The sequence below is a fragment of the Apaloderma vittatum genome, unplaced genomic scaffold (assembly GCF_000703405.1).
Source record: "Apaloderma vittatum isolate BGI_N311 unplaced genomic scaffold, ASM70340v1 scaffold5964, whole genome shotgun sequence".
NCBI lineage: Eukaryota > Metazoa > Chordata > Aves > Trogoniformes > Trogonidae > Apaloderma > Apaloderma vittatum.
In genome coordinates, this window is record NW_009710871.1 from 1 (window position 1) to 132,441 (window position 132,441).

The 132,441-nt window shown below is 35.1% G+C and overlaps 1 protein-coding gene across 1 annotated transcript; it reads left to right on the forward strand.

The window, feature by feature from the left end:
• Nucleotides 1-26,359: 26,359 nt before the first annotated feature.
• LOC104267681 (neuroligin-4, X-linked) lies at nucleotides 26,360-107,764 on the forward strand. The gene is made up of 5 exons (XM_009867417.1): nucleotides 26,360-26,414; nucleotides 29,735-29,887; nucleotides 94,223-94,408; nucleotides 96,274-97,063; nucleotides 106,863-107,764. Exons 2-5 carry the CDS (start codon nucleotides 29,767-29,769, stop codon nucleotides 107,710-107,712), a joined length of 1,947 nt encoding a protein of 648 aa, XP_009865719.1. The 5' UTR covers nucleotides 26,360-26,414; nucleotides 29,735-29,766; the 3' UTR covers nucleotides 107,713-107,764.
• The last annotated feature ends 24,677 nt before the right edge of the window (nucleotides 107,765-132,441 follow it).

A 132,441-nucleotide genomic window follows, 5' to 3' on the forward strand; every position in this document is an offset into this window, starting at 1 on the left:
GGCTTTCCCCTGTCTTCTAAACCGAGACAGCGTGTCAGAAGAGAAATCTACCTGCAGCCATACATTATTATTGTTGTCTGCCCACTTAGCTTTCTTTCTTGGAAATGCTTACAATTTATTTTTTTTATTAACACTGTCAAAGCAGCATATGTGAAACTAATTGAAATTAATAACATCAGAATAGAAGAAAAAGCAGTGTTGTACAGTGAAGTTTTACTCTATGCTAAGACCAAGTAATTCCAAAGTATATCAAATAACTCCTGAGTCTAGTGAACCGTAGGAATGGTGATTTCATTGTGTTATTATTGGTGCATATTCAGATTCCTGACATATTTGGACAACGGTGTGGGTTTGCATTAGGAGTTAAACAGTGGTTGTCTAGAAAGGGAGAAATAATTTCTGATTTGTATTTTAAATAAAATACAGCTGAGCCACCAAGGGACAAAGTTGCTTTGTTGCATGGCATGCATTTATAGTGTGAATTATTAGGCTACTAAAGTAGCCTTTAGGCTAATACAAGGTTTAAAAGCAAATATTCTCAGATTTTAACACTTTTTTTCTGGGGTTGATTCAAGTAAGAAGAGAATATTGTGGATTCTCTTTCATTCACTATAAACATTTAAGGCATTTATCTAGAGTATGGCAGGCAATTCATCTGCTTCCTCTGCTAAGGGAAGATGAACCCACATGTTCCTCTCAGGAAGAAGGTGCTTCAGTCACCACACAATAGGTTTTCCAGAGTGGCTTTTATTAGCCATTTCCGTTTGAAGGATATCAGATTGTTGAATGTTTGCTGATCTAGACAGCATCATAGAAAGGGTTGCTCAGGTGCTGTTGAGGGAGGAAGACACCTGATTTCTAATTCTTTCTTCCTTAATACTTCCCTATTGTTAGCTCTAGGTATGGGAAATGAAATGACCTCAGCAATAAAGTTTGAGGTTTTGAAGAAATAAATACTTCATTATAAAGTATATCAGTTACAAAAGCAGCTAAAATCAGTTTCTCTTTCTCTTAAACCTCTTTTGACACCACCAAATTCCTCCTCGAGTCTTCCATATTTTTTTCTGTCTTGCCACTTCTAAGACTGAATGTCTTTCAGTATAAAATTCTTTTTTACTCTTCCATTGTGTGGATAGTATAATTTCTTTACTGTCAGCAGCTTTTGTGTGGGTCACCAGTGCTAATCTGTGTGAGCAAAACACTGTTACCACTGTGTATAATAAGGAAAACATAAATGCAAAAGAAAATCATGAAAATATTGTCATAATACAACTTTAAACTGGCATTTAATGTGATCCTGTGGAATCACCATATCTTTAATTTGTATATATTAACCTGAAATTCATAAGAACAGAGAACTGTGCCTTCTCCCTGCCTTCTCTGATTTAGTGTTATGAGAACTCTTAGACAATATTGATAAATAATAATCATTTTTATACCAAAAAAAAATTGATACTTGTTTCTTGGACGGTTGTACCATTGGTCTGACTTCCTGCCTTTCACAGTATTCCCAGATCTTTCCATGTCCTGTGTGGCAATTCAAGGCAGCAAGAAATGGCATTATTTTGAGTAGTCCAGACTTACACACCAGCTGGGCTGGACTAGGCAATATGGTTGTGCTGATTGGGTTGCTCATCGTCCCAACAGAGAAGGTAGAGGTCCTAAGTCGATTCTTGTTTTTCTCAGAGGCAACATTAGTTTGGATCTTTGCTATTCAGACTGGAGGTGTTTTCTGCAAAACTTTAAGCAACATAAATCACTGAAAATCAAGTTGAAATTAATTAACAGTGTAATTATTTGTAGAAAAGGGAAGACATGATTCGAGGATGCTCATTGGCCTATGAAACCAGGTGAAAAATGCAATTGTGAAATAAATCATACAGTATTTCTCAGAAAATTTCTAGACCAGCCATGCATATGGCAGTCACAAAAATTAAGACCTTCCATCCTGTTGTTGTGGGATGTTTTTAACCAATTTGTGTAATTAATAAGCTTGATAAAAGAGTTATTATTTGTAAAGAATAACATATGAACCACAGTATAAGAAAAAAAAATCCAGGAAATTATCAGTATGCATTGAGTAGTTAGCACTAATAACTAACAGCAGTAAAATTCCAGTGGACCAAATTTACTGTTTTACTATGAAGTTAGAAAAGCAGTATCATATGAAAAATGACAGGGAGTATAGATTAGAGCCAAAAAGACTCTAGCTTTTCTTCCTAGAGTAAAATATTTTGCATTGAAAAGAGACTCAGTGATGTAATTAGAATAAGAAAATAGTTTGTGATTTTTTTGTGTGAGAAATCTGCTGTGATCTTAGGATATATCCTTGTTACATTTTGGACTGAAAGTTTGTTTAACATTGCCTATTTATATACAAAGTTATGACATAACTAGTATTTTCTTGCTATATTGTTGTTCTTGACTGAACTGAACACAGCAGTAATCCTAATGATACAATTATATTGGAATATTCATTTTATCTCTATTCCATTTTCAGAGATAGCTCTTTTTGTAGCAAGTACCCAGCAACCTTTCTTCAAAGCTTGTCAGGAGAGTATCTCTGTACAAATGTTCAATGTTGCAGGTATTCCCACAGAAATGAATGCTAGCCAAACCTGGATAAAGCATATGGAAGGTGTGTCCTTCAAGCTTAGGCCTTCTTCCCTCTCATGACTTCCCCATTGTTTAGTTGCATCTAACTGGGCATAGAATTTGGCTTTTTGTTGTTACCAGAGAATATACATCAGTAAGTCTAGAGATTTCCTCAGACTTCTGTCTTAATATTAGAAGTTAACAACATGTGGAACTCCATATGAAGCCTGCACGTAAGTACCAGGTATGGTTGACTGTGATGGAAAGTTTCGTGACAGGAGGTGTGGTGGTTGCACGTGTGGATGTTCAGGGCAGAAGCCACCATACATGCATCTCCGTCATGAGCGTCTCACCACAGACCACGTCGCAGTTTCATTTCCTGGGTACAGCTCAGTGGCATGTGAGGTTGTAATTACAGCAAGGGACTGTGAATACAGAATAACTGTCACTGAAAATTATCAAAAGGGCATGGCATTTGGGACTTCACTGGTCTGAAGCTGTCTTTTGTAAACATTGCTATTTAATAGTACCAGAAGCCTGGTAAACATTCAAAGCATGGCATCAAAAAGCAAAGGATCCATTTGATAACTGTAGAATTTAAATGTCTTTGTTTTCTTTAAAGAGACTACTTTGATAATCATGTGGAATTGTATATATACACACATACATATAAAGCAGCCCTTAGAAATATAGGGTGCTTCAGAGAATGAATATAACACAGATGAGGTTCAGCTACTAGAGGCAAAACCTCAAGAGAATGTTGTCACTATAAAATACAATATTGTTTTAAATATTCCTATGCTTACTGAAAATAAACCTCTACATCTACAGTGTGCAGTGCTATGTGGGGAACATAATCAGTTGCTCCACCTAAAGTAAGTGTTCTTGCCACTTATCAAATATAATTAGCTTAAGCAGAAAGAAAGTGATATAGTTTTTCTGCTGCTAGTTACCAATAAGCCTGTTTGGTGCCAGCTCAGGGATCTCTGTACACTGCTATTTCACACACTGCAGACAATCTCTAAGGGACTCATTAAAGCCATTTTATATTTGGCCATATTTGAAACTTCTGTGTGTTGGGTAATACATTTATTAATGTAACATTCTTTATATTACAAGAATGTTACTCTTATGAAAGCTAATCTGCATTACATTTCAAAGGTGTTTTTTTTTTGTTTTTCTATCTAGGAAATGCTTTATTGCTTGGTGGTGTAATCTGTAGGGTTATTTTGTTTTTTCTTCTTTAAGCAATAAGGTGGACAGTACAGACTGTGCTTACAAGAGAACTGTAGATACACGTTTTAGAACCAAATGACTTATTGAGGGCTCATAAATCCTGCCTACCACTAGTGGCATAAATTGCTTCCTGGAGAAGCTTCCTCTCTGTAGTGTCCACTGAGGCTCAGGGTTTTTTTGGGCCAAAATGATGTTTTGATAGTCAAATTTTTTACAGCCTCTAATTATATATAGATAATTAGGGGTTATTTCTCTAGTTCTCTGTGTTTTTCTTCTAGTATTGCACAATAATTATTTACATTGTGTCCAGGCTATTCCTGGTAATTTAACATATAGTATGTGGAAAATGAGCAGGAAACTCACTTTGAGTTTAATTAGGAATTAAACTGTTTTCATAAAAGAAGAGTCATTGATGTGTAGAAAGAATCATAGAATCATAGAATCATAGAATGGCATAGGCTGGAAGGGACCTTACAGATCATCTAGTCCAAGAAGATCAGTTAAGGATGTGAAATCTGGAGCCTGTGAATGGAGCTACTCTTAGTTGTCATATTTGTTACATCAGCTATAAACTGGAGAGACAAAACATAACTTCCTTAACTGGGGATTGAGACGACATGTCTATGGGCAAATCTATGGGCAAATGTGAATCTCACGCCTAGATTTTGGTCAGAAGCTGTATAGGTCTTCAAGATGCTTTGAAAAAATACTGAAAGTGTCACTATGTATGCTCTATTTGTTATTTTAATTAATCTCTTTTTTATATTCTTCATTTTTTGTCATGAAATTAATATTTTGCAGGTTTCCTGTTCATTTGAATAAGTAGTTTGTGTACTCGTGTGGTTTTCTGACTTTTATTGCTCTCTGACTCCTTCTGATGCCTTTGAACATAGTATAAAGCATGAAAATATTCTACTATCGCTGTGTATTCTGAAGCTTGCTCAAATGGCTACCTTTATTCTTCTCCTAGTGTTTCTGATAGGTTATTGGTTTCCTGTTCAATACCTGTCCCCCAGGCAATATAACTACTTTATATGATATTAGATGTAGCAAGGTTATTCGTGTGTGCCATGTGTGCTTTTTGATTAAGTTGTCCTGGATTTTCAAAAGTAAACTTGACAGCTGCTTCTGGCCCATAGCCATCACACTGCTGGATGAATTCCCAAGGGAACAGGATTGAAGCTGCTGTCTTGCAGTGTGGTGTGAGGCAACTAGGCAATAAAGGAAGGTAGTCAAGAAGAACAAGCATTTCTTTGTTTGTACATGACATCAGGGAGTGACAAAGTTCTCATCAGAGGTTTCATATAAACATGGTTCAGTTTTTTATTACCTGAACTGTTACTAAGCTCCTGTTGGTGGGACTTGCTGTTTGCTTTCTACCCATTCTCTTCCAGTCATGTATGGCAACTCTGCAAAAGGACTTTAATGCTATAATGTTATACTGCTAAGGGTAACTTATATGAGCAATATGGTGTAGCTTGTCATAGTTTATTTGGAATATGTTCTGCTGTCCGAATAGCTTCTCTGAAATTCAGTCCCTAGAAAATTTTTAAAACAATATCTGTTTATCTATAGGTATCTCATTTATTTGGATGGACTACCAGAAGTAATAATTTAACAGCACAAGTTGTGCAGTTTCTTCTTGTAGGAATTTCATATTTTTATTTCTTTTACTTTTAAATTGCAGGTGGACTTGAAATTATAGTTCTCAGTTAAACCCATGCTTTCCTTTTATCATTTCCAGGTTTCTATTTGCAGTATGTATACAAGCAATGGAACAAGCAGCACGTTGATACATGCTTATGGTTTGTTGTTCTAACAATGTTTTTAGAATAAGTATGACCATCACCTAAAGAAATCTTATGGCAAATGTCACATTGTGCTTGGTTGTGCTAACAATAAAGCAAGGATCAAAAATTAGATAACATATTTGCCCCTCTGCTACCTGCTGACTCTTCTAGAGCTTTCAGGTTCCACAGGCACACACTCATGTGCACGTACAATAGAATCCATTTCGAAAAACAGAAGATGCTAAATTTAATGAAGGCTGGGGAGGCAGGATTTTAATGTACTAACTTTGTCCTTATCTAGTTCATTTTTCCTAAGCTGCTCAAGGCCTACTTTTTCCCTAATATTGTCTTATTACAGCAAATGGATACAATAAAACAGTCTTCATCTCACTCTATCTATACAAAATAATGATATTTTATGTGGAAACAGACATAGTGTTTCATAATGATAATGAGTGTAATCTGTGCCTACCCTAAAGTCAGTAGTTATTTTTTGTAGTTTATATGGAGATGCATTTCTACAAGTGCAATAAACAGTAAGTTTAAAATAGGGGTTAAGACTGCAGTACATTACAGCAGTAAAAATACTGTCTACATAATGACGTAGGATAAATAATTTTCATTGTTTTACCTGGAGTATGTGAGGTGAAAAGAGTGTATCTATGTCACTGAAGATAGTAAATCATGTTATGCAAAAAAACCTGTGGTGAGGTCAACATTCCATGAGACTGGAACTTTTAAAGGTGTTATTACGTTCCACATGGCCCTGTTGTACCTCACTTAGTTATTTACTTCATTTTAAATGTCAAATAAATTTGACATTATGGATAATTTGCAAATATGTGAATGCAACTATAAAGAAATATGTCGAGCTGTACATCAGTCAAAAAAAAAAAAAAAGAAAAAGAGAATGCCACTTTGCATTTTTGCAACTTCTGCATCATAGAATCTACTCTCAGACTGTATATTCCACCTGTTTTATCCTTTGCAAATGTGAAATATGATTCTACAAGCCTTACAAACCAATAAATCATTTTGCCAGTGATTTCTCATGGGAGTGACAAACTGCTGAAGCTTTCATTTTGCTAGACTCCACTTAGTCTTCATTAGCAGAAGCCTGATTATTATAACTTAGCTTGTCATGTCATGAATCCTTGCTGCTTCATTGCAGGAAGGATGTAGTGCTTTTTACTGAGGTAGTAGAAGATTCTGGAATAAATTGTCCTACTAATAAGGATATTTAAGCATAAGCGTTAGAGCAACTTCATCCATAAACCTAAATTTTTCCTTTAAAAAGCTTTACATAATCTACAAAGAAAGACTTTTCAACTTACTTAGTGTTTATGGGATTGTGACCTGATTCAGATTTTAACATTCTTGCTTTAGAAAAGAATGACTCTTCGCTGGAGTCAATGATATGAATAATTATTTATGGCTAGATGGTGCCTTTAAGCAAAGCCTCGAGTGAAAGCTGATGCATAATTAGCATTGTCCCAGAAGGAGTCCTGGAAGGTATAGTGCCTTAGGGACAACCTTCAAACTCAGTCTGCTTTATCTTCTCTTCTTGCTTCAGGGATTCAGTTATTTTAACATGGCAGAGTTAAAAATTGATTGCTCTTCAAACACAGCATCTAAAGATTGTATTTTCCATGTAAACCTACCCATACTAATACAATCACTCTGCTTGCATCACTGTATTTACATTATTATTTTTTCCCCTTTAGAATGAATCACTTGAGATATAACCCTTTACTTTCATTGTACTTTCAGTAAAACTGACTCCAAACTGACCTGATTATAGAGGTGTTATATGCCTGCTACATATGTAGACTTTTCCTAAGTACCAGAATCAAGACCTCATTCCTGAAATGTGTTTAGCTTTCTTTTGTCAGTCATAGTTAGTCACTTTGACTGTGTTGTGATCTTATTCCAAGCATTTAATTTTTTATTTTTCTAAGAGGGGTATTTGATTTGATTTGATTTATGCATAGCATGTCTTGTGATTAAAGGAAAATTCCTAGGAAGAATATGAAGAGAAATCAGATTAAATTTCTTTTACCACTTGGAGTAATAAATTTTTTAGAATCAGCTGCACTGAGTGTCTTGAGGCTTGTCATTTGTTGGCATCTCCTCTTTTATCATTTGTAGCTCCTGCTTCCTGATGACATAATACCACTCTGCTTTCTGACTCCATTCTTAGAGATAGAATTAGTGTTTTTCTTTCTCCAGTAAATTCTTGATCCTTCTCACCTGCTTAAACAATTCACACAAGCGGATACATCCTTTTCCTACTGCAGCTGTACCAGCAAACAAAGTCACTGATTGTCGCCCTCCGAGACAGCAATTGCTGCCTTTGCTAGTGAAGCTACTTAGATGATTGTCTCCTAACCCATTTCAGTCAGAGTGTTTTAGCTTAATCAGTTTAAATAGTCATTCGTTGTTAACTTGGCACATTTTTGTCTGAGATGAGCTCTAGAGAAATCACATGTGCAGTTGAATTAGCTTCTAGCAAGACAGTAATAAGCAGATGACGGAAGGTTCAGAAAAGGTGGGATTTAGTCAAGAGACGGTAAATGATTTCCCGCCTACAACTGCCAATGAAAGAGCATGCATATTCACATCTGTATTGAAAACCAACCTCAGGAAATATTCCATTTTCAAGATAAAGTGATATTATCTGCTTATGCATGTGTGTGTGTATGTTTGTGCAAGCTGTGAGCAAAGCGTGTGAGGTGGAGAACAGAGTAGAAAATCAGCAAGACTCTGCACGCTTGTTTATATCTTTTCCAAAGACAGGCAGAATGGAAGAAATATTAACTGAACATAAACAAGAACAATGGTGAAAATGCAGTGTGTTCAGTAGATGAGAATTTAAGCTCAAATTTGGCAGCAGAAAAAGTAAGAACATACTGGCATATGACATCAAACTCTCACTGTCTCTTTTTTTTTTGCGTTCTATTGTAATGGCCATTTCTCCATCTAAACTTGTGTATTGAGAAGTATGGGATTAATAAAAAAGTTAATTATTTTGTCAGTATGCCATTCATCTCTCCTATGTTTAGACTTTTAGAATAAAGGGCTATTATAGGAAACCAAAGTGAGAAATAGAAAATTTACTGTGTTCAGTGACAGGGAAAATCTTCAACTGTGCAAGTAAATATCTATTACATTTTCAAAAAGAAGATACCAGGAAAAGTTGCCCATAGCTAAAATCAGATGTTTCTACTGAAGCATTAAGGACTGACATCAAGGCTAGACTAAGAAAAGAAGGGACCAGGTGAGACAAACATCGCTTGGTTTTAGTCTTACTAGTTCAGAAAATTATTACAGTTGATGTCCAATATTTGGCTCTAATCACAGTTGCTGCTGCTGCCCCAACTACCTGAATACCCTGCTGGGCACCAGCTCCACCAGCAGCCACAGTTTTAGCTGCTGCAGACTCCAGCATGTGCATTGGAGATACTGGCAGTGAGGGTGTTTTGATACCTCCAGCAGCTGCTGTTCCATGGAAATCATTTTAGCTGAAGCTTCGTTGGGTAGTACAAGAGCATTATACCTGTGATGCATAGGAAAGCTTACCCTAAAACTTTACCTTAAAAGTATGTTTAACACATTGCACAAAAGAAAAAAATAATAAAGTAAAATTCTGACTGAACAGAAGTGACTTTATCCTTAAAGAGGAAACATGCTTATAGTGAGTAAAGCATCTTATATTTCCATCTTGATTTCCTTGTTCCTGTGTTTACTGTATATTATCTTCATGTGGGTGGCTTTTCACATTGTCATCAGACCAAGCCTATCTGCTTGTTCTGCACATTGTTTTTATATATTTAGAATCCATTTTATTCTTCTTGCCTGCCTTCTTTTTCTTAAAACAAGGAAATTTCTATTCATGATCAGCCAGAAATACCATAGAAATACAATAATTTTATTTAACGCAACCAAACCTCTCTTGGCCATGATGATCATGTGGACAAGCTGAAAAAGTGCTGACTGAATGCGATGAGTGCATTGCATTGCGACGGGTTACATCACTAGTCGTAACATGATGTAACCCAACGCAGCATGATGTAAGCGTCGTGATACATTGGAGATTTAAGGAAACATCAGCATTCCCTTATGTCCTTCTGCCCCTTTCCAGGAATGTGCTGGCATTCTTCGTCTGGTAATTAAAAACCCATCCCTGCGCCTAGTCTGTGAATACATGTCTGATTCTTACTCTTTCTTGTATTAGTAGTCTCCCTTCTAATTATGGGCAATGCAGCCTCAATCCTGTCTGTTTCACAGATCTGAAGTGTACAAATAGTTTATTCTGATTTTTTAGTTATGTGGCTAAATCCACAGAGTTGAAAGACTTTTGATTTGTGTTGTGAGTTGCATGTGGGAAGGAGTGTCAGGCTCATGGGTTTTCATTTTTTTTATTGCGACTTGATGCATTTTTTACAGTGCCCTTGAAGCACTGAAGCAGTTCAGCCTGTCTTCTGTGTGGATGTTAGGGTCATTTACCTTGTGCTTCCTATTCCAATTGCTTCTTTCAGGACAGATCTTCATGTATGCCTTTTATTACTGTGTCCATTCTGCAAGAAAGTTAGCAGGCACGTACACTGCAAATTTGAATTAACCTTAGGAGCTAAGATGCACTTCTTTTGTGTAGTTCTGTACAAGTAATTGTGTGCTTGGCTTTTGTGTTTTGAGAATGTCCATTTTAAGACAACTGTGAAGGACACATAATTTTATAAAGATGAACAGAGGCACACATTTTATCCTCTGACAAAACAATATTTCTTTTATGATACTGAAGTTGGAAGAGAATATGTTGAAATAGTACAGTAAGGATTTTTAAAAAAAAATATTCACAAAACTCGTATTCTATGATCTTATGATTCTATGTGAGCACCAGGGACAGTAACAAGTCCTGCCTTTGATCCTAATATCACTCTAGCACCTGCTTTTTATTTGACTGCTGTCACACCTTGAATAACTGTTTTCCTATGTCAATTTACTCCGTGACACCATTAAAAATTGAAGTTGAAAGTGTTGCATGAGACCATACCAAAATTTTTTATCCTATTCCTGTCTGTCAAACTCCTGCATCAGGGTAAGAAATCTTGATGGTGCAACTTAATAAAATTAGGCATAACTGTCTGGTTTGTGTTTTGTTGAGTTATTGGTGTCAGTTGTATGGGGGACCATACTTAAAACTTGATACAAAATGCTATTAAATGTTTGATATTTCTGTACATTAGGACCACATTGCTTTTTTTAAAGCATCTACCACTGTTGCTGAGCTGTTGAAGATCAACAGCTTTAAAATATATTCAATTATTCAGAGGAATTCAACTCTCCTTGTATTCACAGAAAAGTTAAGTTTCACTTCATATATGCTATCAGTGAACAATACAATAGTGGTAACTTTTATTTTTCTGCTCTCTAGATGTAATTGAAGGTCCTAATTGAATCTCTTTTCATACAAAACCATTTTTGTCTTCTAGCAATGTAGAATACTGATGGAAGACTTTCTATTTTTGCTGTGTTCTGTGTGAAAATGAAACTGATTATGAATGTATCATTTCCGATAAGACCTTCCATAACTGGTTATTTTACACTAAAGTACAAAATGACTGTATTTTCAGAATTACTTCATGCTGTGCTTTGACATTCTAAGTGTTGGCTTAGGCTACTTTTTTAAGGTTCTCATTGCTATGACTAGAGTAATGTCCAAGCTTTTTTCATTGGAAGTTATGGATAATTTGTAATGTAACAGTGATGTGTATCCGGCTCAAGTTATTGTTTCCATTGTGCATGACTATTAGTTTTTAAACATAATACTGTATAGCAACCTTCACCTCTGTGCTAAGCTTACTTTTTATTCGGAGGGAAAAAAAGTGAAAAAAGCACACCTTGTCTGCAATTCATCTTAACCCAACATTCTTTATCTCCATTGACTGCAGAGTGAATAGGTCATATTTCGTAGGCATGTCGATGTATGTTTGACTTCAGTTCAAAAAGTAGCATCTTAAGTGTCATCCATCATTTATCTAGCTTTATAAACTCTCTTTGAAGATATTCATACTCTCTCTGGCCTTGGCTCTTGTAGTTTCTGTTACTGGAAAATTGTACAATATCATAATTCATCCCTTTTTCCAGGTCATTAACAGAATGTTAAACAACATCAGATTAATATGGAAAATATTTTACTACACCATTAGTTTTTGCTACATTGAAAATTGACTTCTGGTTACAGCTTAACATACTCCGTGTAGCTCGTTTTTAATCCGTGACATTACTTCATCTCCTTCTCTGTGAATAATTATGTTCTCAACATTTTCCCACAGAAAAGAGTTTATAAAAGGCTTTTTGAAAACTCAAATAAATTTTATTGACAAAGTTTGTTTTATCAAGTATTCTATGGAGAGGCCTACAGATTTCTAGCAGATCAAAGAGCAATGCTGTTTCTTTAAAGACAGCTGTGGGTTATTTTCTGTCTAAATGCTTTATGATGCTTTTAACTGTGCCTTTCCTTAGGCTACAGTAATATTATTTTTCTTTTTCTATGCATATTATCTGTATATTAGTATATTCTATTATAGCAGCTTATTTTAATTAGACACTGAAGTATTTCACTGGGAGGTCAATAATTTTATTCTCAAACTGTTTCTGAGAATAAAATATGCTGTTTTTTCTTAATGCATGTAAGGGTATACAGTCTAGTGTTTAATGTTCTAACAATTTATCAAAATACAGCTTGTTGTAATTGTCTTTTACGTATCTTTAATTCCTGGGTACTCTAAGAGAAATGCATATTATCTTGTTGCTTCTTGTGAAACTAGATACCTAGAGAAGAAGAGAGTAAATGTAAAACAAGATAATATTAACAAATATGAAATTAAAGAAACTGAAATACCATTTAATTATTACTGAATGCTGAAAATGGGTAGTAACTGAAAATAGCATGAGATTGAATTAATTTTGATAGTCTAGGGTGGTAGAATATGTATTATGGGTAGTTTAAGCATGACGGTAGGGTAAAGTTAACTGAAAAAACAGAACTTCATGAAATAAAAGAATGAGAGAAAAGAAGGATCAAAATCTTGTAAGGAAGAAGAACATCATTTTAGAAAGCTAACCAGTATGAAGGAAAGGATGGTGCTAGATGATAAAATAACATGTAAAGGGATGAGGAAAGTCGGAAGAAAATAACTTGTCAGATGATGTTAGTTTCTTGGTGTGGAAATCTGTGAGCTCTTCAGAGAGGGAACATTATCAATTATTTTAATGGTCTGTTTTGTACCATACTGCTGATATTAATGGATTTGGAACCTATTTTCAAAGCCTAGAGTCTGAATCACAAAATAAGGGTTGTTACGGGAATTGCTGCTTTTTATAACAAAATTTCATAATAAACGGAAGAGGGAAGCCATGTCGAGATTTGTGAAATGTTTTACTAAAATGGAATGTGTTAAAACGAGTATGGGAGAGAGAAGGGCAATGCATTTTGATCACTAGGAAAATTATAACATCAGAGTTAAAATGCAGGTGACAGTAAAGACTTTATTTACATGTTAGCACTGATGCAGACATCTAGATGCAAATTTTACAGAATGTCCCATCAGACTTCTGTTGCAAGACTTATCAAACATATGCCAAAACTACTGTGTCATAGATTTTTAGAAAACATGCAAATTAAAAACACCCCTCTCAGTAGTGTTGGCCATGCTTCTTTTTATGCAGCCACTCCTCTTCATCACTCTCTTTTGGTGAACTATAGCCTTTACTCCCTTGTTCTCACTGACAAGCAAGGGCTGCAAGCTTAAGGCACCCTGTGCCTCGTTATCTCACAGTAGCCTTGCATTCCGTTCTTGGAGATCAGTCCTGCTCAAAGGATTACAGTGTGCTTTCATATCCATCTCACAATGCCATTGTTACATAGTTCATTGCTGCTGCTTGCTAAAAGGCTTTTAGCTAGGAAATTTGAGTCAGGCCCTCAGTTCAATATGACTAGCTTTCTGGACTGCAAGTGTACATTGCCATATCACGTCCATTTTTTCATCCGCCAGTATCCCCAAATCCTTTTCTGTGGGGCTACCCTCTGCATTCTCCATCTGGCCTGTATTGATGCTGGTGATTGCCCCGATCCAGATGCAGGACCTTGCATCTGGCTTTGTTGATCTTTGCGAGGTTCTCACAGGCTCATTTTTAAAGCCTGTCCAGATTGCCCTGCGTGGCATCCCTTCCTTCCAGCATGTTGACTGCACCTCTCATTTTGCTGCCTTCTGCAAACCTGCTGGGGGTGCAGTCAATCTCACCATGTTATTGATCAAGATATTAAATAGTATTGGTCCCAGTAAGGACCCTTGAGGGATACCACTGTTTAATGGTTTCCACGTGGACTTTGAGCCACCAGCTGTAACCTTATGGATAACAGCCATGCAGCCAATTCCTTGTCGATCTACTCATCAAAAGCATCTCTCTCCAATCTAGCAGCAAGAATTTTGTGGTGAACCATAACAAAGACCCTACAGAAATCTAGGTAGATAACATGTATAGCTTCTCCCTTATCCAGTGATGCAACTACTTTGTTGTAGAAGGCCACTGGATTAGTCAGGCACGATTTGTTGTTTATTTGATTTTCTTTATTTTCCTTCCTCCACTTTCTATGGCCAATTTTATCAGGGTTTGCTGGTAAGAAGTATGAAATTATCCACTGTGGTGCATGAAAAACAAAACACAATCCAATGAACATTCTCAGGATTTTTCTGTGTTGCTAATAAATCTCAGCATGGGAGGTTAAAAAAAGTGTGAGAACGTGTAAATATCACACAGACACCCATGTACAACTACATACACACACAGTGAAACTAATGAAATTTGCAATTACTACAAAAATCACCTTTCATCTGGTGCTTTTTTTGCCTCAGTTGAAAATCAGGTGGCAGAAATTGAGGTTCTTTAGTATGGAGAGGACAGTTCAGGAGCACAGAGTAAGTTCATTCTGCTACACTGCACAGCATAAGCAATACTCTCAGAAATTTGATCACAGTATTCTCTTTTGCTGTGTTTTTAAGTCTGATACCTTCTTGTTGTTAGTATTAGGGAAATTGTCTGTGGTACCAGTATTTCCAGTTTCTCGTTGCAACTGAAGTATCAGCATCAACATTTAATAATATTGCTTAAAAAAAGAAAAAGAAAAACTTGACCTATTCCTTTTCACAAGAACCATTTATGTTTAGGCAATTAAGACTGGAATTTGATTTCTCAGAAGTTATTACATGCATAAGCTGTGTCATTTCTCATACAGTTCTATATAGTTCATATATGATTCCTTTTCAATGCAAAACTCAAGTTGGTTTTCTTCATGTGGAATAGCAAAATCATATTAAATTATATAATGATACATTTAATTATCTATTATATTATTATATATATAGCATTATATAATACTGTATTTTAACAAATGGCACATGCCAAGTGGTAACTATATCTGAGACATTTTTTGTCTGCTTCTGATTTCCTGCTTCTGTCACTTAATTATAATTTACAAGCTATCATTGTTCATTTCTAAATTTTGAATAAAGCTTGAACCCCAACATTGAAAATAGTGAGTTTAAATTATTCTTGGAACATTGCAAAATGGAAACTAAGATGAGGCATGAATTCTCATAAAATTTTGTCAATAGATAAAAGATTATTCCACCAGAACAGATGTATAATCCACAAACATAGCATACATCAAAACCCGATAAATGACATTATCAAATAATGGAGATTAGATGGATCAGATACTAGGGAGATCGGTCCTGTGGTGCTGAAGTTTGAAAGTTTAAATCATGATTCTGACCACTTGTTTTGATGCTAGCTTAATATAATCAATAGCTTTCTAGCATGTATGAATCAATATTATTCTTGTTCAGATTTACATCTGTAGATAAAATATCACAGCTTCATAATATGCTCAGAACTTATACTTTGAAGAAGTTAGAATGTAAATAATATGGAATGTTGCAGTTTTGGTCTGTTCTTTTCCCCTCCTCATCTCTCTTCCCTAATATTTTTCTGTGAAAAATCCCAAAATTTTACTTGGTTCAGGACAGAGAAATACTGCCAGAAATATTATGTTTTGAAATTCCAGTTAGTGTTAAGTGTATGTATTTTTTCAAGTTGTCGGTTGTATGCATTCATGAAGATCAAAATCCTGATGACTTTATGCATAAAGTCCTACAACTTCTTAACCCTCACTAATGCTGCATGCACTAACTTTGCGTTCCACAATCTGAAACCTCACAAAGAATAACATAAACATAAAAGAAATCTCTGTTCTCTTCCTAGAAGTTTTTTGTTTAAGTCTAGAACTGCTCTACTGGATTTCCAGAACCTGGAAATTGGTCTGCTGATGAACTCCTTTGCTTGTTACCCTCTAAATTAAATCTCCTAGCATTTGGATACAGTAACGCTTTTTCTAAATGTCCCAGTCCCAATACCTGGTGGTCTTCAACTGTCTTTCTGTGGAAATAATTGAAAAGTAGAATACAAGACTTTCTTCTTTAAATGTATTGTTTCTATGCATATTTAGAAGCCCTGGCAGTCAATATTTTCCTTGGTATCTGCTCACAGCATAAGTTCTTTGGGATAAGAACACTAATTTGTGTTTGGCAAAGTCATATATGTTGTCAGTACTGAGTAATAATGAATAAAACATTTAAATGAACTTTCCTTTCCAGCTTCTATCTTATTTTCTAGGCATCTGCTATTCAATCCTGTGTGTGTATTTTCTGTGTGTGTATTATTTTTGGGAGTATAACTAAATATTCATATATTGGATTGTAAAGCTCTTTGTCATATCTATCTTAGATCTGTTTTTCCTTTAAATAGCTATAGTGCATTCTATCTCATCTTTTGTTTTAATTCTTGTCTTTTATCTTCTTTTATTGACATTTTAGTTGTTTGATAGTCTAATTGTTTAGTTTCTTTGATATTGCTAATTCCAATAGGAATTAATACATTACTGTGTGTAGATGAAGATGTCACTGAAATCCAGCAGAGAAAAAAATCAAACCACTGGATTATGTGCTTAAAAAAACCCCAAAACTAAAAGAAAAACAAACCTGCTCTGAATGAACTTTTTGCATGTATCTCCTTTGGATGTCTTGTACAGACGTCCTACTTACCTGTAACTAACACTTCCATGATTCCCAAATAAAAACTAAGATTCCAGAGATCCAGTAAGCATTTGCATGATAAGCGAATATGGTGCAAAACTATTGTATTATCTATTGCAATTCAATAAAATTGCATTCTCACAGGATCGACTGAAATAACAAACACAATTATTTCTCGAATTCTCCAAAGGCAATGGCAAATTGAGCTTGTGTTCAAAATGAAGAATTAAAATGACTACATAAAATAATTAGATGCATTCTTAAGAGTTGAATATTCAGCTCACAGCTTCCAGTGGTTCCTACAGATGCCCAAAGGGAGAGTTTGAACAAACAACTGCACCAGCAGTTCCTAAATGCAGAATATGTGCTTGCATTGTTCAGCTGACTGCAGAGAGTGTGTAACAATTACGTTTAGTTATTAAAATTGGCTGTTAATTCACCTGTTTTTTTTTTCCATGTTCATTCACATTCATTTTAAATGGGATAGAGGTACTTAACTTTCTTAAGCTTCTTTGAAAGTTCTCACTCTTCAGTTATAGGTAGTGGTAGGTCAATGTTACGGAATCCCTTTTGTGAAGACTAGTTCTCTAGGCTACCTAGAGTGTAGTTACACCTAGACTTGGGAATAACAAATGTTGATTTGTGCCTTCCAATTTAGAAGTCTTATAAATTCTTGGAAATTTAATTGTAGTGTAATTATCATGCTAAAAAACCTTATGCCCCTCTGCAGGTAATTGTACTCTACCTGTATCTTACACCTGTTGACTTACAGTCCGATGTATTACATATGCTTCTAAATAAACTTTGCAGTGTGATTTCTATATCTACTGGGGGGTCTCATGTTCTTGAGTCTTTACTGTAGTATTTACTGTAGACTTACTCATGTTCTCAGTCCTCAGACAGGAATGAAACCAGCTTCATTACAGCACAGACGCTTATGCATGCTCGCATTTTCTTTGAAGTCTACAGGCTTCTCATAGGCTTAAAAGTATGCGTGTGTGTAAGAGCTTTGCTGGCTCTGGCATGTGCAACACAAAGGGAAAGTATTTTTAAACATTTCAGTATATCAAGCTGATTGTTACAGTTTGGATGTTGTGAATCAAGAAAGAGGCGTGTAGGTATCTTTTCTGAATTTCAAAATGGCTTTGCTGATGAGGGAGGTGAGATGGGTGAAAGCAAACGCTGTGTTTCTGCATAGCGGTACCCAGCACCCAGGCATGTTAGCTTTTTTACATTCACACCTCATCATGTGCACCAGTTTAGCAGAGAAATGTAAGCCATTTGAGGTCACCTTCACACTTTCATACTGACAGTGTTCCTCCTGATGCTTGTACAGAAAAATATGTGCTACTGTCTGAATTAATTTAAATAACTATATGGTAGATTCATGCTTCTTAATGAGTCTTTCATTATTCAATCAGTAAGCATTGCAGGCTCAGTCCAGTCCTCTGTCAAAAGAACAGATTCAGTTACACTGAAAGTGCAAGAAACACTCCCCTTATCTGTTGGAGGTCACTGAAAGGATAGGCTGCACAATGCCTTCTTTCTTTTGAGCCATTATAGATGCTTGTGTGAAAGCAGTGGACTGCTTTTAGAAGACTTTAAGTTCTTGATGTGGTGTAATTTGTATAACAAAAATCCTTAGTAAAAAAACATTACTGAATTTAGATAGCTACCTCATTTCTATCTTAAGCTTCTAAAATAATAAAAAAAATCTATTTGTAATTATCAATAAAAGCAATCTGTTAAAATTTAATACTTTTTAAAATTATTATTCTAAATAACTTTGATTCAAAGCATTTTTCGAGGTAAAAGATGTAGCAAAATGATTTAACATGGGATGAAAGATGAAACATTAGTTTTATAACTTTTTCTAGGATGAACAAATACCATCTAAATAAATTAAAATACTTTCAGAATAAGAAATTACTTTCAGATGTGGGGTTTTTTAACAGTTATGACAAGTGTCCAGTGTAAATACCAGTGATTATTCTTCATCATAGACCTATACTTACCAATCTTCTTAAAACAAATGTCTCACTTTCCAAAAATGAAAAATATAGGAAGCTTTGAAAACTTTGACAAGAGAGAATAGACACCCCATTTGCCCAAAGTTACATAAATTAAGGTTTTACCTTTTGCATTATTTGGAATAAGAGTCAGTAGCATTTAGCTGCTGAGTACAAAGTGGTATAACCCGAAGGTAGACAGGTCAGAACTTCATGTAACAGCTCTTAAGTGATAACTGGTTTTGCCATTTTTTTGTAAATGCTTTTTGGTCCTCATATGAGATCAGGAACATATATCATCTATACAGATAGTTTGAAGATTTATCCTACCTGGGAATCTATGTGAACATTGTATTTTCTTTATTGAGATGAATCCATATCAACATACTGATGTGGAATACATCTGTAAGGAAAGGATCTCTCATAACAGTCACAGAACTAATAACTCTTATTAGATGGCAGTAAATAATTATTTCCACAGAAACACTACTGTTGAAAAGTGCTTTTGTCCTTTTGCTGTACTATATAGAGGAAGAACAGCCACTCTCTGTGACAATTAATATATTCCATTGCCCTGCATTAACTTGCGGGAAGATATAATCCCATTTAAAGCATATGAAACTCTGTGATGGACTGATTTAATGCACTTACTATTTTCCAGGAAAACAGCTTGTGGGTAGCACATTATTTAGGACATGCAGTAATCATTATTTCTGTCTATATTTGAGAGGAACAGTATACAGAGTACTGCCATGTGTAAACTATTAAGAATTTCATCCTACTTTTTTTCTCTGTACATTGAAGAGATGCAGGCATTTTTTTCTGAAAACAAAGATATGTGTAATCACGCAATTGAAGACTATAGGCAACACAGCGTACAGAGCTAAGGTAATATTAGAATTTAGTGGCTTTTATGCAATGCCTTAGAATTTCTATTCTAATTCTATTGTTCTAATTTCTATTCTATTATTTCAGTAGAAGTGTCTATGTAGAATTTTTGTTGGTTTTATAAAACTATTTGAAATAAGCATTTCTTTTTTTTTTAATTCTTGCTAGTGCATGGAACACAGAACTTTGTAGGGATTTTTCTGCACTTTACTACACTCCATTCAATTTCAAATATGACACAAAATTTTCATTTAATTCTCTTTTCTTGAAAATAAACATTTCCTGGCTATATAGCAGCTTCTGCACATTTGCTGTGATCTGGAATTCTCGTGATTTTGTGTGTGTGTGTGTGTGTGTGTGTGTGTTGCAGCTGGAGTCATTAAGAACACAAATTCAATTATGTTACATGTCCTTAGTTAAATGTTGCTGCTGTACAGAGATAGCAGTTGCAACCGAAATGGTTTTGTTGTTGTTGTTAATGATATTAGAATAATGGTCACTGTAATCGTGTGTCTTCTGCAATTCAGTGATAAAATAGGAATTAAAACAAAACAAAACAAATCTAATTCAGGCAAATTTAAGTAAAATTCTGAGCTTTCCTTGGCTCCCACATTAAAAACTGCCTTAAGTCATTGTATTATTTGCGAGAGAGAGGGAAGACAATTTATGGGTAAGGACTACTTTGAAATCAGTGAATGTGGCTGTTTGCTCGAGTTATACAGACTACTGACAGATTTTACTTTCATTTTAATTCTGCTAGGGGAAGGAAGTGCCAGAGAATAAACCTGTGTTCTTTCTGCAGGACTATTAACTGTAAAGAGCATTTTCAAGTACATATATATGTATATATTTGCATGTGTATATACATCCACATATGACATCACACATTCCCAGTATTCAGTAAATAATTAAGAAATAATGGTTATTTAAATCCAGAAAGTATGCCTATATTTATCTTCCTTCAACAAATCTTCAAATCAACAGTATTAAAAAATACAGCTATATATATATAGACATGTTGCCTTTCTTTGTGATCTTTTCTGTGATCTGCAGTCAACTTCTAAGACACTTTGACAAGTTGTAATTCTCAATAATCATTTTCCTCTGCTTTTATCTGAAATGGCAAATGCCTCTTTTGATCATTCTTCAGCTGCCAGATGAGAACTTTTTGGTACAGCTATAAAGGTAGCTGGAGAGCCCTGTCCATAGCCATGAGCCAGACAGCCAATCTCCCCCGCTGATAGACCCCTATTTTTGAAGACGCAGTGACTTAAGGCTTGTGCTCTAGGTGAGACTCAAATTAGAGCTAGTTCACCAGTCTTGGAAGAAATGCAGGAAGGAAAGTACAGTTCTGCCTTCCTAATGCTCCCTCGAGACTGTAATGAACAGTTGACTTGGGCTGGTTGCAAAATTGTAATAGTTCCTATGGAATGAGAAACCAAGAGCTTTAGAGATCTATTATAATAGCTGTAAAAGTAAGGCATATCACTGAGAGAATGACGATTAAATTCTGTATTAATCTGGTTCAAACTGGAAGTTTCCAGAAGGTTGAGCATCCTCTGTGTGAACCTGGGAGGTCATACAACTAATAATATGCCGTGTGATTTATGAAAACTGAGCGCTTTCTCAAAATTAAGTGGGGTCAAAAGGTATACAGTGTGACAGATGGAGCAATTACATATAAAATGCACAGAAATGGCATTAGCTTAAGCAGTAGTTGATGATGTTTTGCTGCCATTAGAGGCTTCAGAATGGATACCTAAAATGCAAGCACTGGTAAACTGCATGCATGGGACCTGACTACATTATAAATATACGATACATGTTATCTGAATGGAGGAAGATGTAGCATAAATTGTGAATATATCTGAGAAGACTTGCAACCCCAGAAAATCTGTTTCTGGATGAGATTTTTATTCATTATTAAAGGAAATGTGAGCCAGAGGATGTGCTTACAGTGGGGTGACTTCATTTGCGATAGATGTATGCCTGGCATTTAGATGAATCTGGGAATACAAGGTGACTTTACATCCGTAGATAGATGAAATCAAGTATTTCCTAGAAGTTTATTAGCATGAGGGTCAGTGTTTTAGAATTGAAATCTTTTAAAGAGAGATAATGAACTAAAGTTTACAACTGCATTGCATATAGAGCTTCTTAGGGAGGAAAAATAATAACCTATATGAACCCGTGCTTTGTAATGGCTACATTGACTGTCACTATTTTGCAACTTCTGGCAAGCAAAATTCGTTCACAAAAGAGGTTTGACAACGTTCAGTAAGGAATTACACTATGCCTCTTTCATTCAACAATGAATGGAATTGTAGGTCAAGTGAAAAAAGGTTGTCTCTAACAGGAAGTTGTCTTTAACAGGAAGGCCTCTTAGAACTTTCTAAACCATGAACTTTTATACAAAAGTAAATTTCAGAATAACTATAATATCTACCACATGTTTAATATATGTAATTAAATAGTTCCTGACTTGGCAATTTGGAAAGTAATTTCCCATCCTATTAACATTTTGAAATATTTTTCTTTGGTACTTTTCATCAACACAGAGTGAAAAACAAACCTTGCAAGCCAAGAACCCCACTCAAACCCTAGATCGGTCAATAGATATAATCTTGGAATTCAGTATTTACTGTAAATGTTCCTTATGTAAACATAAGGAAAAACTTTTGCACCGTCAATGTAACAGAGCACTGGAACACACTACCCAGAGAGGTTGTGAAGTCTCCTCTAGAGACATTCAAAACCCATCTGGATGCGTTCCCTTCTCTGGCAGGGAAGTTGGATTAGATGATGCTGTTAAGATTTACCATCCATGTTTCATGTGGGATGAATGAATAAACACTTAGATTATATCAAGGCCAATCAATAATGCAGTGATAATGTTCAATTGGTGTATGGAAATCCAAGGCTAAAATTGGTGTTCCCGTGATTTTTATGTATATGGGAGGAAAAATTCCCCAAAAGAACCCCCAAAACAGAAGGAAGCCCTGGTCTCTGGGACAAGTAGTCAGTGGAGGCAAGGAGTTCTCCTGAGTCATGAGAGGTTCCAATTCATGTACCCATTCTGTCTTCTAGATTAATGACTTGAACTGAAACTCAGAAAATAATGTTGAAAAATTCCAGCTTTTCCTCTCTGTGTGAAACAATATGTTTCTGCAAGCTTGTATTTTGGAGAGATGAGTATAATTTTTCTAAACAATGCTCTTGAGTATCTTATGTGGTTTTGGTAATACTGAAATAATTTCAGCAACATTTTTTATCTCCTCAAACAGTTCCATACCTACATGGCCTCTGTCAGAAACAATGTGGGCACAGGACTACAGCAGGGATTGTCCCGCTGTACTTGGCACTGGTGAGGCTGCACCTCAAATCCTGTGTTCAGTTTTGCACCCCTCAATACAAGAAAGACATTGAGATGCTGAAGCCTGTCCAGAGAAGGGCAACGAAGCTGGTGAAGGGTCTAGAGCAAAAGTCTTATGAGGAGCTGCTGAGGGAACTGGGGTTGTTTAGCCCACAGAAGAGGAGCCTCAGGGGAGACTTTGTCATTCTCTACAATTACCTTAAAGGATGTTGTAGAGAGGTGGGGGTCATCATCATCTCCTGATGCATTAACACAAGAGGAAATACCCTCAAGTTGCACCAAAGGAAATTTAGATTAGATATTAGGAAAAATTTCATCACAGAAGGGATTGTCAAGCATTGGAACATGATGCATGGGACCGTGGTGGAATCACCATGCTTGGAGGTATATAAAAGAAGTGTAGATGTGGCACTTAGAGACATGGTGTAGTAGGACTTGGCAGTGTTAAAGGTTAGACTTGAGCTTAAAGGTCTTTTCTACCCTAAACAATTCTACAATTGTATGATTGTATGATTCTATGGCTAGTGCCTACAGTGTGAAAAAAAGCCAGTGTAGTAGGAACACAGAGACCCAGTTTGAGAATTCAATGTTGTTATCTGTTTCATCAGATCTCAAAATGTTTTTTTAAACTCCTCAAACCTAAGAACTTGTTTATAAGAATATATTTCACTTACCTACAGACAAATGAAAGATTGTTCCACAACACATAGGAGAACATTCCCAATTACATTGTTATTAAACATATATTAGTATTATATTAAATTGTTCAGAAAATTTGTTACTCTGTGATTTCTTCAAGCTATGAAAAATGAAAAAAGAAATAAAGAATGTTTCAAATATTGCAGATGACCTTAGTTCAGACACCTGTGTTAAGGTGATGCTTGTGTCTCATCACATCTAGAAGCATGGTGTGGTGACGTTTTCTAAATTCTTATTACACCTGTGTTGTTCTTTCTGAAGTACACTGGATGAAAGTCACTTCAATAAACACATTAGAGAGAAAATCCTTGCAATATGTTACTGATATATATTTATGATTTTAGGGGAGATAGTAGCTGAACTAAAATATTTTGAGACACATCTACTTCCTTCACTGAGAGTAAATCTGGATTGCAGTCTGAATAAATGCACGTAGGGTTTTTGCTACAGACACTGTATATATGGGGCTGCACTGATTTTTTTTTTAATTCATAGGAACGATATGAGGTAGTTGATTTTATATTTAGCATATGGTGAACATTTTTTTTTCTTATGAAACAATTACAAAACTACCTCACTGGGGGATCTAAGATCAAAATTTCTTCTGTTTTGTGCTTTCAAACTTGTGTCTAGGTGGATTTATTGTCTTTGAATAACTGTTTCTCATTAATTTCTTACAGGAATTAAAAATAGTTTAAAGGCACTTTATGGGTCAGATACTTGGCTTGTCTAAATACAAAATTAATTTTATTTGGGTAGCACTTGAGAGAGGATTCAGTGTTCATTGGGCTAAAGCTAATTTGGAAAAGTATTTGAAAAAGGTACAAACCTTGGATTGTGACTGAGATTTAAAGCCTATATCTAAGATTACTCAAAGAATTTGGTAGATTAGAGAATCTATATTTCATTGACAGTCATATTTTACCTAGCTGATTATGTACTGAATACATGTAATTGAATGCACTCATGCAATACATAACACAGTAACTTGTGTAAAACTGTGTTTGAGATGGAGGCTTTGCGTGGAGGTGAATTCTCAGCTACTGCTTTTCTCATTTTGACTCACTAAACACCATTGCTGCATATATAACTGCAAAATTTCCAGAAATTTTCTTTAGAAAATCTGTATTCTGTTTGTATCAAGATGACAAGCAAACCAGTGCACAGAACTCAAAACTGTATATATATTAACAAATCGTACTTTAGTAGTAATTAACAACATTCTGCCTTACAGTCATGTAATGAGATTTACCTGAAGCCATGAATTTTAAGAGATATAGGGATATTTTAAATAGTAGAATAGAAGGAAGTAATGAAATTATTTTAGCTAAAGATGTCTTTGTTACATGTTCAGACTTCATAAATTCGTAGACAAAAAAATAATAAAGTAAACTGCTCTTCTTCAGTATGTCTTGAAAAAACATTTCCAAGTAGACTATTCAGGAAAAATATGATTGGAGTGGGGATTTAGACAATTTGATTTCTTTATTAGCCATATTTAATTTCTAATCTAAATTAGAAATTGAGTTTCCTGTTCATGTTTCACTCGTTATTAAGTAACCTTTTATATTACAGAGGGTTACTTGCTACTGGAATAAACACAGCATAATGAACCACTGGGTGCAAGGATAGTTTGGTGTCTTTTTTTTTTTAAAAAAAAAGTCAGAAAACTAAAGTATTGCCCAAGGAAATAAACTATATTTATTTCCTCTTTCTCCCATTAGCACAGGCTATAGCATGTATGGATGTGCGTCTGTCTGTGTGTGCGCATGTATACAACTCAAAAGTATTTTGAGAAAACATATTAAAATTGAATGTATTAAAATTAAAGTGTATTCTTTACTAAAACTCCTAATAACTAAGTACAAGTTTTTATCATGGTAAGTAACTGTTTCAGTTAATTTCTAGGTTTTTCTAAAGAGCATGACCTGTTATAATATGAACCAAGGCTACTTTTGGACCAATTTCATATCTGGAATTGACTCATCTCTGATTCACCTTTGTTTACAGTCTATTGATTTAAATATATTTTTGCTCATATGGGAGACAAGTTTAAATATTAAAGAGGCCTTTGTGGTTTATCTTGGTCCATTCAAGTTGTGTAAGACTCAATTATAATTTTATTTGCATTGGTTCCGTCCTAAATTCAGGTTGTGGCTAATTCTTAATACATCCTAAGGAAAGTGAATAAAATGTCATTGAAGATAGTGACTAAAGGCATTATTTCTCTTCAAGGTTTCAGAACATAATGAAATAAATTACATTTCTTATGTAAAAATTATAATATGGTAATTTTTAAATATACTTTTTTGTTTATATTTTTCTTTTTTAATAGCACATTAATTTTGTTTTTGCAGAAATCACTTTTAACTGAAGTAACTGCATTGTCACAGAATATGATACATTTTTTCAAATATTTTCAATTTGTTCTTCTTGACATTTTATGTTTATGTGCAGTTTGCATCTTTTTGTTTTTCAATTTCAAATGTAACAGATTTTGACATTTTTGTTACATTTTTTTGTACTGGTGGTTTTTTTTATTTTTGAGAACCTACTGTTTTTGAATTCTCTTTTTTTCCCTTTATTCTCCTCCTCACTATGATCCCAGGAGCCAACACAAAGAAAATCGCAGATGATATAACCAGTAATGATCGTGGTGAAGATGAAGGTATTTTTTGTTTTTTCAAAGCTCAACCCTGATGCATGAACATGAACTTTTTAATTTTTGTAATAATAATAATAATAATTGTTATTGTTATTGCTGTTATTTCAACATGATTTTTAGACCCTTATTTGTAGAAGCACACTTCAGTGTACTTCTTTATTTTCTTCTTTAGAAATTGCTTCCATTGTTTTTCTTTTTAAAATCCAAATTAGCCTATAGATGACTGCAGTTCCTCTGTGACATACATGGAAAGGTTATTCCTAAATATGTGTGAATAAATATTATTTGAAACTACATACTTTTTCCCCCTCTGTTCTTTCTTAGGTTGAGAAAATGGAATTAAAAAACATGCATGTACTCTTTTCCCTCTTACACATTTTGTAAATTCACCTGTTTGAAAGTCATGAAGAAAGTCACTCCTTCCTTTCACTTCCACTGTTTCCCCAGTGCACATGCTATACATTGATGCAGTTGAATTGTGCTTTGTCTTTGCTATTTTTATTTACTTATTTAATTTTTTTTCTCACAGGATGTGGTTTATTTCAGGACACAAAAATAAAAGAAGCTGTTGATGTTGCTGTATTGTTTTTTTCTTTCAATCAGCTAGCCTCTGAGATACATTCGTTCTGACTATGACCATATTCCCACTGAAATCAATGGCAATCATTTTCATTGACTTTTTTTGGAGTTGGATTGGATTCCCTTAAAGGGAATGTTAAAGTTCACAGTGAAGTACTCTTTCAGAAAGAGTTTTACAAGGAAATACTTTTTCCTTGTCTTGGTACAGCAAAGCTATTTAGGATGCACTGAAATAGAAAGAAGTCATGAAATTTTCCTCTACTCTCACCCTTTCTTTTCATTAAAGATACAGTAACAGTTTCTTTTGCTTTTTAATTAACCAAATTAAGAAAAATATTTTCAAATTAATTGAGAAGATAGCAACCTTGAGTAGTTTATTAGTCTGGTTTTGGAGCAATGTATTTCTGAATTCTCTCATGCTCGTCTCATCCGAAGTGTTTCCCATGTCTTTTTTTCCTGTTTTCTTCTATCTGACATCAGTTCAAATAACTCAAGTGTTTGTCCTCTGTGTTCCCCTTAGAATCACGCATACTGCAATGAGGACACTATAAAAAAGGGATTTCAGCTCAATTGTAGCTACTCTATCCATATATAAAATACCATAATAAAAATCTCTGACCTTTGATTCATATTGGTTGTCCTCTACTGTGCCACCTTCATTGCTGAATTACACTATTTCTTATGACACAAAAGTGTATCACCGTTTTTTTTACCAAATCCTGTAGTTAATTTTAAAGCAAAAGTTAAGTAACAAGCAAAATCAAAATTGCTTTAAAATCTTAAGATAGATATTGGACTATGAATACATTATTATTACAACTTCTCAAAAAATTATAAATTGTTACAGATTCATGATTAGCAAAGGCATCCACTTTAGATCTAAGAACATAAAGCATGGAGCTCACTTCCTTTATGGTGAAGCTATTCTTGTTCCCATTGAAGGGGAAGAGGAAACTTCCCATTGACTTCAGCAGTGAAAGATTCAACCCTGAGGTGCAACTAGGTAATAAGGAAAGATTAAATACAACAAATTATGCCATGAGACTTTGGAGAGAAAAGGGAAAGGTAATTCAGTAACACAAATAATTGTGTTAAATAATTGTTGGTTTTATTTTTTGAGGGCTTAGCTGTGTTTTCACAACACTTTCATGTATGAAGAAACACTTTCATGTACTTTGCTGAAAATGCTGAGTATAAAAATACAAACATCCACTAGAATGTACCTCATTGCTTTATACAGTCTGTTTAATAGCTGCATTGTTCTTATATACACAATTAAAAAAATCTTATCACAAAAACTTTTGTTCTGCTGCTCAAGGACAACACATAAAACATGTTTACAGTACATATCTTCTGATGTGAAGAAGGCATATTCCATGACAAGCCTTAAAGTGACAACTAAGCAGATGTATATTGGAGTCTGAATATAGGAACATAGGAATATGACCAGTCAAAATTTACCTTTAAATATTAGTTCAGCATAAACAAGTTATTATATATGTTGTATCTCATTGCTGATCACATTTTTGGTATCTTAGAGTATTACTAATAAACCTGAGGAGAGGGAATTTTGGAAGGTTTCAAACCTGGGTCCCCTGCCTCTAGGTATTTAGCTCAGCTTTTTCTTCCTTCACTTTCCTTTTCCACTGTTCTTTATATACCTATATTACCCAAAAGAGAACACAATTTTTTAGTTTTGTTTTTGTTTCAATCTTGATTGAGTCATCAGACTCTACTTTCTCTTCTGTGTTGTACTATCATTGAAAGATGTGCTCCTATTCCACATGCAGATACACTGAATTATTTGTGAAAGCTGTGTAAATCTAAAGGCATCTTGCTGAATTGCCTTCTCCTTTTAAAGAAGGCCCTCTTTCTTTAAAGATCATAAATATGTAATTGAAGTAGTTTGAACCATATCTGAGATCAGGAGACTAGCTTTTTTGGTTATTAGAGGAAGAAAGATTAATCCAGTCCTAGATATATCTCAAGTCATTGATCTTTATAACTCACTCTGAAGTATGACAATATTTCTATTCATTTCATTTAATTTTCTTTTAACAATGAAGATCCATCTGTTTAACTCTTTGAAAGTACTCAAGATCATCCATACCACAGAAAAGAACAACAAAAATAATGATTTAAATACAGAAAATATGGACCATAGATTCACATAAATTCCCTCTGTTTGTTAACTCCTAGGCTTTTTGAATGAAGGAACAGTTTACTATGCTGACTTGTATAAGAAAAAAATTAATTTTGCAATATGTCTTACTGAACTCTTGGGAATATAATTTCAACAATTATGTCTCAATGAGGAATGTGAAAGTATGGATCATTATTGTAATTTTATTATTAGATATGCAGGTATTTTAAAATTGAGATATACTTGAATCAGAATATTTTTTTAAAAAGACAAGATTATTCCATAATTTGCTTTTTTGCTTTAGGCTTTTAGACATTTATATTCAAATTAAATTCCTTGTAATATTGAAAGCATTTCAAGTGTTCTGTGAACATTTCAGAAGAAAATAGTATTTGAAGTAAAAAAGAGAGATATTTAAACTGTAAATATTAGGCTTGTAGAGTGGTCCTGAACTGCAAAAGCTGGCTGATGAAAGTCGTGGTGCTAACATTAAAACATAGAAAATAATTAAGACTATTTTTATCACTGTTATAAATTGCTAGTACCATATTTCTCTTTTTTTTATTACTTTATTATGTTTTCCTTACTTGAATTTTTTCAGACATTCATGATCAGAACAGCAAGAAACCCGTTATGGTCTACATCCATGGTGGATCTTATATGGAGGGCACTGGCAATATGATTGATGGCAGCATTCTCGCAAGTTATGGAAATGTCATTGTTGTCACTCTCAATTACAGGCTGGGGGTTTTAGGTAAGTGACCCTTTTCTTCATCACCAATTGCATAGAAACATCTGATTGCTTAATTTATCTACTGCTTGATCATAGATTCTTGGGCCAGTTTTCTTTTTAAAACAGAACATTGTTGCTGGTGGATTTTGAATTCTGTTCAATATTTTGTGGAAAATGGGCTATTTATAATGATGTTAGAAATGGTTAAGTCAAATTTGCCATCAGAAAATAATTGCTCTTGCCCTAGTCATTTAATATGTTTTGAGAACTTGCATTTTTTTTAATTAAAATCTTCTTCATTCCATGTTATAAAAGAAAGGAAGAAAATTAATCAAGAATGAGTACTCAGCAATTTCAAAATAGTTCATAAAGGTTGGAAGAGGGAAAATGTTACTATTTATCTGTATTTATTATTTTTGTGTGCAAATAGGTTTTTAGAGCAGAAGATGTAGAGATAATACTGATGAAACAAGCTGTATACACTGATGTGATTTATGTTGCAGGTAATATGGAGTCCAGGGGTTTCAAGGAATAATGTGATATTATCTTCCTGTATATAAGGAACTCCATAATAATCAATTATAATATTGAGATAAATTAATACTTTTATCTTTCAAACAGTAGAAGAGCTGCATATTCTTCACATTGGAAATATTCTTCTGTCAACATTAGTTTGAATAACAAAATAACCTTAGATCCATGACAGTAGACCAAAAATCTTTTCTGCCTTCTCTGTGATTCCATCTCCTGGATGTTTGCGTGTACCAAGTTTCTCTCCAAATGAAGGTTTATTTACTGCAGTTCTACCTTTACATAGAAAATTAAGCTAAAAAATTGCTTATAAGATCAGGCATTGGAAATTATTTTTTATCATAATGAAAAAACACATAGTTTATATAGAATAGCATGTTGACTGGCATTCAAGGTACACAAGGCAAGGTATAGTAATTTTGTTTGTGGGTTGTTTTCTTTTTATTTAGAATGGCTTTTACAAATATTTTTAATCTTGTTTCTATTCATAGCAAAGCTCATCTATATTCTTGGCATGTACTGTTTTGGAAAACAGGAAACTTCTATTACTGAGTTGTGTATTAATATGGTTAGTGTGTCTCAACAATATTCTAGCTCATCAGAGTACTGAGAATCTTTTTCTTGTCCCTGATTTTGAATCTTGTTTAAGTACAAAACAGCATTTCTTCTATGGCAGAGTAAAATTTAAACAAAAAGTCAGAAACATAAAAAGGTATTGTGGTATATTTATGCATGCAAAAAAAAAAAGGAGTAAAAAAAAGGGGAAGTAAAAATATAAGCAAACGGCTGAAAACTCTTAAAAGAAATAATATTGTTGTTGTTGACAAATACAGTGTATACCCAGGAACTTGGTAATCATTATTTTTCCTGTAAAATGGTTCTTTAATAAACTCTTAAAATGTTTTCTTAGTTTCTTAAAATTAGCATTGTTGAGGATACAGATGATTTTAAGTAGTTTACAACATTTCATTGTCCCGCCTGCCTTATATATCAGTTTAAAGGAAAAAATGCAATATTTGCATTAATGAACTCCTATTTTTATGTATTTATATTGAAAAAAAACCCCAAAACAACAAAAAAAGGAGAAAGAGATAGAATGCTATATTTTTATATTGTATTTAAGAAAAGAGGCACAATACAGAGGCATTCATATAAGAAACTGAGAATTAATAACTGTGAGGATTTTAAATGGATTAGGAAAAATACACTTATATTTGGCATTAAATACTGCTTCTCAGGAGTGGCAAACATTAACTTTTGAGACCCTATAGAATTTATTCTTTGTTATCAAAAAATCTATGTTTGAATTTAAAAAGCAAGATGCTCAGAATATGAGTGCATCACATCAAAAATCAGAGAATTTAAGTTTTATGTGGATATTTCTAATTTTTCTTCCTGAGTGCAGTGTCATCCTTGAGAACTCACTAGGTTCTTCCTAGACATTGGAAGCTCTTAGGTGAGTTCCGTGTATTTTTCACTTGCTTCCTAAGTGAAAAACTGAGAGACAAGACAAACTTCTTCAGTTAAACAACATATGAAAACCAAACATGATTATTCATAAAAGTTTAAAAAGTAGTTTAATTATTACGACATACCATTTCTAGATTGACATTTTTATCCATTTCTTCTAGTCTGTTTTATCTACTTTTTGAAAGATACATTTATTTGCAATTCTGTTGTATTTCAGTTGCATTTCAATTGTAAATTTATACATATGAGAACATATACAAACCTGATTTTAATGACAGAGATGTGTAATTCTGTCACTATTATCATGCTATATAGTGGAGGAAAATGCATTAAATTGATCACAATTATGAGTATCTGAAGATTCTTTTTATATATATATCTCCTTCCTCTGGAAAATTGTTACTTGAATGGATCTGAACACTGGATGTTATACTTATCATAAATGTTAGTTAGGTATATAAATTGTTTTCCTTTCAGTCTGTATTGTGTCAGTAGCAGCAGTAGATAGAACACCTATTAGGACTGCATAAATAATCACTGGTTGATATTAGACAGATAAATTGTAGAATTATAAAATGGTTTGCGTTGGAAGGAATCTTCCAAGATTATCTGTTTCAACCTCTCCCACTAGGGAAAAGTGCATCTGCCACTACATCAGGTTGCTCAAAGCTCCATCCAACCTGATCTTGAATGCCTCCAGTCATGGGGCTTCGACACCTTTCCTGGGCCACCTGTTCCACTGTCTCACCACACTCATCATAAGCAATTTCTTCCTCCATTCAATCTAAATCTGCCCTCTTCCAGTTTAAAATTTCTGCCCCTTGTCCTGTCACTAGAGAACTTGATAAAAAGTCTCTCACCATCTTTCTTTTAAGCCACATTTATATATTGAAAGGCTCAAATAAGTTCTCCCGGGAGATGTGATGAAGCCATGTTGCTGTCTCTATTCAACTTTCTGTCTTCCATATGCTTCAATATAACGTCCCTGAGGTTCTGTTTCACGATCTTACTATGCACGGAGTTGCATGTGACAGGGCACTTTTTCTCAGAGTCTTCATGACTTGAAAAGACCTAGTTTTAACAAAAAAACACTGCACCCTTTAATTTTTAAGCCCAGGTTTTACCAGGCAGTATAAAGACAGAATTTCTTCATCTTTTTGGGGGGCAGAATTCTGATTGCCTGTTGGCTGTAGCAGAGAAACTGAAAATTCTAGTCTCAGGTTAACCAGAAAGCAGGCATCTGAGACCAAGAAAAGGCATTGCTTGCAGTAGCTGTAACATGGTGAACTTCAGGGCTATAAAATGTTTTAACTGGATGATAAAGGCAAATATCTTAATCTCTAGCTTTTCTTCTTGCCTCTGGCTAGAATATAAGCCTTTATATTGTGTAGTGAACTCCAGAATATGGAAGAACCACATTTCCTCTCTGTCCTGGAGTACTGCAGAGCTGTTCTGGGAATAAGTACCTCATGTCTCTCTATGTTCAAGTAGCACCATGGCAAGATAACAGACAGCTGAGCCCAAGACTTCTCAACTTTTTAGTTATCCCCCTTTATCCTTGGAATAAAAGTACTTCTGGAATTATTCTTCCTGAGATTTCTAGATCCCAAATCATCCATAGTAATATGGGTTGCTGATGTTATTTAGAACATATTTTCCCTTTGAGTGTAAATTTGCATATATATTCCGTGGATAGGATCCTTTTGGGACAATAAGATAGAAAGATTGAACTTTTCCTCTTGCTTATGGTATTGGGTCCTATTAGAAAAGTGAAGTACTGCCGTGCTGTCTTTAATTTCATGTCTACTTTAGGGCTTGAGAGAATCCTGGCTCTTCCCAGTTCAGCAGTTTCTGTTCCTGCTTAAACCTCGCCACAGTGACGACTGACAAAACTGCTGGAGCTCAAGGAAATTGCTAACTTGTCCCAGTGCAAGGAAGTGCTCCCATATCTTGATAAATTTAATACTGTAACACAGAGAAGTGCTAAATCCCACTGCCTGCTCGACCCCACCTCAGGCTTTGAGCACTGTGTAGGATGATAGAATTTTTTATAATGAGTTTAAGTTATTCAGCAGTTGAGTTGAGTTTTCAAAATTCCCAAACTGTTTAGGAAATTATTTAACTGATATAATGGAAATTCAGAAGAGCAGGAGGATTAGGCAAAATAGATAGCCTAATTCAAATAATGTTCTAGTATTACAGAAAATGAGATGGTGTGAAAAACCTGACTCAGTCTAGATACTGCTCAATTCCTCTTCATGATTTGCATTCTTAGTCTTTGAGGATATGCTTTCAGAAAAAATAATATCTTTTTAACATAGCTATAAACACCCATTTAGTGCATTGTTTGGATTATCTTGGCAAGAAAAATAAAGAAGAGGGATTTATGTTTGTTATTGTTTTACAGTGACATGAAGTGAGTTGTAAGTCTCATAGTGAGACTTCAATATGCTGAATCCCTGTTTAGCTTGTGTAACAGTAAAAATTAAACCTGACGAATCACTCTCCCTCCAAGAAAAACCCCAAACCAAAACAATAAAATAAAAGTCCCAAAGCCCTTGCATAATTTTTATATGCAGTTGAATTCAGTCATGATGGTATACACTTTGCAGAAAAGAATCTTAAGCAATCTTCAAAAATCTTATCATATTCAAATAGGTACTTGGTGTTCTTGTGTGACCTATTAAAGGCAAAATCAGGGATGAATTCTAGAAATATGAATCAGGCATATTGAAAGCCAGAATGTTATTACAGAAAAAAGGGAAAAGGCAAAGCCTGAGATGAATTCTAGAAATATGAATAGGGTATTTTGGAAGCCAGGGTTAAATGAAACATGTGCTGCAGTAAATGAGATACTCTTGGAATGCAAAATTGTAGAACTGACTTAGCATTTCTGAGACCACTTGCATTTTAACATTTTATTCCTCTTAAAATGCCAAATCATGCAGATACAAATAGTGTATCTCTTATCTATCTCCCTTTTTTGCAGTAAGCGTACATTTTAACTACTCTATCTAAAAAGAATGGATTTCTTTTAATAGAAATTATATTCACTTACAATTATAGCTCTCTATAAGTGAGCATATTGGGCTGTGTAATATAAATCAGAGTTCAGTTTACAAGGGAACTCAGTACTTGTGCAAGTTACTGAGTACCTTAGCTTTCTTTACTTCACCAAGTAAAAATGTTGCAAGTTAAAATGTCAATGCACTGGATTGTAAGTGAACTGCATAGAATTTGACTGACTATTGCAGGTCCCTCCCAAATGAACTATTCTATTTTATTCTATTCTATTCTAGTCTATTCTAGTCTAGTCTATTCTATTCTACGGTAGAAAAAAAGTAAGTAGTATATGACCTCACAAGCCAAATTTTTTCATATTGGCAGTGTACAATGTTTTACAATGTGTTGAATTTTATCTTAACTGATGTAATTGTTTTACAGAATTACTCTATTTTAAATTCAGATATACAGATATCTGTTCCCTTTGTGCCTCCAGAGAGCCCTCTCTCTAACTTCAATGTGCATGATACCACTATTACAGGAAACTTAAAGGTGATGTCCTAGTAGAAAAGGCCAGAGGTAGATTAGTACACATGGGAATGCCCCAAGAGCTGGAGTGCACTAAGTAAATCACAGTTTCATGCTTGCACAAGAAAGGAGGTTTATTTAAGCTCAATTTGGCTTACAGTGACTGTTTACATAGTTCAAGCCAATGCAAACTTAGCTACATTGCCTCACCTACATCTCTAAACAATGACATGTTAATTCCATTTCTACCAACATGTTTAGAGATCAGAATTAGGCTCTTTGTTAATTATTTTTTGTAAAACTTACCTTTTTTAATTTTTTATTTTAAGTCTAATGTTAAGTCACAGAAATTGTATTTGTGCAAATGAAGCTGACAAACTTTATCTATATTCCATTGTTTATGGACTGTCATGTCACCACATCATCTGTCTCAACTATCAGAAGCAATGAGTGCATAAGTTACAGTGTCATCAGAAATCGTATGTACATTCATAGAGTTTCTGACACTATAGATATTTCCTTTTTCTAGAGTGAGTACAGGATGCTGCTGCATCTTACAATCAGAAATGCACTTAATAGCTTGTCTTCTCTCACATGTTTTACTTTTATAGCATCTGAACTCCCAACAAACTTAGATAGCTTCTGTAAAACTGTGGTCAGGGGCAAATATAGACATTTCTTGAAATGTGATTGTCAAAACTGTAATTTAGAAAGAGCCGTCAGTCACAGAATTCCTGCTACCTAAATGCAGCAAAAGCTGCCTTATCCATATATGATGAATCTTCTCAGCTGACTAAGCTAGTAAAGCTTAGGAAATAATTTTTATCATAGCCCATAAAGTCAGAGCAACAAGTTACAAGACAATGAAATAGAACTAAAAAAGGTATGACTTTTATGTATTTCACTGATTTCTGGTAATTCACTGAGTAAGCTCTGGCTTGTCTGTCACTCTGAGCATACTTACTTTCTTTAAGAATGTTTTATTAACTAAGAATTATAACACATTCTTTCAACAAGTTTGTCCCTATTGTGTGTGAAAGAGTCATAGGTTTGGTTTTGTAATTATATACTTATGCTGATATGTGGCTAGTGCAGGAAGATTATCTTGATTTGATAAACGTCTTCACACATTGCGAGTAATGATTAGGTGTTCTGTCTCTTTGAGACAACTTTTTGTATTGTTGTTCAAATATGGGTAGACTACCTGAAATTTAGACGGACAACAATGAGGATACCTATATAACAAATATGTGAAAGGAACAGAATGAAATGATGATGTTTTTTAAAAAAGAAAAACAGTCTGATCTCATACATTAGCTATTTCCAAAGGAAGAAATAAAAGCACAAAGTGCTGCATGTAATGATATAAACATGTGTTATGTGCAGTTTAGAAAATGTAGAAGCATGGCAGTCATTGCTTGAACATTTCTGGCAACATCAAGGTAAGTGTGGCTTTATCTAGACTACTTGAAAACAATATTATGGACTGAAAGATGGCTATGAAAAACAGACTTTTTTGTAGTATATATTAATTCAGTTATAAATTCAGTATTTTTTTCTCTGTAATAATGCTGACAAGTAAGAATTTCATGCAGAGTTTTATTTGTTTTTAAAATATCATGCTTTTAGATGATTTATTTATGTTTTTCTGTGAATTCCTAATTCCTTCCTTGAAACTGCATGGTTTTATACTTATTTGGGCAGTAATCATCCCATATGAATAATGTGCCCCTTAAAAAACATTTGAAAAAACCAAGCAGGAATTACTGTTTCCGAATTTTCACACAGGCAAAAAAGAAAATTTGTCCTTTAAAAGTAGCAAGTCTTAAGTTTGGTTTTAGTATTTTTTTAACAAATTTGGTTTTAGTATTTTTTAGACCAGAAAGTATTGCCTTACTGTCACTGTCTTAATTAGTGATAAAAGATATGAAACAAGCTATTGAAAGAACGTAAGATTAAGCAACTGGCACTATAAAAATGATAGTTGCTAAAAGAAGAAAGTGATTTTGAAGTTCAAGTGAAGTTCACTTTTCCTTCAAGAACTAACACAGTATGTATTGACTTAGAGAAAAGACAACTCTTGCTACAAAACTTTCCATTTTGTTTTTGTTATTGGCAAGGTACAGTTCTTAAAACTATAGAATTTCAGTATAAATTCTAAGGGGTGAAAATTAAAGTTACTGGTTGGTCATGCTTCCAAGAATGTTGTGATCTGCTCTGCAATTTCTGTCAAAAATCTAATCCTAGAATCATAGAATCATTTAGATTGGAAAAGACCTTTAAGACCATTGAGTGCAAAGAAATTAATGACTTAATAAATTATCCAGCTGCCTTTTCTTTCATGCTTATTAAAGTCTGTGATTGCCAGCAGGCAGTTGTGCAGGGCAATTTGTATTAGGGAGTTAGAACTTACTGATCATATTGCCTTTCATTTTTTTCCCCATGCAACTAAATCTCCTTTTCGCAGGAGTTAATATGATTAAAGTTTGCAGTTTTGGGAACTCTAAAAGAGGTTAAAAGCCACAGCGTAGACTCCAGTAGACTGGAGTACATGCCATAAGGCATGTAGAACTGAGTTTGCATTTGTGAGTGGTAAGTTGCTCTTAGCAACTTGCATGAAAGCCCATTTCCAGCTACATATTGTAAAGGCTTACTGGCAGCTGTCAAGACACTTTATTAAGGCTCTTACTGAAATCTGATACTGCTTAGTATCTGGGTATTTTCTGGGTATTTTCATTTGCCTACACCTTGTGAACAGTGACAAAAGCTCTTACAAAATCCTAAGTTATATCCACTTTTTAGCAATTACAGAATTGTAGTCTCCAGTAGATAAATTGGAAGAACGGTGGAAAGACAGTGTGGGAAATCTGGAACATTCCTGAATCTGTGCAAGAAATCTTTGAGTGGAAATGCAGGACTTCTTTACTGTTTGGGTTTTCTTTGTTCTTGTTTTTTTTTTTTGTTCGTTTCTTCATCTTCTGGAGAACTAAATCAGTTGGAACATCGGACTTTCTTTACAATGCTGTTCTTACCTGTGGGCTAGATCCTGTGGTAGGATAAATCATAAGGACTCTACCGGATAATGTCCCTTTCTTACGTCTTTTATTTTTAAAATTCGTTATGTAATACATGTAAGTTCTCTTGTCATCTTGAATCATAAGCATTTTATTCACTGATATTTGAAACTACATTTGCCTTCATGTCAATCAAAAGAAGGTGAAAGGTTTGGAATACTTTCGTGTGATAGAACAAGCATAGAGGAAATGGAAGAGTCCATCTCTAGTTTAAAACATAGCTTTAATATGGTTGTAAAATATTTTCACAATATTTTTTAGATTCTCAGAACTTTACAACTTTAGAGCACCAGGTTAAAATGGAATGATGATGTAATGATAACACAAGGGTTGCTTATATTGTAGCTTACTATGGAAAAAGAACTGTGAATGAAGTTCTAGGTGCATTGGTGTCAATACAAATGAGTACAAACACTGGTCAACTCAAATGGGTCAGAATTTCAATGTATTTAATCTACTTGTTTTCATAAGAAGCCACCAATATTATAGTCTGTGGTTTTAAACATCATTTTACAGTTTACTCAAAAGTGGAAATGAATGCATTTTATACTATTATAAAGACTCTGGCTGACTGAAATACATGTTAAATCTTTCATTTTGTATAAAAACTTCCATAATGACAATTTTTTTTTATACAGAAATCAGAAGGAAAAATTGTAAAATGTAAATGTAAAAAGCAACCATCCCTTGGAAATGAGTGTGATTACAAAAGCAGAATGGCAAAAGGGTGTGTCAGGTAGCTGGTAATGTCAGTAAGGTGCTCATGAGGAGATAGAAGAGTACTGTGCAATGATTCGTAGAAAAGTTACATGATTGCACCAGCCAATGAGATGTACTCTGGGAATGATCGCACAAAACAAATGCATTTTTTCATGATTTTTTTCAGACCTCCATGGCATTCTTTGCAATCACAGACTTTCTGGCACAGAAGGATCAAAATATGTTTACTGCTTTACAATACGCTATCAAGTCTTAGCAATGTTGTACTAGCCACTACACATATATCCAATATAGAGAGCTAAAAATGTTGCTGCCTGTGTGGATTTGGGGCTTTCATTTCAGAACAGACACTGAAATTTTTAATAGCTCCAAATACCTGTGTAAGGAATCTGAGAATATTGAATGAATAAAGCTTTTCCTGGTGATGGATGTTAAGTGTGTTCTTCAATAGATACCTGCAGGTAAAAGATAGCATCTGAGACAGGCCATCAATTTTCAGCCTTTCAATTCTACTTTCTAATTGAAAATGATTACTTCCATTTAGGGAATCAAAATAATGTGTTCTTCTGGCACTCGTTAGTTCCAGGTCTCCTGTGATAGCACTGGTTCATTTAGAGCTTTCATTGACTAGAAGAATATATAGCAATGCAAGGTGTAATGAAATTGCTGTTGGAAAAGCAGAATGTCTTATAACAGGCAAAAAATGGTTTCATAGTTTTTAATTTTTATTTTTATTTCCCATTTACCACATTATCTGTAGATTATATTACATATTATGCCTAAAACTAAGTACCTCCTTTGGGATCTGGGAAAGGGTAAAATAAATGCTTATACTTTGTCCAAAGTTAAGAGAAGAGAGTAAAACTACAAAGAACCTACATTTCTTCACTGACAAAATGTTAATTTCCGTAAAATGGGATCTTAAGACATATAGAGAAAATTAAAACCAATCTCTGTAAGTATGCTGCATAACTCTGTGTATTCATTTCTGCTGGAAATGTTAAACCAATATTTAACATTTACTCAGGTATATGACACTCTTTTTGAAACAATATCAAAAGTGTATGATTTTTCGCGTTTCACTTGTGTTTCATGTATAACAAATAATGTCTGACTGTAAATATTTGTGCTCTGTGAAAATATATTTGTACATTTGAATAGCAGGTAGCTACCTAAATCCCTCATGTCTCTGTTCTAATCTCATCCATAAATAATTAAGTTTCTATGGAAATGTATTTCAAACTAGTAGAAGGTTATCAAATAATACATTAACACAAAAGATTGTCTAACCCACAACTAGTACCAGATTAACACTAATGAATCACAACAAAAATATCATGCCTGCATACTTGCAAAGGGGTTGTCTTTGTGCTAGCAAGACATAATCAGTGAAACTTTGTCCTGTTGAGAAACTTTTAGTGATAAAAACCACCATTAAAGCTTTATGCCTTTGGTATAAATGACTTCGTTGCTGTAAACTTTTAGAAAAATCTTCTAAATGTGAAGCTTCTTAATTTCTATATAATTTTCCTTTTACCAAAGAAATATCACCAGAATTACTGTTTCTCGCACAGAGGGGAAAAAAATCCAACCCAACCAACCAACCAATAAAAGACCACCCCACATACCTACCTATCATTTTTGTTTTAATGTGGGAAATAGGAGGAATCAAACACACACTCCACCTTAGACTCTCAAATGTTTTTCATCAAGGACTTGGATTAGTCCTTCATAAAAATACAAGGAATTCAATTCTGAGTATCCTTGAGTAAAGGGTAGCTTACAGATATGCTCCCAAAAATAGAAGAGAGAACAATCTATGACTCATAAGGTCCTAATTTCATCTCTATTTTTCCCTTGCTCTTGAGAGGAATTACAATTCTTCATTTAATGACTTCTCAAAGAAGTGAGATTTCTTTTTTTCTAACCTGGATTTTAGGTTGGTAAATTGGAAAAACCTGTTCGTTTATAGTAGTAAAGTGATAGGAGTATTATTTGCTTAGCTCCATTCAACCATAAACAGGATCTCTCAGCATGATTATCCAGTTTACATCATAAAGTCTTTGAGGAAGAAACCATCTTTCTGATGGTTGTTTTATCCAGTGCAATGACTGTCCTTGTCCATGACTGCAGCTCCTAACGGTTAAAGGCACAGAAATTATTAAAGTGTGAAGAAAAAAAGAGCTTCCCTTCTGTTGTGCATGAGACTAAGGGCTGTCAGAATATCATTAGTCAGACTGGCACCAGCAGATCCCGGGAGTTCTGAATGGCTTTGCTCTCACACCTCGTAATGAAGGTTACCACAGAGTTTACAGCTTGCAATCTGCTTGCCCAGAACTCATCACTGCATCTGCTTGTGTAAATGCACATGGTCTCTATGATGCCACGCTCACAACTTTTTTATTTCAGAAGTGGTATCATCTTCACTTGCAAATGTAAAATGGGAATGTTTTACAGGGAATACATTTTAATCACTTTGGTACATGGAAGTTTCTCCTGCTTCTCAGAAGTAGAGTTTAAATCCCTTGGTTATTTTATCAAGAAAGAAAAATCAAACTTCGTGCAGAACCTAATAACTTTATTATTTTATTTTATTTTATTTTATTATTTTATTTTATTTTCTTAATTTTAATTTTCTTTATTATATTATATTTTTTAATAGAGTAGAGTAGAACAGGATAGAGTGGAATGGAATAGAATAGGTTGTTTCAGCTGGAACGGACCTACAATGATCATCTAGTTCAATTGCCTGACCAGTTTGAGGCTGACCAAAAGTTAAAGCATGTTGTTAAGGGCATTGTCCAAATGCCTCTTAAACACTGACAGGATTGGGGTATTGATCACTTCTCTAGGAAGCATGTTCCAGGATTTCACCATGCTCTTCATAACAGAGTGCTTCCTAATGTTCAGTCTAAACCTTCCCTGGCACAGCTTTGAAACATTCTCATGTGTCCTGTCACTGGATCCAGGGCAAAGAGCTCAGAATCTCCCTCTCCACTTCCCCTCTTCAGGAAACTGCAGAGAGCAATGAGGTCACCCTTCAGCCTCCTTTGTTCTGAACTAGACAAGTCCAGAGCCTTCAGCTTCTCCTCACAGGACGTTCCTTCCAGCCCTTTCACCAGATTTGTTGCTCTCCTTTGGATGCATTCAGAGACCTTCACATTTTTCTTAAACTGTGAGGCCCATAACTGCACACAGTGGTCAGGGTGAGGCTGCAGCGGTGCAGAACACAGGGGAATAGTTCCCTCTTTTGACCAGCTGGTCATGCTGTGTTTGATGCACCCGATGATGGGGTTTGCCCGTTTGGCTGCCAGGGCACACCACTGACTCCTACTGAACTGCTACCAACCAGCACCCACAGATCCCTTTTCTGCAGGGCTGTTCTCCAGCCAATCCTGTCCCAATTTATATCTGTGATTTTTCCTGTTATTTTGGTCAAGGCTCACTTGAAATGCAAGTTAATTTCACTGACATCTTTGTGGAGCCTACTGAAGCCAGCTAGTCATGCCTGCGTCTGATAATAGAGACTCAAACGTAGCTAGCCTTCAAATTTTCTATGAGTGTGAATGGTTTCTTTTATCTCTTAGGCCCCTCTTTGAAGTTATATAGTAAAAATCTATATTTAGTAAAGGATATTTCTATTAAAAATCAATAGTGTGCCCTCTACACCCCTTTATGACCTTCACAGAGGACAGCATTTATGAAAAAATATTCTAGAAATTTATTTCAGATGCAGTCTTCTGAAAGAGAAAGTGCATAAAGAGGAAAAAAATCCATTGTGCATGCATGCTAAAATAACAGAGCTTGAATTATTATTTCTTCTTGTAACTGCATTCAATATATTCAATAACCTGTGGTACAAATTTTTCTCACATTCATGATTAAATCCACCTGCTGTTTAAATCAATAGGACTTTTACTTTTCAATTTACGGCATCTAGTTTTCACCTTCAGATTGCTTTCCTTAAAAGGCAACATCTTCTCTTACTGCAGAAGTCTTCCTTTCATTTTAATAACTTGACTGTGTCATTTGCAAAGATAATAACAGGAAGCAAATCACTCAGAAAAAAAGTATCTCAGTCTAGTAATCAGTTACCTACATAGCTGACTCATCAAGGACAAATTACCGGCATCTTGGTATCTGACAAAAGATGGTACCTAAAAGAAGAATATATTAAAATTTCCATCTCTAGCAACATCTTCTCTGTCATCTCAAAGAGGAAAATTTACATTTAGAAACATAAAGAAGAAGTTACCATAGAAGTTCTTAGTTGATGACATTTTATCCTTTCCACTTATTTTTTTCCCCCGAAGACAGTGCTCAGTGTGCGTGACTTTGATATAACCTCCTTAAGAGAAATTAAATTGGTGGCTTAGGGAAATATTATATGGAGAAATACTATTTTAGAAATTTTAATGAATCATCTGTGCAATTTTCTGTTTATAAGAAGTAAATAGAAGATAGGATCCAAAAAATGAGAAATACCAATGTTGGTCATATATTAATATATTTAATAAGTACAATATAGTACACTTGGGGAGCAATGAACATCTTCATTTTATTTTTAAAATGAAACATGCCCACTGTATTTACAGGGAAAAGAAGACTGCATAAAAAAATTCTGAGCAGGGTCTTTGATTAGTCTCACTGATCACTGCCACATGGTATAATTTAGCAATGTAACTGAAGCAGGCTGATTCAGCAGAAATTTCCTATACTCAAGGGTATGATAACAGAAGTTAGAGTGTACACAGCATGCTGGTAAGCAAGTTGGCATTTTCTTAGTTGAGATTTTTTTTATTTCTAAGGACAAATGCCGGATCAGCTTGAAATATACCAATTCTCAAAGTACTACATCCAATTTAGTGTGTCATAAGTTTTTATTCTAAATAATTATTTTCCATATTCCCTTATATTTCCTTATATTTCCATATCTCCATGTTTTCCTTCATACTTCCCAGAAACAGAATAATCAATCAAAAATACTTGACAACAATGACATCCTACAAGTGGCAAGGCTGAGTTGCAGATGTTACACAAAGTTGGTTAAGTTGCCTGTAAACAAATACTTGTACTTTAGCAATTGGGACATTTTACAAAATCGTAGTTAATGTTCAAAACAGTATTGGGTTAAGGTAGAGGTTTTGTCAATTTAAGTTGGATCCTGAATACATAGATTCTTTTAAAGGGTAGGAAACAGCACGGTTCTCTTCATGTCTAGGCATGCAAGACAAGAGCCTGCAATATTTACAAAATATATGGGAGATGTAATGAAAGGGCCATCAGAACTTCAGCTGAAAAAACAGTACCAGTGAAGGAGTGCATGCAGATAAAGACTACGTTTTAGTTTTCTTGAATGCCTTGTGAGCTTCAGTTTAAGGTACAGCCCAGATTTCTGAGCATTAGACACTCCAAAACTTCTTACATATTTACTTCTAATGCTTTATAGTGATTGTGAGGTGGAGTATTATTAAATAGCTTCCAATAAAATTTGCCCTTCAAGACAAAAAAGGTGTTTAAAGAAGTTTATTTAAGTCAAACTCTGTGTACTTTGTACATCACTCAGGAGATCAGGAACCATAGTACATCATCTTAGATGTATATAAATAAAAATATTCATTCACTGGACTTTCTCATGGAGAAATATATACTCACATTAAAAGTAAACACAAGTAGTGAGAACATAGCAAGACACAGTAACTTCATAAAGACATTCAGAAAGTCAATGGTGAATTCAAGAACACCAGTCCCATTCTTTGAATTAGGCTAGTGTATATGTAATATATAGTGTACTGTAGTAGTATATGTAATATATGTAATATATAGTGTACTGTAATAGGCAGTGACTATTTAGAAAGAGCTGCTACAAAAACCTTCAACACAATCACCACATCAGATATGGACAGGGTCAATTCCACTACAAAACCCCCCCAAAACAGTATGTTTGTTTTGCTTTTATTAAAAAGATCCCAGAAAAGGGAGAATATTTAATTTAACAGGAAACTAGTTTAAGACATTTTTAATTTTTGTCAAGAAAAGAATATATAATCTTTCAATGTAATATAGGGGGTTTTAAAAAAAATTCTCTGCCTTTTCCCCATTCAGTTTTGTTACTCGGCAGAAAACAAAGCATCTGTTTGAATCTATCCAGTTTGTTTTTCAAAGTGTTATGCTTTACTAGTGCTTATGGGAATCTGAGAAATTTGTTTACAAAATTAATAAAAATGTGTAAATGTTGCCGCACTTCTAAATCATAAGCCTTCATTACTTTAAACATTCATACATTTTTAAATTAAGGAAATGTTTTGGAGAAATTGCAGGTGTTGCTGTTATATACTTCCTTGATAAATATCTTCTAATACATAAAGAGCACATTGCTTCTGGAAAATATGGACTAGTTAAAAAATGCCACAACATTTTTCATATATCTTCTAGGCCTGAGTTGTAACATCTTTTACATTTTGTCTTTCAGAATAAGATAATGTTGCCAAGAAGAATCTATGATTTGTAAATACAGTGATTATTAAAATATTGGCCATTTTAAAGTATCATGATCTTAATAGCCAGAATAAGAGTGTAGTGAAGAACCTGTTGGCTGGAATGCTAATTTCTTCCTACACTCCTTTTACACTGGTGGGTTTAGGTTTCTTTTCTGTTTTACACAGTTCCATAATTCTGGCTGCAGTCGAAATAAGGTCAAACATTTCTAATAGCAGCTGTTACAAGAAATTTCTTCTTACATGGACCTTTCCCTCGGGCACTGACTCTTTTCTGTGTTGTATAAAATAGGAGATTTTCCTGATTAAATATTGAAGCATCTGGCACTAGCACTGAAGATAACAAATTGTTGTATTGTAAAGCCAAGAAATTACTGAATGCCAACAAGTATTCCCTATTTGGAATCATCCAAAAATAGGAATACTACAGGAACATTTTAAACACTATTATTTAGCTTAGGGAAAAAAAAAATATGGATTCTCCACCCTGTAGTGTAAGAGTGAGATCTTGTGCAAAGCCGTAACTCCTGGTTCCTTATTCTTTCAGCATAGAGTAACTCCTCTGTTCTTCTGGTTTGTTTATTGTTTTGTTTTAGTTTTTTGTTTTTGTTATATGTAGCTTTAATTAGAAGTTGTACCTTGGTCATACTTTTTTCTGAAAATTTCAAATGAGAGAAAGTGCTTGCTGACTTTGAAACCTCTATAACAATCCTATTTTTCCTGCTCCCATTTCACTTTTAATGGTAGATTAGGACACAGAATGGGGATCTGGGGGGACTTGCATTGAACTGTGTAATTAGTATATCAGAGGTAAAGTTCCTTGCTTTAACCTGTTCTAGCAAACATGCAGCTGGGGGCTTAGAAAAAGCATTTCACACTTCTGATGAAAACAGTTTCTGCAAAAGATAGTTGTAGATTTCAACAAACATCCATTTTACCTGTGGCCACGTAAGCATTCGAGCTGGCATAAGCAAGAGAACGGGAATGTGAGTTGATGTATTGCAGCCTAAAGTTTAAAACAGTAATTAAAATAATACATCAGAGTTTCATTCTCAAATGTTTTCAATATAATAAATTCACAGTATCTCTAAAAATAATGATGGCTATCAGAAACTGTGCAACCCAGGTTTGCACAGTAGCCCTTTGGTACAGGACTGGGCTGAAATGAGTTCGTCAAGACTCTTTTATCACCTACTTCTGCTATATTTTTTTCTGAAACACACTGCTTTAACTCTGTCATATTCCTTATAGTGCTCCTTGTCTTCTTGTGGTGTTAAATAGGATGTATATAACATCCCTGAAAGGATGATTACTCAAATGCCATCAAAGTGGTCATGAATGTAAAGCTTGTAAAAGATGAAAATACACCGTTGAAACAGTGTGATTTTATCTTTTATTTCGGTAGACTTGACCATGCTTTAGTCTGCTTCATTAAATATTTTTGTTGTGGGTAGTGTTTCCTGGGAACTACTCAGATCTGGTGGATATGCCAGTTGTAATGCAATGCAAAAAAACCAAAAGAAATCAAACAAAAAATTAAAAAAGTGTTTCTCGTTCAAGCAAATGATATTTTTATTCTTTAACTGTACTCAAGCGTATTCTGTCACTTATGCCACATAAAGCAGTAATCTTTGACCCTTTGACACAGGGACATTTAATGTCGTATTTCCTTAACTCACTTGCTTTCATGTATTCCTCCTGTTTATACTGTGTGTCTTTGTTCTTCATGTTAACCTAGGAATCACATTCAAATCCTCTTAGTCAGAGCTGACTCTTTCGTATGTATGAGCATCAGACATTTCTTGAATACTGCCTAAGGACATTAGGGCTGAAGGTTACCTTTGACATGGCTTCAAGGTCTGATTACACATTGTGCCATAATAATTTTCTGAAGCACATTGTATATTTTGCACATGGACTGTCTGGATAGTTATGTTGAAGGGGATAATTGGTTTCTAAAAGAAGAAAAATTAAAAATCAAAGGGGAAAGAACAAAGCTTGAATACCAGGAGCAGAGAAAATACTCAAATTCCAGGTGAAAGTAAAGGCACATACAACCAAGTCAGAACGAGATAATTATCTTATTTAATTTAGGCTGGATTTGGTGAAGAGACTTCAAATAAAGGGACATCCAGTTTTCTGCGTACGTATTATTTGTATATTTTTAAATGTATTCTTTTAATATCATGCTATTTTAGTTTCTGTGCAAATTGCCTCCTACTGGTTTTTGTTGTTGGTGGTGTTGTTTATTTGTTTGGGTTTTTGTATCTGATTAATTTTCTAAAGCTTCAGTGCTTTTATATGACAGAGGCCAAGCAGCAAGAATAACAGAATGAACGTTAGAAGTGTACACTGAAGAAGGGAAGGCTTATTATCTGTGACAGAAGCATTGTGTTCTGTGGCTATTGCTGAGCTGGATATGAACTTGCCTGGTAAAAGTCCCAGTGGTATGATTGACAGGCTTGTGCATTTAGAAAATAGTCTGATCTGGACAACCTAGCTTGAGCCTGGAACAAAGAATCAATTAAAAATACATAAATACTATTTACTTTCAAAAGAGCTTTCTTAGAAGAAGGCATAAATAAAAACAACACATTATAGATGCATATATTTTCATTTACATTAACTTTTCTGAAGTCATGCCTGTACTAGTGCTCAGTTATGTTTGAGAGTTTTGGAATTTTTCATATTTAAATTGCATGATGTTATAAGTTTTAATGATTTTTTTTCTTTAAATGAACTGTTTTGAAATCCTCTGAAAATGCTTTGAATAAGGATATTCAATTTGTATTAGTGGAAATCTAGGTTTTACGTGAGTCTAGACTTTGCACAAGTGCGGAAACACAGATGTAGCATTTTTGTGTATATTTCTCAGGAACAGTATTCTGTTTTCTTGAGTAACTCTAATCATCATCTGCCCAGTTTGCTGGGCTCAAATTTCACTCATTTATTTCTCTGCTTCTCTTCCCTAGACAGATAAATATGTAACTTTTTACAGATGCCATGATTGTTATTGTGGAATAGGTTAAATAACATACATTTATTTCCTCATGGAGAGAAAAATCTTAACAAAGACCTTGACAGAAATAGGTGAAAAACAATTACCTGTGCAGTGGGAATCATGTCATTCCCCACTGATATTAACAAGTAGCCTTTTTGATGACAAACAGTTCTGTATACTGATCCTTGCATTGTGTACAGAAGATCAGTGCACTAACATATTGTAATAATTCTGAAATGCATTCTAAGCACATTCTGAATTGTTCTGATGGGGTTTTTACCATAAACTCCCTTACCCTCTGAATTTTCTTTTTTCTCACTTACATGTAAACACAGAGTTGAGGGATCAAGTTCTGCAATTTAAGTTTTCCCATGTAAGATTTTCAGCGAAGAATTAGGGATTTCAGTCGTTACTTTAGGAGACGGAGCTTTTTTATGGTTATGGAACAGATAAAAGCTATCCCAGCTGCATCTATACCACACTCTGGCTGTTTGGAGTAGTGGTTCCTTAAGCGTGAATAAGAACTTGAATACATGTTTGTTTGTTCATGAATGTCTTTCTGATCAAATTAAAGTGAATTGCATTTGAATATCTTGAAGAAATGTCCTTTTCCCAATCAATATATATCTAATTTATGTGTGGAATTGCCTTTTTAAATTCTTGTCTAATGTTTATTGATCATTATTTACTTAGTGGAGATTATGTCCTAAAATCTAATCTCAGCCTTCAAATAGAGCAGAAAAGACTACATTAAATAATGACCAGTGAGAACATATGCTATGTAAACACAAAGGAAAAGGTTGGTTGAGTCCTCTTCAGTGCTATGAATACTGTTTTTGCTTGTTATTGTATTATAGCTTAATAACAAAAAGACATGTATCTTTCTTAAAATTCTCATTCATTTAGTTAGAAAATGCAATTCATTCCTTTATCTCACCGTTAAGAATGTATCCAGTTGTGTATACAAGATGATGTGTTTACATACGTAAGTGCATGAGATAATCTCAGATAAGCTCAGAAAATGGAAGGACTGGTCATATTCTGGGTGAAGCTAACCACGGGAGAGTAATCTAATTGAATCTAAAAAGAATTGCCATGCTAAAAAATACTTAACAGCACCTTGTCCTTTAAAATAAAGGAGACTATGGATGTCAATGAAATGTGCCTGAGGTCCGAGGTCTCACAACTGAAGTCAGAAACATCCAGCCTGACCTGGGGCCAACTCTATAAGAAGTCAATTGAATGACGAAAAATCAACAAGAGCAATTAAAGATCAGCGCTACAAAGAAAATGGAAGTGGCCGTCACACTTAACAGGCCCAAGAAATGTTTGGTATTGCAGATATAAAAATATACGTAGAGAAAACATGGAAAACACTGTCTGAGGCCTCAGGAGCCAGGAGCAGTAAGGGCTGCCCATGGAGGGCAAGAGTGTGGGTCTGGCAACCCAGGCCCATCCCACGCCAGGCAGGAGCAGGGCAGAGCTGGGGGGACACTGAGGCAGCCCCAGCCCCGGGCATTCAGCGTCTCCGTGGGGATGGGCCAAGGCCAAACCTGGCTCAGCAGGGCCCATGGCTGGGCAGGGCAGGGCTGTGGGAGCTGGAGACCGGCCCTGCTGTGGTGTCGCCGGGGCAGGCGCTGATGGCTCTGATGTGGGGTCCTGGGCCCTGGATGGAGTCAGAGGAACTCCAATGGGCCAGGCAGGGACATTCAGGGCTGAGAGTGCACTAGTGGGGTAATTTTCCTCATACTACTTTTCAATGTAAAACTGCAGAGTAGAAAACAGAGAACAAGAAATTTATATTAATATGGAAAGAGTACAACTACTTTAGCCTTCTTGTTCTCTCCAAGGCTGCTCCATAGTCAGAGCATGTTACAGGTGATCTGCACATAAAGATATATATGTTTTTTTGCTTTTAAAATGACAAGCTCCATCACCAAATGAATTAATTTGACACTTGACTCTGTAAGGTGCTGAGCAGTTGACTCTGGTCTAGAAAAATGTTTCATTTCTTCTTCAATCTCATTAATACCTCTGTTCATTTAAAATTCACTGTTAGGAAAAAAAAAAAACCAAAACACCCTAAACAACAAGGATATGATTGTAGGAGATTTTAGTAGGATTTTTTTAGAGATTTTGTAGGAGATTTTATTTAGGAGATTTTAGTGTTTTATGAAAATCTGCTTTTTACCATGTGGAGGATTGCTCAAAATTTGATCTGACATGTTTTTTTGTTTATTGTGAAAGCATTACTTTCCTTCTTTTTTTGTTTGTTTTGGAGATGTAGGTATTTTCTCTCCTTGCACACTTCTTTTTTTTTTTAAAAAAAAAAATGTTATCAGCAATAAGCCTGGCCTTACCTAATATTTTTTGGACAATCACACAAGGATCACTCTATTAAAATATACACAATGTGTATGTGTTATCATCATTATTTTATTGAATTGTTAATGCAAAAAATCTCTGATTTAGAGTGTTTGGCTAGATTTAAGGTAGAATAGGGTCAGAAAAGCAAGAACTAAGTCTCTAAAGGTTAAATAGCACTAAACAGAATAGCATTTGTATATTTTTAATATTTGGGAACATGAGAGATTATAGGAAAATGGAAGCTGAAAAGTGAACCAACCAAGCAAGACATCAGATAATACCTAGCCAGCACCACCACTCCCTCCAAGTGACCTCGAACTCATAGCAACTGTTGTTCTGACAGTAAACAAAACAACTTTTAATTTTAAAAAAAATCAAACCACCACAAAATCTAAGATTAATTGGACGTTGAGGGGATGGGACGGGGGAATGACACCTCCTTACCTACTTGCTGCACTGAGATCCAATACAGGCACATTTTGAGTAAGAAACAGAGGACCTAAATCTCTTGGGGAAACCTTAGAAGCTAGACAATGTCAGGAGTATAACCAGCATCTGTTGACCTGGTGACTGTGGTGGATAATGGCCTGGTGGTTACAGTACTCACTTCAGAAGAGTGAAACTGGAGAGTTTCTGGTACGACTTCAGACGAGTGAAGCTAGAGTCCTGAACTCTGCTAAACACTGTGGAAAATGCTGCCAGTAATTCTGTGCTCAGGTGGATTGAATCTGACTTTTGCCCTTTTCTACCCTAAATTTTGGCTTTCTCTTCTTCTCACTGTTCCTGATGTCTCACTGTTCCTGATGCCATATATTTTCTCAGGTTGATGAAAAGGAACAGTGGAGAGTACTATGCAAGGATTCAACATATTTGGGTGCATGTGTTATGCAAGGATTCAACAAGATGTTGGCTTTGCATTGTCTGAAGTCACCACTTTGTTTTACTTAATTTACTTCTTGTCTTTGGAAGAGGACATATTAGCCTGAAATTCCAGGAAATAACATTGCATAGTATTTCTCATACTCACTGGATAATGCTCATAGCTAACATGGATAGATTGGATCACCTTTCTATATTTGTGAAAAGGGCATAAGTTAGATACTAAATTGAAGAAGGCAGATACAGTTCTATATATAAATGCCTATATTTTTAGGTGATTCCTACCTTGTATTTGCAAATAGTATTCCACTGAGATATTGTGACGTTATTCTGAATCACATTTTTTTCTTCTCTTTTGGACATTAAAAAGACATTTCAAGGTATTGTACTATCAGGAAAAGTTCAAATTTTCTGTTGGTGGTTGGAACTGCTTACAAAATTTTCTGCTGAGTCTAACCTAGTGTCTAGTTGCAAGAGTTGTGGTGTTTTGAAGTTACTTACACTTTTTCTCATGGATGCTTTTTAGTAATTGAAACTTTAATAATAACAGTGTACCACAAATTTGTAGTCCTTTGTAGTCCTGTCATTCATACATGAATTAATGTTAACAGTATAATTAACTTAATCACTTTAGTAGGCAAATACATTCTATAAAACAGTTGATTGTTCCGTTTCATGTGTGTTATTTTTATGAGACTTTTAAGAATAGATATCTTACATGAAATCAGCAGTAGAAAGTGAGGTGTGCATAGCGTCATAAAATTTCTAGTGACAGAGATATGCCTTTACTATTAGTTGTGAAAAAATACTTAGAATACTTTAGAACCGATGGAATTTCTAAAACAATGTCCTCTACACTCCTGGCGCATGTACAAATGTCTTTTTAGAATAACTCTACCATCTACAGGGCAAAGAGAAAAACAAAACAAAACAAAACAAAATCAGTTCTCAAAGTTCCTGGATATCTTTTTGAAGAGAGATAGTGATCTAAAAAGTGACCTTTCACAATCAGATAATAGCTTAAGAAAAAAAGATAATTGAAGCTTGACTATTATTAATTCAAAACAAGATCTCAGTTTTAACAATGTTTTCTTTCCTGAAGGATCTTAAAAAATTAAAAGAAACAAAAAGCCTACCATTTAAAAAAATAGAAATTATTAAAAAATACCCTTACCTTTTTAATCTGAATGAATTCAAGAGCAGTTGAAATTATATCAGCCTACTTTTGAGGAGAATAATGTTCCTACAGAAACTTATTAAGAAATTGATAATTACAGTAGATAAAGCTGATTATATTGAGACAGTAGGCAGAAAGCCTATTAAAAAAACAGAAAGAAGATTTTTTCATATGCTAAATGGAATAAAAGTAATAAGAAGCTTGCAAGCTACAGCTGTTCAAAAAGAGAAAAAAATCCCTTTTTTCAGCACTATAGTTTTCAAGTAATGGGAACCAACAATTTGACTCAACAGTGAATTAATGGTAACAACTGTTTGTGCTGTGAAAAACTTTATTCTGTAGAACTCCAAAAGACCTGAAATGTTTAGAGAGTTGCAATGTGTGTGTAATTGAATTCAGAACACAGGCTTGTCCCTGGACACAATAGCTGGTTTTAGTTTCTTTATATGGGGTAACCAGCAAGATGAGCATAAGGACTGCGGATGATTCAGAATCACCTATTAAGACAATGATTCTGGACAGAACTAGTTTCTGGGGGGAACAGGAAGGAGGTGCTATTTCTTGCACTATTTCCTGCACTATTAAAACAGTATTTCAGACTGAAGTTAGCTCTTCTTTGGGGATTTTAGGAAACTTTTTGGTTTACGCTGTGCTGACCTCCCTTCCCCAACAATGTTTTGCTGGATTTCTGAATATAAAAACTTTGACAAAAACTATACTTGGCCTCATGGAATATTTGTTATGTCTATAATGTGAACCTCAACATGTCACTACTTTACACTGCAGTGTATATACAAGATTAGTATCTTCCATTAGATTTTTGTTGTGAGATAGTCTTATAAGTCAGAATACATTTTGCATATTTTCTTTATACTATATGTTTATTTTCTAAGTGGAACTGTTTAGAGACTTGCTTGAATAAGAAACCTTAAAATATAGTCTTTCTTAACATTTGGCATTCCATAAAGAAGGACTTTGGTCTCATTAATCAGATAACTGTTCAATAACAAAAGTAGAATCAAAATTTACATTCTGATGCATTTGGAGGCAGTCTCTGGAATGAGTTGTTGTTCATTATCATGGTAAGTAGTTTTTGTACCTGGAAAATAATTTGTCATTTTCAAATAGAAAACGAACCAAAACAATGCAAACCAAAATACACAAGCATATTAAGCAAGCTTTATGAATTATTTTAGAGCAAAGTTATCCCTTCTATGCTTGCCAATCCAGCAAGCACTAATTAAATGGGATTCCCAAGAATATGGAATCTTATTATATGACAGTGATCCAATATCCTTAGTCAGCCTTCTCAACTATGTATTATTCCCTGAGTTGATAGAAGGAACAGTGTTAACAAGATATGTAAACTTTGGAGATAAATTGACATTGTATGTGTGAAATACCAAACAGAAGTCTCATAATGACACACTCACTGGTGTCACTTACAATACAAGATATGCTGAATGAAAGGAATCCTGACACAAATCCCAGAGGGGACAATGTACACAATATACAATGGGAACACTGTACTTCAGTTCAGAAATATGGAGAAGGCCTGACAGCCCTAACAGCTCTGACAGCAGAAGATGTATCTCCAATGTATGGCATCTGACCTTTAGGAAAAATCTGTCTCCCTAGTTATTAAATGCAAAGAATAAAAAGGATTTGTCAGAATGGGGTGACTGAGTTACTGGTTCCTTAAGCATGACTAAATCCAGGACAGAACAAGACAAAAATATATGCATATATGGGGTTTTCATTTTCTTCCTTCCAAAGTTGGCAATTTACTTTATTACATGACAAAAAAAAATTACACCAGAGGAACAAAATATTGTAAAATATTGTAAATTTTTATATACTTTAAAAACAACAAATTGAAATGAGTTTATTTTTTACATGACCCCAATAGTATCTATGTCTTATTCACATAATGGTCTTATGGACAGTTGACTTCATGGCAATAAAACCAGTGAATAAGAGAGCTCTTTGTATGGCGGAGGAGAATATTGTCATTGTGACTAAAAGATCCTAAAAAGATATCTAAGAGCAGTAAGACAAATTAATAAAATTATGTATGTAAGACGTTTTCTTATTTTGTCATGAATGTGTAGCAATTTCTAGTTTGTAACTGAGATGTTTAATGCATGGCTTTCGGTTGAGATTAGATATTCTAGTCTAAGCCACCTCAAAAAAAACTGTGTAAAAAGTAGTTGAAATATTAAATTCAATTGATGCGTTAGATAATGGTAGACCTCAAGAAGGGACAAAGGAACTGAGAATCAAAGTGAAAAATGAAACATGGACTAAACAGGAATCAGAACATTTATTTCTGTGTCTCGTGGCCTGTTCAACAACCTGCATTCTGTATACAGCAAGTTGTACTTGCTTCTATTGTTTCATTCATATAATGAATAAATATCTTTCCCAAAGAAACAAAGTCTTCTAGCTTATCACTTGCTTTGTAATAGTCATGTGAATTACTTTGATAAACTAAGTCCAGTTTTTAGTTACTGAAGTAACTAAAACTGATTCATCCTCTAGTGTCCCAGAGGGGAAAAAGATGGAATTACTGGTGAAAATAAAAACATGCAGTCATGAAAAGGAGACATAATTTTGCTTTCCCTTTTGTTCTTCAAATGCAAGGCAGTATTTCAAATAAATAAAAGTATCTATGATTTATAAAAGTAATACAATAGTCTGAAATTTCTCTAACAGATCTAATTTTAGTTTTCAGAGAAATTTTGATCATTTCAGTTCTCAAATACCTAGACATATAGAATAGTTTCTTCCGAAAGTTACTGTGGTATTGTAATGAGATTTAATATGCTTGACTTTGAATCCCTTTCTCCTCAACTCTTCTAATAAAATTCAGGCCCGTTAGCTCAGTCGGTTGAGCGTGGCACTAACAGCGCTAAGGTGGCGGGTTCGATTCCCATTTGGTCCCCATGTGTTGCCTGATCTAGTCGGGAGGTTGCGTCCCTGGGGACAGGGAGGCTGGATTAAAATCTCTAAGGTCCCTTTCAGCTTAGGCCATTCTGTGATTCTATGAAACTCAAACCTCACTGATACACTGGATCCTTTATCCAAATTTGAAGTTATTTTGAATTCTAATACATACATAGACCAAGACAACTGGCCTTTAAAAGGGAATGAAGCTATGGACCACAATGACAATTTGCTTTTTAAAAAAAACCAAAACATAAATTTAATTTTGCCAGAAATTAACAACTAATATGAAATTTGGATTGATAAATCTCAATGTATTCTTCTGTATAAAGATGGATGGTCACCTAGATTTATTGAAATCTATACACAGCTTCAAGACAATTATTTTTTACCTGTAAGATTCCTAGAGGAAAATTATCTAAGTGCATGATACTCATTGAAAAAATGGATGACATTCTGCATTTCCAGCATGATGAAATTTACAGCTTCACTGCCACTTAATTTGCTCAAACAAGAAACAGCATTCCTATGCAAACTATTTAATGCATCACGATACTCTTGATACAGTCAACAAATGGGAAAGAAATAGAAAAATGCATCAGTGTACCCATCGGCTTATTATTTTTTCAAATTTTCCTGATTTAGAAGACATCCTCATCTTTGTCTACAAGTGCAAGGCATATGGCAGAGACAGTGATCTGCACCATCAGTCCTCATCTGCAGGAACAGCTTTGATCAACCTTGTAAGCAGCCAATGTGATTTGCAGAAGTTCAACAACTGCTTATAATGAGCTGTGAGCATGCTGAATGTGACGTCCTCATGAACAAACCTTTAAAGACTGAATTCAAGCTCTACTTTGCATCATTATTGCAGAATGATAAAATCGTATAGTTATTTAAGTTGGAAAAGACCTTAAGGTCATCAAGTCCAACTGTTAACCTAACACTGCCAAGTCCCACTGTACCATGTCCCTAAGCACCCCATATACATGCCTAATAAATACCTCCAGGGATGGTGACTTAACACCTTCCCTGGACAGCCTGTTCCAGTGCTTAATTTTCCCTTGTCTTATCAGTTGTTACTTGTGAGAAGAGACTGACTCCCACCTTGCTACAACCTCCTTTCACATTGCTGTAGAGAGCTATAAGGTCTCCTCTCAGCTTCCTCTTCTCCAGGCTAAACAACCTCGGTTCCCTCAGCCACTCCTCATAAGTCTTGTGCTCTAGATTCTTCACCAGCTTCCGTGCCCTTCTTTGGACATGCTATAGCACCTCAGTGTCTTTTCTATAGTGAGATGGCCAAAAAAACCCTGATCAAAAATGCCAAAATTGCACTAGTTACAGGCTTGGAGCCCAGTATTGAATCGCTGGCTCTTCCAGTTTCTTTCCTCATCATTCCGTGTAACTGGAGAGCTGGAAGAGAATACTATTTGTGCTCCTGACCATAGAATCATAGAATGGCTTAAGCAGGAAGGGACCTTAGAGATCATTTTAATCAAGCCGCCCTGCCGCCAGGGATGCCACCTCTCAACTAGATCAGGCAACACATTGGGACTGAACGGGAATCGAATCCACGACCTTGGCGTTGTTAGCGCCACGCTCAACTGCCTGAGTTAACCAGCCCCCTTAACCAGTTGTCCCAAGGACCTGAAGTGTACCTTCATTACCCTGTAATGTTGCTGCAATGTCATTGCTGCCTACCTGAATTATCAATAAGGGTTAGTAACGAGGGCCATACCAGCATAGGTCCAGTATTATGTTTCCTTGTATGTTCAACCTGATTATACATGTGACTTGCCCAATTTGTAGTAATTCTCTGACAATGCACCTCGCTTCCTCTGTTTTCACACCAAAATACCAGTGACTCTTCTTAAAGGTTTTCAGTCAACGCTTGTAAAAGAACTGCCATGTGCTAGTAGTAGCTTGGGCTATGGAAAAAATGTATATTATTCACAACTGTTTCTCTCTACAATCTCTTTATCTCGTTGTTTTGCCTATGTACAGTTGGCATTTGCACTGACTTTTGCACAGGATCAGCAGGATCAGGAGATAGTCCTGCTCTGGCCTTGAGCCTGGTATACATTGTACAGGGCTATGATACTCTCCCTGAACGCTAGCCCAGCAGTAATCCCAGAGGGTCAGAGCTTGATGACTGGAATATTTTGGATGAGTGAACCTTTAATTGCAAAGACATTTTAAGGTGCTTTGGGAATTTTGGGTGTGGATTAGATTGTCTCTGTACATGGAGCCACTGTTTATATGGCACAATACTCAAATAAATACATGTGGTTTAAAGCTATGTATGCAACTATTGTATTATGAGGGTACCTTCATAAAACAGGTGCAGTATACAGGGTTTGCTATGTATGTTTTTAAGCTAGGTTAGTCAAAGAGTTTTTGAAACTTTAATGTGTTTAAAAATAAAGGGTTGCAAGGTGAAGTGTGTAAGTTTGGATCTTGTAAAACTATATATTAATGTAGTAAAGAAGGGGCAGCATGTGTCTATATTTCTGAGAGATACTAGTATGTTGGTATAAATATTTGTGAAATATGTTCTGTGCCTTTTCCATTACATATTATAGGTGAAAATCACCTCATGTTTCAAATTTCTGTCTGAAATTTATATTGAAATTAGAAAGAAGGACCCTGAAAGAAAAGCCAACAAGAATATCATATAGATTCTTCATGTCTCAGCTGAGCTTTTGTTTTAGGCCATGACATATATAACTTCTTCAGTTGAATTATTTTACCATCTTTTTAATCAATTCATATTTTACACACAGTGAAACTTCTTTTACATGAGCAATTTGCATATAAAAAAATACTGAATAACTTTGAATTAGGATGAAGCTAGAAATCATTGTAGCTGACAACCTAGCAATACTGGGAGAAGGAGGATATCAAGGCTAGATTCAGATAGCAAAATTTAAATGTCTTCACTGTGAATTTATGAATGTGAATTAGGTCCAGTCAGAGAAGTCAAAGGAGCCATTCAGCTCTCACTATCTCATTTGGCCAGCCAAGTGATATACTCGGTTCCCTTCACTGCAGTGTTTAGAGCTCTGTCGCTTACAGTGGAAGTGTGGGCACCTATCTTGGATGTTAAGCTCAACCCTGAAGGCATCTGAATTTATATTTTTTTTTTATATGAAAGTAATAAAGCACTGAATGTGTAAATACTCTATGGTATTACTGAACAGATTCATGTGATTATTATTAATATGCATGTGGTAATTATTAATACTGACCCTTCTAAAGAAAGATTCAACTTAAGTAACTGATTTGGTCCTTGCAAGAACAGAGTAATATAAATGGAAAGAGAATCACTATGTGGGAAAGAAATTCAGTCCTGAAATCCAATTTTTTAATCTCTGACCAGATCATCATTTTCTTGCCAAAATTCAAAGATGCAGTCTAGACAACAACAGGATTCAGATATAATATTCAGACAGCCTTCATAAACATTATAGGTTAGCAGGACCTTAACATTTGATTTCAAAATCATGTAGCAATAAATTTAAAAAATTCTCAAAATTGACTTCTACTGATAACATTGGGGGTGATGTTTTTATTTTCTTTTTATTTTCTTTTGGGTTTTGTAGAACTATTTTTTTAGGAATAATTTTGAGACTTCTGTTGATTGGTCTGCTCATAGTCTGGGTCTTATTTATGGGAAAATGTACCCACCACAACGATGTGAACAAATCTGCCTCCTTCATAGCTAAAAATGCTCATCAGTATGTTTTAAATACTTTAATTCCTATATAGAAATATAATCCAGTATCTTAGACAACCAAGCTCCTTAGAAAACTTTCTGTTTATTCTTTTCTCTGTCTCTAGTGAGTGTCTTTTGCTGCCTCATGCTTGGTGTCATTAGGAGAACAAATTGTGTAAGAAGGATTTTGCCAAAAATACCCTTTGACCTGATATTTGGAACATTCTTTAGGAGTGTAGGAAATGTGATTTCGGTTCCTATGTGGTCGAGCAGAACTGAGAATCAGAAAGAGAGTGGTTTTCTTAATTTTCTGACATCCATCTGCACTTCTGTTGATAACGTAAAGGTGACGAAAGAGTCTAAGTGGTTTATGGAGGATAGATTATAAGAATGGAATTCAGTCTATCTGGTAGAGGTACTAGGCTCATTAAATTTTGCATGTGTCATCTCAGAAAGGCAATCTAGTTAAAAAACTTGCATTTTCTTGGAAATATCAGGAAAATACAGAAATCCAATCCTTGTCCCTCTCTATGTCTCTCGGTTTTGTTGGTTGATTGGTTGTTAATTTTTTTTTTGTAAAAGATTGGTTTTAACTTCATTCTGTGTGAATATAGAGGTCTCATTATGTTGCTTCACAATCCTCGTATTATTTATTTGGCTTTGAAAAGTTCTCTGACTCAGCTATTGCCATAAGGCTCTACCCTAGTTGACCCCTACACACTAGCTTTATTTTATGCATTACATTGGCACCGGTACATCAGGCTTGTCTTTGGATTTTGCCTTATGTTATTGAAAAAAGAGCAACATTCTCTGCCAATGTAAAATGAAAGAGCTTCACTGATGTAGCTGAAGTATTGCCTATTTACATCAGCAGACAATTTGGCCAAATTTTTAGCTACAAAATTTACTGAGGAATGCAAGGTTATCACCTCTTCTGCTTTATCAGAATGCTGAACTAAGGCCCTGATATACTTAATTACATTAGTCACTAATTTACCTACTTAGAGTATTGGTCTGATCCCTTGAATTTTTGAAGAGTACTTGCTGGCAATATTCAGCAACATGATATTTCCTAATAGAGAAGTTTCCTATCAAAGTGGTTTCTGTTCATCAATGACTGGTCATCACCATGTAGAGTCAGCTACTTAATTGTCACCAGTTTTCAAATAGAAGGAAATTTTGCATGTTTCTCCCCCTCAGAGACAACAAAATCTTTACACTTTATATAAATTCTTTATGAACATGTGAATAATTGTTAAGAATTGCTATTTTATTTAGAAAATACTAGGAATTTTCTTATATAAGATTACATGAAATATACCATTGAGCTCCCGTTACACTTAAAGTAGTTGTACATTTTGATGTAGAGAAGATATTTCTTCTCCTTCTTTAAAATAGAGACATTAAGCACTATGAAAAAGAAATGTTCAACTTACACAGAGTTTTCAAAATTATGTTTGATTTTTAATTGCACAAAATTGTTGAATTTTCAAGTGTGGCTTTCAGATTTTACTTATGAGTATTTATTATTCTTAGATTTTGGCCAAAGTACCTACTCACAATGGTTTTGAATACCTTTTATAATTAATTGAGGAGAAGAAATGACATAATATGATCGAATAATTAATTTGGATCCTGAAAATTGGCTCTTTCAGTCTAAAGGACTTTCTGTGCTGTCACATGAAAGAATTACAGGATTAGAGTAACATCTAAAACTGATACTGCATTTTATTTTATTTTTTTCACTTCTGGAAGATTTCACATAAACAGATTTTTGTTTGGGTGGTCTAGTGCATAAAATGCCTTTCTAATTTTATAAAAATATTCTGTCTAAATCAATAAATTATGTGCATTTTTTATAAAAATTCTATTTAGAATCATGACTTAACAGAAAGGAGTAACAATATGTTTTTCTGAATTAAATAAAGCGCACTTAAAATCTTTTGGCGTTTACTAATACTATATTACTAATGCTATTAGTATTATTTGCAATGTAGTATTTTGTGCTAAGTACACAGATTTCCACTGATAATCTCTGAAATTTGAGTCTTCTTGTAGATACAAGATTCATGCATGATACATTCTAGCTATAGGCGGGAATACATATTGCTATTTCTAACAGACAATAAACACCATGGAACTCTTGATTTTCAAGCCGTAAATGCTATTACTGCATATTTTTTAAGAGAATTTGGAAGTGCAATTTTGTCCTTTGTGTTTGCTTATGAACTTAATAAACTTTTCTGGATGTATTTATTTCGGTAATAATCCCTTGAGAGATTAATCCTTTTATGATTTATTTTCCAAAGACTGAAACTACTTTTTCATTTTTCTTCTGTATGTTTGTATCCTTCTATATAAACCTCTGATGCACAATATTCTTAGAGATGACTGCCAATATCATGTTTCACAGTGACAGAAGTGATCTATGAATCTTTTGAAAAAATGGAGAGGGACAGATTTTTTCCTTTTCAATTTCAGTGAAATGGGATTGTTGTTGGGTTTGGGCTTTACGTTTAGTTGTTTGGGGTTTTTTTAATTTGTTTTGTTGGGGTTTTTTGTAATCCTAGTATGCTGAGTATTTGCTATGAAATGCTTTGATGGTGTCAGAGGAGCTTTTGTCGTCCCTTTAGGCAGTACTTGCCCTTAGGATTAATCATGTTTTCTTCCTGTGGAACTTACAAAAATGATAACTGTCCTTATTAAAGAATTCACGGACACAGGGAAGTAGGCAGTTTCTCTTCCAAAATTTTATTTTAGACAGGCAGTCACAGGCTAATGAAAGGAAGATAACAGAGTCACATAGAGAATATGTTGGTGGGAGAAGTAATACATGATAATTCATTTGAAGAGAAGGTATTCTGAGGAGGAAAATCTAGTGGAAGGAAATAGGAAGTAGGCAGAGATGAAGGATGATAAACAGAGGTGAATAAGCTGTAGAAGGGACAGCCAAGAAAAAAATGAAAATATGGTAGAAGGTTTAGAAAAATGCAGACAAATTTAATTCAAAACCGACTAATTATTTACATGCTCAAATTTGACTTCTACATAGCTGGTTCTGCTAGTCTGATTTATTTGGTGGCTTGTCTCTGATGTCTTGTACCAAGCATGGGACGGAGGAGAAATGTACCATTTAATATTTTTACATCTGGGGACAGCTTCCTCCAGTAGTTTAGATCAAGAGAATGTCAAACAGGGGCAGAGTTTCTAGGGGCTGCAGCCTTTGGTCTGTTTATTTGTGCTCTTACCAGTTTCAACTAGTTCTTGTCTGCAACCTTTTTCTGTATCTCCTTTGCCTTATTTGTTGATGTGCCCAATGACTGTAATTTATAAATAGCATAGGAATGTAATGGAATAACTTGACATGGAAAGGTGAGCCAGCTACGACATGTTACCAAAAAAAAAAATAATTTTTCTGTTTTCATTCAAATTTATCAATTCATAATAAAACTTTGCTATTTAGTTCTTTTGAAAACATTGCTTCCAGTAAAACTGACTCAGTGCTGCTTGCACATAACAGTACTTGAAAAAGTAATAAAGAACCAGGAGATACTGTTTTGAAAACACACAACAAAAAAACAAGATGTACAAAAAGATAAATCACATTTATTTTTTTTCATTTTGTACTTTTTTAAAAATACTCTTCGTTTCCTTGTAGAGTTACAATTAATTCATATTTGACAGGAAGTCAAGGCCTCAGTATAAGAGGCTGAAAGAGTTTGCTGTTTCTCTCATTTACATACATTTATTCAAACAAACATCCATAAATTCTGTACTCTGCAGAACTATAACTGGAAGGAAAGCCATAAAGCAAATGTGGGTTTTTTTATGCAATGAAACATATAAAAGTTGGATCTGAAGAACTGTTTTCTGACCAAAATCTCTCTCACTAGCAATTCTGATGGTATTGTTTTCTTATTGAATTATAATTCAGTTCTTACCTGTATAAGGGTTGGGTTCTAGCAAAGAATGCAAATAAGGCAAATGAGTTACATCAAGCTGATCACTTATTACACTGTCTAATCTCTTCTCATAATGAAGTGGTCTCATTCTGTCAATTGCAGTCTATCATAACCTACAATGACACCACACACGGAATTTTGTCCTTGATCTGGTAGGGCTCTTTGAATTCATCCTTTCCTAGAACACTGTATTGAGGGAACTGATCTGATCTCTTGTTCTTATCTCTGTTGAAAAATGTACATTTTATGGAAGTAATAAAAATGAAAATGATGTTTTCATTTGTAATCTGCAATTAATGTTTTAATATTTGATACCACTTTCCTTCAGTGTTTGGGTACCCAGCCACTGTAACATTCAACAATAATACTTAACTGTCAGAAGGACTGCTTTACCAAAGGAGATTTGGTGATGTTTCCGGGAATTCAGAACAGGAGAAAAAGCCTACAGTTTATAGGATACTTTTAAGTCTCCTGTGGAAAAGAAGTTTCAGAAAGATACTGTAAGGATAAAACTATATCTCTTCCACCATATGTTTTTTGGAAGTCATTCCCCTTTTTAAGTTTATTTAATCATTGACATTATCTAAGTGTGTGTAACAGCTTCACAGTGAGAGCCACAATATTAAAATGAATAAGAGAGCATTGGTATTGCTTTCTTTTCTGTGAAATAATAGGTGAAATATAGAAATAAACTTACCATGAGCCTTTATATGGGATTAGGTAGCAAATAAAGTGTGGGTTGAAGTAAGCATTTTTACCAAAGAAAATAAGTTGAACAAGAACAAAATGACTTCTGAGCTTAAAGAGCACTAGTAGTGAAAATGGAGTAGACATCTGAATATGTCTTTGTTGTTAAACAGATATATCATTCTTCTGTAGTGTCAGTTTAGACTGGAACTAGAAATGTGGCTGATAATGATATGTGTACATGCTATAAATTTTTGTCTAACCTTGAGCACAGCAGATTTATTGGTAATCTCACAAAATCGTCTTTTTCTTGCAGTAAAATTTATTTCCAGGTTTAAAAAGCACAAATATTTATTTTTTTTTTTTACAAATTTGTATTCCTATCTCTATAAATGAGACATCTTTTGATGATTGGAGAAAAGTAAATCTGAATTGAAGGAAAAAAAGTCCATATCTGGAAAGGAATAGTGCCACTCACATCTCAGGCTAAATGTGCCTACGGAGGGGCTAGTCTGAAAGAGATACTGAAGAATACTTTCCTTCTTGCTTCTAGAGCTGGTTGGTTGATACAAAGAACCTCGACTGTCCTCATTTTTTCTCCTCGTGCTTGCATTTCTTCTTTTCTCTTTTTTCCAGGTATCATATGAAACTCTGAAGGACTAAAACAAAGGCTCATAACTCTTTGCCTACATAAAAAATGGGCAGACTTGCCACTAGTTAGATTCTATTGACTAAAAGAACCTAGATGACAAGATTCAGCATGATCCTTAACCTAAGTAAAGTTAGATAAAGAGGAATCCTACGCTTAACAGCTTGCCTGAAGTTTTCAAGTTTAGTTAAGCCTCTTTAATACTTTAATACCATCAGTTGAACTTAGGTAGACATGTAATTTTCATCACTACCTCAGTGAGTATTTTGAGGCCCACTGTAGAGAATTCAGCTCTGTATACTCTTTGCTCTCTGCTGTGTATGTTTTCAGACTGGATTAAGAAAAGTCACAGAGACAGAGCAGGATTGTAAAAATGTGAAAGGAAGCCAGCAATGTAAGACATAACATTTCTGAACTTATTTTCACTTCTTGTGTTAAAAAATATTTTAATTTAAGCAAAAAAGATTTTCCAAGATTACCAAGAAAACATCATAAATTCATTGAAAGTTTGAACTGACTCATGTTTTTCAGTATTGAAGGCAAAAAAAATGTGGCTTTCCCAGTGTTAATGGGGCTTCAAAGTGACACTGACATTTCAAGTGTATAAAGTTTTGTCACTCCTATGTCTTCTGTCAGCTGAACAGACATATAATATATTTACTGCTCTACATTAAAGTATACAACAGAACAGAGTCTGTGGTATATGTCAAAAAAACCTACTATTGTCCTAATTGGACAGTTACCCTGTATAGATAGATAACTCCTCTAGTCCCTGCGTGTAGTTCAGATTACTAGTGTGTATGGTCCTTATTTTTTTTTATTCACAGTTTTGAATGAAATTGATTTTATGGAAGTTTATCCTTAACAAAAACTGCAGAATCTTTTTATTATGTTTTCATTTTGGTTTAGCTTTGTGGGGTTTTTTAATCCCAATCTTCTTGAGTCAATGGGCATCTTCCTATGGACTTGCATGGATTTGAGATTCATGCTGCTGAAAAGGAAGGGTGTCCTTGCAGTTAAGCTTGAGAGAATAGGGTCCACTTGCAAAAATCTGCAGACTTCATGCCTCATCCTGAATTTGTTCTCAAAAGAATGGAAGCAACATTCAGTTTTGTTTTGTGTTACACGGTTCTGTCTCATTGCCCTTTCTGCAACAGAGAGGTGATTGTACTTTCTCTCATCTGTTGTTCAGTTTACCTGTCTAAAGTGTAAGGATTAATTTAAAGCAGGTAAGTACAGATGTTACTGGCTAATTGATATTTTTCGAAACTTCTATTCAGATACTGTCTAGTCCTTTAAGAAATAAGATCACTTTATGTTCTCAGTATAAAGTTATTCACAGAAAGTGTTTCCCGGATCATCTTACTAATTTTCAGAATTTTTTTCTCCAGTTTTTCCCCTTTCATTCCTTTTTATCAAGTCTTTTTATTTTAGAAGACATTGAATAGAGTGACATAAGGAAGCAATTTACGTTACGAATTTAGTCTGCTTATTGCAAAATGTATTATTGTTGAAATAACAAGCCCTTTTTTTAATAACAACTATCAAACTGACTTTATGCTGACCATATAATAGTAAAGAAATATTCCTCAAACAGCTATGATCTGATTTTCATCTCCACCACAGTACATTATAATGTCAGAACTAGAAAAACATGGCTTTGGAAGCTGAGTAAAACACTGTGTGTTTTACATGGTTATGGAACCTGTTTTGATATGTGAAATTAAAAAATAGTGAAGTATAGGAACTGAAATTATTCAAAGCCCTCTGTGTACATAAACACATAACTTGCAGCATTTCAGTCTGTCAGAAATACTATAATTTTAAAGCAGTAACATGAGTGATGATCATAAATCCAGCTATATCTGATGCTAGAAAGAACCAAAACTGATCTTCGTGAATTTATAAATTGACCATAAATCAGGAATTATTTTTTGTTTTGGACTGTTACACTATTCATTTCTCTATTATTTATTTCATTGAAAGAAGCAAAAATTTTTATGTGCTGTTGGAAAGAATATGAAGACAAACATAGAATGCAAAGGGATAGGTGAGTGGGAAAGAAAATAGTATTCAGTATACCATAAAAATCTCTTGTCTGATTTCTTTATTTGTTAATAGCCATATTTTGTCTTTTTTGAAAGCTCTAGTCTGTCTAAAGCAAATGTTTTCATTAAAATTCATTTATTTAGAATACAGTTAACTAGCAAGTCAAGGATGGAGTGACTGGGAAAGTCATTCAATATCCATACCAAGGTATCATTTTTCCTGGGCGTAAAAGTGGAAAGATTATGTAAGGGGTCCGGTTTGAAATTGCTATTCAGCCTAATTTGGAGAAGAGAGATAAATCTGGAACTATTCTTTCCCAAAGGTACACCCATAACTATCAGTCCTAAGATAAAATGACATGAAAGAAATCCGGTGTGAATTGACTAAATTGTATTCAGACTTCTGCAGAGAAACACCTGAAGTGACAATGGTCATTCTAGCTTAAGGTGAAAACCTTTTCTCATTTTATTGTAAGGCTTCCCTAACAGAATTAGACAGCACTATTTACATTGAAATCTATAAGGACAGAGGAAAGGAAAAGCTCTCCCTAATATTTTTTTCTTCCTTTGTCACTGCTGGTTGATTGGGAAAGTTCATATTTTTCCATTGCCATCAGTTTTTACTAATCACCAAGCTTTTATGGGAATAACTAAGAGGGGGCAGGGAGAGATGTGAAAAAGTACACATGAAAGGCCACTAAAAGCTGTCCAATGACTGTGTGTTGCCTCAAAGCTTAGTATAGAATCATAGAAACATAGAATTGTCAGGCTTGGAAGGGACCTTAAAGATCATCTAGTTCCAACACCCCTGCCATGGACAGGGACATCTCCCAGTAGATCATGTATGCAGTATTCTACCTGTTATTTCTTTCTGCATTGTTCTGAGGGCAACAATAAGGACTAAAATAATATCGTAATACTTAAAATCACAAGTTATGCAGACTAGGTGATGTTTTACTACTGCTTTGGATACAAGGAAGTTCTTAAAGGTTCTTCCCTTTGTCTATGGTTCTTAGATCTGAAATGTTACTAATTTCTTGCTCTGGTACACTCATATGTAGTGGCTTTGCAATTTTTTTTTTCCTTTGGAATTTCATGGGATGTAATCTTTAGCAATAATGGGATCTGTACAAAAAACCTCAATATGTTGTTAATAATATTTCTGCATGATTTATTTATACTATTATTTCTCTTTCTCAGAGTTCTCTTCCGAACTGTTGGTTTTATATTAACCTTTCCCATTGTTTCTTCTCTCTCTAGGGCTGAGCATGGCTTTTTCCATGATGCTATAGCAAGTTAATAATATCACAAGTATCTTTATATCAAATGTAAAATACATCTTATATAAGAGATAATTATATATATATTACTATATTCTGTGTCATTATTTCACAATTCCAATATTTCTTTCAAATTTTCATCTAATACTAACATTCTTTTGTATAAATTTCAAGTTTGGGTCATTTTCTTAGCAATGTTTTTTGTTCTTTATCTCCTATGATCTCGTTTACTTACCTGTGAAACTTTTTGTCTGGCAAAGTTTACTGTGAAAGGGATGTTGTGCTATGGTGCTTATCCTGAGGTCTGATAGATTTGATTACTGGTGGAAGAGTTGTGCTTCTTAACTCTGCCTTTAAGTTTGTTAAACAGCCTGCCATTTGGGGGAGTTGTTCCTCCTATAATATAGATGTGACTGCAAGTGGAGAAGACAGTTTCACATCATTTAGACTAATCAGGGAAATACATAATAAAAAAACCCTCTTTCTAGTGGAAAGTGCATCACAGTCTGGTATTTTTAGATAAAGCCTAGCTTGCTGGCAGATGGTAAACATGAAATTTACAACTACTGAATTTCATATTTGGGAAATGGTTCCTACAGGATATGCAGTCTGATTCTGCAAACAGTTAAGAAAGTGAGTGAGTCCGCTGATTTCAGGAGACCTAATTGTGTGCAGAAAATTATCGTTGTCTACAGCTGTTTGTAGGATTGAGATTTAAGCAGGTTTTCTGCCTTAAAATAAATATTTTTTTGCCTTAAATAAATAAAAATAGCCAAAACAGACAAAACAAAATAAAACAACCTAATCCAGAAATGTATTATCGTGGCTGTCTCAGGCTAGAAAGGCTAGTGTAATTCTTCATTTCAGCTTTTTATATTGCTTCACGTAGGAGGACTACTAAGTCACCAGTGAATCTTTGTTTTGTTTTGTTGTTTGGGTTGGGGTTTTTTTGTATGTTTTAATTTCTTTGCATTCTTATGGCAATGTCCTTTTTACAAACATTGTGAAGCATTTAATAAGCAGGCAAATGCATGTAAGATCCACTATAAACTGCTCATCTTAAAAGACATAATAGATTAAATAATTCTTTCCAGATACTGAAAATGCCGGTTACAAATTTTTTTTCTCTGTTGTTCATTCCATGGCATTTCTGTACATCCCTTGATTCCTTGCAACAGATAACTTAAAATCCAAATTAAGATAGAGATTTGAATCATATTTAGTCAGTGATTTATACTCATGATCTAACCAGTTATTATCTTTATAATTGTGTCTTATATTTAAATATAACACTGTACATTTTAATTATTACAGTTTGCTTTCTAAAATAATCTTTTAGGTAAAGACTAATTTCTGTGTAAAATCTTTTTGTCTTTTTTGTTTACTTCAGTGATGGGAAGAATGTATGAATGTGAATACTGATAACACAGCAACAGTATAATTATATTGTCTTATATTCATGACACAGTAGTAACATAGTCAGATTACATTATTTTGTTTCTATTGTTAAAAATTATTAACTTTAAAGAAATGTGGGCTTCTCTACCAGACATCAATTTAATCCTGAATTCCTCCCCTCAATCCACCTAAATTATTTATAAACTTAGTCTATGAATTTTTCTCTTTATTTCCTGGAACACTGATTCATTTTATGTAAAAAAAATTGACTCACCATTAGAAGAAAATAATCCTCAGCTACACTTGTAATAACTAACACAGAATCCCTGTAAAAGACACCAATAAAACTGGGTTAGCTGTAGCATGCATTCAGAGGAAATTGTAAGCAAAGCTAATATCCACTTTGTTATGCAACTTAGCACTTTTCATTTTAAATGGAATTACTGCTTTGTGTTGCTGTAGTGAAAAGACAACATCTCAGAGTTTCCGAGAGAAATAAAATTTTCCATAGAACTGTTGATTTAATACCATGGTAGAAAGCAGCTGAACTGCCATCCTTTACAAACAGGGACAAGCAGGACAGGATGAAAAAATAAGTTGTTTCCTGATTGTTGTTGAAGTGATCAGAAATTACAACATGAAATTCACTCTTTTATTACAGGATAACAGCAATACACATTCACAACATTATGATCACCTACCTCTGTTTGGGCCGTACAATTCAGGAAGCTGAACGGAATACATCCCAGTGCCTGTCCTCTAGTACAACTAATAGTGTAAGGAAAGGAAAATTTGGCCAGGATAAACATAGCTACAAAATAAAGTAATTGCATATTAATAGAAAAATTACATGGAAATAAGAATTGTTCTCTCCTTTAAATAAAGGAGCTTCCACTAATCTACAGATTTGAAATACTTAATCAAAGGGTCAAATCTAGTGAGTGGTTTCTTATGCTAGTACATCACTTAGTGCTGCCAGTTAAATTCTTGCCGTATAAGAATGTTATATTCCCCAGTAACTGCTACTGTTGAGTTTATAGTTGGCTATACCATTCACTTTTTGTACATAAGGGCTTACGTGCTATTTTTAATACATATGCAGAAATTTAAAATCAGTCATCTCCTAGTCCAAGGCTAGAACGTAAACTTCAGTTCCCTTCTTTATTAACTTTCAGACTGAAGGATAGTCTGTGTCCATTTAAATTGTTATAATATAGCCACATGGTCTCTTCAGAGGTGCCTTTCAGCACGCAAAGATATGTTTTGTGAAATAAAGTAGTTCATCACTTACATTTTAAGCTACTAGGTCTTTCATCCCTGGAGGTGTTCAAAAAATGTGTAGACGTGGCATTTCAGGATATATTTTAGTGGTCATGGTAGTGTTGGGTTGACAGTTGGCCTAGACAACCTTGGAGGTCTTTTCCAACCTTAAATATTCTATGGTTCTATGATTCTTTGATTCTACATATAGTGGGGTTGTATCAATGACACGCACTAACTGGTAAAGTGTCTTCATTACTTACTCTTTTTTTAAAAAAGCTCTTTTTTTAAAGAAAAGCATGATTTATATCTCATTTGGATTTGTCTCCCTTTAGCTTGTAGCCTTTCTGTTGTTGGATTTTTGTGACTGGAATCATAGAATCATAGAATTGTAGAACAATTTGGGTTGGAAGAGACCTTCACGATCATCAAGTCCAACCTTTTCCTAGCCCTATTAACACCACTAAACCATGTCCCTCAACACAACATCTACCCGTCTCTTAAACACCTCCAGGGATGTCAATTTAATCACCTCCCTGGGCAGGCTGTTCCCATGCCTGCCAACCGTTTCAGTAAAGAAATGCTTCCTAATGTCCAACCTGAACCTTCCTTGGCACAACTTAAGGCCATTTCCCCTCGTCCTATCACTCACCACTAGCGAGAATAGATCAACCCCCGCATCTCTAAAACATCTTTCAAGTAGTTGTAGAGAGCGATGAGGTCTCCCCTCAATCTCCTCTTCTCTGTGCTAAACAGCCTCAGATCCCTCAGCCATTCCTCATATGACACATGCTCCAAATCCTTTACCAGCTTGGTAGCCCACCTCTATACCCTCTCCAGCGCCTCAGTGTCCTTGTAGTGAGGGGCCCGAAACTGGACATAGTAGTTGAGGTGCGCCCTCAGCAAAGCTGAGTACAGGGGAATGTTCGTTTCCCTGCTCCTTCTGGCCACGCTATTCCTGATATGAGCCAGGATGCCATTGGCCTTCTTGGCCAGCTGGGCACACTGCTGGTTCATGTTCAGCTGGCTGTGTGCCCATCAACACCCTCAGTTCCCTCTCTGCCTGTTAGCTCTGCAGCCACTCCTCCCCAAGCTAGAGTGAGTTATCTGTTATCAGAAGGGTATTTTTACATTGCAATTAAGTCATGTCTGAATCTTCTTTTTGCAAAACCTCACCAAATTTGGGATCTAAAGTCTAAGGAATAAGTATTTTTATGTAATTGTGAATGCCTAAAACATAGTAGTTATTTATTACTCTTGACATTAAAGGAAGACCTAGAGGACTAACTCAGCTGTATACACTGAGAAAATTTAAAAGTAGGAGAGATAAATTCGTTTGTTTTTTCTCTATTATTTTCTTAAGTTGCTACATTGTTATGGCTTATTCCTTGTTCTCTCTGATAATCATTTAAAATAAAGTCGTCAGAATGGATGGCAGTGTTCTTTGTAGGGATGAAGTCATGCCTATTTTCTTAGAAACTACTTCCTTGTTATATATCTAAAGATAGGATCAGTCTGTCACACTGGAATCTTTGGTTTCTCTAAAAAAAAAACCAACAAAACAACCACCTAGGACTTTTTTTAGTCATTGATTTGTAGGGTACTGCCCGTTGCTCATCTCACATTCACATACAGTCTTTAGCTATGGCTTCCTTATTCCTGTATAAATCTGTACGTTGCTTTGGATGAAGAGTTTTTGTTTGAAGAAAAAGTAACAGAATACTAAGTGGATTTGTATCATGCTGTCTGTGTGTTTTATCCTCATTGGATCAGCCATCTGTAGACTTATAATCAGTGATTTTTTTATTTACTCTCGAAGTGCTGATGAAAACATTCACTTTACAGCATGCTGAGCTTAGGACTGACTGCGAGCCATGTACTTCTTAATTCTATTATTAATTCTAAAAGTGGTTTTCTCTGTGTTTTGGGTTTTCAATTTCTCTGTTCCAGTTTCTTCATTTGTAAAATAAAAATTCTACCTTCTAGCTCTCAAAGGCATGATATCAGTAAAGTACCATGGCCTGGTATCAAAAAACAAACCAAATCAAATAAATCACTGGGAAGAGAGAAGAGGTGAAGAGAAGGCAGGAGAGAGTGGTATAAAGTAATCCTAGCACAGAAATTACTATGTAGATCTATACTCAACAGAGCAAGTTATGGTGTGGCCAGGGACTGTTTCTTCTTGCTTGTCTGTCTCTTCTGTAGCTACTTTTTCCATCAATCCCTTTTCCAGAATAGCAAAGAAGTAGGGAATCTTGCACTTACTGTACTTATTGCAATATCTGGGTGATTCCAGAGTAAGCAGTGACATAGACTTGCAGTCATCGGTCTGTCATAAGAGATTGGTTTTGTTGTTTGGGTTTTTTTTACCCAAATTCACACAATTTATTTTACTTGATTTAAAAAGTTGTAGGTTCTTCAAAATTCTGTGTAAATAAGATTTTTTTTAAAAGTCTGCCTAGTGAAGCAAGATTTTGGGGAATCTGGGAGTACAAGAGTACCTGACACTTTGAAGTTTTAATCTCTTTGTGTTGCTGAAAATTTATACCAAATGATGTGGATATGATCTGAAGTTTAAGACCCTAGAAGCAATAGTTATAGTGCACTAACAAGGAACTAAAAATTCTCAAATCCATCTATGAAAATTAAAGTCCTTATATCCATCTATCTTCCCACTGGAAAGTAGATTACATATATTTAGTTTTATGCTTTTTTATGTATGTGTGTGTGTGTGTTTAACATTTCAGATCAAGCACACTTAATTAATAAAAATACACTGAACTTCTTTCCAGTATGTTGAGTATTTTCTTACTCTGATTTTTATTTTTAGACACTATGCTTTGGTATTAGACAACACAGATAAATATACCCATGAACTGATGATAGATCTCTGCAGCTCTTTCTCAGAAGGCTATTAATGCAATGAAAAATGTTAGATAAAAATAGGGGAAAAAAAGAAAAGAAAAAACTGAATGGGCTCAATGATCCACTTACAAAAATATTTGGTGACCTGCCATGAAATACTTAGAGAATGAAAAAAGCACCATAAAAATTCTGCATCCTGTTGGGAGCTCTGCTATCTTCAATGGGAATATTGGTACAAAGACTTGTTGTCGCAAACAGACAAATAGTCCTTGTGAGTCATCGCTTTGATCCCAAAGTAGCATGCAAGCAAAATTGTCTCTTTACATAATGTAACAAATTCAGCAAATGATGACAAACAACTCGCCAACTCACATAAAAGAACACTCACAATATCCAGCCTGCTTTAAAAGTTCCACTAATTGTTAGGCAAATACCAATTACCACAAGCTCTGTTACTGCTACTCATGTCTTCTGCATACATTTGCAATGCAAAAGCAAAGCCATCTCTATCTTACAGGAATGAAGATCGAAAATTGGGAGCTTTCTAAAAGAACTCAGCCACTTTGGTTTGGGTTTTTTTTTAATATTCTGTTGTAAGCAGTGTTGGAAATTATTTCTGGAGAGATTATTTTGTGTATTTGTAGAGATGTTGAGATGTTTATTTAGCAGCCCTGCCTTTTAGTCACTTGTACTCGATTAGATGCTCAACTCAAATACTCTCTTTATGGACCTTGCAGATGCCTGACTCCACCATTAGGGTCTATTCTGAAAAAAAATAAAGAGTTTATGTTAGTAGTACAGTCAATGGAGAAAGATAGTTCTGAAGACCTTAGGAAAGACTGACTTTTTCTAATATAGGTTTCTCCTCAGTTAAGACAAGCAACCATCATAAAGAAAGGAGACACCACTGGGAGCCTTCCCCTTAGGAACCAGTCTGACTTGCATTCAGGAGCAAGCAACATATAAAAACAGCTATTTCTAATCTTAGATAGTATTTACCCAGGATGGGGGAATCCTATTTTATACACTTACCTAACCCCAAAAGAGATATTCCGAGTGATGATAAATTAATCCTTCTGGTAAACTGGGTAGCTGTTCCAACAGGCTAGAAAAATAATGAGGCTAGAAGATGAAGGGTCAAAAGGATGTTGTGTGGATGAATAATGAAACATTTAGAGAAGGAAAAATGGTGGGATCTAGAGAAGGAAAAATGGTGGGATCTGAATAAAGTATTTTTTTTTTTAGATTTCATTTGTATTACTGTTTAAATTCACACAAAAAAACCCATCAAACAAAACCAAATAAAGCAACCACAGTCCAGAGAATGTGGTTCTTCAAACTTATCCCAGTTTAGCAATTTGTTTTACTTATGTTTCCTTTCCCACCAGTATATGACACTGAATGTTTTGAAGTGCTTGACAAAATGCATATGAAAATTCCACTAGAGACCGCTATGTACAAAAAACATACATAAGGTAAAAAAGTAGTTAAAATTAAAAACATGAAAAGGGATTACAATTTCCTCAGTAATAGCTGTATGCAGCCCTGCAAACACATATTTGAAATAGTGTATTCTTCTATTATTTTTATTTTATTGATGATAATTTTTAATGAGAACAGACTTAGTGAAACAATATTTGCTTAAAATTGTCTCATTATATAAGTTGGAAGATACAACTTAACCTTATGGGTTTTTATAGAATGACATTTTGTGTTGTATTTACATCCACATGAAACTAGAGCAGTAAGTAAGGCTAGGAATGTTGAATGCCATAGCTTACCCTCCTTTTTGTGCCAGCAATCAAGTGAATGGGTGCGATAATCCATTTACAAAATTTACTGGGGAAATGTTTTGAATGTAAAAGAAAGGCCATAAAATCCTGCTAGAGTTGTAGGTATCTTCAGTAAGAATGTCTTTATTGTCACTATATATGACGTGATGGTAAAAAGGAGGACAAAGAAGGGTAAGGGAAACAGTGGAATAAAGAAGAGTTTTCATCTCTGATTTCTTTGTTTGTTCATGTATGCTAGTTATATAAAGTCACCTTCTGTTCTGTATCTAGGCAACATGAAATTGTTCCATATTAATAGCAAAGTATGAAAGTAAATAATCATTTTAATAGGAACATACTGCAAAAGGGATAAATGTCTGGTTTACCCTTCTATTAAGGCTAATGTGAAGCAAAAAAAAATATATTTTAATACAAGGTCAGCAATAATCAGGTTTACTAAAAACTTTCAACAATATACAAGCATAAATATGAAAATGTCCTTAGTTTGTCTCTAATAGCATAACATACAGAGACTTTTGTACAGAGTTACCCTCATTTTTGCTTCTCTTCATTGGGAAGAGTAATTTCATTTCTATCAATGCTGTATGTGGACCGATTAGAAATAGCTACATCTAGGGATCCAATATGAAAACAATTTCAGAACATTTTTCCCCTCAATTACTAAATACTTAAAAATATGTTGTCAATATTCTTTACAAGTGGGATAGAGGGGAGGAAAAAATATGTCCTAGCTAGTCATTCCTAGATATTCTTCCTTCTGCTGAGTCACAGTCTTTGGTAACATGCAGAGAAAGTGCTTTTAGTGTGGTTAATGGTAATTTTATTTGTTACATTTCAGAAGACTGAAAGATTATGAATAAGGTTATGGTTTTGAATACATGATGTTAGGGAGAAATATTAAGTAGGAAGATAGTTTAATATTGTGCAAGTACTTTTCCTCTCTCTTCTTTAAACTTATGAATTCCTAGAATCAAAGTAAAAGAGCAACCAGTCATCTCTGACTTTCGCAGAAACCAGCACAAATTGCTCTGCTGGAATGTGCTTTGCAGAATGTGAACTCCTGGTCTTCAGAACTGGTTTCTCCAGAAACAATTATTTCTGTTACATTCTTTGGTCGAAAATAAAAAATATAAAATTGTACTTTTATAATACTATTTTGAAACATTGAAAGCATGAATAACGAACAAGTTCTAACTCTTCTTTTCCTCTCAAAAATAAGATCTGTTATATAACCAGAAGAATACAGGATGTAAACTATGTCCATGTACTCAACAATGACTTTTCATAAAAGAAGTTTTATATATGCAAATATGGAAGCAATTTCAGCTTTTCTGCACATTTACTACAACTTTTAGGACTTTCTTTCTTAAGCTTTTAGTATCTTAAAGAATTTGAAGACATCAGAATGATTCCAGAAAGTAAATATTTTTGGTTTTATAACCAAGTTTAATCAAAGCAGTTCATGCTTCTCAGATACATTTTCTGCTACAGACAGTCATTTCAGAAGATCTGACTTTACATCACCTAAGTAACTAACCTAAAATCTGATAATAGTCATACTATTTATGAAATACTTCTTTTCTTTTGCTGCAGATAAATTATTTATGTCTGGTACTGTTGGGTGATAATTATCATAGAATCACAGAATGGTCTAATCTGGAAGGGACCTTAGAGATCATCTAGTCCAACCTCCCTGTCATGGGCAGGGACACCTCTCAACTAGATCAGGCTACTCAAGGCTCCATCCAACTTGGCCTTGAACACTTCCAGGGGGGGGGCAGCCACAATGTCTCTGGGCAATTTATTCCAAAGTCTTGCCACTCTTGTACTGAAGAATTTTTTCCTAAGATCTAATCTCAATCTATTCTCCTTCAACTTAAATCCATTTCCCCTTGTCCTGTCAGTGGATACTCTTGTAAAAAGTCCCTCCCCAGCCTTCCTGTAGGTTCATGTTCTCACAATTATTTTGCTAGGTTTAGAACCCTACAGCCTCTTAGGTTTGCTTGTTTTGTAGAGGATCTGAGTTTACTTTGACACATTGAGGATCATTTGGAGGAGAAATTAGTAAAGAGTCTCATCTTTAGCTAGTGATACATCGAGTGTGGGTGTATCAAGAGTGTTTGGAGCTTTAAGAGTCTTTGGAGCTTTAATGCATGCCAGCAAATGCCAAAAGGAGAGCTGGATTCATTCTGCAGGAGTAAGATTCATGTGGGAGATTTTGATAGCATGTTTCACTTTCTGTAAAAGAAATGGTAGTACAAATCAAGTTGTGAAATACCATAGATTTGAGAAGTGTGTTAACTGCTGTCACAACTTTGCCTAGCCCTGACTAGCAGTCTTCCCAGCCATCCCTCTGACCTGTGTGGCTTTCCGAGAGGAAGTTGTAATTTCCATCTTCCTCCTATTTTCTTTAGAAAGCAGTAAGTGATTACCTTTTTCTCTGCTCTCTAAGCAACACTGCTGAATTGGAAGATGGATCCCATCTGATACACTTCTGTAGGTGCTTCCCTTGCTTGCTCCTGATGACACGTCTCAGGAGGTGCTGACGTTGTGCTTACTGTGCCCTTAGAGATTGGTCCTATTAAACTCCTTGTCTTGACGATGTGAAGAGTGATTACTTCAGTGGCCATTCAGATCTGGAGTGCCATTCAGTGCTTTAATTTACCCTCTAGAGAAGGTGGGGGTTTTCCCTCTCTTTCCCCTCAATAATTGTAGAAGAATGTAGGAAGATTAATCTTTCTTTGCAAAAATTTCCCCTACTATTCCCTCCTACTATTTCCTCCTACTATTCAATCTCGGTCTGAGAAGCCAAATTTCTGATACTGCTGTGAATATTTTCTAGCAATAATCAAGGATATGTGTTATTTTGGTTTTGGAATGTGTTATTTTGAGTACAATGTCAGTGCGCATTAGGGAGAAGAAGGGAAGGGTATTCCCCAAATCACCTCTGAGGTTAGGGGATTCTCACTGCACAATTTCCAGTGGTCTCACGGAAACCAGGAAAACTGAATCAAGCCTGAAAAATAATGAAGAGTTATATCATAATCCGAGGATGTTTAGAAATACCAGAATGTGTGCTAAAGCCAAATCTAATTCAATTGCTTTATTCCATTATTTCTAATTTTCTTAAATGGTATTAAAATCTCTGCATGGATACCTGAACATGTACAATGTAAGAACTAAAACCATCAGGATGAGCAAAGTAAGTTTATCCCCAGAACTAAAAACATATTTTTACAACTAGAGAATACTAACACATTGTTGTGACCCTTTGTAATGATTTGGGATATAAAACATGTATTATCATTTAGACAAATAAGCACAGAAAAGAGCACCAAATTCCAAAACCAAATACAGTAGTGAGGAAAATGCTATATTACCTGGAAATTAGATTAAACAAATCTAATTACCATTTCCTTTTCTAAATTATGAAAGTAATAATTGAAAATCTGATTCCTCCCTAAGGCCCAGAGTAATTCTATTAGGAAGCCATTATATACCACTTAAGAGAAGGAAGTTTCTTGTGATGCCTATGAAATGATGGCTATCGCAGCATGAACTCAGCTACCAACAGGTGACTTATATTAAAATGTCCAAAATTTATATGTTGGTTCTTTCATCTTATTTTAATGATGAGCCTTACCTCACCTGGTTTTACAATTTTAATAAGGACAAAAATCAAATAAGAGCACTAAAGACATGAATTGTTAAATACAAGGCCAAAAATACTGCTGGATAAGCAAAAAAGTGAATAATGAGTAAGACAACTTCCCATGAGGACCACGTGCCATAGAATAGTTGATTTAGCAAGTTGCTTCCTTCCCCTTATTTAGGATGGTTATATTGTTATTTATATACTATATTTTTATGCTAATATATTTGTGATTTATGCTTACTTATAGCATGGTTGAGAATAAGCCTAAAGTTTAACTGAATGCCATGTAAAATCTTCAAAGCAATACTTAATTTAAAACTAAGAATTGTAAAGTTAAATGAGTATATATAGATTCTAGTACAAAATAGCAAACCCATTTCACCTGTTACGATAATGTTCTAGGATAAGATTGATCATGACCTTCCAAATTTATTCCAAACTTTATAGAAAACATATGAAATAATGTGTTAAAAGAAAGAAACAACTTCATGTTTTCATTTATTTGAGCATATCATGTTATCTTCAATTCTCTATTTTTTTTTTCAATTTGAAGAAATGGCTCAGATTACAAAAAAATCCTCACACTAAATTTATAACTGCACTTTATGAAAGTTATTTAGCAAACATCACAATATAGACATTTAGCTTGATGTTTTTCTACAAATGCTCTGACTTAGAATTGTCAAAATATACTTTACTGAAGATCTCTGTGTGCAAATGATTGGATTACTGAGGCTTTTTTCTTTTTAAGAAGAGTAATTGTGACACGTAATAGTTCTGCTGTTGTGATAAACTCTTCCTTAAAAGCACTAATTCAGAATATTCTATGTCTTTGAATGTGTAGTAGAATTGGTTAAGTTCACTTTGTTAGAAGTGAATGCTGAGGCACATTATTTAAATCCATTTATTTCTCACAGGGGATTCATGATGTGCAAAACCAATCTGTGACAATCTATTTTAATATATTCTGTGGACTTCAATGTCAAATACAGAAAAGATAGTTTTGTCAAAAACTTCTTTCTAAAAAAAAAAAGTAAATTTGCGTATAGGACATTTTCATATCAGGAGAAATCACCAGAAAAAAAAAAAATTGTATATATGACTAGGAGTTTTGGAAATCTGTTTATGTGGTTCCTGAAATATTATCTTATTTTATTCAAGTATTTTAAAGCTCTGTTTTTAATAGTAGATGGAGAATTAAGTGCATGAACACTTGTATCACACTAGAAGACATTCTGTTTTTTCCAAGACTTTCCTAAAAATGGATACCAAAGGAAAATTTCATATTATTGTATGCCAGTATCCTTCAGTGTGAAAACATGATGCATGTTCTATGTAATTTGCCTTAATGCCTCGTGATTTCACTTAAGTGGGTTACTTTGTCTGCATTCACTGACAGGGTTCTGCAGCAGATATTTTAGATGCTGCACAGGATATTTCATTTTAACGGAGCATTTAGTTCAATAAACCTAGTGGATCAAGATAAAAGAATTATGAATCTTTTACTCTGGTAAATGTGCTATGCCTTTCTCAAAGGTGTCTGTAATTATTAATTCTTAATAATTTTTAGAAGATACATGCAGAATATAAAAAGACATTTAATAATAGTCTCACTTTTCAACTTTATTTTTGGCTGCCAGGAGTTTTATTAAAGGTTTTGTCAGTGATTAGTCACTGTCAGACAAGCAAGTCATTTTTCCCCAGTCCCTTTCCTTAGTGCTTTGTCAAGGAGCTGAACATTTTTCAGAGTATTAAGAATATTACAGAGCTGATTTGTCTTAATTTCTCAGAAAACGCTACTGCATGTTACATGAGCCTTTGGAACAGAATGCTAACTTATAGATTATTGACACTATACTTCAAAATAAATAAGACAAGAGCATTTCCAGCTTTTTCTCAATAAAGAAGTCAGAATGTAATTAGCTTCTTGGAACAATCATTTGTTAAGATTAAAATAATGCAAAAAAACATTTTTGACAATTCACAATAAACTTAAAAATCTGTACTCATGGTTTGACAACTTAAAAATTCATTGCACTCATATTGAGAAATGGTCAACTCTTATTTGAGCTTAAACATAGCGTTATTTATGATGCAAAATAAATGTTTATGAATTTTCTTTCACTTACTAGTAGATTTTTTTTACATTAAAATCACAATGGAAGATAGAGAAATAGTGCAAGTACTTTATTTGGGCAGAATCAGTTTTACTTTCCTCTCAGTACCATATGTGCTTGTTTTTCTGCTTATCAGCAACAAGCATTTTGCTTCACCAGTGCTCAAAATATGCTTTTTAAGTCAATGTCTAAAATTGATTCATAACCATTTGATGGCTCCCTCCCAGAGCACTGATGAGTGTCCAGGCTTCAAGCCAGCCAAATATTACCAACACAGAATCTTATTCCTGAAAGAAGAAGGGTCAACTTGGATATTTTTTTGGTCATAGATTAACTGGCACTGATGCAGATTTCAAATGCTGCTGAGTCAATAATAGCTGGTGCATTGGGCCAGGTATAGTTGTTGTGTCCCAGTTTGGGACTTGTCAGCATGCTACTCTTCTTTAATCACAGATGAGGAAGCAGCCATGAAAAACTGAACTGAAGTTTGTGGCTATACAGTGAGGTACTCTGTGACCAATGTCTTTCTCTCAAGTTAATGATTAAAAAGAACTTGCTCTCTGAGTGTATTTATTATTTTATTATTATTTCCTATATAACCGTATATATTTGCTGTTGTTATAGAAGGTGATACATTCTCCCTTAAAGCCCTAAACTCTGAAACAAAACATTATCGAAAAAATAAAATCCAGGTAGAAAATGGGGAATTTGTTCTTTTCATCTGCTTAGTTATTTCCATATTAACTAATAAAAGATAACTTTAATTTTAATTTTGGATACATGTCCACCACCTCCAATGGAAAGACACTTGGAATTGTATGGTTCTGTAAATAAATAAACAAAATAATAAATAAAATAGCACTGTTATGTTATCTAAACTTTTAATTTTAAGCTAGTATTCTACATTCCAGATGTGATATTTTGCTGTCATTTAATATTTTTTTAATATTTTTTTCTTCATTCATTCTTCCAATGATGCATACAGTCTTAATCTCAAAATGAAACACACAAGAAGAATGCGAACAAAAATTCAGCATCCTTTGAAGCATATGCATTGTGGCTTGGGGATGAGATCATAACTGGCCTTTGTTTCCCTGTTGATAGTGAGGCCACTCCCCCATCCGATCAGCTCACTGGAGGTCACAGGTTGTACTAACTACCTGCATGTCACTGGAACGTATTTGAGTCTTTTTTCGTCACTAAAGATTTTTCCCAGATCGTCTGTGCTGCATGTTGGTGCAGATCTGTAAAAGCCTAGGACAGCCTTAAGCATGTTACAGAAACAGTTGAAAGAGGCCATCATTAATACCAAACTGGAGTGACTCTTGCCACATTTTCTTTTTGCTGTTGTACATAACTCTTCCCCCCCTACAGAGCCAATGAAGACAACGAGCATTATCCTACTTCCATTTCTCCACTGTCCATTGCATCCTCACACTCAGCTCATCTCCCTTAAGGAAGAGCTGGACGTTACCACAAGGGTTGCATCTACCCTGACCTCATTGCATTCACAGAAATAAGGTTACTGTGCTCTGTGTATTAAATAACATAACAATGCTATTTTATTTATTATTTTGTTTATTTATTTACAGAACCATACAATTCCAAGTGTCTTTCCATTGGAGGTGGTGGACATGTATCCAAGGAATGTTTCAGGTCAAACAAGTTGAGGCTAATGGCCCTTACCTAATGTGTGCAAAATGCTAATTCTGTGCAAAACACTAATTCTGTGCAAAACCTCATTTTCTAATAACTTCAGTCACTCAGGACAATGTGATTAGTTTTGGTGCTACTACTTGCCATCCAGTTCTTACATAAGATAGCAAAGAGTGGTATTCTTACTGCAGAAGAGGTGACTATGGTAGAAGAAAATAAAACTGGAAGTAAAAAGATATGTGTCAGTGCTGATGACCGCTTCCTAAACTGCCAACAGGGATCATTGGAGGGCCACTTGGAGTGGCTTTTAATTTGATTGAATGTTAAACCAAATATTTAACTTAAGAAGACACCTGTCTTTTTTTTTTCCAGAGGTAGTAGCACAGTTATACCAGCAGCCTATTGAATAGTAATTAATGTTTCAGTGAGCGTCTTCATAGTTCAATGGAAACTTAGGGGTTTACAGTGCAATTTTATGTCTCTTAAAAGTAGCATTATATAAAAACAATAGGAACTGTTTGGTAACTTTGTTTTAAATAGCAAACAGAAGATAATCAAATGAAGTTCTTAACATCATAAGCCCTTATTTCTCATTTTCACAGTAATTTGTAAGCACCTGGTTTTCAACACCAATATTTCAATGCAATAATATCATCTACTTGTTCACAGGTGGATTTTCTAGCAAGAAAATATTATGCCTAATCTCCTGTACCACCTTTATTTGAAAGATTCCAATCTTTTGAAGCTGATAGTTAGATAAAAATCCCCTTGCTGTTCTAATCAGTATTAGTATTATTAATAATGAAATTATGATTATAGTATTATATTAATATAATTATAATAAATGCATATAATTATATAATTGTATCATTATAATTAGTAAATTATATTATTGTTACATTATTATTCAAATATTATTAAGGTATAGTGATATAATACATTATATGTAATAATAATAATAGGAACAACCCCAGGTTCCAGTATAGGTTGGGGAATGACTTATTAGAGAGCAATGGAGGGGAAAGGGATCTGGGGATCCTGGTGGACAGCAGGATGGATGACCATGAGCCAGCAGTGTGCCCTTGTGGCCAGGAAGGCCAATGGCATCCTGGGGTGTATTAGAAGGGGGATGGTTAGTAGGTCACGAGAGGTTCTCCTTCCTCTCTACTCTGCCCTGGTGAGACCACATCTGGAATATTGTGTCCAGTTCTGGGCCCCTCAGTTTAAGAAGGATAAGGAACTGCTGGAGAGAGTCCAGCGCAGAGTGCAGAGCAACGAAGATGCTGAAGGGAGTGGAACATCTCCCTTATGAGGAAAGGCTGAGGGAGCTGGGTCTCTTTAGTTTGGAGAAGAGGAGACTGAGGGGTGACCTAATTAATGTTTATAAATATGTAAAGGGTGAGTGTCACGAGAATGGAGCAAGGCTCTTCTCGGTGACAATCGATGGTAGGACGAGGGGTAATGGGTTTAAACTGAAACACAAGAGGTTCCACCTAAATTTGAGAAGAAACTTCCTCTCAGTAAGGGTAACAGAACACTGGAACAGGCTGCCCAGGGAGGTGGTGGAGTCTCCTTCTCTGGAGACATTCAAAACCCACCTGGATGCCTTCCTGTGTAACATCGTCTAGGTGTTCCTGCTCCATCAGGGGGTTTGGACTAGATGGTCTTTCGAGGTCCCTTCCAGTCCCTAACATTCTGTGATTCTGTGATTCTGTAATATAAAGTGATATTTTCATTATTTAGTAGTAGTAATAGTAGTAGTAGTAGCAGCAGTAGTAGTAGTAAAAAATAACCCAGCTATCATAATCTAGCTTTCATGGACCTACAGCACAAATCTTGATGAAATAGGCACTTCTGAAAAGGAATCAGATGCTTTAGAAGTGGAGATTGTGCCACAACTGTGGAATAATTTACTAGATCTCTCTGGAATTGAATTAATTTTCCTCAGAGCAGTCCATATGGTGCTGTGTTTTGGTTTTACGGCTAAAGCAGTGTTGATTACGTGCCATTTCTGAACAGCGCTTGCACAGGACCAAGGCTTTTTATTTTTCCTGCTGTACTGCAGGGCCAGTAGGCTGGAGGTGGACAGAAGGTTGGGAGGGTGAGCAGGAGTCAGGAGAGCTCACACAAATTGGCTAAGGGGATATCTCATGCCCTGTAACATCACACTTAGAGGACATAACAGTAGAGGAAGAAGTGGGATGCGTTTGGCTTCCACGTAGCTGTTATTCAGAGGCTGACTAGACATTGGTCTGACTGTGAGAGGTGATGAGTGTTGTGCTTTGTTTTTTTTCTTTTTCTCTTTCTTTCACCTTTTCTACTGTTTCTCAGCCCATAAATTTTCTTGTGTTTGTTCTTTGCATTTTCTCATCATGTATTTCTGGCGGGGGGGTGAGTGCATTGCAGCTTTGTGGGTGCTTGGCTTTTGGCCAGGGTGAACACACCAGAAGAAAGCAATTGTTTATTCAGTTGGGTTTTTTTCTGTATTCACAGTGCATTGCTCTTGTTAAATGCCGTTAGATTTGTCCATCTAGATCAGTGAATATTTTCAAAGCATGGGATGATTGAGTATGCTAGTTATTTGTCAGTCTCTTCTTCAACACATGACAACTTTTCTTCTTTTTTTCTGGCAATGACATGCTTAGAGTAATTGATTGAGATGAACTTGGTTTGGGTTTACTCAGGCTGTTCATAATGCATTCAACAACAATCCTTTTATTAGACCTCCTGTTTTATTGATTATATTTTGTGTAATGGGAGGTTTGACTTGTGAATATTTCAATAAATAATAAGAAAACAGTAGATTAATGAATGTGTTCTGCAATGTTTGTTGCTGTCATCTTTATTTACTATATTTAAAAAAATCTACATTAATAACAATTGCAAAAAGCTTCTTCAGTGACACTTTATATAGAGTTATATGCTACTCATCATGAATAACGTTGATGGAATTGAATGTTGAGAATGTCTTCAATATCTAATGCTTTAGGTAACATTCATTGGTCTAACCTCATTGCACAACAGTTTAAGAGCATTTTACAATTCACAAGGCAAATTTAAAAGCATTGAAGGTATTACAAACAAATTTCATCTGGCTTCATTAAAACTATTTCATTGTAAGAAGCACCATATTGGCTTAACTGAAGGGAACTTATTGAACTCCATAGTGCTCTAATAAATTTATGCTCTCTAAGAAGCTTTTCACTGTATAGAAATGTATATAAAAATAGATTTTAAGTCCTGTTAAAATCGTAGAATCATGGAATGTGTTGGACTGAAAGGGACCTTTAAAGGTCATCTAGTCCAATGTATAGTTCTGTCTTTTTTCCTTCTTTTCCCTCTAAGTGTCCTTATAAACATATACTATCCAGGACATTTTCAAAAGCTTTATGTATTTAAGACGAGATATTCTCCTAGATTATAAAGAACACACTGTAGATTTAAGTTATGAAGCGATATAGAAACAAATAATAAGATTCTCATTTCACATGCTATCTGACCTATTTTGTACTGCGTGTGGTTATGAGATGTTCTTTCTAGACAAGCAGATTTAGGTTTTGTTTTCAGTAATAAAAGAAATTTGAAAGAATCCATCAAGGTAGAATCATAAGAGACTTGCTTAAGCCTGAGTTTGAAAATTAGATCAAAGAAATCACTATTTTTTATATTTTAATATAAACTATTAACTTATATGAAAACTGTAAGGTTTTTCTCTTAACTTATTGTATCCTGTGTTAAAATTTAAATGAGTGTTATTTGGAGGTGGGTAAGTAGCCATAGCAGGTGAAAATTTCTGTGATTGCTACTTGAGAATAGCAGGCCGTACTACTGCTTGAGTGGCTGAATATTATAATTTAATTATATTCATTAATAATAAATCTTAAAATACTGTTTTGACAGTAGCATCTGCAAGTTTCAACCAGTTTTCAGCTGAAGGAAAAGCATTATTGTTTTGCTTTCACAATGACAAGGTATCTGTAACATTATTTCTGTACAGACCCATATAGCGCTACTCCACAGTCCTTCCATTTTTCTTAGTCACTAGATAGCTATCTCAGACTCTCTCACACTGAGTCTATGCAGCAGTGATGCTTACTCAGCCTTGCCCAGGCTGTGCTGTAGGAAAAATTCAGCAATGTTTTTCTTTCTGCTAAATGTGTGCCAAGGACACCATCACTCCGTCTTGCATCCCATCATCTTTGCAGTAAAGTTTAAACAGTATTCTTCAAGTTGCACACAGAGTAAAAACATAAAGGACTATATAGCTATATTCCAGCCAAAACATCATCTAGCCAAGCATCCTGCCTCCATAAGCTTTTGGAAATGTTCGAGTACTATTAGGGAAGGATAAGCATACGACAAACTTAAAATTCCCTGCAATACTTCTCTATCCTCCAACTGTTTATATCTCTGGGACTTCCTGAACCAACTGTGATATCTGTGTAATTCCCAATGGATTCCACTTAAGATTTGAACACTTTGAGTTCAGCAGATACGCTTCTACCATGGTAAATGTGGTATGTACAGACAAAAGCAATTAGACAATATGATGAGTCTGTTGTATGCTTGCCATTTGCTTTTTGCTGTAAAAAGGCCCTGCTCTGGCATTTCACAAATAACAAAAAAGACATGATTATGCTTTGAAGCGTAGTCTCTTGGATCTTATGTATATTGCTTATATTTCTGATCAGATCAATCAATCTTATTTGTGAAAATTTTGCTGACAACTGAATTGCAGCAAGCTACGCAGATCTGGATGGCAGTCCAGCAGAGTCTTGTGAAGGAAGAGATAAAATGAACCAGCTTGCTGATTTCATACAGACTGCTTTATGATTAGTTTTTCATTGTGATGTTTTAGTTATTCAATGTATCTTAAGTTTGCCATTAGTTTTTCTGTAAGGGCTGTGTCTGAGAAAGTAAACATTTTGTTTTTAAGAAAACCTGTCAATGACAGAAAAGGAAATAAAAGTACTTCAGTTGCAGTGGGGAGTGAAAGAAAACAACAACAGAAAACCAAGCAGCCAAACAGACAAAAAGAAGAAAAGGCACAAAGCAATGGAGAAACACTCACAGTTGAAATTTAGGCTTTCAGCTAGCCATCAAATTGATTTGATATGGATTAAGTCCAGGGGCCAAAATATGAACATGAAGAATGGGTTTTTCCTGCAGTGATGTAATACTGGTTATTACTGTGTGTGAAACGGCAAAGGAAAGTTGTCACAGTACTTTATATTTTTTTAAGAATTTAAAAAGAAATAAAGATCAGGAATAAAATACAATAGGAATAAAATAAATGCACAATACTACAAGATTGCTGTTATGTTGGTGATTTTATGTATCTCTAAGACTGAAGCCATAGTTCTCAGGTCATAATTTACTATATTTAACTTAATGGTGCTATTTAGATTTTTTTTATTTGCCTATTTTTTCCTGAGAGTTTGTACTGAATGGTTTTTTGTGTTCTTTTTTTAAAGTGAATTTAATATTCATGCCAATGGCTAGGTTAGTAATTCCTGAAAGATAAAACCTCCCTTTCTCTGCACAACTTTGTCAGAGAAAAAAAAAAAGAGATGAAACATGTCCTCAAATGGAAGCAAATTCCTCTTCACTTTATGCTGGTTAAATCCAGGAATACTGGAATGAATTTAGGAGAGTCATTGAGTATTTTCATCTCAATGGCAGAGCTGAGTCTGCCCTTTTGCCAGTCTATCTGTCCTGATCAACAGGAGCCAGGAGTATTAGGGATTACTGTATTCTCTGTGTAGAGACTGATTTCACCTAAACTTGCCTGAAAGGTAAGTGTCAGGTCTAAACTGGTCATCTACAATCATCTGTTTACTTCAAAGAAAGAAAATTACTTTCATAGAAATTCAACGAATACAAAGCTTGATGTTTAAAAAGCTGAAGCTACTTCTAGAGGGCTTTATTTTTTGTCCCTCCACAGTAGTTGTCAGGTCAGTACAAAAATGGATTAGATTAGATTAGACACAGAGTTCTTGGGTGGCTAAAGTTAAGCGTTCCATACATCCTCCCATATCTTCTGTGATCTGGAGCTCTAAGTGACACATGTCAGTTACAATTGATGATGCTTCTTGACATATTCATGCTCTTCTCCTCAAACTATCTATTCATTGCCCATAAACCACTGCATAACTTTCAGTTGAAAATACTTTTGTCGAAGTATAGAGATAAATTATATTCCAATATCATATTTAGTATAAATGAAATGCATTACATTTTTTACGCAGCCTGTTGAGTTACTCACATATCTTGACAAGGTCCACAGATGGAATGAGACTGCATCTGAGACCACTCTTTGAAAATTGAAATTCTGTGGTTGGAAGAATATACTTTTGATTCTGAGCGTGTCCACACTAGCTTTTTAATTCAGACCAAGAGTGTCTTTCCACAGAAAACCTCAGTATTGTCACCACCTCCTTGCACATTGTTTCTCATTGCAGACTGATTCTCTAAAGTGCAGCCTGGACCCTTCCAGATAAAACTCAGCTGGAAGATGTGCTCCCTCTTATGCACAGTGTCCCACAAGTGGTCATTCTTTCAGCCCATGGGACTGGACAAGAGTTAGGTCATAGTAAAAAACAATATGTGAAATATGTATAGTGTGGATGTGACTTCCAGCTATTCTGTTCTAGATTCACTCTTGCATGTCTGCACGGCATGCTAATGTAGGGATGTCCTCCGATCATAAGATGAGGCTGGAGCTGGACAGAAGTAAACTGTCTGGGTGGATTTTATAGATACTTGCCCCTTCTATTTGTCATTATGCTCCCTACATAATTTTTTAGTAGTAAAGGAGAATTATCACTATTGTTTTGCTGGGATTTGCGTGGTCTTTCTGTAAGATTTCTGTAGCATAGTGGGAAAATCAATTACAAAGGTAGACCTAGGGATTTCCTCTTGCGTAAGTGGGATCTAAAGGAGCTCCATGTGTAGCTTTGAGTCTTCACTGCATTATGAAAACAATGCAAGTGACAGCATGTAGCTTATGAGTCCATTCATTTACAGGCTGTCAAAAAGGAAAATTCTCAGTATTTTTATTTGTAATGTTCTTCCTCTGTGACTGTAGCTAATCTACTAGGTTAAAACTAAAGCATGAACTTCAAATACTTCCTGTAATAGATTAGAGAAAAAGAAATAAAACTGTTACTTCAGAACCCTCAATTAATTAAGCATTTTTCTCTGCATGAAAAAATGTAGAAAAAATGAGATGTAAGATTAATTATAAGTAATAGAGCAAAACAAGTTAAGAATACTTTAAGTTTCCTCTTATAAAATTATGCATTTTAATTTTTTAAAGAATAAACTGTTATAGGGAAAAGCTGTTCAATTAATGTGGTTTAAATCAAATCCATATCAAAGCAGTTTAATAATTAATTAATGATTTATGACTAAACAGCAGTCAGTGAGCTGTACTTTCAGGATCACTATCAGCAATACAAAAGATAAATTACAATGCTAGACACTTAAGAAAGATTAGTAAACAGTTGCAAATTTCTAAACAGCCTTTTGTAACTAATCCGCAAAAGTTCTACTCACACACAGAAATGCACAGTGCTATGTGTGCATCAAGCCACCCCCTGGCTGCCTGAGTCACCAGCAGCCCCATGGTGGGGGAGTGGAAATTCTCTGATTCTCCATATGGGACCTGAGGCTACCACCTGCTCATGAGGTGAGCTCATGCAACCCATGACTGCCCACCAACCCACACAGCAAAAAAAAAATCGCCCCATGAGGCTCCCCACACCCCAGGAGAGTCCCTGTGTGCTACCCTACGTGGACAGCTCCTGACTGGGTGCAGCTGCTCTGTCCAGGCTGGAGGGAGTTTGCGATGTCAGTGGCCACGTTCTCACAACGTCAAACCACGTCCACCTGCTGTACTCTTCCTACCTCCCTCTCTCTAGATTTACAAATTGTCTTGATTCTTTTGCCCTTCTTTTCAAATTTAACTTTATTTCAGAAGACTAATTCCCTGGTTACTACTCAGTCCATTTGGTTGTCATCTCTCTCTGTGGCACAAGTTTGGAGCAAATGTCCCCTAAGACAATTTAGGGTATTTCACTCAACACACACGGTGACGTATACATTCCTCTTTTTCAGCTGTTGCTGAAAAATGTGATGACCCTTCCAAAGCACTATTTGAGCAAAGACAGATTTGTGAATTCAAGAACTAATATCACTGTTAATGTCTTCCTGTATCATTATGGAATAAAAAAAAAAGAGAAAAAAAAAAGCTCTTTGTTTTCTGTATTCAGCTACTGCCATTCCATCTCCTGTTGCATTAGGCTAGGGAGAAGATTTTGCAGGTTCTATCAAAACCCCAACCTAAGGATTTTCAAATCACAGAATGCCCTTCTAATCATGCCACACCATAAAATGGGAAATAGTCTTAACTACACTTAAAAACATGTACGTAAAAGTAAGAGAGTATAAATCCCCATGTCAGAAAAAAGCTACATTCCTTCTTGGTCAGTATTTCAGAGTGACCAGTGAAGATACTCTTCTCAAATCTTCACAATGATAAAAGAAAAAAAAAATCTCTAAGTGTTGTTTATTTCTGGACAAATAGTTAATTCTTGCCTCAATTTCTTGAAATGGCTTTGAACAAATATTTTGATCTGGTATTCAAAGCATGAAAGAAAATATATCCTCATCAAGAAAATATGTATTTATGAATTCAGTTTGTGTCATGTGGGGCTGACACTTTGCCATGATAATTAGTTTTTAAATTAAGAAAATTTGTTCTTGCAATTAATGAGAATCAGCAAAGAACTGTGGCAACAACAAAAAGAATCTTCTATTGTCTAACATTAGATATTCATTGACAGTTTTAGTCACTTTCTAGTACATTTGGAAAGAATTCAAAATCACAAAAATCAACCAGCTTTAGCCTGATGCTGCTAGAAGAGCTAAAATGTGTTTAGGCTCTGAATATTAATTGCCATGCTGCTTTAAAGGTTACTACAGTCACTTTGTCCAAGGGAGGTCATAGTTCTGATTGAATAAAGACTTAATTATAGAATATTATAGAATATTTTAGTTAGCTGAAGCAGCAAAGCCAGCAAGTGGGTTATTCTTTCCTTGACAATTGTAAAAAGATAATAAAGGCATGTGAGAAAAAATGCATCTGTTAAAAAAATGGAGGCAATTATGGATTAATAGCTTGTTTGTTTTCTCCCATTGGTGTAGAAGAAAAAGATGTTACTGTTACTCCAACTACTGTGCTTACCATTGTTAGAGACTTTTGTATGAGAAAGCTGAATCAAGTACTCTTTACCAGTAAGGATGTAATTCGTATTACTGCAGTTGGAGCAACAGCTTTGTGAAAAATACGAGTACTTATCAGATATTTGCTGACATTAAAGACCTATTAATAATTACTAAATAAATATAAAAAAGACTCTTTTGGGTGCAAGGTAATTAATTTCATTCAATCATGCCTAACCTTGCATGCAGAAATGTATGTCACCATAACGGAAGCTATATAGAATACCATATTTGGAATTTAGTCTTTATGTAATTTTTTTTTTTTTAACCTTGAGGCTGAATTTTGCATCTCATCATAGAAATTTTGCCATAGAAAACATTATGGTGAAAGTCCAACAGGTGTGAATGTCTGACACATCTAATTTCTTCTTTTCTTTCCTTTCCTTTTCTTCTGCTTCCTCCATATCATCAATCCCTTCCACTTTGTGAATTTTCATTCTTTCTGGCACTGGAAAATTAACTACAGCCAGTGCAAAGAGATCTGTTCCCCTTTGCCAAAGTGGGTGAAATGTACTGCAAGGCATTTTTTCCCCTCTAGGATCTCCAGCTTCCCTTGCACTCCTTCCAAGGAGCATGGAGGTCTGGTGACAGCAGGCTAAGGTGGCTCAATATTACAATCTCTCTCATCTCAAACTGCTCCAGGAATGAAGATCTCCTGAGTCCTGGGGCCCTCTTCTGGCAAATTTGTCTGAATTGATAACTAGTTTGGAAACAGCAGCCACGGAATATCCTCATTCTGTCCTGATAAGCAGCTGTTAGTAGCGGCATCAGTAATGTCCACCCAGAAACTTTCATATGCTGTAAGGAATTTCTAATAGTCTTCTGACTTCCAGTTTTCTAACAGGAAAAGATTCGTGGGACTTGAAGAGTGTGAGTACATGGCTCGATGTGGTAATTTGGACGTAGCACAAGGTCTTAACTGTGTAATGTGGATAAATAACTGCAATGTTTCACTTTTGCTGGTTTCAGAAAAAGAAAATTAATCTAGATCCTAGTCTTCCGGTCATTTTGCTTTCAATTGCAGAACAAGCAGTGCATGTGTCATGCTTTATTCCAAAAATCTGATAACCACAGTACACGAAGAAAAAATAACGGTGCAGCTTTCCCGGCAATTTCCAAGGAAAGAGACAAAACCTGATTTGTTCATATAAAATCTCTCCATGAAAGGCTTGAATTGCTGAGGATTTACCTGCTATTTTCCTAATATCATCTGTGCAATTGGAGTGTGATCTTTTTCCTGGGCTGTTTCCTGTTCTTTTTACTATATTCTTCATCCTCCTTTTTGTCTTTCTGAATATGTCTATCCATACCACAAGTACAATAATTTAAAGAGCTGTGAAGTTTAGAACAAGTTTGGTCCATGGCAAGAAGCACTGAGATTTATGTACTAGGGAGCCTTGTCCTCAGTGGAAGACTGGGTATCTCACTTCTTTGCACAAAAATAATATCCTAAGTTTCTGTACTTTACTCAGAGTTATCAAATGTTTAGAAGCTTCAGCCTGTATCATTGCATTGGTATAGAATTATTTCCAAATGGAAATAATGTTTTTTTCACAGATATGACCTCTGTAGTAGGGAAAAACAAACTAAAGCTAAACAGAGTACAGAAATGAGTTCCATTCCCTGCACCGGAGACATTTAACTAGGACTATGACCTTTAAAAAAAAAAAAAAAAGAAGAAGAAAAAAAAAGACTAGAAGTCAAAAATTTGGGAAGATGTGTTGTGATTATGTGGATGCCCTGTAGCTAACTCTGTATCTGGTGAACTAAAATTATCTTTTTTTGCCCCATAGGTTTTTTAAGTACTGGAGACCAAGCTGCAAAAGGCAATTATGGACTGCTTGACCAAATCCAAGCTTTACGTTGGATTGAAGAAAATATTGGATCTTTTGGAGGAGACCCAAAAAGAGTTACTATTTTTGGATCTGGGGCAGGAGCTTCCTGTGTCAGTCTCTTGACACTCTCTCACTATTCAGAAGGTAACAGTCTTCTGAGCAAAGCACTTTTATTGTTTTATTAATACACATTACAGTGTAATGAACATAGCCATATCATGTAGGCAGAGTTAGAATTCCATGAGGTCTGTAATTATTGTAAAATGCCTGTTAGCTAGTACTGTGGATTTGTATTAGCCGACATAAACATTTTTATATGAAAAATTAAATGCTATTACATCAGAAATTTTGTGCAACAAATGCCATGGGCAATATAGTTTTTCTAGCTTTATTAACAGTCTCCCCTGGCTCTTCTGTCAGAGAATTTGCCCTAATTAAAATGGAAAAGAACAATGACCTTTTTCATTTTTTACACACTCTTGTCTGCACTTCCAACATGTGTTTAGATATTTTCCTTACTTAATGTTAACATAACTTAACCTTATTAAAAAAATGTATTTAACTGCCCGCAAGTACTGTGTGATCCCACACAGACTTCTTAATATTTTGGTGCTTTAAGCTGTGGGGTTTCTACCGTTAATATCTCACCCCTTCCTCCACAAAAAAAAAAAACCAACCACCACCTCAAGAATGTGCAGCACCAGTACTAAACCATAAATTGTGATAAGATCAATTCTACAAAGAATTTATAAAAGAAGACCAAAATACCTCTTGAATTTATAAGTCCATGCTACTTACACCACATTAAAACAGATAAATCTATGACAGGAAGCAGATGTATTGAAGTGGCTGGTAAACACACCCTGTTTGGAAATACATGGATTTATGCCTCATAAGTCAGTCCCTTGATACAAATAGGGTGCAGTGAATAACTATTAAGTAAGCCATGCCAAAATCAAGCAGACGGAATCATGAAAAACTTAACTAATCACATAACTGGAATTTTGTGGCATGTGCAGCAAGTAATCATCACAGACGTGTATCAACCACAGCCAGTTTTTCCCATAAAAGATTCAAAGTGTTAACTGTTTCTGTAGCTGTTGCTGTCTTTGACATTTCAAGAGTTTGACAGTAGAAACTATGTGCAGAAGACACTTAGGCATTTTAGTTCAAGTATAAAATAAGACATTTTAATTATCTTACTGGAAAAAAACAGAAGGAGCAGATTCACCAGTAAGCTCTATGTGCTTTTCAGTGCTCTGGCACAACAAAGCTCTTCAGTCTAGGTCTTTCATCTCTTTTAATATTAGTACATAAAAAACAATCAGAAAGAAATATTGAATCTTGTCTTACTCTTTTCAAAAAAATGTAAATATATTTAAATTCAACATACAGGCAGTGATAAAACCCACTACACACATAATAACAAAACAAATTAAGATGGTAAAAAAAAAATAATGCCAGAGTAGAATACTCAAGCCTATTAAATTGATTTTAGCAGAGCAGATTTTTTCAAATCATATGATGCATGGTTTCTATGAAGGAAATGAGACTGTGTAATTTTCATTTGACCTTTAAACTACTGAAAAGCACATTTATGAGAGTCATTTACACGGCAAAGAGGATATGATTGCTTGTAGCTGCCACTCCTTTCAAGAAATTTTTATGTGACTACCACTGTGCTAAAGCCAAGGGACTTCCATTAAAGATGCAAAAATATTGCAGTACGAGCATAAGTTCTGTTCTTAAAATAGTAACCTGAAACCTTCATGCTTTATGTGTGTGACCACCAAGAACAAGAGAGATTTTAATTAGAAGCCTATTAGAGATGCTATAAAAAAGGAGCAGTGATTAGAATATATGGAAATTGCATTGAAATTTAGATACATGCATCCTTTAGCTGTTGCATAATCAAAGCTCTCCTTGCTTAGTGAATGTTGCTTCTATTTTTTTTAATGCATTTTTATAATATTTAATTGGATTTGCATTTAAACAATTTGCACCTGCAGGTTTGTTCCAAAAGGCAATCATACAGAGTGGAACAGCCCTGTCCAGCTGGGCAGTGAACTATCAGCCTGCCAAGTACACTCGGATATTGGCAGATAAAGTGGGCTGCGACATGCTGGATACCACTGATTTGGTTGAATGTCTTCGGAATAAGAATTACAAAGAACTCATTCAACAGACCATCACTCCAGCCACGTACCACATTGCCTTTGGGCCTGTGATAGATGGAGACGTGATTCCAGATGACCCTCAGATTCTCATGGAACAAGGGGAATTCCTTAACTATGATATAATGCTGGGTGTGAATCAAGGAGAAGGTTTAAAATTTGTGGACGGCATTGTAGACAATGAAGATGGTGTTTCCCCTAATGATTTTGACTTTTCTGTCTCCAATTTTGTGGACAATCTGTATGGTTATCCAGAAGGGAAAGATACACTGCGAGAGACCATTAAATTCATGTACACCGACTGGGCAGATAAAGAAAACCCTGAAACAAGACGAAAGACCCTGGTAGCTCTTTTCACAGACCACCAGTGGGTTGCTCCGGCTGTTGCTACCGCTGACCTGCATGCCCAGTATGGATCTCCAACATATTTCTATGCGTTTTATCACCATTGCCAAAGTGAAATGAAACCCAGCTGGGCTGATTCAGCTCATGGTGATGAAGTCCCTTACGTGTTTGGGATTCCTATGATTGGCCCCACAGAGCTGTTCAACTGCAACTTTTCCAAGAATGATGTCATGCTCAGTGCAGTAGTTATGACGTACTGGACTAACTTCGCCAAAACTGGGTAAGTTTGACCCCCAGCATTCCTTATTGTTGATAGCATACTTCTAAAACAGTAAGTAATCCATTACAGAGGCTTCAAGCCCTGCAGTAATATTGTATCGCTATTTGCATAAGACAGAATGTAGCTGGGGCTTTTTCACATTTAGTAGATTTTTAATTAGTGTGTTCCCTCAAACTATTTTCTGTCGGCAGCGAAGTGAGAATAATAATACACTGCATTTTTGATTAAAAAAATAGGGCAATTATTAAGACAAAGCATGTCTGAGAGAGAAGGCGGCTCAGATACTGAAAAATCAGAGGCAACGTCTGCTACTTGAAGAAGGAACTATGAGGCAGATAGCACTTATCTGCTACGCAAAGAAGGAAGTTCTTGTTTTTAGCGACCTTCACAGGGATGGGGACTCGGGGAGGAACTGGAACAGAAAGGCAGATGCTGGAAAGATTTTTCCCTCTGAGGGCTATAATAGCAATAATAAGTACTTGACTGGAATGAGGAAGAGACTCTCATAAATTTTGCTATTAGAATGTTAAAAATTTAAATTAATTCTGCTTATGAAACAAAATACAGCCATCAATGTTTTGCTGAAATAGAGTTGTAAACATCAAGGAAAGAAACCTCAAAGCAGCTTAATCTGCAAGTGCTATTAATAATTTCTGTCCTCTTCCTATAGCATTCCTTTAAAGAGTATTGCAGTGCTTTACTTGAGCAGCAAGGGCTTTTTAGTTAACCTTGAGTTTTTGGTCCTGAATTAAAACAAAGATACTTGTGGCACAAAGGGGCTGTAAATCTTTCCAATGAATGTTTAATGGCAGGACTGGGCTCTGGAAACTGCAGCTTTACTGCACTGCAGTGAATGGTGTGCAGCTATATAAGGAAAATTCAGAGATGCCTAGAGTGAAACATTCAGAGGCTTCAGCAGCTCTTGCAGCCTTTAATGAATCCAAATGATGTTCAAGGGACAGAGATTTTGCAGTCTTAACAAAAACCTCAAGCATGAATTGAGTAAAAAAACAATCAAATGCTTCAGGTCAATTTAGAAGGCATAAAGAAAGCTTTTGTTGTACTGCATTTTAGACAAACAGGTACTTTTGCATGCAGAAATCTCACAGTACTGCAACAATAGCGAATGGAATGTTTAGATGTATTTGGCACCAAAAATTCATCAGTGCTGGGATGGGCAAATGAAATGAATGAAAACTTGGTTTATGAACAGAGAATGTCGCATGCTGGCTATACTGCGCACTGAGGAAGATCCTTATGCCGTAAGCGAGTCTTTGTTTTTATAGATGAAGTACCATATATAGAGAGAGGACTTGAGAACCTCACAAATATACATCACTGGAATAATTATGGAGCTTCAAGATCTCCACAGCCTCACTATTTTTTACAATTACTTTATGACTATTGACTTCAGAATACAGAGTAGTATTTAAGCAATTTTTTGAGCCTGACAGAAGCTTTTCATAGTCCCAGCTGCCACCATTACCAGAAACTGCAATCACTTTCCAGCTGTTGCTATTTGGAAGCTAATTTCAACAGGTTATATGTGCCATCATACAGTTCTCTGGTTTTGAACCCATTGTCATACTAAACCTGAAGACTTGACAAGTGCTTTGGGAGAGCCATTAAACATTTCTACAGGGCTTGTGAATAAAACTTCACTGTTGCTGATACAGGAAAAGGGTGTATCTTCTATAACAAACTTGCCAATTTATAAACAGTCTGAAAGACACGTCATTAAAAGTGAACTCTAACTGTGAAATTTCATTTTTCACAAGGAAAGGAAAAGAGCAACATGATGCATTACCTTATAGGATTATTTTGTTTATATGAACAATGATTAATTGTTCTGCATAGTACAAGACAATACTTGGAGGGAAATGATATTATGAGATTACATTTGCTCTGCACCTCTCATGCCTCCAACAGAAAAGGGAAGTTTGTAGCACCTCAAGCCTAGAGCAACAGGGGCCGTATCTGGGGTAACTTCTCCTCCCTGCCTTCTCACGTGCAGTCTGGAATCTATGTGCCCTGTCACGTTGTCCAATTGTCAAAAAAACGGACATAGTTCAGGAATGCGGAGTGCATTGTTGAGTGCTTAGGATTTTTGGTGGGTTTTTTTGTTTTGTTTCGGTTTTTTTCATACCTTTTTAAATTCACCATTTCCCATCCTTATTCTGCAAGAACTTGGCTTGCTTTGTGTTTGTACCCATGGCAACACATATGAAAAATCTGTTAACTGACAGATTTTATTATTCCTTTCCCTTTGGGTAAGCCTTGAACATAAAAACTGCAGACTTATTTATTTAATTTTAATGTCTCTGATACTTTTCCCGTCTTGATGACTCTCCCACAGAGACTGCATCCAGGTACTTATTGTATAATTATGGCTTAGGTGGCACATCGTTCTGACGGACTGTGCTGGCTTTCGAACTGATGTTGCTTAACCGGGGCCCACTGCCAAGGCTGGGTTTGAAGGGCAGGTCAATCTTGTAAAATCATTAGGTGTCAAAGACACAGCACAAGGCACAGTGTTTTTATTGTGTTTTACTTTGAAGCCAGTTACTGAAGCTAGCAAATAGGAGGTGACAAAGTGTTTAATGGCAAATGGACCATGCTTGAAACGAATACCTGGAAGCTCCATTTTGCTAATCCTCCCTTTTTTTACCTTGCCGACTTGCTGAGCAGTGCTTCTCCTTAGTTAAGGATTTTTCAGTTTCCCATGCTTTGCCAGTGAGTAGGTGCACAAGAAGCTGAGAGGGGGCATGGCCAGGACAGCTAACCCGAACTAGCTAAAGGGTTATTCCACAGCATAGGATGTTGTACTCAGTATATAAACTGGGTGGAATTGGGTAGAGGGGGCGTCAGTCAGTGAGTGGGGAATAACTGCATTGTGTATCCTCTGTGTTTTGTGTTTTATTTCTTTCTCCCTCTTTTTACTATATTAATGTTCATTACTGTTATTATTATAATATTTTATTGTATTTTAGTTATTAAATTGTTCTTAGGCCAGAAGTTTCACTTTTTTTCTTTTCTCATTCACCTCCCCATACCTCTGTGGTGGGAGAAGTGAGTGAGCAACTGCATGGTGTTCAGTTTCTGTCCCGGGTTAAACCACCACATGCATTAACACTCATTTTGACCTTTTCACAACTATGTTTCTAACATGCCTTAGAAATAGGCATGTTGTTTTTACAAATTTGTTACAGAGTAGGTGTGAGAAACTACATTTGGGAAACAAAAATGACATGAAAACACAGCTTTTGATTCTGCTATGTGCAAAATTGTATGTGAAAGCTTCATCGAGAGGTGCACTTAAAGCTTCAGTCTACTGCCAGAAGTACTATCTTAACTGTAATAATAATTTCATATGCTCAAATGTTCTGTTAATTAGGGCCATGTTACACCCTTCATAGATACATCAACAGGGAAAGTGAATGACATGAGGGGATGTGTGCCAGTCCTTCACAGATAGTCCACCACTCTTGTGAGGAAGCATTTGAAGTTTCATAGAGTAGATATGAAGCCATGCTCTCATTAGAGGCATCTATTGGGTTTCTAAAAATTACCGTTATTCAAGGAGATACAGTACCCTATTTTCGTTGCCATTTATCCAGTTCTACCTAGGTTGGTGATAGGAAATATAAAGGCCTAAAGGATATATCCTTGTTTTCTTTGTAAATCAGATCAATACTCCTGAATTATTTTACTACCATTGATTCTGAAGCAAAAACTTAACTGAGTTATTAAGGATATCTATGTTTTAGATTCAGTTCAGCTTTCTAATGGAAGACATAATTAAACTTAGAATGACTAAAGCACATTTTCAGATCAATTCTCTGTGAACTTCTTTATAAGGCTGTTGCATTTCTTTTTGATGTTTTTGTCTGAAAAAATCACTGTCTCCAAGGGTCAGTCTGTGTTAGACAAAAAAATAGTCTGCTTATGGTCTGCTCTTCTTAGTTATAATAGCTGACTGGGAGCATGGAAACAGTGGGACCTGGTGATAAGTGAGGAAAGGAGGTAAAGGAAAATATGCTTGTAGGCTTCAGGAAGGAATGGATGTATCAATGAAAGCATGAAGAAATACCACACTTTTTTTCTCTCACTTTTTTTTTTTTTCCTCCCATATGGAGAAAATAGGACTGCTAAAAGAAAATAAATGATCAAGGGGCCTTTCAGTGTCTTGGAGGCAGACTCTGTTAAAATGATATTTTGGTCTTCAATGAATTTTGAGAATTAATCAAAATAATAAACACTTCAGGTGCATTAATATAACAGTACCATTGCTGTGAGTGAAAGTTAATGCTGTTGCAGAAGTAGTGAAAAGATAAATGGCATTTCAATGTTATATGGAATTCAGGATAAGAAAAAACTTCTTAAACTCTTATTCTTCCCATGTCAGTATCACCAGATACAAAATAATCCAGGCCAGCTTCTAATTCACATCATAAACAGGAATATGCATTGCTCTTCAGTCAGTATCCATTGCAGACATATTTATTTTATATGACCTGAGAAGAAAAACATCAGAGCTTTGAATGTACATTTGTAGCCCATGAGATATGAATAAAATTACAATAAAATGCAACATGTTAAATTGAGCAAAATCAATGCAGACTGAAAGTGGGGAAAAATAAAATAAGTGAAAATGGATGGTTCTGCATAATAATTAGAAATGCCTCAGTTTAAATTAAATTTTAAAGCTAGTGAAAACAAATAATCAGAGATCAAAAGGAAAAATAATAATAAAAAATACTTTTGTTCTAGCAATAGGATGAAGAAAAAGCAAAGTTCCCTACCAAGTTATCTCATTCCTATGAGAGCCACTACTGAAAGTCTAGAACTGAAAATATATTATTTGTATTATATTTTTATCACCATGATTACAGCAGGTTTTTAAAAGAAGATTTCCTAACAGCCTTTTGTTCCATAATTGCACACTTGAGCCTCAGGAATGTCCAGAAACACAAATGTGATTTGAGAGGCTAAAAAAAGCAAAGGGAAATTTGAAGTTAAATTACATATGAAGAGTTCTGTCAAGCAGCAGTATGTACATCTATATTTTATGTCTATCTATAAAATTGTTAATGATAAGATAAACTGCCCAGCTACCTAAGAAAAGGACTTAACACGTCATAAGTTGCAGCTGATTGTATTAGTGGTCTCCAGTGTACACAGAAGGAGGGACAAGGAAAGTCAAAATCCTCTTATTTATTTGCACTGAATATATTTATTCAATTATCATTAGTCTGTAAAACCAAGATGCATACATTATTAGATCCTTTATTTAGGACTGGACTGAATTATTCCATTTTCTTCTGAAAAGATACCTAACCTCCAAATCTGGAGAGAGTATTCGGACTATCAACTCTGGAGTTGATGCCAACAATAGGGTTCTGATATCCTCAGAAAAAAAAACAGCCCTCCCTGTCTCTAGGGCTGATTTTTGTTTTTCTATTCCTTGTTTCAATGGAAATGTTCATGCCCATGCACAGCCATGTAAACAAGACTAACCTTATGAAATGTAATTTTCTCTCTTGTGTTTGGAGGAGGTGGTAACATGATTGGCTATTCCTCACAGATATAAAAAGAAGAGATGGAGGTAGAGAATGGAAGAGAAAAAAGAAAGGGAGGTTGATATTTGTTTTGTGGGCTGTTTCTTGCTAAAACCATCATCTGCTGTCATTTTAATAAGGTCATTAAAAAAAAAAGATAAAAACAAGTGAATGTCCAGTTTATCTTATTGAAATGAGTGATCAGCTGCTTAATCTCCTGTACTGTGTATCAAGTACATCTCATTTACATGTTTAATGTATACAAGTTTAATGTATACGTTTTCTCTAGAATCATTCCTAGAGTCTTCTGTGCTTGGAATCAAAACAACAAAGGGGGAGAACACAGGATGGATTTTGTGCTGTAACTCTTGCATGCTTTGGAGTTTCTGGGAAGAAAAATGTTTTGCCTTTTGATAATCTTGCAGATTTTTAATTTGCTTTAGAATTTATATATTGAAACCCAAAGTACTGCAGTACTAGATATGTTGAATTAGAACATTATCTTCTGCTCTGGATTTGCCAAATCTTTCAGTCTGTGCTTTAAGATCAAAATAAATACTTTTATTTCCTTCTAGAAAGCAGGTTAGAATCCCTCAAAGTAGCAATATACACCTACTACTGTACTGCTTGGAAATGTCTATTACTACTCTAGCTTCAACTAGGATGAGCAATTACTAAGCAAATAATTTTTTGTTGAGACGGTAGATAGATATATGGATAGATAGATAGATAAATAGATAGATAGATAGATAGATAGATAGCTTCTGGAACTTCTAATTTATATCTCATTGGGATGCAAAAGATTAGATGCAGTACAAAATAAATAACAAAAAAAAAACCCACCACGAAACCACCGGAAAATCCCCCAAACACCTAAAACCACAAGCATAAGTAAACCAAAGTACCAAAATTATATAGAAATATAGTTCTTTCTTTCACTCAAAAGAAGGTAAAATAAGTTCTTTCAAGCAGACAGATGAACATAGGAACCATAAGATTATTGACATCAAATTACCAGTCTGGTTTAAGAACTAAGGAATGGCTCTTTATGAACAGCAAAGGAATGCTAAACTAGGCAATCATGTTCATGAGCTTTTGAAAATGGAAAAAGAAAAAAACTAAGAAGCTTTGAAATCTGTAGCAGTGGGTCTTGGTATTCCCCTAACATGCATAACAGTATATTGGAAGAAAAGGAAAATATTAGAATCATTTTCACAGGAAATAAACTAATGCATATGGGAATGGAAAGGAGAATGGAAATTTCTCAGAGTAATGCATGGAAAATAAATCACGTACTCTCAGTATAATATCTCACAAAGTCTGCTGCAAAATAAGATTCAAACTCATGCACAACAGAATACTAAACTCAGTGTTAGTGCCTTTAAATGTCTGTATTTTTTAATGTCAAGAGGAAATCATATATGTAAAGTTTACTGAAATTTTAAGGACATTTTAAAAATCACCGAATTTAAATGCTTTTTGTCCCATTGGTTTGTCTTTTTTCCGAACCTCTAAGAAGGAAAGAAAAAAAACACCAAATGGGACAAGCATAATTTCAATTAAATATTTGAGTTCTCAGTTTTGAAATGATCTCTGAGTAGTGTACTACTCTTATCTCAACTACTACTTCACTACTATAAAACCTGGTGATCTCAGCTAATATGTTTCTCATCTCTACAAACCGGGACAGAATTAAGGCTTACTGTCCTATGGCCATTAGATGTAGTTATTTAGTAGTGATGAGCACACAGAACTTTCAAGTAGCAATCTGCTAATACAAATGATGGAAAGATTTGCAGCATACAAGTACTTTAAAGGCTTTTCCATAAAGCAGATACTTGAATGAAGGAGGAGTAATAGCTCAGTAAAGGGACACAAAGAGAAATCATTCCCAGTTTTATGTGTTAAGCTGTTACTTCATATTTTGAAGGGTTTTTTTGTAATATACACATAGAATCATAGAATCATAGAATCATAGAATGTTAGGGGTTAGAAGGAACCTCTAGAGATCATCTAGTCCACCCCCTTGCCAGAGCAGGATCCCCTAGGGCAGCCACACAGGAACGCATCCAGGTGGGTTTTGAAAGTCTCCAGAGAAGGAGACTCCACAACCTCTCTGGGCAGCCCCAGTTAGTTATCTGTCATCCTCACAGTAAAGTTTCTCCTAATGCTGAGGTGGAACTCCCTATGTTCTAGCTTATACCCATTATTTCTTGTTTTATTGTTGGGCACCACTGAAAAGAGACTGGCCCCTTCCTCTTGGCACCCACCCCTCAGATATTTTTATATGTTAATAAGATCTCTTCTCAGCCATCTCCCTTCAAGGCTAAACAGCCCCAGTTCTCTCAATGTCTTCATAGGAGAGATGATCAAGTCCCTTAATCATCCTCATAGCTCTCCATTGAACTCTCTCTAGCAGATCCCTCTCTCTCTTGAATTGGAGAGCCCAAGACTGGACACAATGTTCCAGGTGTGATCTCACCAGGGCAGAGTAGAGAGGGAGCCGAACTTCCCTAGACCTGCTGCACACACTTTTCTTAATGCAGCCCAGGATACCATTGGTCCTCTTGGCTGCAGGGGCAAATTGCTGTCTCATGGACAACTTACTGTCCACTAGGACTCTAAGGTCTTTCTCCATGGTGCTGCTCTCCAGCAGGACTTCCCCTGATCTGTACTGGTGCCTGGTGTTATTCCTCTCCAGATGCAGGACTCTACTCTTGTCCTTATTGAACTTCATGAGATTAATCTTTGCCCAGCTCTCCAGCCTGTCCAAATCTTGTTGGATGGGGAGCACAGCCTTCTGGTGTGTCAGCCACCCCTTCCAGTTTCGTATCATCATCATATTTGCTGAGGGTGCATTCTGTCCTCTCATCCAGGTCATTGATGAAGATATTGAACAAACCTGGACACAGATCCTTGGGGAACAACACTGGCCACGAGCTTCCAACTTGATTTTATTCAGCTGATCATAACCCTCTGAACTCTTTTGCTGAGCCAGTTCATAATCCACCCCACAGTCCAATCATTTATCCCACATTTCTTGAGTTTAACTATGAGGATATTATGGGGGACAGTATCGAAAACCTCACTGAAGTCAAGGTATATGAGATCCACTGCTCTCACTTCATCAACACATTTGGTCACGTCCTCGTAGAAGGATATCAGATTAGTCAGGCAAGGTTTCCCCTTGGTAAATCCATGCTGGCTATTCCTGATAACCTTCTTTTTTTTCAATTGACTAGAAACGGCCATCAGAATGAGCCCCTCCATCACCTTTGCAGGGATGGAGATGAGACTGGCTGGAATGTAGGTGACTGGGTCCTCCTCCCTGCCCTTTCTGAAGACTGGAGTGACATTGGCTTTCTTCCAGTCTTCAGGCACCTCTCCCGTTCCCCATGATTTTTCAGATATGATAGAAAGCGGCTCAGCCACAACATCAGCCAACTCTCAGCACATGTGGATGCACCCCGTCGGGGCCCATGGATTTGTGCATTTTCAGTTGCTCCAAGAGGTCTCTAACCCAGTCCTCACTGACCAGTTGAGAGTCATCCTCACTCCAGTTTTGCTCCATTACTTCCAGTGACTGGAATTCCTGGGGACTGTCCTTAGGAGTAAAGAATGAGGCAAAGAAGACATTCAGTAATTCTGCCATCTCTGCATCCTCTGTTATCGTATCTCCAGCCTCATTTAGGAGCATACTCACTTTTTCTCTATTCTTTCTTTTCTCACTAATGTATTTGAAGAAATTTTTCTTGTTTTCTTTTACTCTAGCCAAGTATAAATTCTTACAGTCACATGGAATTTCAGTGTTGCCATAGGGATTAGACACACATGTTTACTCCTTAGAGCAGTGGAAGTAGTGGTACCTTAAATAAGAAAGTTAATGTTAAACCTTGAGAAGATCTGAACCTATACCTCTGCTATGGGGAGAGGTAATCATTAGCTCTCTTAAGACAGCTTTGGAGTGTGGTACTGAATTAATTTAAGATGAGCTTTTGGGAGCTGAAACACAACCATTTCTTTGTTTTTGTGTAAAAAGCTATTATAATGTCTGAGATTCACTGTACAGTAAGTAATTTTTCTTGTGTTTGTTAACATGTTTAGTTAGGGAGATTTTTTAGCTTCTGCTTTTAGGTTGTGTTAATTATTGGATAAACCATTAACTAAAGGATGGAGTATCTTTATTTGTTTTTTGGAGTTTTTTTTAATGACTATAATATTGCCTGTTTTTATTTTTGTAGAGATCCAAACCAGCCTGTTCCACAGGACACGAAGTTCATCCACACAAAACCCAACCGCTTTGAAGAAGTGGCCTGGTCCAAATACAATCCTAAAGACCAGCTTTATTTGCATATTGGCCTGAAACCTCGAGTTCGGGATCACTACCGAGCAACAAAAGTTGCTTTCTGGTTGGAGCTTGTACCACACCTTCACAACCTTAATGAGATATTTCAGTATGTTTCCACAACAACTAAAGTCCCCCCTCCTGATATGACATCATTTCCTTACGTGACACGACGTTCTCCTGGTAAATTGTGGCCAGCCACCAAACGCCCAGCAATGACACCTGCCAACAATCCCAAACATTCAAAAGACACCCATAAAACAGCTCCGGAGGATACAACAGTTCTGATAGAAAACAAGCGCGATTATTCCACGGAGCTGAGTGTCACCATTGCTGTGGGGGCCTCCTTGCTGTTCCTCAATATTTTAGCTTTTGCTGCATTGTATTACAAGAAGGACAAGCGGCGTCACGAGACTCACAGGCGCCCTAGTCCCCAGAGGAACACAACCAACGATATCGCACACATACAGAACGAAGAGATTATGTCCTTGCAGATGAAACAGCTAGAACATGACCATGAGTGTGAGTCACTGCAGGCGCATGACACCCTGAGACTAACTTGCCCACCTGACTACACGCTTACTTTGAGAAGGTCCCCAGACGACATCCCGCTAATGACACCCAACACTATAACCATGATTCCAAACACATTAACAGGAATGCAGCCTTTGCATACTTTCAACACCTTCAGTGGAGGACAAAACAGTACAAATTTGCCCCATGGACATTCAACCACTAGGGTATAGCTCAGCCCTTCCCCCTCTACATTCACAAGCCACTTGGAAGAAAGAAAAAAAAAAAAAAGGAAAAAAAGAAAAAAGAAGAGGATAAAGTTATAATACCATCCATTGAACGCCTTGTCAAAGCCTAAAGTAAAAACAAGTAAAAGAGAAGGACAGTCATTATTTTCTTACTGATCCTTCCCACAGAAACTCTCTGATGTTAAAGATCAACTAGAAACCCTGTGAAATGTGAAAAGTGTACATTGCTGTTACGATACTGCTTTAAGATCTCAGCCACTTTGATTGAAAATTGAGCCCAGAAGACGTCACTTAAAATGGTGTTTTGAGTATAACAAGCAAAGCAGAATCTTCTGGAACACAGAGCCAGTGACTGTACAGGTGTTTTGGTTTTTTTTTTAAATAAATAAAATAATTAAAAAATTCTCTATGTGCCATATCGTGAATGGCCCTTGTTAAAACAAAGACATCACCATGGGCTTTTACCCAGCATATGAAACTGTAATCCAGATGGGGGAAATAGAATTTTATTATTAAAAAAAAAATGAAAAAAAAAGAGGAGGACTGACTATGCAGTAAAATACGTATAGTTCTGTGCAAAGAGATGACTTGCCAGCCTGAACTATATTTAAAGAAACTTTGTAAAAATGTACATAGCTGTGAGTTTAAAAACGAAAAAGAAGAAGCTTTTATTGATGTTTTCAGTTTGAAAAGAGCTTTTAGAAAGATTGTGCATTCGGTTGTGACCTATGTGTATATACATTAGTCATATCACCTCTGTTTCCTCCAAGCCCAAAGGAGGAATTTCTTCTTAATTACTAGTGGTAAACAAAAACCATGAGATTTTTCTAACATGTTTCATTTATAAGAGGCCATGGTGTCATGCAGAGGATACAGTTGTCTGTGTGACCTGCGTATTTTCTCTTACAGGTTACACTAGTGCATGTTAAAGTATTCATAGGAGATTGTTGTTCTTTTCTGAAACTTTTTTTCTATAATTTAATTTTGTGTTAGCCTTTGTTAAATTGCAGCAGCAATGGATTGGAAAATGGAAAAAAAAAAGACACAAAAGAAAATACTTGCTATTTTAAGCTTGTTTAGCTGAACCAAGAAACATCCAATAATATATATTCAGAGTCCAGTTTGTAGTTCTTGGTTATTGTGATATGTTAGGAAGAATTTTGTGCCCTGACAAAAGCAAAGAAAGCCTGTGTTTTGGTCAGCCTTTTGTGAAGAAAACTAGCTCCTATATTCACCAGCATTTGCAGCAGAATCTCAACTGAGAAAGCACCTTCGTAGCTTTGCTAAACAAAATCACAACTTGAAAGTGAGGAAATGGTGTGTTGGTTGGCTGGCTGGTTTTCAAAGTGTTCAGAAATTACCAGTATGTAAAGACCTTCTCTGTCCAGTATCCTGTTTCGTGCTCAAGAGCATACCTGTCAGGAAATACTTTTTTTGCCGATTTATTGCACAGCAGTCCCATAGTCAGTGAACATTATGGACAAAGACATAGAGACCTTGTCAGCTGTTCTGCATCTGAATGAAACCAAAAATCCCAGAGAGCATCACTCTCAGGAAAGGCAAAATTCTTAGCTAGTTATTCCCTTCCTTCGTTAGGAAACCAGGGGCCAAGCAGAGCTATCAAACAAAGGAACTTAGCAGTTTGATTCAAACAAATGATTTGAATGTGAAAATCTCGAAGTTCTCGCAGATGAAGATTGCTTTATATTTTGTCTTTGAAAGTTACTCCATCATCGAGAGATAGTTACCAAAGATATTTGAACAAATTGGTCTGCACTTGAATATGATTATCCCAGATGTATTTTCTATTATTAGTCCACAACTAAGCTGCATCAGTATCATATGTCCCATAAATATCTAACACAAGATGCCTTGTACCTCTTCTTGTTTTCTATGCTATTTGTTTTTTAATAAAATGTCTTGGAATAGTCCCCCCCACAGCAAAATTAAAGACAACGTGATTCACTGAGGTCTATTCATCTGCACAATTCCTTGTTGTAGCAGACAGCAAAAGAGATTCTGAAGGAAGGAAATAAAAAAAAAAAGTTAATGACATGATAAAATCCAATATGTGGCTGATATAATTCTTCATCTGTAATAAATATTCTATAAACCTGACATGGATGCTCAGGTTGGAATGTGATGAAGTAACAACCCCAAAGTACAACTAGTAGCAAATGGAAAACTGGTTGGTTTTTTTTGTTTGGTTGGTTGGTTTTTTCACTGATCCATCACATAATATTGATTAATGCTGACTTTATACCAGGCCATTTCCACCACCTATGTAATGCCTCAGCTGAGATGCAGCAGTTCATAACTCTTAAATAAAGGTTAAAAAAATGAAAAAAAAAAGAAAAAAGAAAAAAGTTTTTTAAAAAAAGGTAATGGTGCTTGGCATCATAATCAGTTGGGTATGTTTGTAATGTGAATTAAAGTATTTGTTTAGTACTTCCAATTGTCTTCTGCTAGCAATATGTACAGTACTGTGTCAGGCTTGTGACATTTGGGTAAAAAAAAAAGTTCCTGTAAGTGAATGATTTTAGCTTTTAAAAGTAATTACAATCAAGTTGATTTAATAATTTGATACATCTGGACTGATGTATGATTTATAGAGGGAACAGATTTATAGGGTCTTCGTAGAATTATATAATAATGATATCAAAATATACTTTGCAAACTGTAAAAGAAAAACAAAAGTACTTTCCCAGGCTTATATTCTTGACCTTAAGAGGCACACAGGGTTTAATGGTTTCTTCTGTTATTGTTTTGCAATCTTTTGTTTTTTGCCTTAAGTAATGATAGAAGATATATATGGCTGGACACATATGTATAAACTTTTCAGCAGCATTTTTAATAATAAAATATCACAGTATTTTCTAATGCTTTGTGCAAAGAACTACGTGTTCATCCTTTTGTGTAGAAGGTCCTTCAGAGGTGTGTTTTCTGCCTCATCTTCATTTCATTGTCTAATGTAAACAATGCCTTGATTCACAGTACAAAAATATAAAGTAACAGAGGTTGCACTTTTAAGTTAGCATTGAATTTTCATGGCTTTGGTAGTTCTGTAAGCCTGCCAGTAAAAGGAAAGAAACTCAGACAATGAAGATAGAAGAGAATAAGCTCCATATGTTTATTACCTGTATGCACTGGAACTCTCATTGAAACAATGGTTTAATTGTTCTGTTAGCATTTTCTGTAGCACTGAACAAAAGCTTAGGTAAGCAGCTTCCAATATTAGTGTATAGCTTAGCAGATGAAAAATGCATCCTTGAAATTAAAGATCAAAATAATTCAGAAAAATCTAATGCATCCAGCCTCCAGAAATAAACATACTTTCATTTTCTATGTAAAATTTAGATACGTAATGAGTTTTGTTAGAAAAAATATGTAGGGGTAGTAATATAAGTTACTCATTTATATTTAAGGGATTTACATATACTGCAGGTATGTTAATTTCATTCTTCCTTCAAAAGCTGAGTAAGTAAATGTAGTTTGTTCTTTTATGCTGTTAAATTCCATTTATCAGTCAGGTTTCCTTTCACTGGAAAGGTAAATAGACATTATAGTAATTTGAGCTGGGTATTGTTTGCTTTCTGTAACTCTTCTGCTGAATGGCAGTACTAACAATAATGATTGATGAATTTTGAGCATATTATTGAAGAGTATTCTCAAAAAGCAAATTCTGAATGATTCATATCAGATTTTTGATATGAAGAATCAGGCTTCTGAGATAGAAACATATTACGTGCCTATTCACCTAATCAAGCAGCTTGAATTTTGAATATTGAATTTGTATATAAAGCTTTTGCAAATAAACTGCAGTTTTAGGATTGTTCAGCAGATATGTTTAACTACAGGTACAGTTTGAAGTTCCACACTTTAGTCTGAGATAATTCATACGCAAGAAAAGGGGTTACACATGTGTCATTTCTATGAATTGTTCACCTTAAATTGCTGGGTGAACTCAGTATATTACCTTCTTTTCAGTTAATCAATTTCACATTAAAAAACAAGCAAAGCTTCAGAAGTTTGTTCATGCTAAATAAATATTGTGTTGTTTTCTTTCTTTACTGTTTGAAATATAAATCTGCAGATTAGTATGTTCCTTTTTTGACTTTGCTAAGAGTATGACAATTTAAAGATATTTAATATCACATAAAATTCATATGAAATAATACCATGATAATTATGTGCCTGTCTCAGATTTGTAGTTTAACATTTGTATGATTTAAGTATTGTCAACTGTTTCTCGTATTTTCATCTACAGCTGTTTGACATCACAAACCTTATCAGCCTGAATCTCTCCAGAGGCCATTAGCAGCTGGTAAAAACTGGGATCTTCATCACACTAGAAATTATGATATTATATATTTAATATCATAATGTGTTCAGATGCTTCTCAGGATCTCAAATTAGCCTGAAAAGCAAGATATTACATTTTACTAATGCAAATGAAAAATAAGAAAGGGATTTGGAAGTGTCTAAACACCTTGTTTGAGCTGTAGCATAATAAATAACATTTCACTTTGGGATGAAGTTTTGATTCAAACCATTTTATTTGGTGTTCCACTGTAGCCACCAAGGTCCTCACTATGTCATCTAAAGGTTACATTTTAAGGAATTTATGATTTTTTGTCTTTTATAGCCCACTCAGACTACTTTATCCAAATTTTACTACGGTCATGAAACCGAGGTCATTCAGGCATGATGTAGACGCAATCCAGTCACAAAGTCCAGACCAGAGAAAAGGGTTTTGCTAATAAACCAAGCAAACTACAGTGGTAATTAAGGAAAATATACATTAATATTCCAACAATTCAAATCTGAAATAAGCATGTAATAAATTGGGTACATTCAATTTATTTCAGTGGAAAGTTGGCAAATTTTTGCAATATCTACATTTTCTCAACTTACTTTTCCACTCCTTCCCCACAAAGTATAGCAAAACATTATCAGCCACTTCTAGTCATTTCTGGAATATCCACTTTTGTAAATGAGAAGTGAAATATATGACATATTTTTCTTTTCCCTCCTACATGAAGGCCCTAAATTACTGAAAGCATAAAAAATTCTTCCTCTGCTGCATTTTTTCAGAGATTATAGGTTGTCCAGGTGCTTCAGAGTAGTCCCGATCCCAAGAGACCAGCTTTAAATGAATGGCAAAAGCCAGACACAGAACTGGCATATATTGACTTTGAACTAGACTGGACAGCAGAGTTATGTTTCTCTCCAACAGCCACAGATATGGCACAAAATTACAGCGAACTTTACGGTTTATTTTTAAAATGCTGCATTTCTAGAGACCACTTTCTCTTTTTTAGCTTTTGGTGCCTAATGTCATGGTTTTTACTGTACCTAACTCACAGCCCTCAATCATTTCATATCACCTCATAACTTTTGTCAGTATTTCATCAGATACTTCCCCAAGAGATAGAGATATATTTTCATGTATGGTTTTTTCCTGCCATGGCAGTTAAGTTTGGCCCCAGTTTTATTCCGTTCCACACTATGTGACTACGAGAGAATACTTTTCATCTGACATTTTCCTTGCTGCTTTTAGTATTAAGTAAGTTCAGTGTCTACTTGGAGACAGTCCAAGTGTCAGCTTGGAGACAGTCTCTCATGTTACTGGGCAGTTTATATTATTGTTATTGTTCACTGCTGGCATTCATTTTATTTCTATATTGATCTTTAATCAAGGATAAATTAAATTGGTCTGTTATGCTATTCTACAGCAAGATTTCTCAAACCCTAAAAGGCCATCGTCCTTAACTCTTGTTTAGATACAACTAATTACACTGTTCCAGCAAAACAGCAAAATCTTTCTAAGCATTTCTTATTTCCTGATTTCCCATCAGGTCAAAATAGTAAGGGACTTGTATGACAAGAATTCGTATGACAAGAATTTGTATGACAAGAATTCGTGGTATACTGCCTTCCACTTGTTTCATGTCTGGGTAAATGAACAAATTAACATTTTCATGCATAAAAATTTCATTATATTATGTCAAAGGTAAGCAAGATCTAAGGTAAAATTCATAGAACTGCCAATACTGAGGATCACACTCTAGTATCCTGTGCTGGTGGTTATTTTGTAAAGGCAACAATTTGCAGTTCGATAGAGAGCGGTTTCATGAGTGCTTAGTACAGTTCAGTCACTGGATATTTCACTTCAGAAGCTAGAGTGGAATTTGTGGATTTCAGGAAATGAAGATGATATTGCAGAAGTATTTTATAATGGAGTTTGTGCTTTCAAGAATGCCTATAAGCAGCAGCAAAGACACTGTGGGAAGAATAGTTTAAAATAAATGAGAGTCAAATGCAAATTTTTTCTAAATGAGTAGGGGGCCGGTTAGCTCAGCCAGTTGGGCATAGCGCTAACAATGCTAAGGTCGTCGTGAGTTCAATTCCCATTCGGTCCCCATGTGTTGCCTGATCTAGTCAAGAGGTGACATCCCTGGCAGCAGGGAGGCTGGATTAAATGATCTCTAAGGTCCCTTCCAGCTTAGACCGTTCTATGATTCTATGATTCTATGACTTTGAACAGAGATGTTGTGTCATAATGCTGTACCATATGGATTTATATACGTTGAACATAATCTGTGGTGCTCAAGTAGGTATTGAAAAAGTACAAAATTAGATCCCAAGATGCTCTACTTTAGCCAGACAACAGTGCTGCCATGGTAGATAATACAGCAAAGTGAAATGTATGCATGTGTTAAGGAATGACAGAAGAAACACTCAGTTCATTTTATTCCAAGAAAGGCCAAGTGCCAAACTCAATAAATGGGGAATAATGACAGTACAAGACAGGCACAGGTCCTGCCTGGAGAACCATCTTGCATGTGGAGGCCAACAGAGGGATTATGCTCCAAATCTGATTTTTTACTCACTTTCTTGAACGGGGAGCATGCAGAGATAAAGTCCCTGGAATTGCCTGTCTTCCACTAACAACCCGCCCTTGAGCCTTCAAAAATCACTGACAACTTATTTATGTCACAAGTCCTTCTAAACTGAAGCTGGGATTAAAAAATAAGGAATAGGAACTGTTTGCTTCCTACTAGTTTTTTGTTGTTGTTGTTTGGTTGCTTTTTTCTGAGTGAAGGACAGTCAGGAAGAAGTAAGGGAAGAAGAGCAGTGTGCTGTCAGCTTTCCCCAGCACTCAGGGAGAGACAGGCAACCACCTTACACACTTTCCAGTAGGGCAACTAGCTTCAAAAAATACAGTGGAGGCACTCAAGGAGCAGTGGTCAGACATAAATTGCTGGAATTTTGTACAACTGAGACCTATGTTAGGAACCTGATCTTCAGCTCCTGCTACTAACACATCATCCAGATCATACATGTCATGAGTTTTGCAGTGAAGAACTATTTCTTCCTCCAGAAGGCTGCCATGTAACTAGGGACTGACATGGAATGAAAATACCTCAACGACTGCACTGACCTCTTCAGAGCAGTTTTACAAATTTATCTGGCACTACACAGTTTACTAACACCACAGTTTACTAACAGATGACCATAAGAAAAAGAAAAATCTATTCATTAAGTACCGTATGAGAGATATCAACCGCAAATCAGAACATGAAAATCATTTCTATTTATAAGATCACTGCAGTTTAGAAGCACTTCAGCAATTTCCAAAAAATCCTTATGAATCTGATATGTCACAATAATCTGGAGTCTGCAGGTAATCCTGGAGCAAAGAGTGTGCATTTGTACCAAACTGATCATAATTCTCTGTTTTGAACACAAGACCTGATGTCATCTTTATCTATCACCTGGAATTATTTGGGTTTATGCCTTTTGCATAGCAGAGGAATTTCCACATTCTGGATGTGTAGTTTTACTGTCATCTCTACTTTCTTTAGAATAATTAACAATGAGAAAATTAACACATTTTAGTCATCGAGATGATTGTCTGAAGGAGACACAAAAGTTGAGAGACTTCCTGTTTGTACATGCAGCTTTTTACAACTGTCAGATTCTTACTGATCTTTATCACTGTAAATTGACTCTTTCATGTTTTCCAAATGCTGTCATTATGAGTAGAAAAGAGTGCACTGTTCCTTTTAATTTCACAGGAACGGTTGTTTAGGTCTAAAGCAGGTGACTAATTATTTACTTTCTGTATTGATTTTTTTCCAGATGTTTAGAAAACGAAGTTACAGTATAATAGCTTTTTTCTCCTTCTTGGTGGGGTAGAGTCTCATCCTACTCGACATTTTTTAAGATTGTAATTTTTTTCCTCAGGGAGAATTTAGAATCTTATAAAACAAATGCTGACTAATTCAAAGAGGTAAACGAGAACATTAATCTCTTTTTTTTATAAAGTAGAAAATTTTAATTTTTAAAAAAAAAAACCCACAAATCAAACTGTATTCCTTTTACTTCTGGGATTATTATGTGCCTCTACAACTTTAGTGATTGGTTTCAGAGCAGTTTCTGCATTGCAAGCTTTGTGAAAATATGAAAAGCAACATAATTTTATGGGATATTTAATTTAGACAAAGAGGGTTTTTGTAGATACACAATTTCAATTATCTTAATAGACAATATAATGATTTATGTGCAAATAGAGAACCTTTGTAGGAAATCTTGCTAACTGGGGTTTATTTGGTCTAAAAGTCTATTTAAATGTTTAAATGTCTGGGATGTATTTCTACATCTATATGTGCAGATATAATTATGACATATATATGTTTATTATCTGCTTTTTCTGTGCCATTTTTTAGTGTCAGAATATAAAAGCTGTTTTCAATTAGTTACAAGTCACAGAATATGAAAAATAGCAATGCATTTCACAGGTATTTTGGAACTGGTCCTTTTAAACATGTTCTTTTCCAGAGATATACACAAGCTATTGCTCAGAAGATGTACACACAAATGTAACTGAGGGAAAGGTGAGAAGACAACTTATCTTGTCTATTTTCACTCACTTGCTGAATATAACTCCTCAGCTGCAATAGTTCTGTTGCAGAATCTATTCCTCAGTTGTTGCTCAGAGGAAAAGAATGAAACCCATTCTTCAGTGAAAAATGAGGTTACAGAAATGTAGGTAAAAACAAGTGATGCAGAATGGACAAAATCAAGTCAGGAGGATGTCAGAAGCTACAGAGGAAATGTAGCTGTTAACCAAGGATGCATGAAGAGGAGCTGGGAAGTGATCTGAGCCTGGATTGACTGAACTCAGAAGGAGTTCAGAAGAAGAAAAGTGTAAACCTGAAACCAGGAAGAGAAAACAACCAGAAAGCATATCATATTGAGAATAAAATTTCAGAAAATAGTGTACAAGGCAACAAAGTAATATTGGACTGCCAAGGTGTATTTGCATTAGTATTTCTGATTTAAACAGGAATATACTGTTAAAAGAAATCTCCCGTTTATCCAGCTTTCCTGACAAACTAGACTTTAGTGCACATTACAATTGATCTTGGAGCCAATGAGCCGGATTCCTTTTGCAGGTATTTACTGAAAGACATGATCTAGGAATGTATTCCATTCCTTCAAGGAAACCACTGAGTTCTGTGCATGCAAAACGTTCTGATGGTTCTCCACAGCCTCAGCACCAGCACTTGTCTTTCTTGCATTTAACAGGCTAAAAATTTAACAACGTGTCTTGTGGGTACAAGATGATAGACTTTTCCCATCTCATCAAGGCCAGTTCATCCTGCTAAGTTCAGTTCGTTACACAGTGCCTTTGATTCCAATTCCAAAATGCATCCTAAACTGACAAGTCCTAAAATCGTTTACAAAACACATAGTAATTTTTAACTTCTACTCAACATTTTGAAGAAGGGAAGAGGCAGGTCCCACTCTTCACTTTGCACAATGAGAAAAGAATACATCCCTTTTCCTTCAAATAAAGCAGATGAACAGTACTTAAATTTACTTGTTTTCCATTTTAGAACCTGAAATATTTTGTAGATATTTTTATGGGAAAATATGCACCTTTTGTTTTATGTAGTATGTTCCCAACACTGACCTAAAATGACAGCCACCTGTGAATGCTGGGAGTGGACATACACAACATTAAAAAAACCAAACAACACTTAACAGCTTTAGAGGGCTTTAGTTTTTTTAAATGCTTCATTTTATTTTAATCCTTTTATATTATCAAATGCCTAGCATATTTTTTATAAGTGATATTTTACTCACTTTGGTAATTATTTTCATTAAAAGATCTAGGGGGGATAAATTGTGAATTTCAATGTTAAAACGAATAGTTCTTCCCTGCTTCCATCTTCCACGTAAATATCACACCCATGGACAACAGATTTGTCACCCAAATCTGCAAAAGGAGCTGACAAGTCTGTTTTCTAGTTGTTGCGTTTTTTCTGTATTGTACATAGTGTGGATTTTCATGTCAAAGCTGGGCTTTTTATTATTTCAGTCTTGGATATTCCAGTCACAAGCCCTGATGTTAACTAAAAAGGGGACACAGAACAACTTTCCATACTTCCGTGACAATTCTGTTCTCAGATCGAATGAGAAAAATCCTAGGATATCTTATAATGTAAAAGCCTCTTTTTGGAAAAACAAAAAAACAAACCCCACAAACCCAAATGATAACAACAACAAAAAAAACCACTCCAAAATATTTACATATTTATGAATGACAAAACTATAGAAGGTACCCTCCTCTTGGAGAAAATAAAGCTTGCACCTAGTACTGAACCTGATACACATAACATGTAGCTCAGATTGATAGTCTAAAGATCAGATCAGTAGTCTAAAGACAGGTCACCTATGATCTTTAGAAGTTCAAATTAACAGAACTATTTTTAAAATTGTTTCTCTATGTTGAGTACAGAGCGATTAAGTTTTATTAAATGCAAAGTTTTAAAAGATGGCACTTTAATGTCATCTAAATTATTTCCCTCTCTTTTTTTATCTATTAAATAATTATTAACTTTAATTTTTAAAAGCTTTCAAAACTTCATATAAGTGTGAAATCTTTAGAAGAAATAATTTTTACAAAATCATCCATTATTCTAAAGAGTAAAAGTAAAACAGCTGTTTGCATAAAGATGCTGTGTTTTATACCCTTGGTGAAATTGCATGAATTAAAGATCTCCCCAAATCCACAGACATTTGATAGAAAAAGGAATTTCAAGGTAAACTAGTATAGCTGCATTGAGTTTTTAATGCAGTTGTGAATGAGGGTATCAGAACATCAAATTACCTTGAATAAGCAAAATGCCCTATATTTCATCTTAACAAATCTCTCTCTCCAAGAAAAAAATTAGAATTAGAGGGGATAAAAGTGTAATTTGCATAAAGCAATTTCAAATCAAGCAACAAAATTAGACAGGAATAGCCTCAAACCTGAAGAAAATCTTTTCTTTATTGAACAGTTGAATTATGTCAACTCGATCATTACTTTGTTCTGAATATTGGAATCTCCCATGCATGCACAAAGTTGTTTATTGCAATGTTTTAATTGGAAAAATTTTCTCAAAACTGGTTCTGAGATATATTGAATAAAATATTTAGAAATGGTTATCAGAAAGAAATTAAATTAAGAAATCAAAATAAGAACTGAACAAGTTGATTAGTATAAGTAAGAAATACTTATTTTTTTAATCACTAGTATATGTGAAAAGTGTGAGGTATTGTAATGCTCACATAAAAACTGCAGTCACGAAAATCATTCTATATTGGCAAAGAAGATTTGACCCTCAAAAAACAACATTTCTACTGTGGGGAAATTTTATTTTCTGAAGTTTTTTAGACGTCTCTGGGATATCTTATTTGTAGCCCCTGTGAACACATTAGCCACAATAGAATAAGAAACAAAAATATTTATATTTCATCTACACGTATTAAAAGAAACCCTTTAATGAAAAGGTAATATTTAGTTAATTAGAATAAAAGCAAATCTATTAAGCTATTATTAGAAATTTAAAAAAAAAAGAGAACTTCTTTCTGAATGTCAACATAATTGTTAGGTCTGCTTTTCATAGCAAAATGCCCCGTGACAATGAGATGATCTGAAATGATTAATGGTCATTATATTTCATCATTTTGAAGGGAAGCAGATAAAAACATTGTTTTAAAAGAGGCAGTGAAAATAGCACTTTTAAACTAAAAGTCAGATTTGTGAACATGAAACAGAATTCCTCGCAGATGTTATGTTCCTGTAAAGTAAATGATTTTTTTTTTGCTGTTGAAGCACTTGAAAAGAGATATTCTCTAACTCTCTCTCTTTATTAAAAGCTGTTTCCATGGCATCTAATGTCAACAAATCAGATGGACTGTGCACTCAGGTAGCTGATACTTAACTATATGTAAGCACAGTGATTTGAAGATTTAGGAAATATGGATATTAGTATGGCAGTCTTAATGATTTAGGAAATTGCCTCTTACTGATTGCTTCCTTGGTTATAAATGAACCAGGCACCAAGCAAGTGAAGTTCCTTTTTTTCCTGCTCAGACTGATAATAAGGAGCAAGTATTCAAAAGCTCAAGACTGCTCCATTCTGGCTCAGCTGCAACTGCCCTTCAAGCTATTCGCATCTGTGAATGAAGAAATAGCTTTCTGATTTCTGTTCTATGTACCCGACTAACACCTACTCTAAAATGAAGAGTAATGGGGTAAATAATGGAGCATCACTGCAGGTCTGTAACTTTGCAGTCATTCGGCTATCAAGAGGAGAAGGAATAATGGAAAGATGTAAAAGAAGAGTGAAACTGAGGGAGAAGCAGCACCTATGAAGGAGGTAGGAGCAGAACAGATATGGCACTGTGCTTGGGGAAAAAGGTTCTAGAGCAGAAAAGTTGAAGGGCTGTTTTCTAGAGTTTGTAGAGCCAGGGATAAAATTGATGGAGAAATTAAGAGGGCAAAATTGACTCAGTGATTAGGTAAAGAACTATTTTTAGTTACATTGAATTGCTGATGTAGACATCCAATATTTTTACAGACTACCGTAAGCACAATGTTAAAAAATATCGTACTTATGCCTAGCTCTGATTGGAACAGTGAGTTGCATCATTAAAGACTGGAGGCTTTAAGACGGAAATATATGCAGGGTGGAACAAGAACCGCACCAACATCTGGATAGTTTCATGGCATTACTGCAAAAAAGAGTGATCCAGCAATGCACAGCCGTGATCTAACAGATCAATGCTGAGCATGCATGGTCTTCAGCAGAGCAAGCTAGGCAGGCCAGTAGCCTTTCTCTTTCACATTAGGTGAATCGGTTTCCTAGTGGCCTGACTCACTAACAGTAATTGAAAAAACCACAGGGACTTTTTGGGAGAGGAATTTAAAGCTACAGTCATGGACTGCTTGTATCAAGTATCTCTGAAGCAACATTCTGTGAACTCAGTACTTGTACTGAGATTTCACAGTGAAAAAGAAACTGCTGCTGAGATGAGGGTATATATGCAAAAGAGCTATGACATAAAAATTCAGACTAGGTGAAAGCAGGACCTGTTTTTACAGGAGTGTGCTGATGAACGTGCATAATAAAGCAGAAGAATGAAATATAGTGTAAGAGACATCATGGGGGATATAATTATTAAAAATGTTATCTACCACAAGACAGCAAAAGACTGGAAACAAAGTAGCAACAGATAAATAATGGAATCAAAAAAAAAGTTCTTCCATTCTTACACTTAGGTATCTGTTGCAGAAATGTTATGCATAGGTTCATAATCTCTGTGTAATGCGTACATAATAGCTATAGCAGTAATAGACAGCAGAGGCTGGTGTAATGTAAATATTGTGAGAAGATGCAAATGTAGTAATATTGTGCAAAATGTATGCATTCCCACATTATAAATTATATAGTTATGGTAGTTCTGCCATTTTCTAGAACATACATACAGATTTGATTTTTTTCTTTTTATGTCTTCTGGTAACATGTGGGAGGTAGGGGCATATGGGTAAGGTTGATAAGTCCACAACTTCACAGTCTGAATTTTCCATGGAAAAGGTGAGTGACTGCAATCAGAAGATGAAAAAGTAAGTTTTGTACGTTCTAGAAAATAAGCTACCGTGTTCTGCTGAGCTTTTCTTCTAAACATGCAGAATCACAGAATTTTTGAGGCTGGAAAAGACCTCTGAGATCATCAAGTCCAAGAACACCTTAATGTATCTTCATGATCACCGTCTGTTTTTTTCTCAAGCTGTAGAAGATATCTTCTACCTTATCTAGTACCGAAAGCCAGCTATTCCAACACACACTTTATGAATAATAAAATTAACATTCCCTTTTCTAGGGATTTTTTCCTTTCTATTGCTTAATTGTGGAACATTTAGGTGGCATTTTGTCACTCTTCTGAGAAAAAAAAACAAACCCAAAACAAAAAAACAAAAAAAACCCCACAAGATGCAAGATTCTATCTTGCAAACTCCTTCATCCACCAGGCTATGCTATTTAACTAGTACTTAACTGTCATACCTTTTCTCCTCCTCTGTGCACACACATAGAGGTATGCATGAGTCTGAGCCTTGGGGAAGTCAGACAGAGCATGTGTGTAGACTTAGGAATACATTCAGAGGCAATTCTTATGTGACTTGCCTTGTCCTGACTTGCTTACTAGAAATAGTGGTAGGAACACCACTATTTCTAGATGACTCCTCAGATACTCCTTGGTGTAGTTCCAGGCCATGACATGTGATAGGCAAAAGCAACTCCTTCCTCTCTTGGCCATTTCTGGGAGAAGAATTTTACTTCTGCACTTCCAATCACAGCTCTCATTTTGGTTATCTAGATGAGCATTCTCATGCAGTAGCAGCTGTAGCAGATGGTGAAATAGTGAAACTCTATACCAGAAAGAAAGTAGTCTATTAAGAATAGCCTCAAGTATGAAGAGGCACCTTATGGTGTGAAGACACGTCAATAACCCTGTGGTGATCTGTCAGAAACTCTCTTGGCCACACTCTGTAGCTGAGAAAATTCCCCCCTCACTCTCTAGAAGAATGAAAACCCTAATTCCTTAAACTGGAATACTTTGAAAATACCTTTTTTTCCTCCTCTCCTCCCACTTCTCTACTTCTCTTTATATTACATTTAAATACGTATTTCAGAATTAGCATGAAAAGACTGCAAGCATTGTCATCAAAATTCACTCTTGAAGACAATTAACTGTTGTGAAAAGCATTTCTCTCTGTTCACTCAGATACCAGCACAGGTTTTCTCATACAAGGTCCAGCAAGCAAATAATATTAGGCATGAAGTCTGCAAGGGCTAGGTGCCCATTTGTGACTTTGCGAAGCACTATGCGTTCTTCTGCAAAGCTTTAATTCCACTAGTACTTTAATCATAGATGTGCATATTGATCTACTCTCTGAAACCAACAGCAATAATTCCAATGAATTCAACACTTCTGAATCAAGATCAGTATTTGTACTTTCTTAAAAATAGCACAAATGTGTAGCAGCTGCTTTGTCATTTGTAAACTGAGATCTTTTCTGTCTGTTTTTTCCTCTGTGTTATGAAATTGGAAAATATTTTCTTAATACATTTGAATTTGATCTTATCCATAGCAAGAAAATTACAGTTAAGACAGTGTTTATCATATATTTGCAGGACTTAGTTGCATGTGACCAAAAAACATTTGACAGTCAAAATTTTTTTTGTTTTTTTTCATGAGTTTTGTTTTATTTTAAATATCACTAGAAGTCATATACTCTCCAATTTTAAATCATGTAGTAGTTTGGCTCATAATTTGTCACTGAAGACTGGGAACAATGCTGATTACCACAAAACAATACTCAGTTTTACAAGCCACTTGTTAGATAAAGTACTAGAGAAATAAAATATTCGGCAGAGAAAATGAAGCCTCAAGAAAAAAATTCTTTCTCAAAGAGCTGTTCCATTTATTTCACTGATATCAAAGAATAATATATTTCAAAGTTAGCCATTTTTTTTTGTTTAATTTGTCAAAGATTTCCTGTTTATATAAGAAAGACTTTCTATTTATGCAGGAAATATCTTAGCTGGACACATCTTCATAATTCTGGCTTTTTCTAATTCATAGTAAAGTGGGATGGTGGACATATGAGACAGATAAAAAACATCAGATTAGACAAAATACAAATTAAATGTAACTATATTTTAGTATATGTCTGCTTCTGTCACTGTATACATTGACAATTAAGATTCAATTCACGTATAAATAACTTAAAACTGTCTGTAAGAATTTCCTATTCTATTTTTAAAAAAAAATGAGTGAAGGAAGAGTGATAAAATTATTTCATTTTTTATTATACTATAATTTTTTCACTGAATTGTATTCATATTGAAATTTTTGGTATATTTTTTCAGAAATAAAACAATAAAACTTCTTTATCTTTGAAAAGTATGAAATCAGAGTGACTTTGATTTTTTATACTTTATAAATTCAGCTTTCCATTTCTTAAATAACATAAGACAGAGAGAAGGTCAACGTAAACGAATTAGCAAAATAACTCAATTTACCCTGTGGAATGTACACAATCATTAAATCATGCTCCTTTGTCCCAAAGAATTAAAGTAAAATATTGCACCAAAGAAACACAATCACATTTGGTATTAAACTCACATTGTACCATGACTTACACACAAGTGCATTCTTAGAAGTTTCAATACAACTCACAAAAGGTTAAAGGGAAAAAACAATCATGCACTAGTTGGTGTATTTTAATAAATTTCCACTGAAAAAAAAAATTAACTTCAACATGGACAAAAGAATAAAAATCACATATGACATGCTAATAATCTGAGGATTCCGTATTTTTTCTTCAGAATGAATAAGGTGAAGATTTTTTATTATTTAAATCTGCAACGTATAAATCATTGCCAACTAAACAACAATTTGAATGTTTCCTATGTGACACCAATGAAGTGTCTAGAAAATTAATTGTCTTTATTAACTACGGTACATTTGTACTTTATGCTTCTTTTTTCACAGAAGAGGTTTGAAAGGTGGGTTTTATTTGATATGGATGTTTATTCCACAATATCATTTAATAGAAGCAGAACAATAGGAGAAAAGTAAAACCAGGTAGTGCAAACAAGAGCACAGTATGTTTTTTCCAGCAGTGATATTGAAACAGAACAGTCACTCCACTGAGTTGAATGGAGCTTTGTCTATTTATAGCAGGTGAAGATTTGTGACAGTAAGCCTTTCCTGTACACCTTTACTACAGATATTTTTGTTGTTATTGTTGTCTACTTTCTGCTGATGACGGTAAAAGAATTGCTTGTACTCTACACTGTATGTTGAAAGTAGTATAAAGAAATGATTGAAAATGCTAGTTCTCATAGTACTGAAATTATCATATTAGTTTTTCCCCCTGTATCAACACTGCCTCTGTGTATGTCTTAAGATAATTTGCAACACCAATCTTAGCTAGTCTGTTTTCCAGGAAATGTATAGTTTCTTGATGTATATTTATCTACAAAAATAACATGAAATTCAGCTGACAACTTACATAGCTTTCAACAACAATTTTTGCATTTCTTCCTTTTTTTATGGTAGAAAGTCAGTCTGATCAGATATATAAGGACTAAGTTTGCCACATATTTTTCTCTTCAGTTTAGTGGTAGAGCTTATATTATTTTGTATTCCTGCTTTTCTTTTTGCATTTTTACTGTCACAGAGCTATTTCACTATAATGTAATTGGCACCATTCATGATATAGTATTGTTCTGTGGGGGTTTTGTTGCTTGTTTCTTGTTTGGGTTTTGTTGTTTTCTATTTTGCTTTTTTTTTTAGTTATTAGTCTTTCTTTTCTCTTATGAGGACCATTTCCCATTCTGCTATTTCAACAAGTTTTCAGTGTATTTTCACTAAAGAGTCAAAAGTCAGCTTTTGTCAAGAGTAAAATACATCATCTCTTCTCTGAGATCTTGAGTTTTCTTGGTGTTTGCCTTCAATTTAAGCTGCCAGCAAAATATAAAATCATAACAGGGAGGGAATAAACAAATTACCATTACTTTTATCATATTGAACGATAAGAAAAAGCGGGAAACACTGCTAAATAACTATCCTTTCTTCAAGTAACCTAGTTTGAGGGTGGAAGGAGATGAAATATTTGTATTGAAGTAATTGCTCTGCTTATTCTTCAGTCTTTCTGCAAACCTGTTCTTACTGACAATCCTCAAAGCAGAAAAACTGTTCCCTAGTTAAATACTCATCCTCCACTTTTTAGGAAAGAACAGTAGTATAGTACAAGTAGACTTGTAGTGAGTTTCACAGAAGCACAGGATGGTTGAGGTTAACTTGGCTTAGCTAGTCTAGCACCTTTTTTTTTTTTTTTAGAAGCCAAAGCTTCATGGGAATATTTCCCCTTTCCCTATCTCTACTGATAAGTTTTGCATTAGAGTCAAAATGGAATAAATTCCCATATAGGACCTACAAGGTGTTTTGAAAATATCATCATTTCTGGATTTCTTGATATTTTAAAAAGGAGAAAGAAGGTTGTTTCACTTGCATTCAGGGTCTTTATGCTTTGTAGCAGAATATAGAGAAAGTGTATAAACAGCAGGTAGAGAAATTCATTTATTTCTGTCGAAATCTCTTTTGTTTTTTTTTCAGCCAGACTTTTACTTCCCCAGAAGGGAAGAGACCAAGCTACGTCTTTTTTGCCTGGTTTGCCTGGACCATTAAAACCTGTAACTTAAGATAAGGCCAAATCAATCAAGCAAAGCCATGAAATTTAACCTGAGCATCATAATACAAAACTGTGCATTTTTTTAAATCAGAAAACCCCCTATTGTTCGTTGTCCTTATTAAAGGGCAAACATAAAGTTAAAACTGGGAAAAAAAACCAATTAAAATATTTCTGTATACACTACATTATTTTTTAATTTTTCCCCTCTAATTCAAATTACTATTACCATCATCTTCATGCTTCTGGCCTCACATGCCATGTTATATTAATGAAATGTACTGAATCGATGCAATGCCCTGACAATAACATCTTGGCGGATCAGTTAAGATGGCAGATGAGTTGTGATGATAGTAAGAAGAACAACAACAGCTTCCTGCCTTCAAATGACTAATGTTATTCATCCTGTGACTCATCATCCCTCATATCTGAAGAGGACAAAAAATCTTTACAATCTTAATGTCATCATTTACTCCTAGATAAAAAACATCCCAGATAATGGGAAACTGTTATTTTCATATTCTTCCCCATTACCATATCCCTTAGCTCCTTAACTCTCTCTAAATAGTGATTTAAGTTTACCTTTTTGTATCAGACTTCCACGTCTAAAATGATGTTGGTTTACTTCAATGAAAGTAATGCTTGAATAGTCTCAACCAGAACTCTAAAATAATCTATCACTTGTCAGTATTGCTGAAAAGTTAAAATATGTAAAAAGCAAGTAGCACTTTCAGAAGTATATTGATGTTACAGATCTGTAACAAATTTTTGATGAATTTTACTGGTATTATCAACTCTTCGTACTTATTCTCTAAAATTATGTCAGAGGTTAAACCAACCAGCTTTGATAATTTGAAAATACAAACTGTATCTTTTTAACAGTAGTACAAGACATTCCATATAATTTTTATAAAGATTTTGAATTTAAATAGGCTGGATGTGAACTTTGTCCCTGTGGAACTGTCTAGTGATGACTCCAGAATTATATGTTTGTCAGAGTATCCTCCAACTATATGGTCATAGAAGATACTATTAAAAAATTGTATGTAAATTGGGCAATTGGAAGGATTTTCCTCTCTTGCTGTTTTCGGGTATTCTTAAAATCAAAGGACAAGAACCAAACAATTCAAGTGGTTTTAGCTTTGTAGAAATTCAAAATGTTCTAGTAATTTCTGCCTCTGATTTCATCTGTTTTAAATATTTGATAGGCAAAAGCAACACAAAGATAAAGAAAATTCCCACTGATATCAGCAAACTTGTCGTTTTTATTTCTCTTTTGAATGAGGAAGAAGCGTTTCAAAAGGAGAGGAACCTTCATAGACTCAAGGACAAAATATTCTCCCATTATTCTGCTATCCAAATAATTTATAATGAATGTCCCAAATGCAAATCATCAAAGCATTCAAGAGAAAATAAAACAAAAAAATAAGTATTTTATTAGTTATTCTAAAGAATCTATCTTGCATTATTTCTCATACAGTATTTACTAGCATATTGTCAAAATGAACATCATATGTCTTGATAAAGGAGACTTCGGTCACTTCCCTTGGGAATTCAAAGATTAACAATAGACCTTATCAGAAGGATGTCTTTCTTCATCATTTCTCTTGCATGTAATTATTCATCATTTTACTTGTCATTGCGATTCCCCATAATTTGTCCTTATTCCGTGATGAATACCACTCTGTAAATGTGTGTGTTAAACTATGAATATGCTTCTGCAAAAGCATCTGAAATTTTGCTGGGTTTCTACTGCTGAATTGTGTCACTTATACATTACATATATAATTTCATAGAAAATTTCCTGATGTAGCAGCTTGATTTCTGTGTAATACTTAATTGTGTTATGTATCTTCTCTGCTACTGATCTTTCAGTTCGAAACCACATTGCTAGGATTTCATCTGCATGATGAAAACATACAACTTTTCCTAATGAAAAAAAAATTCATTTTTCTCATTTTTGTCCTTTGGTCTGTCATGTATGTTACGGATCAGCCTGTCACATATCCCCAAAATGTATCCAAAAATGGGTCTCCTATTTAGTCAAAATTCATACTTGCTATGTTTTCGTGATATAAAGGTGATCAGGCATTGGATGAGCAATACAGAGAAAGGACTGCCAGTCTTTCCCAACTGTTTCCACTCCAGCAAACCCTTCCTAGTACATTTGTCATGTTTGCAAGAACTTTTATTTTTGTGCAACATTCTCTATCCCCTAACTGACAGGTAGTGAGATCCCCTGGCAGACAGGTAGTGAGATGAAGCTATTACCTGAGAGTCAATAGTAACATGACTGTTACCTTGAGAGTACAGGAAAACCTATGCCTGTACAGAGAAAATAGTTTGCCAAACTGAAAGTATTTGAAAACAGTTATTTTACTGTCAGAATTATCCTTGTGCTTGTCTTACACTGATTTATTCTCCTTCTTTCTGTTGCCACAAACAGGTTCCCCTTTAAATTATACTTTTTCACACAGAAAAAAGTCTCATCTTCCATATTGTTTTGTGACTATTGTGGGTCACACATCTACACTACAAAATGCAAAAAAAAAAAAAAAAGCATGTATGAGGAAAGAAAAATTTATTTTGCCTTTGTTTGGAGGAGAAAATGGAAACAACATTAACTGGACTGGCTAAATATGGAAGGGAGAGCTATGGGTCAAACATGGGGAAGATTGTGGTCAAACCGGAGCAGAAAGCAGCAGAACACAAGTCATATTAAAACACAAGTTGTATGAGGAAAGGCTGAGGGATCTGGGGCTGTTTAGCCTAGAGAAGAGGAAATTGAGGGGAGACCTCATTCCTCTCTACAACTACCTGAAAGGATGTTGTAGAGAGGTGGGGATTGGTCTGTTCTCCCTAGTGGAGAGTGACAGGATGAGGGGAAATGGATTTAAATCGTACCAGGGGAGGTTCAGGTTAGATATTAGGAAGAATTTCTTTGCTGAAAGGGTTGTCAACCAGTGGAACAGGCTGCCCAGGGAGGTGGTTGAGTCACCGTCCCTGGAAGTGTTTAAGAGACAGATGGATGTTGCATTGGGGTACATAATTTAGTAGGTTGATAGGGCTGGGACAAAGGCTGGACTCAATGATCTTCAAGGTCTCTTCCAGCTGAAACTATTCTATGGTTCTATGATTCTATGTGCTCCTTCTAGATCTCAATGAAGAGCCCTAGAAAGCTTGTACGTGACCCTCTGGGGACAGCAAATTCCTCCTTTACTCCTGATAGAGGGGTTTCAGCAAAAAGTCAGTGTATTTTCCAAACATGTGTGATGTTCTCCATTATGGAAGTTAAAGTTTTCCAATATATCTTGGTTGATGTACACCAGCCTCATGGATGTATAGATGAATTAAATATCAAAAGATATTAAGCAGGAGTGTTCAGGGAATAGAATCCAACACTGTATTTCTGTAATCTGCTACAAAACTACCGTTAACAGTACTGCATGTTCTGCACACATCTATTAAAACCAAGTGGCAAATGAAGGAGAAATTCTCCTTCATATTCAGATGCTTAAATGTAGGTGCTTGTAATCTTGGGGTCTGCAGTACACTTTAGGTTGTGTGCCTACGCTATTGTCTGGTCCACAGTCAGCTGAATGTACAGAACTAATATATGCATCCTAAAGAAGAAGATTGCCGGTCAGCTGAGGATCTTTTTAGCCCTCAGTGATAGTACTGCCTGGAACTTGGATTATATTGACATTTTAGAGAGCCATCTCACTGGTAAATTCAGGCTTCGACAGCCTGGCTCTGGGTATCATCCCTGGTGTACATGGTGATGTGGAGCCACAATCTCAACAGCTCAAAACATCTGTAGTAAATAGAAAGCCATAGTGCTATCTCAGTAACATCCTTAAAGTCTGTGAGATCTTGTATTCTGCTGTATACAGGGGCAACAAACTCATAAATTGTTATTTTGTCTCCATTTCTTTCTTTTTTTTTTTATTCCTAACAAATATTTATTTATTCTTGTTTAATCCCTGTTTCACATTGCTTCTCCTTTTAGTTCTGTTTCTTCATCTAATTAACATTTCACATCTCTTAATTTCTTTCCTGGATTTGAGCAATTTACTCTTATTAGCACTTCAAAAATCAAAATAAGAACTTTGAGTAGATTGCTTAATTATGTGAGTAGTTAATTTGCTGTTATAAAGAAATTCATACATAGCAAGTGGTCTTTAACTTTTTGAAATTTCATATGAAGGAATTATAAATCTTCTTAATTTTTTTGCTAATTGTTCCTACACTGTTTTGAAACGAGTTATAAGAAGTGTTAAATAATGTATTTTAGTACTTGCTTTTTATGAAAGCTTTACGTAAAACTAGTAATACACCATAAGTCCCTTAACACTTTATCGCTTCATCTAATACACTCTGAAACCATAGCTATCTATCAGAGTCTTAGCTTGAGAAGAGAGGATCTCTATAAGGATGGTCCAAGTCAATTCATAAAACTGGCTGTATCTTTTTTATATCCCCTGGAAAAAGCATTGTCAAATAGCTAACCTAAATCTGTGTAACGAATTACAGACAGTGCCTTGGCTTCCTCTGTTAGGGGAAGACAGCTACTTTGTTGTTGACTGATCTTAATTTTACAAGGAGATTGTGATAAGCTCTTGGGCGTCCAGATGGAAGTTCTTTCATTTTTCAAAGGAGTAATATATGAGTGTGGCCACCAAGCAAAAACTGGCAAAGTTGACATTGTCATAAAAATACTTAACTCCTGTAAATTAGCCCATCCAGTCCAGCGAAGAGCTGCAAGCACTGCTAGAACAAAATACTTAGTTCAGCTGAGTCCTAAATATTTAAGATATTTAAATTACCATGCTACTTAGACTTGCGCTGTCTGAAGACCAGACTGTGGATTGATGTAGATATGTCCCTTTGCAATAAATGGGAATATATCATTAAATATCTTTAAAATGCCTGTCCAATGGCTTTAACTCACAACAGAAGTGCTGTTCAAAATCCAGATGGAATATAAGACGCTCTGCCTCCAATTCATCCTCTCTTCTGGGTTCCTCCATCTTGTTTGCTGTATAGCCTGTTCAGTTTTCTCTGAGACAGATCCTGAATAAGCACAGTTTAGAGCCTAATATGTTAGTCAAGACAAAATTTGTTCATGTTTCTTTTAAGAAAGGCAGGATGATTCAGTAATGCCTTCAGAAGTCAGATCTGTGGTAAGGATAGGAATCTCTGGGGGAAAAGACTACACTGGAAGAAGGATGAACCCTTTCCTCAAAGCAAGTCATGTCCGCTAAGGAAAAAAAAACTGTACATCTCGACTTGACAAAGTAATCTAGTATGAAGAGTTTGAATAATATACTCTTCTGTAAATTAATTATGTTAAAAATACAAACTCTGGAGATACTGAAGCTATTTGTAAACATTCAGTGAAAAACATTTTTTAACTGAAGGTCTCATATCAACATTTTCAAAGTGAAATATTTGTACTTTTTTTAAAAAACCATCTTTTTTCATTTTGAAACCTTTTAAACTAATAAAAAATATTGTTTTCCTTTCCCTCTGCACGAGAATTTTATCTAAGGAAAATGCAGTGCTTTGTTTGACCCTTGATAGTTCTGTGAAAATTAACACAGATATATTTCTAACCATCCCATTTTTCCCTCTTTTAAACCTAATTAAAAAATTCAGTGCCATAAAGAATCAGTTTCTTGTACAGCTCTGTTTAGGATTCTAAGTCCCACTGAGTTTCAATGCGTCTTTGTGTTTGATACTGTCCCACTGAAGTCAATGGGTGCAGGATGAATCCCTTTGTCCCTCATATGCTTTGCAAATGGATGAGTCACACACCATGCAGCCAGGGAAGTGAGGCTATCAGCCAGGATCCTCAGCACTGAAGCCAACACTGCTTTGTTGATCTGCTCATAGGAAGAGTCATAGAAGAATGCAAATTAGTCCTTGCCCTTTACTGAAACGAAAAGGGCTACTTAATGTTTCTAGATGCCTCAGTTCCAGACAAACATCCCCCAAATGCTGCTACATTCTAATTTCCCAGAGTGTGTTTTACAGTGACTGTAAAACTACTTTAGCTAGAATTCTACTTTATTTTTATTAGCATCTTTAGTAACCAAAAAAAAATTTTTCTC

Excerpts from the sequence above, each read along its gene's own strand:
- LOC104267681 (XM_009867417.1), top strand. The coding sequence starts at position 29,767 with ATGGTCTACATCCATGGTGGATCTTATATGGAGGGCACTGGCAATATG. Across the intron at positions 29,888-94,222 it reads TTACAGGCTGGGGGTTTTAG|GTTTTTTAAGTACTGGAGAC; the intron begins GTAAGTGACCCT and ends TTTGCCCCATAG. Across the intron at positions 97,064-106,862 it reads ACTAACTTCGCCAAAACTGG|AGATCCAAACCAGCCTGTTC; the intron begins GTAAGTTTGACC and ends TTATTTTTGTAG.